The 144,179-nt window shown below is 36.1% G+C and overlaps 2 protein-coding genes and 1 long non-coding RNA gene across 7 annotated transcripts; 1 reads left to right on the forward strand and 2 right to left on the reverse strand.

The window, feature by feature from the left end:
* Positions 1 to 16,746: 16,746 nt before the first annotated feature.
* LOC127848064 (uncharacterized) lies at positions 16,747 to 17,606 on the reverse strand. Its single transcript, XR_008034338.1, has 2 exons — positions 17,471 to 17,606; positions 16,747 to 17,314 (listed from the first exon to the last, which is right to left on the reverse strand). It is a non-coding gene; the product is annotated as an uncharacterized LOC127848064 (long non-coding RNA).
* A 378-nt stretch (positions 17,607 to 17,984) lies between these two features.
* LOC127848612 (angiopoietin-related protein 2-like) lies at positions 17,985 to 30,780 on the reverse strand. 3 transcript variants are annotated; one of them, XM_052381165.1, is made up of 8 exons: positions 30,347 to 30,780; positions 29,027 to 29,620; positions 27,071 to 27,232; positions 25,783 to 25,950; positions 24,688 to 24,809; positions 23,846 to 23,942; positions 21,252 to 21,413; positions 17,985 to 18,343 (listed from the first exon to the last, which is right to left on the reverse strand). In XM_052381165.1, exons 1-8 carry the CDS (start codon positions 30,573 to 30,575, stop codon positions 18,087 to 18,089), a joined length of 1,791 nt encoding a protein of 596 aa, XP_052237125.1. In that variant the 5' UTR covers positions 30,576 to 30,780; the 3' UTR covers positions 17,985 to 18,086. The 3 variants fall into 3 exon arrangements, with proteins under 3 accessions (XP_052237125.1, XP_052237123.1, XP_052237124.1); XM_052381163.1 differs by having other exon boundaries at positions 28,841 to 29,620; XM_052381164.1 differs by lacking the exon at positions 27,071 to 27,232 and having other exon boundaries at positions 28,841 to 29,620.
* Positions 30,781 to 32,459: 1,679 nt separating this feature from the next.
* Positions 32,460 to 121,147, forward strand: LOC127847352 (protein PTHB1-like). 3 transcript variants are annotated; one of them, XM_052379207.1, is made up of 24 exons: positions 32,460 to 32,577; positions 41,503 to 41,657; positions 42,313 to 42,472; positions 43,848 to 43,912; positions 48,956 to 49,069; positions 52,982 to 53,156; positions 53,741 to 53,819; positions 56,496 to 56,583; positions 58,528 to 58,623; positions 59,382 to 59,511; positions 61,772 to 61,953; positions 65,924 to 66,003; positions 68,396 to 68,449; positions 69,522 to 69,624; positions 71,303 to 71,407; positions 78,501 to 78,641; positions 80,370 to 80,465; positions 83,418 to 83,590; positions 90,442 to 90,621; positions 91,993 to 92,148; positions 94,508 to 94,709; positions 102,321 to 102,548; positions 106,556 to 106,681; positions 114,202 to 121,147. In XM_052379207.1, the coding sequence occupies exons 2-23, from the start codon at positions 41,546 to 41,548 to the stop codon at positions 106,657 to 106,659; spliced, it is 2,823 nt and encodes a 940-aa protein (XP_052235167.1). In that variant the 5' UTR covers positions 32,460 to 32,577; positions 41,503 to 41,545; the 3' UTR covers positions 106,660 to 106,681; positions 114,202 to 121,147. The 3 variants fall into 3 exon arrangements, with proteins under 3 accessions (XP_052235167.1, XP_052235168.1, XP_052235166.1); XM_052379208.1 differs by lacking the exon at positions 32,460 to 32,577 and adding an exon at positions 36,278 to 36,297; XM_052379206.1 differs by lacking the exon at positions 32,460 to 32,577 and adding an exon at positions 39,148 to 39,225.
* Positions 121,148 to 144,179: the final 23,032 nt, after the last annotated feature.

Raw genomic sequence — 144,179 nt, forward strand, 5'->3', positions numbered from 1 at the left:
TTGGTTAGTAGTATATCATTGAGTATTCCAGCAAGGTTAACATTAAACATTAAATACATACATGAACATTGCATATTATTTGGCTAGTGCAAGGTTTAAAATGTAAATAACAATTTGCTAACAACAATTATGAGTAAATAAGCAATTTGTGACATTGATAAGTGTTGCCAGATTAGAAAAAAATTGCATACAAAATATTTTAAACATGTGTAGTGAATGAAGTATTTTACATGTACTATGATGTAGTTATACCAATATGTTAGATTTGCATTCATGTTATTAAATATGAATTGATTAATTGGAACAAAATAAAAAGTACTGTAGTAGACAAGATTTTGTTCTCTACATAAACAAACTAGTCAACGTGTTTATGTTTAAAGTGATATTTTTATGGATGTGAATAAGTCCTATCAAATTTGATTGTATAAATACACAAAGATGATAAACATATACACCAAGCTAAACTATTCAACGGGTTAATGTTTGAAATAATACTTTAATGAATTTACATTAAAAAAAATTAATCCTTTAAATACCTTGTTTTCAACAATTTCATAAATGTTAGCGTATTTGTTATACAGTGGTAGTATCTTTTTATAAACGTTGTTCTGTGTTCACAAAAAGGGGCATATAAGCATGTAGCAAAATTCATCCGCAACATCTCTGCATGTTCAATGAGGACATGTTCTCCCATTAATGTCTTGGCGGGTCCATCTATCTGTCTTATTTGGGAAAAAGTAATTACCAGTTCTAAGTTTAATAAATAATGATGATCATTTTTAGTTAATGTGACTAAAAAAAAATCTAGTTAAATCGTATCCTTGTATAGTTTAAGCCTTTTTTTGAGTTTTTAAATGAAGTATGCCAGGTTTGCTGGTATTGATCAAGTATTATGCCTTTTATAGTGTAATTTATATTAGAAAAATGACCTTGACCTTGCGGTTTGAAGTAGTTGTGTGTTTTTTGTGCTGCCATAAAATGTGGGATATATGGATAACAATATATGGTAAAAAACTTTTCGTCATTAGATATACTTATTTTCACTTGAAATAACATGAAAACAACGATGACATACATATTCATAATTGATATGGGCGACGCCATTTTGTTTTAAAATGAGATTACTAGGCGTCAAGGTCTAGCGCGCACGTTGAAATTAAACTTCTATTCTGCAGCAAAAAGAAAAGCAAACAAGCAAAGATAAACAACTTTTAACTTGAAACTGTTTTTTTTTTAACTGTTACTTTTAAACAAAACAACTTGAAAAGTAAAAACTATATAATAACACTTACGTGATGGATAAAGACAACAGTACGATACAGACAGGTGACAAACGCACGCGTAGCGTAATCAGTAGCATAAGTGATGCCGATACAAGCGTATCGGAGCAGAAAAACATCAAACAAAAGAAGAAACAGATTTAAATAAATAAAGGGAGTGACACACAAGATGATTCGCAAGATGAACAAGAGATCAATATCGCATCTGAACTACATAGCATAAACCAAAAACTTAGCAATATGATAACCAAAGACAGCAGTGATCTCAAAAAACTGATCAAAGATGTCGCTCTACAATTAAAAGAAGAAATGCTAGGTTCATTTGTCCTCAAAATTGAAAAGGTGGAAAGCGAGTTGTTCGAAAAGGAGCTAGAGAACGGCAAACTAGCAAAATAAATTGAAAAGTTAGGCAAAACCATTAATGAACAAATGAACGAAAATGAACATCTCCAGAAACAAATAAAAACGCAAGGTAAAACCAATGAAACAAAAATGAATGAATAAGAACAATACAGTCGGCGCAGTAATATTAAATTAAAAGGCATTCCAGACAAAGAAAACGAAACTTTAAATGAAACGGCAGAAAAAGTCATACAAACACTGAGTAAAAACATACCTGATTTAAACCTTACATCGAACGACATTGACATTACACATATAATCGGCATTTTTAAGAAAAAATAATGACAGGCCCATTGTTCTGAAAATGGTTTCGAGAATGAAAAGGAGCTACATAATGCGTCACGCAAAACACATTCGAAAACAGAGTGCCCAAATCTACGTCAACGACCACCGAACTAAATTAAATGCTCATGTATTCGCATGCGTGCGGAAAAAAACAGACGGACATTGTGACATCCGCATGGTCCCGTGATGGTATAATCTACTATAGGGACGTAAACGAACATATACACAAAGTGTCACCAGTGCAGTTCCACTACTGGATAGATCTACCCTGGCCAACTTCGCGCTAAAACTAGTATACAGAACTTTGATGAACAGTATACAAAAATGATCTAGACAGCAAGGAAAGTGATATAGTATAAACCACGGGAAACTCAACAAGTTTGCACACTAGATTTAAAAGCAATTACCATGAACACTATGGTCACGGATAGTAAATACTTTAAAATGCACAGATGAATGAATAAAAAAATAGCACTTGAACCAATATGTAAACTAAAAGTGTATATGTAAATAAATGAATAGTAATGATGTATGAACAATATATATATTAATGTAAACGTGTCGAGTATTAAAAACAATTTATAACAGGCAAACCTTCTCACATTTTATTTTGATTACTAGTTATATACATTTTTACACAATATTTATTACAGGAAAGTCATGTAGACAAAAGCAGTTATAGTTGTATCGACAATATTTAACTTAATATGCACACGTGCGTGAAATGCACACGTATATAAATATGTGTATATCACTTTATCCATGCTTTAATTTGAACAGTATATGTGAATAAATGTATAAGTAACACTAAAACTAATATGTATCTTAGATGTTAGCATGTTTTTTTTTTACAATTCACAACATTGCTTTGGCATTTACTAATTGCAGTAAGTAATTAATGTGTCCATTTCATTTATGCATTCAACTCAAAATATATATTAAAAGTTAACTTTGAAATCAATACAAAAATAATAATAAGCTTAAACCAGCACATGTTTTATAAGTGTACACGTCAATTAAGGACTAGTTACAAAGCATAACAAACAAATATGTAAATTTAGAGTGTGAATCGAAATAGTGTTACAATAATCCATATTTGTAAATGTAAATAACTGTATTGTTACAATATATCAACAATCAAAATTGGTCAAGAATCAAAGTAATAGAATAAGCGATAACGTACACATTTATATTTTGTCAAATCACTTGTTATATGTATTGAATGCACTGTGTATGTTCGAAATGTACTTGTCAATAAATAAAATGATAGAAATAAACCTAATGTGTATATTTGAAATATGCATATAAATACATGTATTAATGACACTTGAATGAATATGTATGTTAGACATGTGCACCCAAACAATTGTATTGCTAAACTTTATAAACAATCAATAATAGTTAAGGGTTTAAGTGGTAAAATTACTAATAGTGTGTGTGTTTTTCCCTTATAAATATGTTGATATATTATTTATTTACACTGATTACATTATTTATTACATAGATGATTGAACGATACTTAATATTGAACGAGTTATGAACTAATTTTTCAAACATCGAATAATTGTTGTAATCGTGCATTTGTTTTATATCACATTACTGCAAATTATGTTATTTAAAATGTAATACACCTCTGATGCCTATCCTATATATTTTTTTGCCTTTCGATATAAGGTAGGAGACACATCAGAAATCAGTGTATTAATATTTTTCTTATATGAATCAACTGAATCAACATCTTTGGCAAGTTATTAAAGACCGATCCTTTTAACGACTGTCGCATATTATCGTATTGTTTAAAGCAAATACTTAAAGGAGAGGCATACTTTGACAACAATTGTGTAATAACTGATGTATACTTATATGTTTTATTTTTTTTAAATCTATGTTTATCTTAAGTATGTATGGAAAGACTTATTATTATATTAAGCATACTTGCATGTGCAACATGTTTAATATTATCGTCAGCAACTCACCAATTATGTGCAGATTAAGTACAATAAGATGTATTGTACACTATAGATTCAACATGTTAGCCCATATCCATATTTAATAGCATGGATATGTGTATTCATCTTTCTGAGATAGTATCTAATTGCACCAGCACGTACTTACATATCATTAATTATAACCCCATTCTTTATGAGTATTAAAATATGTACACTTTATGTAAAAGGGCTAAAAAAACAAAGAAAAACGTATAAAAATGTTCAAATGGTTAGAAGAAAAGAAATATAATATATGTCTACTACAATAAAGTCATTTGACGGACAATGTTATTGAAGCATTAAAGCACGAATGGGATGGTGATATTTATCTGAGTGGACATCACACAAACAAACAAGGAATCACATTTCTAATAAAAAATAACTAAAATATAAAAGTCAGCAACTTCAAATAAATAATACCTGGAAGACTAGCGAGCCTTGACATTACAATACACGAAACACAAATAACATTAATAAATGTTTACGGTCCTAACTTAGATGAAAGTAACTTTTACAAAACACTGCATACCTTTATTAATGGCAATTCAGATAAAAACATAATAATTGGCGGAGACTTTAATACCGTAATAAATCCAATATTAGACAAGTAAAATAGCAATTTATATACACATCTGAAAAATAGGACATTGTTAAATGACATAATTGAAAATTGTAACTTGTTAGATATTTGGCGTACTTTAAATCCATCCGAGTGCAAATTTACATGGCATTCAAACTCCAAACCAACTATATGTTGCAGGCTAGACTACTTTCTTATATCAGAATCATTATGTATTATAATCGACACGTGTTGCATCAAACCAGATTTCATGACTGACCACTCCCTTGTTGCTCTCAAACTAAACAACATTCAACCAGAACGAGGGCCGGGATATTTTAAATTAAATAACAGCATATTATAATATGCTCAATATCAAGCCCAAATAAAACAGGAAATAACCTATACCATACAAAACAACAATGATGCAAACCCAAATACTTTATGGGAGATTATAAAATGTAACATACGCAATACAACAATAAGATACACATCATTCATACAAAAAGAAACACGCAAACTTGAAGAAAAAACACTACACGATATAGAAAAATTACAAACACAACTACATAACACTAATATCATCGACAAAGCCAGTATTGAAAGTAAACTCCATTAAAAAAACAAGTGTAAGAAGACATTTATCATGAACAACTAAATGGAATAATCCTAAGGGCGAGAGCTAAACACGTAGAACACAATGAAAAAAATACAAAATATTTTGCAAACATCGTAAAACTTTAAAGTGAACAAAAAAACATTCACAAACTTGTCGTAAACGATATTGAAGTTACCAATAGGATACAGATTCTAGAAGAACAACGATTATTTTATGAAAACCTCTATAAAAAGAAGCAAACCTCAACCAACACAAATTTCATTACTCCTCAATCAACTCTAAATGATAATGAAATACACTCATGTAAAGGACGCCTTACTGAATACGAATGTGGGATCGCACTTAAAGAAATGCAAGATAATAAAAGTCCGGGATCAGATGGTATAACAATTGAATTTTACAAAATATTTTGGAATGAGATTAAAACATATTTAAACATATTCAACTCCCTAAACTAATCTTTCAATAATGGAAATCTAACTGTTCTGCAAAAACAAGGTATCATATCACTTATCCCTTAACCTGGAAAAAACATAGAAACCTTATTAAATTGGCGCCCTATAAGTTTATTAAATAATGACTAAAAAATTGCAACAAAAAGAATCGCAAATAGAATTTAAAAAATATAACCTTTGATTATTTCAAGTTAACAATCCGGATTTATAAAAGGACGCTATATCGGCGAAAATGTACGATTGATACAAGAATGCATTAATTACTTTAATAGCATATTCTTTGCAGACTTTGAAAAAGCATTTGACTCCCTCGACCATTCCTTTATGTTCATATGTTTAGAGAAAATGAACTTTCGAGAAAATATGATAAAATGGATGAAACTTTTTTATAGTAAAATAAGTAGTACAATTATAAATAATGGATTCTTCTCTGACATTTTTAATATCGAAAGAGGTGTTAGACAGGGATGTCCACTCCCATCGTCGTTATTTATTATATGTATAAAATTCCTATCTCATTTTATACAATCTAACCAAAACATAAACGGTATAGTCGTTAAACCAGGCGAAGAAATCAAACAGTCATTATTCGCCGATGACGCCACTTTTTTTTGCACTTACACTCCTTGCTCCTTTAACAACTTGATAGAATCACTGACCCTGTTTGGAAACGTATCAGGACTAAAATTAAACACATGTAAATGCACTGTGCTAAAAGTAAGTAATTACAGGCATTCAAACATTCATCTTAAAACGGAAATGAACTTCAATTGGACAGCAAACGAGGCATCAACGTTAGACATAACATTCACAAACAATGAGAAGGAAACAATATTAAAAAACATATCACCCAAACTACGAAAATTCAAAAACTGTTTTAAATCATGGCAACATAGAAAACTCACCTTAATTGGAAAAAAACTTTCGCACTATCGAAATTAATATATGTACTTACCGTTCTCCCAAACCCAGATAATAAAATCATTGAAGATATAAAAAAAACACATCTATATTTGATTTTTTAACAAAAAACACTAGCCAAATATGGTGGCGCTTTAATGTTTGAATGTAATATTAGTGAGTCTCTAATACTTGATATAGAAAAAAATAATATGTTTGTAACTCATATACTATCAGCTTGGAGTAAAGTCACAGATATGTTAGAAGAAAAAAGTAACAGCAAAATAATTTGATGGAATAATAAAAACATAAACGCAAATGATAGCACATTATTTTATAAAAACTGGGTTGAAAAGAGCATAAAGTATGTCGATCAACTATTTGATTACCGAATAAACGATTTTTATTCCTTTCATAATATATGCTACTTGTATGAAATCCCAGCAACAGACTTCCTTATGTATTACACGCTGATCAAAAGTATTCCATCACATATAAAAATCTACTATAAACTCAAACAACACGCAAAACATTATAACTCAATTTCTAGAAAAACTCACAACAAAACAAAAACCGAACAAACTATTATACAGAATACTAATAAACAACAAGACTAACGAACTACCCAAATTCCAAATAAAATAGCAAAGTATATTCCAAGAGCATGAATTAAACTGGAAAGAAATATATCTTATGTCTTACAAAACAACAATCGACATCACACTAAGAAACTTTCAGTTCAAATACCCACATCGAATTATCGCCCCCAATATATATCTTTTTAAATGCAAATTATCTAAATCTAATTTATGTGACTTCTGCGGTGAAAATATCGAAACTATAGAACATCTATTTTGAGACTGCAAATACATCCAACCTATCTGGAATCAGTTGACATCCTTTCATGGCCAACAGCAACTAAACATTACACTATCCCTCTTAAATGTTAGTTTTGGAATTAACTCATTAAAATCCATAGACGGTAATAAAATTGTGAATTTTATTATCATATTGATGACACTTTTTATCTTTAACATAAAATGCAAGACACAATTACAAAATTTTAATTGTTTTATACATAGCCTGAAATTAAAAATCCAGATTGAAAAATAAATAGCCCTTAGTTAACATGAATGGAATCGAATTAAATGTTCATGCTTGTCCACTTAAATATACTACTATCTTTATGTTAGTTTATCATTTCATATATTTATTTTAGTGTTGTTGTTTTTTTCTGTTTTAATGTTATAACATCATTGATTATATATATATTAGAACACATCCCGTTCTCACTGATTGTAATGTTAGAAACCAAGGTCTAAACATTATAAGGCATATTTCTGTATAATTTGTTTAAACCATGTGGTTGCAAATGAAAGACATGTTTGTATACAATATATGCTTTAAAATGAATAAATAGAGAATACTAGGTCGGTGCCGAATAAAGCAAAGTTTATTTTGCGAGGCTTAGAAAATCTGAACCACGAGCCTTGGCGAGTGGTTCAGATTTTCGTGCCGAGCAAGATAAACTTTGCTTTATTCGGCACCGACCTAGTATTCGATTTATCCCATCAATTTTCTTAGTCGTAAATTATTTCTTAAAAAATAGAATAGGAAAATCATACTAGACGGAAAATCCCAAAGACATTTTAAGCAAACATTGTTTCATTATTTAAATCGTGTCGAGCCTCATACATTACAAAAAGATCAGTAACTAACCTGTTTTTCTGTTTATCATACCTCTACGTCCCCAATTTTTAAGAAATAATGAAAAAAAGACACTGCATCTTTAGCGTGAAACAACATGCATTGTGTCGTATGACGTGTTAATAATGACGTCAGGAGTACGCGCACTTAATATTTGTAAATAATGTTTATTTGCTTTTTGAGTTGCATTATGTGTTAAAAATATATTACATCTTGGTATCAAATTGTTTGTTTTGTTGAATCTGATTCGATTTTACTAAAAATGATTACTTTATAGTTGATTCCGAGTAATATGAACATTCTTCGCCGCGCGTGACAGCTATATTTCAGCACTGCTGAAATAGAGGAAAATTCATTCCACAGTGGTTTATTTCGACAATGCACGTCTGATGATGGGATAAAATAAAAAAAAGTGCACTGCCTGTCTCGTTGAATGTCGCGTATAAGTTTTAGCAATTTAAGATGATGACCGTTGAACAAAAAGTCGCCAGGTTCCGGTGACAAGCCCCCGCCCTTCTCCCCAATTCCCCCCCTACCCCCAAAAAAATAGAGACCGTGTCGGTTCATCACACACATATAGTATTACAGACATTTGTGGGATCATCCTTGACATGTTCTGGATATATAAACCGTACTTTTGTTTTAGTAGTTTTACTCTTTTGACTATTTTTATATGTATGCCATGTTTTATTCTATGTTAAACTCATAATTTAGTGTCGAACGCAGCATGTTATAGCGTTTACACAAAAACACTCAGAGAAGACAATGTACCGATATCTCTATCAAGTAGTTAAACAAGCTACATCCCAGTGGGAAAACAACGTCGCAGCAACGTTGGGAAAAAATGTCGGGAAAACTCTCATATACACCATTGTGACAACCAAACTGCAACGTTTGAACGCAACCTAATATCCAACGTTGCAGCAACGTTTGGAAAAAAAGTCGGGAAAACTATCATATACAACATTGTGACAACCAAACTGCAACGTTTGAATGCAACCCAAACACAACTTTGCGACAACGTTTAGGTGCCCAGTGGGTTTTAAAATGCATAATTACCTATAAGCAACGTTGTTGCAACGTCCTTTTCAAACGTTCGACCGACGTTTCGCGTGCAACGTTGCAGAAACGTTAGGAAATGGTTACTAATGTCGCAACCAGAATGCAACGTTTCTGAAACGTCCTTGCAACGTTATGATGAAACGTCCTGGTAACGTTTTGTATGCAACGTTATGGCAACGTTCGGTAAAAGTTGTCGACGTTGCGACCTTATTATTACGTTTCGGCAACGTTCGCACAACGTTTGATGCCAACTGGGTCATTCGACTGTTCCGCTAGACTTGGTAATGTTTAGTTTTTCGTATGGCGTTTAGTTTTTCTTATGGAATTAACGCTTTGTTCCGATGATGATTAATGTTATCTTTGAAGAAAAACAATCTGATAGACATTACATTTGTCTTATTTGGTTATTCATTTTTGTTTGCACTCAATTGCATACTATTTTACTTCCGAAAACTTAAAGTGGTCGCCTTTTTCGAAGGATTACGAAACAACATTTGACTTCTTTATATTTAAATGTTTTCGGGAGGAACATGTTAACACCAAAAGCGATGATATTCTCGGAATTCCCCACTATTGTTAGTACATACTGGATAACGGAAAGGCAGTTACCTATCACTTAAGCGATCGAGATTCTCGCACCACTATGAGATCTACGCAGGTAATATATTTTAACCATTTTATTGAAATCCTATTCCTCCGATTAATCTAAGATTTCGTAGATAATGTGTGTAAACAAAGACGTTATCGGTTGTGAATCAATCGTCTTATTCTGATCGATAAGTATATAATATATTTTAGGATATGAAAGTATACACGGAAATTACTCTGAAACATCGCTAATGTTAAGGCGTTTGACTCTTTTCCTATAAATTACTCATGTTTATCGAATTATGTATTCCAATTTGACGAGTAAAACATGCGTTTCAAACATTTTATCAATAGATAAGACATATACATGTACATTCAAGATCCCAAATCTCTATGTCACTAGGACGTCTGAAAAAACGGAAGTTTGAATGAGTGGTTTCAGAGTGTGTGTAAACGGTTTAGACAATATTTTATGTGAATGGATTTTATTTATGTTAAACCTAGTTTGTTTAAAAAAATGTTCTCGACACTTCGCTTCCTTTATAGTTTAATATAACTTGGAAGATGGGCCATTATAATGTGTATGTTTATATCTTACAATCTATATCGTAATTGTTAGGTAGTTTTTGATAGAGCCATTAAAACTTAAGTTAGATGCATTTATCTAAAAGTCAAGCTCTCGACAAAGATACTCGCCATTACGACTTCACAATCTTCAAACATAAATAACCTTATTTTTTAATTGAACGTCTGTGTACGACTTATATTTGTGAAAATAATATAAGTATATGTTACGCGCAGAGTACCCGCATGTAGGGTATTATCGTATATAACTGTCAATTGTTTGCAGAACGTTTCTGCTTTTCGCATATCAGTGTTCCAACGCATAACATTGGTAAGATCCGGTCAGCCGATACGATGTATCATCAAATATTAAAAACATATAAGCGATAAAATTTCGTCAGAATTTCTTAACTAATAATTGGCGTCGCCCTGGAGGGCGGCGACTAGTATGTAATGCATTTTTTCGCTTATGGGAGGAGAAGTTATTTTACGGATCAATGTATATATTTTTGTTTCAAGAATATCTTGCATAGTGGTGATTTTTTGTGTAAATTAGTGTAAATAGTTACTGCATTTGTGCCTATTACATTTATTACAACAATTATTGCCAATAATGCAAAGCTAATTGTTTTAATAAATAACTGATCAACAACTGATCACAGGGGAAAGATCACAGGGACTGGTTTAATACGCGAAACTTTCTGGTTTTGTATGAAAACAAATGATGTTTTGTATAAAAACAAAACATAATCAAAATATATTTATTTTGTGGTTTTTCTAATTTGCTTATTTAGTTTAGAATCAATGTAGTACGATATTTGACGACCTATCGCGCAAGCAAGTTTATCGGAAGGCGTAGTGGTACGAAAACGTACAATGTATTAGTTTATTAATAGACATTTAATAAAGATCGCTATACACAACTTCACCAAATAGCAGTATATAAGTGAATGTTAGCCGGAATAGCTCAGTTGGTAGAGCGTTAGAATGAAGTTGTTTACGCAACAGTCATCTAAAGGCCCCCGGTTCAATCCCGGGTTCCGGCACGAACGGAACAGTTCGGCGGCTGACAATTTTTTCAGTCAGGTTAATAAATATAATAAAGCTTTATTTTATGTAGATATTTTAAATCCATTTTACTACAATTGGACAGTTTTATTAAAATTAATGGATGCAACATGGTGACAACGTTAATTAAAATTTCTGACATCACTTAAATATCTTATAAAAAAAATACGCGTGTTTTTATATTAACAAATAAATGCAAACAACACATCTAGTGTCCATGTATTTTTATGGTTGTCTATCATACGCCTATCCTTACCACATTTAGAGAGCGAAGCGCGACACGTATTATTGATTGTAACAATGAGTTGCGATAAAGGAAGCAGCCGCTTATCAAGGAGGAGCTGTGTCCCAGCAACCCGTTTCCCTAGAGTCAAGCACTCCTCGGAGTTTTTTTTTAAGGATCACATATAGAGCGCGAAGCGCGACACGTATCCAGGTAGTATGGGCCCTTTAGCATTATCCGACCATTACGTCCATAGTTATCTTCCTTAGAATTTGAGAAATTTTGAAATCCTTGTTCGAAGTCCTAAATTTTCATCCGATTGTTCCCAAACTTTCACAGGTTTTTTTATCAATGAGGACCCAACCAAACTCTATATGAGCAATATCGGACCATATGTCCAGAATTATGTCTCTTTGAATTTAAAACTAAAAGTGAAAAACTGCTTGGTTAGGTGATTATGTCAACATTTGTCATCAGATTCTTTCCAAACTTACAGTGTCTTCATATCTATGAGCATTTTTACCTCATTTAAAATGAGAAACATCGGGAAAATAAGTCCAGATTTTTTTTCTATTAAATTTGACAAAATAAACAATGTCCACTTGTTTAAAAGATTTCACAACTTTTGTCTGAATCTTTCCAAACTTGTTAAGTGTTTTATATCAGTATTACTCGAACCCTATTGAAAATGATGAATATCGGAGCAATAAATCTATTATGATCTTTTACTGAATTTCAAAGTATTGTGAAATGCAGCTTCTTTATACAATTTACAGTTTTCATTCATTTTTGTTCAAACTTTTACAGTGTTTTCATATCAATGAGTACTCAACCCCTATCGTATATGAGCAACGTAAGAATAAGTTCAGAATCATCTCCCCTTGAAGTTGAGAAAAATATGAAATTACGCTTACAAGATGAAGCAGATTTTTTAAAACCTACACAGATCTGTTCCATTAATGAAAACTGCACACGGATACCAGTAAAAAAAGGAAACCAATGTAAATTATATGAACTATGAATATATGGGAGTTACAACACAAAATCATAGATAATGGTTATGTGGGGGTTATAACACAACATCATAAATAATGGTTTTTTGGGGGTTAAGCACAAAATCATAAATAATGGTCATGCCAGTATCATTAGCTATTTTGTTTATAATAATCGGCCAATATATTAATATTTACAGTAGAAAAAAAATCGTTCCATTTAACTTCATTGAGTGCCTTTTACACTGAAATTCCCGAGGTCCTTTGATGCTTTGCATCAATACTTATCTTGTAGTTATTTAATATTAGAAAGTGCGGCTTCGTGTCAACGTGATGGAACACAGAGACTACTGGCGCCAAATGTGTATGATTTTATTGAGTAAAACTATTGGTCCTTAATATGTTACATTAACATCATGATAAACACTCAGGGTGATCATTGTTTAAATGTGTTAATTCCTGTCATGTTAAGTATATAAACACAAATAAATCGCATGAAACAAATATTATAAATCTTAAGAATCATGATTATAGTGCAGTGGCAACTTATCTTTGTTTTCAGACATGTTTAAGTGCAGTTGCAAAGTTCACCAGACAAATACAGTCGGGAAAGTCATGTTCAACTGTACGTTATTATATTAAAAAAATACATATAAACTAGTACTACTACTACTTCTACAACTACAACTACTACTACTATTAATACGCTACTACTACTAATACTATTACTGCTACTACTACTACTACTACTACTACTACTACTTCTACTACTTCTACAACTACTACTACTACTACTACTACTACTACTACTACTACTACTACTACTACTACTGCTGCTACTACAACTACAACAACTACTACTACAACAACAACTAATAATAATAATAATATATATATATATAAAAATTATAATAATAATAATAAATAATAAATAATAATAATAATAATAATACAATCATTACAATTAGTAGTCGCATTATGCAATATTTATTTATTTGTTTTATTGTTAGGGATATCGTATTTATCTATGGTGTCGATTTTCGATTATATGTTAGAGCCTACAATAACAATTGTTCTGGCATTGGTGAGTTCACACCGTACCCACTGCAACTAGACTTGTGATGATTGCTGCCATAGCGGCTTTTCTAACGAGCCCAATTTGGAATGGCACGTTTTAAAGAGAGAAAAACGTGGAAATGTTAAAAAACAGTGACAATGTTTCGCATAATCTTACATTATATGAGAACTAGTAATAGTTGGGATATTCATTCAGTCGACCATTGACTTGAACCATGAGCCCCGCATATCAAGGGGGTTTCCTTTACGGCTGCGCTAATATGTCACATACAAATCATATCATGTTCAAAAGTTTAGGGTTTTTTATCTTTTAATATTTCATTTTCTTATGATTTTCCCTTCACTGGGCATGATTCTTATATTTTAGTATATGGATCAAAAGCTGTCTTTGAAATGTGGAAGCCAATAGCTATATATATATCGACATTCAATATTGTTTTACAAAAGTTTGTATCGTTGATTGGTTACCTTAATACTGTAGCTCCTACATAAAGTGCAGAAAACACACATGCTTGCGATGAATATGGATTATGGATTATGAAGTATCTAACATTTCAAAAAAAAATAACCTTGCTAAAAATGCTACATGAATATTGGTAGAGTTCTGGATAATTATCATTAATTGCCCCATGACAATGTAAAGGAAAAAAATATGGAAATCAATATCTTTAAAAACAATCATTGACCAAAGTCTAAAAGAAGATTAACATTATTTAAAGTACCGTCAATCCGACTTAGTGGGTGTGTGTTTTAATTTTAACTAGATTTTCGATTCCGAATTGTATATCCTTAACTTATTTAGTAATTACATTTTAAATAACAACCCATTAATATATTCCCATTCTGATTATTGATGCGTATGTAACGATCAATAATTCGAACTTCTAATCTGCCCGTTCAAAGTCTATTTTCAAACCACTGGTTTCTTACAATATTTTGTTGCCACCTTTTCATTTTAAAAAAGTGTTTATATATTAAAGGATGGCGAAAATGCAAATCAAAAATCAATAAATCAAATATTAATGAAATAAAACAAATAATGAATACAATATTTATTACAAACCACGACAATGTCCAATCAAGTTATGTAGTAAGATCACTAATAAATTCCTCACCTGCACTGTGATCTGTCAATGGTAACCATTGTTAACGTTAAATTCGAAAAATCGCTGTGTCGAACTGTTTTTTTTTCGGTCCCTGAACTTTGAAATAACGTACTTGGACTTATTTTGAAAAGTATTTGATCTGGTCGCATTTATTAGTTATTGATTCTCACAGGACATGTATTGAAACGTAGTCAAGCGTAACACAAATATCCGTTTCAACAATTATACATGTCACATCATGGATGCATTAAAAGGTAAACGAGGACAGGGACAATGTCGGATCAGGCACGATATAAAAACATAATAATTAACATAATTTAACACATTTTCTTCTCCAGAGACTTATATTAATATAATCCAGTTATAACATGGTTCATATTCATATTACTTTTCATTTTTAGCTCATCTATTTTTTGAAAAAAAAAAAATGAGCTATTGTCATCACCTTGGCGTCGGCGTCAGCGTCAGCGTCCGGTTAAGTTTTGCGTTTAGGTCCATTTTTCTCATAAACTATCAATGCTAGTGCATTCAAACTTGGTACACTTACTAACTATCATGAGGGAAATGCGCAGGCAAAGTAAGATAACTCTGGCGTGCATTTTGACAGAATTATGTGCCCTTTTTATACTTAGAAAATTGAAAAATTTTGTTTAGCTTTGTGCTTAGGTCGATTTTATTCCTTAAGTATCAAAGCTATTGCTTTCTTACTTGCAACACTTACTAACTATCATAAGGGGACTGTGCAGGCAAAGTTATGTAACTCTGACTAGCATTTTGACAGAATTATGTGCCCTTTTTATACTTAGAAAATTGAAAATTTTGGTTAAGTTTTGTGTTTAGGTTCATTTTATTCCTTAAGTATCAAAGCTATTGCTTTAATACTTGCAACACTTACTAACTATCATATGGGGACTGTGCAAGCAATGTTATGTAACTCTGACTGGTATTTTTACAGAATTATGTGCCCTTTTTATACTTGAAAAATTCAAATTTGGTTAAGTTTTGTGTTTAGGTCCACTTTATTCCTAAATTATCAAAGATATTGCTTTCATACTTGCAACACTTACTAACTAACATAAGGGGACTGTGCAGGCAAAGTTATGTAACTCTGACTGGCATTTTGACGGAATTATGGGCCCTTTATACTTAGAAAATTGAAAATCAAGGTAAGTTTTGTGTCCACTTTACCCGTTAAGTATCATAGATATTGCTTTCATACTTGGAACACTCGCAAACTATCATAAGGGGACAGTAAAGGACAAGTTGCATAACGCTGGTTGTCATTTTTACAGAATTATGGCCCTTTTTTGACTTAGTAACTTTGAATATATGGTTAAATTTTGTGTTTAGATCCACTTTACATCTAAAGTATCAATGCTTTTGCTTTCAAACTTCAAATACTTTTATGCTATAATGAGGGTACTGTACCTGGCAAGTTGAATTTTACCTTAACCTTTGAATGACCTTGACTCTCAAGGTCAAATTATTAAAATTTGCTAAAATTGGCATAACTTCTTTATTTATGATAAGATTTGATTGATACTTTGAAAAAACAACTCTTACCTGACATACCACAATAGACTCCACCCAAACCATCCCCCAAGCCCCCCCCCCCCCCAACACACACACGAATCCCCCCCCCCCAAAAAAAAGATATTTTTTCTTAAAGATAATCTAACAAATGACCACCACACCCTCACACTATACCCCCCCCCCAACCCAACCCTCCCCCCCCAAAAAAAATTCATTTAAACATGGTTAAACAAGAGCGCCGCATGACGGAGCAATATACGCCCGATTCGTGTGCCATTGGAGATGATACACTGATGATTGATGTATTTGTTTTGGAAATAAGCAAAAAAAACAACAACAACTTATATAACGGATATATTCATATATATGCATTGATATCAATAAGTGTACACTTAGTCTCATTTGTTCTCTAAAACATAATATTTAAATCACTAATTGACCCTATGACCTAGTTCTTGACCCGACATGACCCATATTCGAACTTGACCTAGATATCAACTAGATGCAACTACTGACCAAGTTTGGTAAAGATCGGATGAATACAATTTGAATAAGAGTCCGGACAAAGTGGCGCTGTTGAAAATGGACTAATTGACCCTATGACCTAGTTTTTTACCTGGCATGACCCATATTCGAACTTGGCCTAGATATCAACTAGATGCAACTACTGACCAAGTTTGGTGAAGATAAGATTTATACAATTTGAATTAGAGTCCGGACAAAGTAAAATGCACTAATTGACCCTTTGACCTAGTTTTTGACCCAGCATGACCCATATTCGGACTTGACCTAGATATCAACTAGATGCAACTACTGACCAAGTTTGGTGAAGATCGGATGAATACAATTTGAATTAGAGTCCGGACAAAGTGGCGCCGTTGAAAATGCACTAATTGACCTTATGACCTAGTTTTTGACCCGGCATGACCCATATTCGAACTTGGCCTATATATCAACTAGATGCAACTGCTGACCAAGTTTGGTGAAGATCGGGTGAATACAATTTGAAATAGAGTCCGGACAAAGTGGCCCCTTTGAAAATGCACTTATTGACCCTATGACCTAGTTTTTGACCCGGCATGACCCATATTCGAACTTGGCCTAGATATCAACTAGATGCAACTGCTGACCAAGTTTGGTTAAGATCGGATGAATACAATTTGAATTAGAGTCCGGACAAAGTGATGCCTTCCGCCCGCCGCCCGCCCGCCCGCCGCCCGCCCGCCAAGGGGTTTCACATAATACGTCCCGTATTTTATACGGGCGTATAAAAACACATTTTTTTGTATTATTTATTTTTGAAATACTGTCCGACCATACCACGCAAGAATCCCCCCATCCCCCAAAAAATGCATTTTTTTGCATTTTTGGAAGAAAATGTAATAAATGGCCACACCCCAACACTATACAACCCCTCCACTCCACCCCTCCTTCCTTTGTGATTGAAATTGAGATAGGTCCCTTCACCTTTAAAAAGAAAAATAGATGAGCGATCTGCACCCGTAAGGCGGTGCTCTTGTTAAAAAACGAAATTACATTGGAAACCACAGTTGTTGGAATAAATATACAATATACATTGAAAATATGTGTTTACTTCGCATAAGAAATTATATGTAATTATGTATGCTGCTGCATCTTATATACAAATGTTAAAACCCACATATGTCACCGCAAAGTTTTAAATTCTTCTAAACATCATTGTTGTTTCCTTCAAACTTGCATAACTTGTATAGTCACGATACGTCACACCCCCTTCTCCCAAACGATAGACACTCTTTGTTCCAGGCGTAGTATATTCTCCATTTAGGTTAGCGTATGCACATTTTGTATACCACCAACCACCACGATCAAGACTTGTGCATTTACTGCTGGTGTCATCTCTGTCATACGTCACAAATCGATATCCATTGTTGTAAGAAAGCCCTTCCGAATCGCCTGAAAAAAAATGTTTGTTTCGCTATTACACCCTAACAAAATAAATACATTAAAAAACAAGAGGAACCAGATGATGGCTCACCTCTGTAAATGTGATTGACCAGTTTCTCACCAAGGGCCATATTTGGAACAACCCCTTATGTGGACCAATTTATAATGCCCTATACAACATAAACGATGTTGTTTTTGATGGTTTCAGAAAAATGTTTTTTGTCCTGTTATTTATTCAATATAATTCAGTCCACATGTAACATATGATACACCACACCCATTATCGGTAAAGTGTGAACAAAATATCATATTACAGTTCGTGTCATTGATATTTCAGAGATTTTAATGTACATATATTTCACTTTTAAGGTCTTTATAAAAGTGGCTAGTTGTTACTCCAGAAGCTTAATTTGAACAAACATTGTAGAAAGTCAGTATACAATATTAAAACGAATATTAAACGACATTATTATACGAACGACAACAGAAGCATCGACATTCACTTGATCGTTGCATATTTTCGTCGGTCCTCTTGTTTTGAATTAACACCTTATTTGGGAATTATATAATTATATATTATACAATTTGTGTCATAGTGGGTATGTTAAAAGCGTTAATAATACACTGGTTCATACTATTGATGCAAGAGGTTGGCAAAAACAGGTTAACATTTTGCCGTAACCGGTTACTAACAGGTTAACCGAAAACCTTTAGAAGGAAATTTAAGTATGCGTTAAACATGTAATACCGCTCGTACTAGTACTCTATACAATGGAAGTAATTTGAGAACGCTTGTGTTTATAACATATTAGTTTCTAAATAAAAAATGAATTATAAGATTTGTTTTAATAACTTTGTAAATGTATGCCTTATTTGTTTTTTTTTCTTTAAAGCACATACGTTACATATTATAGGAACTACACAATTTCATGTTTTTGTCAATTATTTTTTTGATTGGGCCGCTTACATTGCGTTGGAGTTGAAACTCGATAGCCTCGATTCAAACACGTATTAGAAAACTACCTACACGTTGAGTCATCATAGGTCATGCGTGAAATCAATTGGAAAAGCTTCAATTTATTTATCCCATTCATCACCCTATTTAAATATGGACATATAGTTGCGACCGGTTTTTAAACTTGAAAGGAGAAGTTAGGATTTAAATGGACTCATCATACAATGTTTTCATAATGAATAGAAAGATTCAGTATTTGGCGCGTAACATCATATGGTGGTACTCTATCATCGTATTTCAAATAATGGCGAATGGGTAAACATTGTGCCCAGCCTGAGGGACATTGTTTATCTTATATACATATTGAAAAGGTAACAAAAACAAATTCTCCTCCGAAACCTCTGTACATTTAGATTTAAAATGTGCCATGTAACATCGAATGCTGTTCTTATGCCGGTTTGTTAGATACATACCCGTAGAGTCATCTTTGGCACCACACAACGTGTAACGTAAACGTATATATAGAAATTTAACAAAAACTTCTCTTAAAGCTCAGAGCCGATGGCTAAGGATTTGACCTGTAGAATGGTATTGATTTCTCTTAAGGGGTTGAAACTGCCCACGAACTAGGGGGTACTGGTTTTCCTTACACGTATACGGATTTTTAAAAAACATATCCATGCAATGTACCACACATTCGAATTGTGTGCAGGAATATAGGTATCGCCGTGAAATATGACACTTTATAATGCGTTTTCTACTTTTTGCCGGATGTAGAGCTCGGGATCTCCCGCTTACAAGGCGAATGCTTTACCGAGTAAGATGACCGGGCCACTCGCACATATAATCACCAATCCTGCTTAAGTTCGGTACCGTGACACACAACTGTATTTCATAAATAGTTCAAATATCGGTATCATCGTTTCCCGCATGAGAATGAATCGGTGCTTATGCGTTCACCTTTAATTGCATTAATCTTACCAATAAACAGATAAAAACGTCTTAAGAATATATACCTATCTGCAACATACCGAGCTTGCTGTCTTTATTATCTTTTGAAAAAAATGAGTATGACGTTAACATGTGAAAACTGGATACATAATTACACGCACAGTGTCCCCTCAACACTATGAATCTGGCGAGTGAGTTAAAAAAATGTCCGATTAATGAAGAGGTTACCTCTCGGACAAGTTTTAATATGCTCAAAATTGATATCTGACCCCAAAAGTGCGGCATTGACATTTGTGCTTAATACATAAGACATACACGTTACAAGCCGACTCAACAAAAATAACCTGATTTATCAATCATTATAATCGTCTGATGAATGTAGACATTGTGTGACGCCATTTAGGATATTACGTTACATTTCGTTATAAGCATGTCCATTTATATATGATTATGTACACATACATTGGTTACTTTTCACGCATGAACGATTTGGTGAGGCTGTAATCCGGTTAAAGCTAAATATCGATGGTTTATATTTCCGAAATAAATATATTCACATGGCGCTCAAAAAAGTATTTGGAACATCTTTATGAAAGAATAAAACATATATGATATAAATATATACGCATGAACTAGGACTTAAACACATTACACAACATTGCACAAACTAAACGCAATATGTAAACAATTACCATCATCTATAGCCGTTCTCTGAATATAGTACCAGCACGAACTGTGATGTGCCACTGTTTGGCACGTTCGATTACAATATAGAATCGTATTGTATCTAAATTTCCGGTAAATACCGACGACAGCTAACTGAATGTGCAAGCTTGTGTTTGCCTACATTACCTGTCTTATAGAAATAAATATTGACAGCAAATTAAGCTAAACTTACAATTTATCACACCTCAAGTGTTTATTACCTGCGATATTACCAATTTATTCATTGTCCAGTGAATCCACTATATGCACCACACGAAATACACCTTCTGTTACCAGATTACTTACCCGCAGTACCACGTCCCCGGTCCACATGCAGCCTGTAGTCACTTGCCGCAGACAGTCGGAAGTTTGGAAACACTTCATACGCCGTGGATCCGTTCGCCGCCATAAGGTCGATCCGTAGTTCTGTCTGCACATTGGAGGTCATGGCATAGATGTACTTTAAACCTGCGAAATATATCGCTTGCATATGTCTAACCTATTGCGAAGTGTAGAACGTATTCTGATTTATTTTAAGGATTTAATTATACTATGTATGTGATTATAAGCGGACGCTATATCAGATCATGTATAGTTCACCATTTCGACCGTAATGTTTATACTCGCTATTAAAATTTATGCACAAACTACGATAAATAGTTTCCGGAAAAGGTTATAGGCGAATATAAGATATTAATGCAGATCAAAATAGATGAATTATGCATGTTGTATACATCATGAAGCATTACATATGGAAGTGGCTACTAGTAAACAAACATATTTACATATACCTAATTTTCTTGAGAAAGTAACCTTTTAGTATTAAAACTCAAATTTTACATCGATATAGTAGAATACAAATACACCATTCAAAATTAACTCAATGTTACGACAATAACTTAGTATATTTAACATACAGTTATTAATATGTTTTCGGCGTAGCTAACTTTGAATGGTTATACCATCTTGAGTTTATTATGCAACAGGACAATTGGACGCAAATACAAAATTTAGGTCATTACAAGGAATGCAAGCCTACATTAAACAGATTATGTATATATGTTCGTTTTTTTTTTAAATGTTGTAAACACAATAATTATAAAAGGTATATAAATTCTTTAACGCTTCCACTGTTTTTAAATCAAAACGCGTATTCTTAAGGCTATGTAAGTAAACGACCCAGAGGTCGATTGCTCGTTGAGCGGCGTAACAAACGTTTCTTGTGCCGATTTCAATTGATGATTGTACTTTAACGAAGCGATTTGTGTTTCATATTTCTTATTAAATTATGTGATTTAGTTTTTTCCGAATATAACAAAACCTTTACTTTTGACTGCATTTTGAAATTATCATATTACCAATGTTGGCACAAGTCCCGTTGATGGTTTGACGTTTTTTTCAATTTGTAATTGAAATAAAATGTAAGCAAACGCAGTTCTCTTAGGCCTGACTGATTTAAGAGCAATCAAAATTACCATAAGAAAATACAAACAAAATGGCGCAATAGTTTTTTAAACACGAGGTGGGTGTTATTCATGACGTTTTGTTGATCTTCAATAAATCTTTCGACTGCAAGCCTGACTATGTGTCTTATGCGTTGTTGTTGCTACCGGTTAACTGATAAAATAAATGTGCAATGTGGTACAGCATCTTTAATACTGGGACTATACGCGTTTCGCGAAACGTTAAGGAGTATAATTTATCGACAGACAACATATGCCCGATTGGGAAGAGGACAATTACAACGAGCGAGGCATGGTATAGGGGAGATAACCCTGGGTTATGGTTAGGTTAGGGTTAGGGGCCGGGTAAGGGTTAAGGTATGGGTTAAGGCTAACCCTAACCCAAACCCGACCCCTATCCCTAACCCTAACCCTTACCCTAACCCTCTAAACCCCGATGCGCATTACAATACCATGCCTCGCTCGTTGTCGTTGTCCGCTTCCCATGCCGATGACACTGGGCAAAACTTTGCACGAAATGGTACGAAAAATTTAAACGTTTTATTCTTTAATGAACTTAGCATAACATTGGACATATCCGTCAGTGTTAGCGTTTCGGGATAATGTGCATACAAATACAAATATTCTGTAAATAAATAAACAAGAGAGCGCTCCTAGTAAGCGATAGAGTAAGTTAAATGACGTAGTGATGTATAGGTACAGCCCTCGCTTGTACCGAAATGCCCCGGGTAAGAATCCTGTGTCACGAAATTTTTGTATTTATTTTATATTTGTTTTGTGTTAGTATACTATGGTGTTTTTGCTAGTACATTAAATCACAACAATACGAACGATTGAGAACACGCCCCATCATTTTTTTCAGAAACTTGTCCTCTGTCTATTTAATGATGCAAAACACATTTTGAATTAACAGGATGATGTAAGTATTTTTGTCCTGTTCTTTGTACGCTCCGTGTAATAAAATTGTTTATTTTACCATGAGTTCAGTACGAACCCTCTGTTATTTTGACATATTTAAACATATATTGACACTATTTGCAACTGACTATGTCAAACCCAATTGTTTTTTTGTTGTTGATTTGTTATGCCAATAACCTTCAACTCATATTTACGAATCAGAATATCATACTTAAGTTCTATTACTTAAAAGCATCATTAGATTTAATATTAAATTTAAAGTCCTGTTAGAATAAAACAACACAATATACCCAAAACCTTATTTTCAAATAACACACAGCCGAGAGTGCATATGCATAGAATCAACTGCGTCGTAGTTGATATAAACCCTACGCATGTTAACTATACTCCTTGGTTTATTTGACAACACACTATAGCACGCTAGTATTATTTCTAAATTATCAAAGCCGAAAACCCTAAAAAAAAACTTAATAAATATTATCGATTCATGGAAGGCAGTTAGGATATAGAACATTTTACCATGCCAGTGTTCTCCGTGAACGTCGCCGAAGCCATTCTCATATGAGAAGAAGTTTTGGTAGAAATCTACAGACCCATTCACACGACGTTGAAACACCTGTTAATAGATAATTACGTTTTTCATGATTTTCAAAATCGTATAACATTTAATTAAATCGAAAAACTACTACTACTCCATGCACTACTACAGCTATTACTACTATTACTTAGAGATTGTCTAAGATTCGTTCTGGAAACCACAATAATCCGAGGTTTGATGGACGCCATTAAAACTTGAAAGCAAATCTTATTTTGCCTGACAATGAGATGAAAGATTCAGAGATTGTGTAAACATATTCATAAACGTCAGTTCTAGGTATGGGATTTGAAATCAAAACAAGAATATTGATGGATTCTAAGATTTTATCTGTAAGTAATCAAAATATGATTATAATACTTAAATCAATTTTTTCTTTCATCATATATACATTGGTTAAATTGGCTAGATGTATTTTTATGTCAAAGTTAATGTAAATATTTGATGAATTTTTATTTTGTTCATCAGCTTATATACTTGTTTGTATATCAAATACATAAAGCTTATCAAATACTAGTTTTTTTGCACACACGAATTAGACATCGATCCTAAACTTCCAGAGTATTACAAGCTCTTATGACTGCAATAAAAGACGGATCTTACCTAGACCGTATCGCTGAGCATATATCCTAGTACATTGAAGCAGCGGTTGTGGTCATTAACCGGTTCAGCCGTATTACGATACGCGCTCAACAGATTCCGATCGAATCAGACTGTCAGGTATTGATTTAACGCGTTCAGGTAAAATATTGTCTCTAATTCATACCGTCCAACCCCCTCCGTCCGTTGCCATGTCACAGTACACTTTAATGTCCTGATTCGTCCCTGCAGGTCGAACTCTATACACGCAACTGACACTTGTAGGGCTTCTCAGCTCCAGGCAGTCTTCTAAATGTTAATTGCATAATTATTGTTTGTATTGTTCTAAATAGCATTCATCGTTCATATTCAAATCTATATACATAATTGTACATGTCACTTCATCATTTTGGCATTCAAATAAATAATCAGATAATTGGTATTAATTTTTCATCGAACAATTCATATGAGCTTCATACTTGAATATCTAGCAACATGTGAATAATGTTACTTGAAAATTCACATATGTAGATATGATTTAGGCTTAAAAGCTAAAGTATGAGCGTTTGCTTTAAGAATTGCATTGACCTTGATCGATGGACACATGCCGCTGCATATTGGTGAAAACTTTTGACACTTCATTTTTTAGTCCAAAAAAGCCTACACTTGAATTGACTTGATCCCTAATAGTGACCTTTATAAGCAGCAACGTAAGTCTCCAACACGCTGAATTTATTAGAAGCGCACACAATAATAAATTATGAAGTTCCATTCCGGAAAAGACGTGTTACGTGCAAATTAGACCTTTGAATTGTTAGTGCAAGCGATACATCTTCAAGACATGATGGACTGTGCGGTGAGTGTTTCATGCGGTATATGTCGAAATTTGACCTTTGATCTTTTGGTGTGGCATTGACTATTTATCTATAGACACGTGTCTTATATGTGACATGAAGAATATTCGAAGATGTAACTTAGCTTTGCTAATCTATTAAATTTATGTTAACGATGTTCATAATCATCCTTGACCATAGGGGCATGACTTTAATCAAAAGTATGAACAAGGACCCCTATCAAGTGTTAAATATAAGAGCTGAGGTACTTGTTTCAAGACTTTTGATTTAATACCGCTTAGTAAGAAATGACTCCAACACCACCCAAGGCGCTTTACCTTTCGTCCAATGTACATTATTAGTCAGGAGATGTAATTGGAATTTCAATAAGCAAGTGAATATTAAACGAGAGCATTACGTTAACAATATACTTGTAATATTCCACTTACTTGGTAAGACACATGAGACAGAGTCATTCCAGCCAGTTGCAGTGCACTCTATCAATGATGGGCCCTTTAGTGTGTACCCTTGGTTACACTGCACAGTTGCCTGCTTCTGGTAGGTAGTGCCATTGGGAGCTCTGGCAACACCATTGACTGGGGCAGCGCTACCGCAGTCTGCAGTTGAAATATATAACAAGGGTAATTTTGAACAAAACAAATTAAATGATTTACTCATAATCTGGTGTATATACAAATTGATTTACTTCAAAGTTGTTTTGGGGGAAATTAGTATTTAGTTTGCAAAGATAAAAATATGGGCACATAAGATCGAAATGAATGAAATAAATTCAAAATAAATATTAATAAAGGGATGGAAACTAGTGGTGGACGACTAGAAATAAATTCCTCAAAAGCCCATCAACAGTAAAAATCAACGAATATATCGTACAATATTTCGAAAAATAAAGTTAACAAATCAACGAATATTTCGTATAATATTTCGAAAAATAAAGTTTAAAAATCAATTTTCCTTATAGCAATAGCCAAATATAAACAGAGGATGTGGTCTGGTAACATAGATAAACCAAGATACAAAATGCTCTTTTTGTTGTTTTTGTGTTGGACAATATATTCAACGCATGTTCATGTACCATGTTAGTGTTCGTGTGTCGTATGAATAGATATCGTTGCGGGACATTAAAATGTTTGTGCCACAAAAAAATAAAAACTATTATTTTGTATATCGTTAAATGTATGTTACCATAACACATCTAGCGTTGAAATTTTGGCTTTTGCTAGAAGGAAGACTGATTGTGTATGACTTAACATTTTTTACAAAATATTTTGCGAAATATTCTTTGATTTTGAGTATCTAATTTACTATAAATGTGTGCTCGGACCCAAAGATTTTTGATAAAAACAAAAATGTTTTCTGTACAAAAAAACGCATTTAAAAAATAAGGTGGAGCATCATGGTCAACATGTAAGTTTATAGCCGTGGTTGATAGCACACTGACAGGTTGCTATACCTTATAACGTTCATGAGCTCTGCTCTGAAAATGTGTCGAAGAACGACACAAGTCTAGAGCAGTTGTCAGTAACTGGCATAAGTAAGTACACTTAGTACTGGTATGTACAACCAACTAATCCAAGAATGGAGTGAGTTGGTTAAATTACCGCCATGATATGACTGAAAAACATTTGAAGACGGAGAAAATCCAACTAAAGAAACAAGCACAAAGTTTCAGCAATCAGAATGTGTACCATGACTGAATTATGCCTATAACGTTTTTACCATATGGGTTACACGTGGCTGATTCAGACCAGACTGCGTTGCATTTGGCGATGTTTGCTCCGCTCAGTACGTAACCGTGATTGCATGATATTTGAACAACAGTTCTAAACGTTGTTTTTGTGGTGTTTACTGTACCATGGTCTGGTGTTGGGTCACCGCAATCTGAAGAATTGTTAATACTGATGATACTAATGATGAATAAGATGATGATGTTGTTGTTGTTGTTTATGTAGTTGATATTGATGATGATGATGATGATGATGATGATGATGATGATGATGATGATGATGATGATGATGATGGTTGCGGTGGTGGTGGTGGTGGTGGTGGTGGTGGTGGTGGTGGTGGTGGTGGTGGTGATGATGATGATGATGAAGATGATGATGATGATGATGATGATGATGATGATGATGATGATGATGATGATGATGATGATGATGATGACGACGACGACGACGACGACGATGACGTTGACGATGACGATGACGATGATGATGATCATCATCATGGCTATAACTGTCCCTTATAAAATAATCTGAAGTTTAAAAATGTATATATATATATATATATATATATATATATATATATATATATATATATATATATATATATATATATATATATATATATATATATATATATATATATACATATACATTTTTAAACATTAATATATAATGATGATGAGGTAGAGTTTAGAAGAAGAAAAGAACTTAATAGAACATGTATAATTAATGTTATTCTTATTGTAATGACAAACGTTTGATAATTGAAAATATTATAATGCAGAACGTATATATATATATATATATATTTATATACGTTCTGCATTATAATATATATATATACGTTCTGCATTATAATATTTTCAATTATCAAACGTTTGTCATTACAATAAGAATAAAATTAATTATACATGTTCTATTAAGTTCTTTTCTTCTTCTAAACTCTACCTCATCATCATTATATATTAATGTTTTAACGTGTCTCCCCTCATCAAATTTGAACCCACGGTCATATTGTTTTTATCTTGTTGTCTTACATGGTTAGATTTTATTCCACATTTCCTATTACATTTTATTATACTTTTGGAATTAATTTCTGTCAAGGATTTGAAGTATTGGCTCAGCAATGTATACTGGAATAGTTGAATCTGTAGACTGATACTATGGTAACCGATTAAAGTCATGTTAAGCATTTCACTGTTTTATTTTTTAAATTTTACACCGAGCGTCCTCTTTAACGCAATACATGCCTCAGATTTGAAACAAAAAGATCTACCACATTTTTATTTTCTTCGGTACCACTATATGTTTTGTTCCTAATTATTCTTGGAAATGAAATTTACCTGATATTGCATATGTTTTTATTAATTAATTGTTATATTATCACGATAATATAATCCGAACTATTCGCACAGTTAACTTAAATCATTTTTTGTTCTTCGACGATGGCTCGTTTTAATGATCCTATCAGGGTTGCTGAGTAGCCGCGTCCTACTCAACGGGAGCCCTCCGGGAGTTTTTAGTCCAATGAAATAATGACCTTATATAGCTATTTCAAATAGATCTAAATCCTTTTTAATCAATAAGCCATGCATAAAATCAGTTTCTTAAATGTGGAAAAAATGTATGTTTTTGTGTGATACTTGTTTCGTAAATTATGTTTCACTTGCTTTCGGTTATATTCTGTACAGTGTCGGCAAATGTGTACGGTCATATTTTTAAGTATATGAAGGTTCGTTAGCAGTTCAATAATAACCCCACTTACCTAAGCTTGCTATCAGCTCTTCAACCGCTCTCGAAAAGACAGCCAGCTTGTTCACTCCACCATCCAGTTTTACAATCTTCACATCTGCCTGGTCCATCCTCGCACTCAATTTGTTTTGTTCGGAGATCACCGACTGGGTAAGATTTTTCATTTGAACGGACGTGTGCGTTTCCAGATATTTGAAACCTGCCAAATTCGCCGTTGTGGATTCCTCAAACCTCTTTTGAAGAGCGTTGACTCTGTCGTCGCATTTCGCTTCACTGCCTGCGTTCAACTGGAGAAGTTCAGCTTTTAAATTATTGATCAATTCGTTTCTTTCCTTTTTCTCGACCAATTCGTTGACTTCGAGCTTGTTCACATCACCATCCAGTCTAATGATGTTCGCATCTGCCTGGTCAAGCCTCGTACTCAGTTTGTTTTGTTCGGAGATAACTGACTGGGCAAGATTATTTTTTTGATCGACCACAGAGACTTTCACGTGCGTCTTCAGGTCCTTGTAACCTTTAATCATCGCCGCTGCGGTTTCTTCAAACTTCATTTGAAGAGCATTGACTATGTCGTCGAATTTTGTTTCAATCCCTGCGTTCAATTTTAGAAGTTCAGTTTTAATGCCAGTTTCGTTTTCCTCGAAAAATTGGTTTACTTTATTTTTAAGTGCCGTATTTTCATTTTGAATTTCGTTGACAGTATTAAATAATCTGTTCAGTTGGCTTTCATGTGCATTCAACTTATTCTTCAGATCTGTAATCTCCCTTTGATTAAGATTTGACATTCCCTGGCCTATCGATAAAAAAACAACAACAAAAAACAACTATTAACTTGACTGAATTCAATGCTTAAGCTTTACTTTGATAATGAGCTAACTATATCTTAAATATATTTATTTTTTTGTGAATTTTATTAATTTAAGTTAATATAATAGCAGCTTTATTTGGATCCCGATAAAGCTCTCATAATTGTATGTATTCTTTCATGTACTAACACTACCAAATGTACAAGCCTAATTTTGTGATGAGTTGAGAGTAGTTTTTCTGACGTTTATTTTTTCATCCACCAATATTGATCTCTGTCGTATTAACCAAATGCCAGCCATTCTTGTGTTTCTTTGCCATAACACATTATGTTTAAGATATATTTTGAGTTTCAGAATCATTGAAAGTGAGGCCATGGATTACTTTTTGAGCGCTTGTTATAAACCATCATACGACAATTTTTTAATAACTGAAGAGTAAAAACGATTAGCAAAAAAAATCTATAATTACTTGAGTTAAGGGTAAAAAGTTCGGTAACCATATATTCTGTATTATATTCTTATGTATAAGAAGTTCGTTCGCAAGTTCTTCGTACATGTTTATATAATAAAGCGTCACAACTCAATCGGAACTTAAAATTTGCTTTAAGATCTTTGATAAAACAGGACCCTTTCAAACAAGGCAGCACGTGTCATTTTAATACGTTCTATATGCTAAAACTATTATTTATAGTTTTCTGCTGTAATTTCCTTACCAATAACGGATCCATCGCTAGTGTTCCTCTGACCGCCAACAATCTGCTCGACAATCATCTTCAGTTCCATGACCTCGAGCCGGATGTCGAGGATATCGTCATCAACGGAATTCTTGATTATCGTCAGCCTTCTGTTCAACTGTGCCACGTCATGCGCCTGTCCGGTCACGTGGTGTGACGTCATGAGGACGAAGATGAAGCAGGCGACATTTCCGATGTTTCGTAACATGGCGCCTTAATATCAGCGAATTGAGTTCTTACGCAGACTTTTAAAATAAATAAACACTGATATCCGTTAATTTGTTTCAAAACGATCCAGCAAATGTCTTGATTTGTATATCAACGCTCATAACCCGTACAATGCAAACATTGATATAAACCCAGCTCACGCAGGAAGTACTGTTATGACTTTCTATTTAATGAATCCGACACCAAGTGTGTATACGCTGTTACAAACCGGATTTATGTAATTCATCTTAAGTGTGGCACTTGATTAGCTTGCTTTGGTCCAATGTAAGACTTCAAATTCATAGAATTATTGTTGAAAACAGCGAGATACTTGAAATTTGAGACGAACATACAATTAGTTGAAGCAAAGCTAAACGTCAAATACCACAAACAAGTTTAGGATCGGCACACAAAATTAAGGTCGGTCAGATTTGTAGTGAAAACATACAAGTTTTTACGCCTTAATCAAAGCTCAGATATCGGTAAACAGTCATGCTTCTAGTATAATCATATTTTGTGTTTGAAATACACTATTACATGAACATAGTTATTACATATTTACGACAATTATGGTTACTATTTATACGTGCTTCTATATATGTTATCATAAATATATATATACAGCACATGCATAGCTTGTGGTCGTCAATATATGGCATCTTCTATAGTGTAGCCCAATATCACGCCAACTAATAATAGATCAAACAAGCATTACAATTATAATGCGAAGCATCCATATAATAAAAATACAATTCTGAACATTATTAAGTGTGTAGCAGGGTTCGGTATAAGGAGAACTTATACTGCCTTGCTATATATGAGCTAGCTTTTATAGCGACGCGGTAGAGTGTCTGCCTGATTTGGAACCGTGAGGTCCCGGGTTCAATCCCCATTGTGGTCGGGGATTTTTCTGGCTGGGTTAGGTACATTGGCGCCCAACGTAAAAACAAAACATTTGTGTTAGATGTCCCAAAGATGTCATTGCATTAGGAAATTCGTGGAAGAATTTCACAATTTGAGGGTGTGTGTCTAGCAGGGTTCGGTATAAGGAGAACTTATACTGCCTTGCTATATGAGCTAGATTTTATAGCGACGCGGTAGAATGTCTGCCTGATTTGGAACCGGGAGGTCCCGGGTTCAATCAACATTGTAGTCGGGGATTTTTCTGGCTGGGTTACATGGAGATCGTAGTTCAATCCCCCGTTGGAACTCAGGATTTTTTCACTTCAATCGCGACAAGGCGAACGATTCAAAAAGTTGGCGTGAGCTGTTTAATGGTTTCTGAATATGGCCATGCGGATGCAAGACATGCTGTAGCGGGCGTGTCTTGGACTTGAAACATTAAGAGGGGGAGGATTGTAGTGAAATAATGTCACTCCCAACAGCGTTGCTGTTGGACTAGCTCTTTAGCGACGCGGTTAGAGTGTCTGACTACCACTCTGGAGGTCGAGGGTTAAATCCCCCGTCGGAGCTCAGGATTTTTCAGTTTAATAATAATCACGAATATGATACATCAAACCTAAGAAATATTTCATGAACAAAATATTTCAAGATAAAATATATAATAAAATAAATTGGGGTTAGTTGTCTTTTGGTTGGGGCGAGTTGTCCACTATATTTGAGGAGAGTTGACTATTTTTGGAGGCGAGTAGTCTGGCGCCAATTTAATTATCATTCACGTGAGTGTTTAATTACTGAATTTTTTAATTTGGTTCTCTGTTCTAAAAATACTTTCTTTGCCACACAAAAGACACAAATTATATATATATATAAATCTGTCACCATAATGTTATTATCTTTCTCACAAAGAGTTTTGTAAACTTGCAAAAAAGTGGTTAAATAATCGTTGTGTTCCGCATTTTAGCTGAAACTTACTTCCGCTTTAATTTGCGCATGCGTACTTACCAAAAATAATTTCTGCGGTCGAAATCTTGGTATCATCCCGCAATTTCGACTTCGATTTTCTCCCATGATAAAAATGATTCTTTGATATACAAGGACAGGTATATTTTGTATACTATAATTCAATATTTTAACCACAAAACATAGCTGTAACGACACACTGTTCTTTGAAATATCAGTTTTAGTTGACTCTGGAATGTTTTTTACCCTCGCACCGGTTTGCTGTCAATGTAAACAACTGCGTTGAAGAGACCAGGGATGGAAATTAGTGGTTGCCAGTGAGCCCTGGGCCAGTACATTTTGGCCTGGGCAACTCAAATTTAAAAGTTAGAAGTCCGGCTGGGCAACTTGCTTTTTAAGCTTGAAACAATTCAGTGCATTTAAACATTTAATGAAATTGGTGACTGTTAGTTCTGGCTACCATACAGTTAAATCCGGTAATCTTGCGCGTCCGGTAATCTTGCGCACTTCGCATTTGCGAATCTCGCAGACGACAAATGGTTTTCTTTAGTGATGAAAGATGGAATTTCACATTTTTAATAATTAACGGATTTAAAAGGTACGTATTCCATGCAAAATAAAATTTGATAATAACTTTTTAACACGGGTTGCGTCATCCTTATACATCGTAAACACTGGCCCACTTACGAAAAAATCGAAATGAATCACAAATTCCCTGCAGTCTTTAGCGTTTTCATGCTTAAAATTAAGAATTCATAATGCCAACGTGTAATTTAGCATTCCATTGAATATCCGATCAGTTATGGTATTTTTGGCCATGAAAAATATATTGCATCAGACCAACATAAGTCAATTATTTCCCGTAGTCATTATTTCCCGCCATTCTGTCAAACCAATTTGGTATGATCTCCACATGCGCAATGGCCTACTTTTTATATTTTCTGTAAACTATGGAAGCATGATTGTAGTAAAATCAAACCCATTATGCATAAAAAAAAATATCACGCATACCGGTACCTTTTTATTAATTGTATACTATTACTAGTGACTATATTATTTGTTGATTTGTAGTGAACAAAAACTGCACTAGAAATCAACATTTAATTTCAATGGTTTTACAAGCGGATTTTTTAAATATTTTTCTGGAATGTTTTTTGTCAATTATTGGACACCATTTGTCTACAATTTTGCCTAAACGAGGTCATTACAGAAAGTGCACAAGATTACCGGACACTGTGATAGTTTGAAAATGAGGTGAGTCATGTTTGTTTTGAAATCAAATCGGACAGTTCTTCACTGAATTAATCAGATATTTTTGTGTTAATAAGCACGTGAATTTATTATTTCCATAATAAATTTAGATATTAGGTTGTCAATTTATAAAAGAACATGTTTTTAAACCAATTGACCCTTAACTGCGCAAGATTACCGGACAGCATCGTAACTTTAAATGTCGCTTTTTATGATTTTTGACTGGCGCGACTTTATAGTTATGGACCAACCCCATTAGGAAAGTCAACCAGAAATTCCCGAAAAAGTTGACAGTTAACAAAGACCGGTTCAAAACAGCTTTCAAATGCAGTTATTGGCCCAAATCAACCACTTGATCGGAAAGATTGACATTTTTCACATTTAACTGATATATTCTTTCACAAAATACTATCTTAAACATTTAAAATTTATCTATTCTGCTCTTACATATCGAGAAAAACAGCGATGTGACAGACTTTCTTGAAATGCGAATCTCCCGAGATTTCACGGTCATATGACGTTATTTCTATTTTTAGTAACATGTCATGTGCTCAAGTGTTTTCAAATTCAGAATGACATATTTTAGATTATTCTGGCTTGTTTTGTAAACAAATTGTAGTGTAAATACAAACTCAAAGTAAATATTATTTAAAACTACCTGATTTAGACTGAAATCAGTCTTATAATCCACCAGACGTAATTTGTTAATCACAAATAATAGATTTGAGAAAACGAAAGTAATGTTTTCAATTTCAGCATAAAATGTCAAGGTCGATCCGAATGAAAACTCGTCACGCGACAATGGCGTCAAAATTGTGAATTTCAGACTGATGAGAGTTATTTTCATCTATTGTAAGATGCATTTGAACCTTAAAATATTCCTCGATCCAGTAATTTATATTCATTCACCAATATATGTAGAAATGTATCCAAGAAAATGAGCATTCTTTGATTTATAGCGTGACATAAATATGTTACGATTCTGGTTGACTTTCGATACGGGGTTTGCTTCAGCAGTACAGGTATGTCAATACTATATAAACTGTACGCTGAAGTTTCTTTAGCTAGGTGACTGTGAGTTAATAAATAGTTTAATAAAATTCATTTATAAAAGCCAATGAAATGATTTAACTCAGACTTATATTAAGACATCATACACAGAAAGTTTGTCAATTAAGCAATGTTGTTGTTTACTTATCTTTAATTTTACTAAAAGAAAGTCTTAGATACACACGACACTACATGTACATCGTACTGGGCTCGTTAGTCTTTAGCTGGGCAACCAAAATACTAAAGATGGTTGCCCGTGTGGGCAACCGATTGTAAAACGGTAGTTTCCATCCCTGGAGACGTGAGACGGCATGTCTTGTTAAAGTTTGAACTTATATGGTGTTATTTAGTGTTGAAAGATGATATCGTGCCTGTCTAGTCAAGTAGTCTATGTAGTTTTCACACCAACATAATCATAAACCTGTCAGAAATTCTAATCTTGGTCTGATCTATTGATCTATTGAATGAGATGATGATTGATGAACGTTGAAATTTTCATTTAATATGTTAAAAAATGACGTTTTTTAATCAAAGATGGTGCATATATTGAGCCGATTGCATATTATGGTATGGAAAAATATCGCTAAAACAATAGTAAACTTTATTTAATGAAGTGACTACATCAAAACGTTTGTACAAATTAACCAATTGGTGCCAGCACAAAAACTTTTTGAAAGGAGTGCTGTATGAGAGGAATAACAAGAAGAAGAGGAAAAATATAATATTGATAGCCAGACTGCCGAAAATTCAGGTTAATCAAATTGTCCAATCAAAGTGCAGGTGCTTCGTATTAATGTGAAAAATCCTGAGCTTCAGTGGGGAATCAAACCCGCCTCCTCCAGAGTTGTAGTCAGACACTCTAACGCAGGCATTGAAGAATCCACTCCACCGCTCGCATATGCGAGTGAAGTTGACAGTCGGGCGAGTAAGTTTGTTAAATACTCGACCGACTGGGCGAGTGCTGTTTTTCAAGTTGAGAAATATAAATTCAGTTCAGGAACTCCTGCCACATCAATACAAAATTGCGAACAATTTTTCGAACGAACACAAAAATAGGTTTAGTACACAAAGAACCTGCACTTTCGTTTTGACAATGAAAAATGACGTCACTGGCACAGTAAAAATAATTCTCGAAATCTGCTGCACTCTTTTCGTAGGTGTCAGTGTTCTTAGCTAATCCATTAAAAGTGAAAAAAAAGTTAAATATATTGGTCATTCTGTGAAGAATAAAATTTTATTTTAATGTAAATATCAATTAAAACTAATACATAACTGGTTAATTATAATACTTCTTATATTTAATTAAAAATAAACAGAAACTAAAATTATTAATAAACAGAATAATTCGTGATCAGAAGCCTTAGCCAAAATTTACCATATTGTAACCATTTCTCAATCAAGCATGTCTTTCAGTAAAAGTTCGTCTGAAATATTAAAACTCAGCATGGAAAAGGGTTCTATTTTAAAATATCTGCAAGGTGGTGGAGACAGGGAACAGAAGAAAGGTCATCAAAACGAGAAGCGGAAAGTATTGAGAAAAGGAAACAGGTGCAGAAAACGTAAGGGAAGCAAATAAAATCCATCAGATAATTTAGTTAATTTATTTGCAGTTTAGTGTCAATATGTTACGTAGGCTAAAAAGGTTCTGGTTGATCATAACTATAAATAAAGATTTTTTTTTTTTAAATGCAAGGCGAGTAGATTAAAGTGAAGGGCGAGTGGATTGTCAGGCCTACTTGCCGTGCAGGGCGTGTGGCTCTGGAAAAATTCTTCAATGCCTGTAACTGTTGTAAAGAGCTAGCCCAACAGCAAGGCTGTTGGAAGTGACATTATTTCACTACATTATGATGCTAATGAAGAATGTGCACACTAATGTACAGACATGTTCATAGCAGAATGTCTAATTTACACAGGACATATCATGGTCAGATTTCCAATTTATTGTTTAGTTTTCAAAATAACTACACAGGACGATATTTAAACTGAAGCATATTTCGTATGAATATTAAACTTATAGTTATAAGCAACCGTGCATAGCGAGTCTATTGTGTTTAAGCTTAAAAATGAATGCAATAATGGTTTGTCAAGTTATTTTTAAATTTGTCTGGACAATTAATGTTTGAGAGTACATTGAAAAGAAATGTATTGCCAAAATAATTATTATGAGAGACTTTTATAATTATATATTATAGTTTGTTGTGTTCTTTTTTATGTCCCCCACCACTATAGTGGGGGACATATTGTTTTTGCCCTGACTGTTGGTTTGTGTGTGTGTTTGTTTGTTTGTTTGTTTGCACCAACTTTAACATTTGCAACAACTTTTTCAATATTGAAGATAGCAACTTGATATTTGGCATGCATGTGTATCTCATGGAGCTGCACATTTTGAGTGGTGAAAGGTCAAGGTCATCTTTCAAGGTCAAAGGTCCAGCGCCCTCACACTACTTTGGGGGAAGGGGTCCGCAGCCCTTAGGAGGGGGAATTTCGCTGTGTTTCCCTTTTTGGGGGATTTTTTTACTTACTCTCTCATTATTACATTGTACATGTTTGCACTATATTCATGGCATTTTTCATAATTTAGTATGTTTGCAATGATTAAATTGAAATATGATTGTGATATAATAATCATGAGACACATCTTTCTATTAAAAAAAAAAAAAAAAAATTTTTTTTTTTAGTGGGAATTTTTCCCCCCAAAAAAGGGGGGAAAAGTATACTTTTCAGGTGGGGGACTGCTGCCGAATTTCGGCGGCAGATTTAATAGATTGAGGGCCCTGAGGTCAAATATATAGCTTCAAAGTGGCGCAAAATGTTTTTTTCAGTTTTGGGGGAAGGGGGTCGGGTCCCCTGAGAGGGGGAAAATTCGCGCGTAAATGGGGAAAAGGGGGAAATTTCTATGCTTAGCTAGTAACTGTACAAAATCAAGTTTTAACACTATAATTCACCATACAGAGGGAGAAAAACATAATTCAAACTCTTTTATTCATTAACATGTTATGTTCATGTTCAAAGGTCAACATTTCTGGGCTTTTCAGCGAATTTTCTGGTTCAATTATTCTGGTGACCTCCTCTTCACCAAGTCTCTCCGTGTGCAGACAAAGCCTGATCAGGGACTTCAGTGTAGCTTCCCTAAGCCTGTTTCTCTGTGGGGTGCAAAGCAGGTTGAGCAAACTAAACAGTCTTTCAACACTCTCTTGATCGGACGTTTCTGGCGTTTCACTGCCGGCATTTGAAGAAGACTGACTTTTAAGTTGTACTTGTTTGAAAAGAATATCAATTTATTTTTAACTTAAAACAGATTTGTCAATTTTTTTACTATAGCTTTTGTTGTTGTGCGACATGTTGGAATACGTATTGTTTGAGGTAGATGTCGTAAAGCGAAAGTCGTGATAGTGAACTACGTATGGTTTGCGGTAAAGGCTTAAATAAAGTAAACACGCGGATGCAGTTCAGGAAAATTGTAGTAAATTCGTAACAAAAGACGTATTTAAATGAGGTATTGATTAAAATTGAATAACACTTCCGAGAGGGGAATTTAAAAAATATTTGGGGGAAAAATATATACTCTAAAGATGGGGGAATGGGGCCGAATAACGCCGAATATTTCATAAAAAAAAAACACTGAAAAGGGGGACATAGTGTTGTTGACAATCACATATCTTGTTGAGATTGGATATGTTTTGTGTTTTAAGACATGCCTATTACCCCGATTGTCAATTACATCATTTTGTAGCAAATGTTTACTATGTTTGCGCATTGTCATTGGCTATTTTTGATGTTATTTTTAGGGTTGGGCGAGGCACTAACTGATTAAGTCTTTGGAATAACAGTTTAACTAACTATCAAAACTTGTAGAGCAATTACATCCACTTTGATCTTTCGATTTTAAACCTTCATTGTTTGGAGTGTGCGTTCATGTTAGTGAAGAGATACAATTTTTCTGCCTATCAGTCTGCTGCTTTGATTTTATAAATAACAAGGACCAAGGGCGAGGTAATGGTATACTCATATAGCAGAGTTTAATAAGATTGAATGGTGGATTTGTTTCAGTCTTCAAGCTAACCAGTGTCAGGGATGGGAACTAACTTTTTACTATTGGTTGCCAGCACGGGCAACCATCTTTAGTATGTTGGTTGCCCGGCTAAAGAGTAACGAGCCCAGATATGTGTACAGTTCGTGTCATGTGTACATACTATTGTCTACATTCTGTAAATAAAATAATATATAATTACATAACATTGCTCACATGACACACTTTTAATGCATTATGTATAATTATGACCCTGAATTTAATCATTTCCTATGCCTTAATAATGAATTTTATTTCAATCATTATTGATGATATCCATGGTCGCCAATTTGTATTCAATTTTCATTGCACTGAATTGTTTAACAGGCAAGGGCTAGTGAGGACAATTTAGGGATAGTAGACATTCAGTTGGTATTGAAAATATGGGCCAAAAAGAAATTGTTCAACAAAAAACCATGTAAGATTTCTAATGATAATTTTGATGGGTAAAATTAGCAAGAAGGTCTCATCACCTTTTTGTACTTTCGTGAAGGACATCTGAAAATTTAAGTTTCATTAATATTTCATAAAAATGCTCATCTACTTTTAAGAAATGCCATTCTAGAAATACATTTGACTTCTCATTTATTAGTTTAATCAGTTATTCATATATGTATGTAATAAACACCTTGCAAGTTCAAAACTAAACAATTACTTAATTAAGAAAGCTGTGTTATCTTAATATAAGGAACACTTCTTGCTCTCAGTAAATTATCTCTAAACAAATAAAAGCAAAGTTGATTTATCAATTGACCTGTATTAATATTGATTGCTTGGCTAGCATGTCTATTTATTTCAATATCAGATGCTTGGAAAATATGTGCTTTATATAATGAGATCATTTAATTATGTTGTACATAAATCTGGAATGTTTATCTGTACAGGTATGTATGTATAAGTAAAGTTTGTGACTACCAAATATATCAACCCCTGTGAGGTTGTTTTCAGCTCCACTCATTGCTATAAATCAGTGTTCTCCATAAAAGTTTGAAAGCCAATTACATTTTCAATGTAGCAAGCAACTAGGAACTAAAATAGTTTTTTGTGTGCGCTGTTTTGATATTTTGGAGAAAAAAGTAGCTGACGCCTAGATTGTAAGTAACACTCGATTGGTCATTGTCGGCTCGGATACTACTTGCATGTACTACTTTAGTATACTTACATGTACCCTGGGTACGGTAAATATGCTAAAACATACCCGGGAATTTTAACGATCGGTCGTTGTCGGCTATTTAAAAAAAAAATACTGTAATTATGTTCACATTTATGTCAATTTTCTGTTAAATGGCGTCTATCTTATCAAAACTCATATAAAAACATCATGTTGATGCATTTTTTTTAAAGAGAAGTTTGTTGAAGATAAACAACATTGTTTATTCGGTAATCGGTATCACGTTTTACGACATCAGATTTTTGGGCGGAATACAATTCGGGGACAGTCTAATATCGACAGGATACGTTGAAGTATATTTGCCGTACCTGGGGTACATGAAAGTATACTTAAGAGTACCCAGGGAACATGTAAGTAGTACCCGAGCCAACAACGACCAATCAAGTGTTAGTAACCAGTGAAATCACCGGCTGTAGGTGCTTTAGGAGAACACTGATAAATAGTAGCAAAGGGCTATAAATAGAAACACAGCATTTTTTTTCAATCTTTATAAACTACCTGTGAAAGATACTTTCCCAATTGAAGAAAAACTACATATTTCCCAATTTCTGTAAATGTTGTTTTTTTCGTTCACATTACGATCCAGTTTTTGGCCCCATTCAACATCAGTAAAAAAGTATATATTTTCGCAACATTTCCTATTGAAGTTTTGTTTTAGATTACAACATCTCCCATGCAGCTACAGGGCCAAAAAAAAACTTCTTTGCAAGGGGCCTCTTTTTCTTCCCCTTAACCAAAAAGGACCTTTCCCATACAGAAATTTCTTTAAATTTTCAATCTACCTCTGTATTTTTTATTCCCCAAAGCCAGAAAATTGTTTCTTTTTTTCCCCGAAAAAAAGGCTGTGGCCCTTTCCCCTAAGTTGGTGTTTTGGCCCTGAGCTATATAAGTTCAACCTTAGTAAATACAATACTGAAAACATCTGTATTCTGAATTTTGAAGGATTGTTTAATGTTTAGCAAGACAACAACAATACTAAGTACCCAATTTTAGTAAAAACAGTGTTAATTTTCCCAATCAACAGAGAACTGGCCCTGTTACCAAAATGGTGAAAAAAACACTGGCTGTTTGAACATTTCTCAAAAGGAATACAATTTTTGGTAATTTCATTCCAAAAGCACATTATCTGCAATTGAACAAATAAAATGAGCTATGAAATAGGACATTAAAACCAAAGTGCATGTAAATGATAATTTGAATTGGCTTGAGCAAGTTATACCAAGCAATTTAAAGATCCATAATTTTCAATCTAAAGATTTCAGGACAGAAAATTTCTCAATTTCATGGTTTTTCACGCTAAATTTTCCCTTTTGGTACGGTACCGGTACTTTTCCCAATTGGGCAAAACTAATTGCTGTAACATGTGGTTATAAATAGTCTCATGTGGCTATATAAAGTAACATGTGGCTATATACACTGTATAGTAACATGTGGCTATATATAGTAACATGTGGCTATATATAGTAACACAGCTTTATAAATAGTAACACAGGGATATCAATGATTGCACATTTGTGTTGCCAGATATATCAACCCCTGAGAGGCTGGTGAGGCAGGCTGATGTGAGATGTCGCTGTTCAAGGCACGGGACTGGTGGTCCACATCTGTCGGAGAGGAAGAGGAGTTTGACCAGGGCTGTCTCTGTGTGGCAAATGTGGACAACAACTCTGATGAACTAGGTGAGTCGCGTTCTGAGAAAACTGGGCATAATCCATAAGTGAATTGGCCTTTAATGTATGTCAGTCCGTTTGTCAGTCCGTCCGTCTGTCACAAACTTTTCAGGGCTACATCTCAGAAACTATTTAAGATTTCAACATTAAACTTCAAGTTTATATAGAGATCAATGAGGAAAAGTTTTATGCATACATGTACTTATAATAACCCTACACATTCTTTATGTAAGGTCTTGCTCTTTGTTGTTTTCTGTATGATGTAATGTTTATGTTTAAGGGCTATCTCTCAGAACCAATTTAAACATGAAACTTCATAGCTATTAGGTATTAATGAGGAGAGTTGCAACACACAAAAACAGTAACCCTATGCCCTGTTATTGCTCTATTCATCCATCTGCATCCATCAATAAACACAATTTATTTGGCAGAGGAAATCAATTTAATGAATTTGCTTTTTGAATTTAATTTGAGTTTTAAAAAGTTCAAGTAAAGAAAAAAAAATTGATGCAAATGTTTATTTTATTTTTTTGTAGTTACCCTGGACTTGTGCACATTTTTAACCCGAAACCAACAAAAACATAGGAAGTTTGAAGATATTCGGGAAATAAAATAAAGTGTTAGATAGAGATAATTTTTTATACCATTGTTTTGTTGTTTTCAGATAAAATAGTTATAGGTAGTTACCATGGAATTGTGCGTATTTTCAACCCCAAACCTACAAAGACTGACGAAGGCTGGAGTGGATTCCGTCCTGGAGATGTCCTACTGGAGTCTCCCTTGGGGCACCCAGTACTTCAAATAGAGGCCGGGAAATTTGTCTCGTAGGTTCATTTAGAGATTTTATACAACAATACATATCACAAGGATTTTAAAATATTTTTAAAACCAGGACTCCAAAGACATTTTAGAGGTGAAATGAAATTCTCAGGTATCAAAATACTTCGATCAAAGGTTATTTTTCCCTGCATATTTATGAAATTCTTTACAAACCTTGTTTTGCATGAATTTAAGTTTAACACTTTTGAAATTGTACGATAGAAAATTAATTTTCTTGGTGAGCATCTGAGTAACATGTGTGTCAAAAGGATGCCAGGCAGATTATTTTCAGGAGTTGAAAGTGAGATAATTTTAAAAGGCTAGCATTCAAAAGTAGTGCTTCAAGTAAAATCCCTGAGATTATCTTTTTATGTTTTGTTTTTCAAAAATATGAATAACAGCTAAATATTGTGTATATTCCTCTCATTATTTTGCTGATCAATTATACGAGTCGCACTGAGACAACTGGGCATAATGAATGTGCGTAAAGTGTCGTCCCAGATTAGCCTGTGCAGTTCCCACAGGCTAATCAGGGATGACACTTTCCGCCTAAATAAGATTTTTGTGTGTCCCTGATTAGCCTGTGCGGTCATTAAATGCATATTTCGTGATTTTACTGTAACATGAGAGGCAAAACACAAGCCACTAGACTGATATGTGTTGAACCATTGTCCATGTATTATGTATATATATATATATATATTAATGACTCCAAGCGTACTCCATATTTAGTTTCACGTGTTGTGAAAGAACAATATTTATACTGATAAAACATGAATTATTGCGATTGTTTATACAGGTATATAATAAAGAATTTTATTGGTGAAAGAAAATTGGAAAGCGATGAAAAATATAAGATAGTGTATTTTTCACTGCAGTTGCTAAGTAACTTATTTTGGCTACTTATTCAATTTTCTAAGCACCAACCTAGTATTGAAGGAAATGAAAACCCCGCATAATAGTGACTAGCCTGGTTGTTCCGAATTGTATTTGGACTGAAGCCAATGACTTAAGCCTGTGTGAATACAGGCTAGCTCTGGTAAAACAGTACCAAATGCTTAATGGGTCGTTCAAGATCAGCCTGTGCAGTCTACACAGGCTAATCAAGGATGACAAATTTCCACCTATACTAAATTTTCGCTAATAGGCGACTTTCTTTAAACGAAATATTTCATTGAAGCGAAAAGTTTTGACCCTGATTATCCTGTGCAGATGGCACAGGCTGAACATGCCAACACTTTTCTGTACAAACATGCATTGAACTCTGTTTTCCCAGTGTGAGGCTAGGATATTTCTGTTGTAACATTAGTAGTTCCACTTTTTGGGGGAAGCTTCTGTCAACCTTTATGGTATTGAACTTGTTGTTGTCGTTACTTTCAGAGGATCTGATAAACTTCATTTGGCAATTCTACATCCCAGAAAATTGTCAGTATACAATGTTGCAGGTCAGTGTAGTATGATGTAAGATAAATATTGCCCTTGTCTCCTTTGTAATATTAATATAGTGTAAAGCTTATTATCCCCCGCCAAAGGTGGACGGATATAGAATTGGCGTTGTCAGTCCGTCTGTCCGTCTGTTAGTCCATCTGTCTGTCACAACACTTTTGAATTGGCGGGAAAAATCAATTCAATGAATTTGTTTGTTGTTTTGTAATGACTGTTCATTACTATCAATAAATCAACAACAAAAAATCCAGATAAAGACACAGCAATAGTATAAAAACCTAAAGAACTTCAATTAAAGTGAATAAAAAACTCTTTAAAAGTCACTGTCGACAGTGTGGCCTTGGTAATCCCACTTCACAAAGAGTCACTCTTTCTAGTGTAAGTTTAAACCTATTTATTTTAGCTAGATTGCATCGAAAGCATACATCTAATTTGAAACACGAGTCCATTTCCTGGGACTAGAACCATTACTTGGTGTCTATGGGGGAGATCTAAAGAACGCTCCCACAGTGGGGACCGAACCCATGACCTCCAGGTCGCTAGACGGACACCATATCCACTACGCAACGGGGACCTCACTCTTTCTGTATCACTCTATATCTCACTCTTTCTGTATCCTATAGTTTTAATTTGATCAATCTAAATTTAAATTCGCTTGTCCAATGAAAGCTGTGTCCCATAATGCACTGTACTATTTTCAGGGGTGTCAATTTTCTGGATTATTCCGGAAATCCGGATTTGAGCCGTCCAGGGTTGATTTTGAGGTGAAGGTAAATCCGATGAGTTTGTTTAAGGGGGGTGGAGGTAGGGACAAAATTCTTTTAGTGCGGGATCATTTCAGAACGAATATTGTTATAGCATCGTCGGCATTCCGGACATTTGCGCTTGGTACCGATTTTATTTATTGATTTCTGATTGGTAAGTGGCTGGCACTGACATGAGCAGTAACTGACAAAGTAAAGCACTGCAATATCATATTTTAAAACAATATGTTGATCAAATTATATATTGACTGCGTATTTGCTAGGTTACTGGTTACTGGTTTACATTTTCTGCAGTCAAACGATATGCATATTTTATTTCATTTGCAAATGATGTATAGGGACATGTTTTCGGACAGTCGTTTTCGGATACGGTATGGTTTGTCGATTTTAATTTAATTTTGAAGTTCTTAATATCATTTGTTTAGAATGACAAATACACATGCGGTGTTACGGATGGTTTGGTTTATAATATTTCGCATTGTACTCACCAGAAATTGCACCTAGAAAGACTATAAAAAAGAGAACAATAAGCTTGGGCTCGGTGGGGTTGGGCCCTCTCTTCCCTTTATCCTACGGCCTCAGACTCTTGGCTTAATTTTCCGGATTTCAAATTTGGGACAATTGACACCCCTGTATTTTTTAGCTCATCTATTTTTTGAGAAAAAATTATGAGCTATTGTCATCACTATGGCGTCGGCGTTGGTGTCGGCGTCGGCGTTGGTGTTGGTGTTGGCGTCGGTGTCCGGTTAAGTTTTGTATTTAGGTCCACTTTTCTCAGAAAGTATCAATGCTATTGTATTCAAACTCGGTACACTTACTTACTATCATGAGGGGACTGGGCAGGCAAAGTTAGATAACTCTGGCGTGCATTTTGACAGAATTATGTGCCCTTTTATACTTAGAAAATTGAAAATTTTGGTGTTTTGTGTTTAGGTCCATTTTATTCCTTAAGTATCAAAGCTATTGCTTTCATACTTGCAACACTTACTATCATAAGGGGACTGTGCAGGCAAAGTTATGTAACTCTGACTGGCATTTTGACAGAATTATGTGCCCTTTTTATACTTAGAAAATTGAAAATTTTGTTAAGTTTTGTGTTTAGGTCCACTTTATTCCTACAGTATCAAAGCTATTGCTTTCATACTTGCAACACTTATTAACTATCATAAGGGGCCTGTGCAGGCAAAGTTATGTAACTCTGACTGGCATTTGGACGGAATTATGGGCCCTTTATACTTAGAAAATTGAAAATTTGGTTAAGTGTTGTGTTTTGGTCCACTTTACCCCTAAAGTATCATAGATATTGCTTTCATACTTGGAACACTCGCAAACTATCATAAGGGTACAGTAAAAGGACAAGTTGCATAACTCTGGTTGTCATTTTTATGGAATTCTGGCCCTTTTTTGACTTAGTAACTTTGAATATATGGTTAAATTTTGAGTTTTGATCCACTTTACTTCTAAAGTATCAAGGCTATTGCTTTCAAACTTCAAATACTTTCTTGCTATCATGAGGTTTCTGTACCTGGCAAGTTGAATTTTACCTTGATCTTTGAATGACCTTGACTCTCAAGGTCAAATTAATAAATTTTGCTAAAAATGCCATTGCTTCTTTATTTATGATAAGATTTGATTGATACTTTTACAAAACTACTCTTACCTGACATACCACAATAGACTCCACCCAAACCATCCCCCGTGCCCTCCCCCCCTTTTTTTTTTTTTTTAATTAGATCATCTCACCAATGACCACCACACCCTCACACTATACCCCCACCCCACCCCCAAATATTGTTTTTTGAAACGGTTAAAAAACACAAATATTTATTTTTATTATTTTATGTTTGAAATACCGTCCAACCATCGCACTCAAGAATCTTTTTCCGCTTTTTTGGAAGATAATGTAATAAATGTCCACACCCCCACACTATACACCCTCTTCACTCCACCCCTTCCTCCTTTGTGATTGAAATTGAGAGTCCCTTCACCTTTAAAAAGAAATTGATGAGCGGTCTGCACCCGCAAGGCGGTGCTCTTGTCTGAAAAATGGCGTAGTCATATGGATTTGTTTTTGAAATTCGTAAGCATATTTCTCGTCATAAATGTTAAAAATTATTTTTTCGTAAGTGATGTTGTAATTATATTGGATTATCAGGTAAATGTGCATATAAGGAAAGCGGTATGTACTGTATACTGTTATCGTTTGATTCGGTCTATATGCATGTATTTGCGGATGACAACACATCATGACAATACACAGGACCTATATTATAGGCTATACTATACATGTTTTTATAGCCCCCTTAAATCAATAAGCTCAAAACTTATAACGCTGTCGGTTTGTAACGCTGTTGCGTGGCTTGGACCACCTCATCTGCGTTATATTGGAGTTACAGTGTATTTAAGTGGCCATAACTGACTTTATCACTGCATCATACTATTCATAGTATATTGGCCCTTAATTTTTTGATTTTTTAATTTATTTTTTGTATACGTACTGAAACATTAAACATACACAAAGATCTTTTTATTTATCAAGCATGTATACAGAGCTCCAGATAAGGTTTTGTGAAATTCTTAAATTACTACCAGATTTTCAAAAAGAATTCTTAACTCTGAAATTTTATTCTTAACGTTACTACTAAGTTTTGAAAAATAATTCTTATTTTTTCTAAATGACCTAAAAATAAATAATAATGGTTATTTTCATGCAAAAAAATCAAAATAAACATTCTAGCAACTTTATTTATACGAGTTCAACAGTGTCTTTTCAATTTTATTTTTCAAATACCTTCATATGCCCAAACTGTGCTTAGATTGCATGCCTTAGATGAATTTTTACATATTTCACAATTAAACGGGTCTCCCTTTCAATCTTTTCAACGATAAGCCACGGGACTTGTCCCTTCCACTTGTTTAATGTTTTTTTTTGTGTTAAAGTTTGGACCGTCGTGTCGCGTTTTTGTTTAGCTTTTCAGACTGTGTCGACAACTGAACATACAACATCGTTTAAGATCTTTTCTATAATGTCTTTCTAAACATTTAACTTCGGCTCACTTTGCGTACAATATGTTAAAAGCGTGTTTTTGGACGTTTCTTGTTTTTTAGGACGCTCTCTGGGCGCCGCCATTGTGTTTTGACAGATAGACTGTATATGCCGCTTTATTGGAGAAAATGCGCTTTGTTAAACAAACCGATAACCATTCTATATAAGCACCGCAAAGATCTTTAATACGCGAAAAGAACTCAATAAAAATCGATACGAACCGATGTAAAAATAATATTCGTAACTTGATTTTGTAATTCTTAATGGTACGACAAGATTTTAAAATAAATACGTAACGGACTTGAAAATAATTCGTATTTACGAAAATACGTCCCTTATCTGGAGCTCTGTGTATAGCATATAATAAAGGATAACACACTTACACAGCCATAGTTTATACAATGAAATACAATACACGATAAATACAAAACATAAATAGGTAATTGTTTCAAATAACTTTAATTTTTCTAATTATTCCGCTTGCACTTGCCTTATTTAAATTAGTGCACCGAACTGCTTTGATAGGGAACACAGTCTTGCGAGTTTTCACACCTTTATTGACATTACACAACAGATTAACACCAATTAGCTGTTGAGTGTCGTTTAACCTCTAATCGATTAAAATCAGTTAAAAGGACAGATAAAGCAATCAAGCTGTGATCGCCGGCTTCTTTGAATTTTCTGAAAATGCATGAAGTTGCATAACATGGATTTGAATCAGAAATGGAAGGTTGGACAAAAAACGGGATCCAAGGACCCCCCGTGTTATATTGGACACAGCGTTGTAACGGACTGCACTATATTGGAGTTACAGTGTAGTGCAATTCTTGTCCGAGCTATTTCTCCCCAACTACTGACTGGAATTCAATGAAGCTTTATGGGAAGCTTAACTACCTCGAGGAGATGCGCATGTTATTTGTGGGTTCTGGTTAGATGATTTATTTAGAGATATGGCCCTTTGAAATTTTTAAGTTGCTAAACCATCAATCTTATTATTTTGTCCAAAGTTATGCCCCTCAAGACGTTTCCTTTTATCTGAATATATAGTGCAATCTTGTGACAAAAAAAGCCTTTGGGGAGCATCACCCGTCTCCGCCGGTTTCTTGTTATAGACCTGTGTTAATATTTATAGCCATATGTTACTATTTTTATCCATATGTTACTATTTATAACCATATGTTACTATTTATTGCCACATGTCACTATTTATAGCCACATGTTACTATTTATAGCCATGAGTGGAGCTGTTGAACATGGAACACAGTATCAAATGACACTAGCTTATGAACACAAGCTTCAAAGAACAGCCTACAACTTCTGTTTTGGACCTTTTGGACAAGTGAAAGGTATTCTAGTCATAAATCATGTTCGTATTGATGTGTTAGTGTTATCACATGTGTAAATTAGTATTTGTAGTTTGTAGATCATGACTACCTTCCATAAACTACGGAATTATAATGGAAAGTTAGTGGTGATAATAAGTGCAGCAACCTTACCATTACTCTCATGATGTATATCTACTATTTTATAAGCATGTGTAAATCTTCTGTTATGAAGAAAGTACCTCAGGTTAACATCCTCTGTTATCTGGATAGCACTGTGTGTAAATCTTCTGTTATCTGGATAACTCCTCTTGTGTAAATCTTCTGTTATCTGGATAACACCTTAATAATATACAGTCTACTCTCGTTATCTCGAAGTCGGCGGGAACAAGAAAAAATATCGAGATAACGAGAGTTTGAGATATCCGATTAGGCGTTTTCAAAGAAAAAATTAGACGAAAATTTACCTTGTTTTTAACATCTTAATACCTGCTAAGTGGTCTAATTAAAGCCGTCACCATGTGGCATAATACTCTCTACTACCCTATCTATTACCTGATATTTACGTGTTTTTACCAGGAACGATTAAATTTGCTATTTAAATGCTTAAAATGACGTTTAAAGTGTTACAGAATTGCATGAACGCATGCGGTTATCATTTTTATAAACTGTCGAGTAAACATCCTGTAATGTTGCTATTTAAAGTTATGATGGAATTGACGTCTAATCAAGACCAGGGTTTTCCATCTGAACATGCATAAATTATGTTCCGGAAAACAGACATGTACATGTACATTTTGAAGTTTGAAATGCAAAGTTCAATCGATTAGATTTTCAAGTAAACCATGATAATGACTGTTGGAGTTCAAGGATAGAACAACATTCTGCAAATTTAGGACGGTTTATATACGCACAAATATAACTCAATGCATTTTGGAATGTTGTTTGTAAAAACAATTAGTCTTTCGGCACGCTGTGTATTAATTTCAGTTAATTATACCCCCACAAACGAAGTTTAGGGGGGTATATAGGAGTGAACTTGTGTGTCGGTCGGTTGGTCTGTCTGCCGGTCCGTATTAAGTGTCGGCTCTGTAATTCAAGTAGTTTTCAATTGATCTTCACCAAACTTGGTCAGAAGTTGTATCTACATGATGTCTAGGCCAAATTCGAACATGGGCCTTGCCGGGTCAAAATCTAGGTCACGATCACTTAGTGTGTTTTAAACATTCAGCATGTTGTCTGCTCTCTAATTTAAGAAGTTTTCATCCGATCTTCACCAAACTTGGTCAGAAGTTGTATCTACGTGATGTCTAGGCCAAGTTCGAACATGGGCCTTGCCGGGTAAAAAACTAGGTCACGGGGTCACTTAGAACGTTTTAAAGATTCAGCATGTTGTCCGCTCTCTAATTCAAGTAGTTTTCATCCGATCACCAAACTTGGTCAGAAGTTGTATCTAGATGATCTGAAGGCCAAGTTCGAACATGGGCCTTTCGGGTCAAAAAATAGGGTCACGGGGTCACTTAGTGCGTTTTTTAACATTCAGCATGGTGTCCTTTCTCTTATTCAAGTAGTTTACATCCGATCTTCACCAAACTTGGTCAGAAGTTTTATCTAGATGATCTGAAGGCCAAGTTCGAACATGGGCCATGCCAGATCAAAAACTAGGTCACAGGGTAACTTTTTACGTTTTACACATTGAGCATGGTGTCTGCTCTCTATTTCAAGTAGTTTAAATCTGATCTTCACCACACTTGGTTAGAAGTTGTAACTAGATGATGTGTAGGTCAAGTTCGCACATGGGCCATGCCGGGTCAAAAACTAGGTCACAGGGTCACTTAGTGTGTTTTAAACCTCACCATGTTTTCCGCTCTCTAATTCAAGTAGTTTGTATCCAATCTTCACCAAAATTGGTCAGAAGTTGTATCTTGATCATGTCTAGTGCATGTTTGAATATGGGTAATGCCGGGTCAAAAACAAGGTCATGAGGTCACTTAGTGTGTTTTAAGCATCACAATGTTGTCCGCTCTCTAATTCAAGTTGTTTTCATCCAATCTTCACCAAACTTGGTCAGAATTTGTATCTAGATGATGTCTAGGTCAAGTTTGAATATGGGTCATGCCGGGTCAAAAACTAGGTCACGGGGTCACTAAGTGCGTTTTAAACCTCACCATGTTGTCCGCTCTCTAATTCAAGTAGTTTTGCATCCAATCCTCACCAAACTTGGCCACAAGTTTTATCTAAATGATCTCTAGGACAAGATTGAACATGGGCCATTCCGGGCCTAAAACTAGGTCACAGGGTCACTTAGTGCGTTTTTTAACATTGAGCATGGTGTCTGCTCTCTAATTCGAGTAGTTTACATCCGATCTTCACCAAATTTGGTCAGAAGTTTTATGGAGATGATCTTAAGGCCAAGTTAGAACATGGGTCAAAAACTAGGTCAAGGGATAACTTAGTGCGTTTTAAAAATTGAGCATGGTGTCCGCTGTTTTTTCTGAAGACGACATGCACAATATAATGTGTCAATGCTGCATGTGGGGGTATACGTCACGTCTTTGACAAAGCTCTAGTTGCAGTTAAAGTGACAGTTAAAGTGACAGGCCTTATGCAAGTGTTAACGGCTAACGACATAACACATGTGTGTCTTTTATATGATTTTCTAAGGGAATACAAACAGGTCGTAAGCATGTCTTGGGTGGTAAAGGGTAATGATGATGTGTAAATCTTCTGTAATCATGATAGCATCTCATGTGCTTATCTTCTGTTATCCCTTTCCCACTCAGAAGCAAAGTTAATATGGCTATATGCCTACAGCAAAATTTTGAGAGTGCGAGTTACTCGCAGGCTGTTCAGGTTTTATGTTCTTTGTTTCTCATCTATATCCTATGGTTGATTAAATAAAGCATTAATAACTTGAATGTTTTATGAAAGGTCTTAAATTTTATTTTATTTTCTACTGGACTTCAAAAAGGTCGAAATCAGGGGTTAACATAAGAAATTGACACTCACTTGCCCGGGGGGCAAGTTACTTTGAACATCTACTTGCCCTCATTAAAAACTGGTTGCCCTATTTTGAAGTCAATTTTTTATTGTCATTTGATCTTTAAAGCATTGATTCACATGCATTATTATTCTAAATTAAATTTCAGCTATATTCAATGTATCAACAATTAAATAATAATCGTTTTTATAATATAAAGTTGTCAACAAAACAAAATCTGGACAGTTTTATTTCATTGAATAGTCACTATTGAATACAATACATATGAACAGTTTATTACTATTAAAATTTAAAAACGATATACTTGTCACTATATCTATACAAGTTATGGCATAGATTAAAAGGGGGGAGGGCTTAAAATAGTACTGTGAAAATGATTGTTCAGAGATTGAAAATCATCATGTTGTCTTTAATGAAGAGTTTCTCACTATTTTGAACTGTGAATATGTAACATACAAGTTATTCACAGTTTACGCTTTCGTGATTCATTTTCATATATTCTCTTCCTTTCTTTTTCGGTTGTTTTGGTTTGTTCCTTTGAGTGTTTCGAGTTACTTTTATTAAAAATAGAAAAGATCGGCTGGACGCTACCGTCCGCCATGTTGAAACGTCTGCCGAGTAGAACTTGTTTTGAGCGTTTAGATTGGCTTATACAATGCAAGCGACCAATCAAATCTTGTTTTACTTGTACTTGATAAACAAATATATTGACCCAAAGAAAATAAATAGATACAAGGGGAAAAGTCGAAAAAAACAACGCAAGTATGCTAATACAAAACGGACTTGCCCGGCTGACTATCTACTTTGGAAAATCACTTGCCCGCGACGATTTTAACCCGGCACTGGCAAGCGGGCGTCCGCTTAAAAAAAGCCCTGGAAATGCGTATCTGAGTGGTAAAGGGTTATCTAGATGACACCGTGTGTGCCACTTTCAGGCAGGGATTTCATCTGTGTACAGTCCATGGATGGCACGGTGTCCATCTTTGAGCAGGAGAGTTTTGCCTTCACACGGTTCCTTCCCGGAGCCCTGTTGCCCGGCCCCATCCGGTACCTGCCCAGACTTGACAGCTTTGTGACCGTGTCATCGTCATGGCAACTGGAGTGCTACAAGTGAGTCCATAAGTCCCTTGATACTGAGTTCTTCAACCACAATTTAGATCCCCATAGTGTAGTCAATATAGTGTCACCTTAGCAACCGGGCAGTCATGGGTGGGAGTGGGGAGCATTCTTTAAATGTCTCCCATAAAGACACCGAGTACTGGTTTTACCAAGGAAACAGACTCGATTAGAATTTCAATAGGCCTTAGTCTTTGAATGCATTTGAGCTCAAATAAATAGGTTTCAACTCATAACAATTAAGCATAGATAGGTCTCTTTTTGTACGGTGAAGGTCCAGTTATGGGCAGTGTGTATAATGTATGTGTCTGTGTATTGACTTAACAATGGTGGAAATGCCCATTAGCCTTCTACCCTATTGCAACTAACATTTGTGGTGGGCATTTAGATTTTCTGAAAAAATAGATATATTTATAAGGAAGTATGAAAGAAGGAAAGTGGAAACAGTCCACAAAAAATGTTTGTGTTCAACTTTTGGATGCATCAATGCACAAAATCAACAAAAATTAATATTGCAAGAATAAAAATGATTCTACAGTATTCAGGTCTAGTTTCCATTGATGCTTTTTTTCCTACAGGTACCAAGTATTGGCAGTGGCCACTGACTCCAAATCAAGAGAAGAGTCCCAGAATGTCAAGTCAGGCAAGAAAGTTGTGGTAAGAATTTGTTTGATGTTAGATGGGATCTCTTACATACCAAATACTGTTTCTTTAAAATGAACGTCTTTAAAATATTGTGCTTAATACTTGTGTGCTAAGTTTCCCCCAGGCTAATCAGGGGCAACACTTGCCGTCTAGACTCGATTTTTTGTTAAGAACAGACTTCCTTTAAACAAAAAATTCCATAAAAGCAGAAAGTTTGTGTGAACTGTGCGAAAGGCAGAAAGTGTCACTGTGCAGACTGCATAGGCTAGTCTGGGAGGACACTTTACGCACATGTGGACTGCACAGGCTAGTCTGGGAGAACACGTTAGGCACATGTGGACTGCACAGGCTAGTCTGGGAGGACACATTAGGCACATGTGGACTGCACAGGCTAGTCTGGGAGGACACTTTACGCACATGTGGACTGCACAGGCTAGTCTGGGAGAACACGTTAGGCACATGTGGACTGCACAGGCTAGTCTGGGAGGACACGTTAGGCACATGTGGACTGCACAGGCTAGTCTGGGAGAACACGTTAGGCACATGTGGACTGCACAGGCTAGTCTGGGAGGACACTTTACGCACATGTGGACTGCACAGGCTAGTCTGGGAGAACACGTTAGGCACATGTGGACTGCACAGGCTAGTCTGGGAGAACACGTTAGGCACATGTGGACTGCACAGGCTAGTCTGGGAGAACACGTTAGGCACATGTGGACTGCACAGGCTAGTCTGGGAGGACATGTTAGGCACATGTGGACTGCACAGGCTAGTCTGGGAGGACACTTTACGCACATGTGGACTGCACAGGCTAGTCTGGGAGAACACGTTAGGCACATGTGGACTGCACAGGCTAGTCTGGGAGAACACGTTAGGCACATGTGGACTGCACAGGCTAGTCTGGGAGGACACTTTACGCACATGTGGACTGCACAGGCTAGTCTGGGAGAACACGTTAGGCACATGTGGACTGCACAGGCTAGTCTGGGAGGACACGTTAGGCACATGTGGACTGCACAGGCTTGTCTGGGAGTACACGTTAGGCACATGTGGACTGCACAGGCTAGTCTGGGAGGACACTTTAGGCACATGTGGACTGCACAGGCTAGTCTGGGAGAACACGTTAGGCACATGTGGACTGCACAGGCTAGTCTGGGAGGACACGTTAGGCACATGTGGACTGCACAGGCTAGTCTGGGAGGACACGTTACGCACATGTGGACTGCACAGGCTAGTCTGGGAGGACACTTTAGGCACATGTGGACTGCACAGGCTAGTCTGGGAGGAAACGTTAGGCACATGTGGATTGCACAGGCTAGTCTGGGAGGACACGTTAGGCACATGTGGACTGCACAGGCTAGTCTGGGAGGACACGTTAGGCACATGTGGACTGCACAGGCTAGTCTGGGAGGACACGTTACGCACATGTGGACTGCACAGGCTAGTCTGGGAGGAAACGTTAGGCACATGTGGACTGCACAGGCTAGTCTGGGAGGACACGTTAGGCACATGTGGACTGCGCAGTTTTCCCAGAGCACGGCTCAAATGTCTTCAATTTCAGCCTGATTGATGATTAAAGTATAGTAGTAAATCACAGTATGTCTTCCTATTTCAGCCTGACTGATGATTTAAGTATAGTAGTAGATCACAGTATGTCTTCCTATTTCAGCCTGACTGATGATTAAAGTATAGTAGTAGATCACAGTATGTCTTCCAATTTCAGCCTGATTGATGATTAAAGTATAGTAGTAAATCACAATATGTCTTCCTATTTCAGCCTGATTGATGATTAAAGTATAGTAGTAGATCACAGTATGTCTTCCTATTTCAGCCTGACTGATGATTAAAGTATAGTAGTAGATCACAGTATGTATTCCTATTTCAGCCTGACTGATGATTAAAGTATAGTAGTAGATCACAGTATGTCTTCCTATTTCAGCCTGACTGATGATTAAAGTATAGTAGTAGATCACAGTATGTCTTCCAATTTCAGCCTGATTGATGATTAAAGTATAGTAGTAGATCACAATATGTCTTCCTATTTCAGCCTTATTGATGATTAAAGTATAGTAGTAGATCACAGTATGTCTTCCTATTTCAGCCTGACTGATGATTAAAGTATAGTAGTAGATCACAGTATGTATTCCTATTTCAGCCTGACTGATGATTAAAGTATAGTAGTAGATCACAGTATGTCTTCCTATTTCAGCCTGACTGATGATTAAAGTATAGTAGTAGATCACAGTATGTCTTCCTATTTCAGCCTGACTGATGATTAAAGTATAGTAGTAGATCACAGTATGTCTTCCTATTTCAGCCTGACTGATGATTAAAGTATAGTAGTAGATCACAGTATGTCTTCCAATTTCAGCCTGACTGATGATTAAAGTATAGTAGTAGATCACAGTATGTCTTCCTATTTCAGCCTGACTGATTATTTAAGTATAGTAGTAGATTACAGTGGCGTTATAGATATGGTGTCAGCATAACAACAGGGAGTACAGGTGTTCGTTCCCTATAGTGGGAGCATTCTTTAGATCTCACCCAAAGACACCAAGTACTGGTTCCACCCAGGAAAGGGACTCAAGAGTGTTTCATTAATCCATATGCTTTCGATGCAATCAAGCTAAAATAGACAAGTTAAAAAAAACACAGAAATTATGTCATAAATATTTCTTCCTTTTTCAGCCTGATTGGTGCTTCAACCTGGGTGAGCAGGCACTAGACCTTTCTGTGGTCACATATCAGACTGCCCCTCCATCCATCGTTGTACTCGGTGAGAAACCTTTAGGTTACACATCACTGTTTACCATTTCACGCTCAAAAGCAAAGGTAAAATGGCTATGCTCAAAAAGCAAAAAACCAGAACAGCCTGGGAGTAACTCGCAGTCTGTTCACAGTGATTTTTTTTTTTTTTTTTTTGTTACAGCCTGTGTCATTTGGATTGGGAAAATTAGGGTGATTAACCATGAAATTGGAAAAAATAGCGCGATAAACCATGAAATTGGAAAACATTATAAATATGATTATAACAACAGAATTAAAGTTGCTAAGTTCATGTTTGACAGCATTTTTATATTATAAAGTGTTGCTTTAATGTCTTCTTACAATGAATACAAGTTAGTTTAGTTAATATGCTTCAACATGCATATTAAACTTGCAATAATCTATAAATTCTTAAATATACCATTTAATCATAATCTATTTAAGAGTATGAATTTAATTCAGCATGTTTTTTAAAATAAATATCATATAATGGTGAAAACATTTGCAAATATTAACAAACACGCTTTAGTGTTCTTGCTGTGTAAATGATGTATTAAATAGAGTTAAAATAATATATTTCATTTGTTTACCTTTCAATATCTTGCACTTGACATCCTCAGTTCCATTGTACAGCTTGAAAAACATAATAAAGCAGAATATGCGTATGAATCTGATTATACACAGATCCAATAACATATCAATCAAATCATGTTTGTCTCTTTTCCTTTTTCGAACGCTACTAATCTTAAATGCTTTAACTTTGTGAGTAGACTAACTCCAATTTCCCAACACTGATTTTCGCACATTCACTGTGAAGATTTCTAATAAATATTTGTTGGTTTTTTATCTCAAACGTCGTACTTTGCACTAAATGACACACGCATGAAATTATTCCCTAATAAGCATATGATATCCGTAGTTAATTTGAATGATATTTATCATTTTCGCTGCTCATAGCAAATTTCTCGTCTGCTTGCCGCCATCTTGAACGTGTGTAGAAATCAGGCGTTAACAATCGGGATACATCGACTATCGTCGGTATCCTCCGCAATATAGAGAGAGATGTGTGGATAGCAACGTAAAATCGTATTCGGCTACATTCGCGAACAATACTTAAGTCAGTTGTCGTTCGGCAACGCCTACTAGACAAGCTCGATCGGCACGAAATTAACACAAAATGACATTGTAATCTTATTGGCTTTATTGAGAAAATTTGGTCATTCTGGGGGAAATTTTGGTCAGATTTTTGGGAAGAAACGTCATTTTTTGCAATTGGGAAGCAGCCGAATATCGGCGGTAATTTTGGGCAAAAAAAATCACTGGTTCAGGTTTATGCTGTTTGCTGCTCATCAGTATCTATGGGTAGAAAATGAAGCCTTTAAAACTTGAATCCAGCAAGAAAGCTCTTTAATTTGATTTGATCTTCTAGAGGTTATTTAACCCTTTCAATCTCAGATACGCATCTTGACGCGTTTGTAGTCTGTTAGAAAATCAAATAAAATTAAAGACCGTTGATATTTGAATCAAGTTTTAAAGCCTTTACAGCGATTTTTTTTTTGCCCAATTAGGAAAAGTACTGGTACCAGCCCAATTGGGAAAAATATGTGCGAAAAACCCGGAAATTGGGAAAATTCACATCGTGAAATCTTCATATTGGGAAATTGATGTATTTAATTGTTTGCTCCCAAATACAATTAAAATTGATAACTAAGTGTTGTCAAGTTGTCAATACTATATTTACTTAGGTTCAACTCATAGAGCTGCATAGGGAAACTAACTTTGTTATTAAATTATTTTTATTTTACTAAATTGATGGAATGCAATTTTTTTTTTCAAAAACTTAATATGGTTTTTTAAAAAAGTTAGGGTCTGCAAAGGAAATAAGAGCAGTTTGGGTTAGGTGAAACAAACAACTTTTTACTTTGGGTTAATTATTTCACATATTTTCTTTCAGGGGAGAGAAGTCTGTTTTGCCTAACAGAGACCGGCCAGTTAAGATATATGAAGAAATTTGACTACGATGTCAGCTGTTTTACACCGTATGCTTCAAGTATGTATTTATTACCAGTGAGCCTTGTTCTGAGAAAAAATTGGGGCCACTTTTAGAGGGGGCATACAGACTGTATTTTTTCTCGCATTTTTAGAAGATACTTAATTCATAAAGTGTTATGGCTAGAGTAAGGAAACTTTGCAAACATATTTTTCAACCATCATGTGAACATTTGCACCTTTGTACATAGGTAAGATTTGTTTGCAGATCAATTTTTCAAGGGGTCATTTCTTAGATTCCTGCAAATTCGGTAGTCAGTATTTTTTATAATGGTGAAAGAACCATTTCATATTTGATATTTTCTTAAAGGTTATTTCTGCTCTGTATTTGGTGGGGTTTTCTCAAACAGCAATCATTACCTTTATAATTGGGTTGTTGGGTGCTACTACAGGAATAGAGGCATTCATGTTTAATTAAATATTGCTTACTATGATTATGTTTACTCATCTTTGTTATACTCCCATTAAACTGGACTGGCATCCTTGCTGCTACCAAAAAAATCAGTGATTTCACTAATGGAGGGCACAATTATTTACCTTATGGCCTCCAACACAAATATATAAAAAAATTATGACAATGGTGGAGTTTCACTGGTAGAGGACCATATTGCTTGGCAATCTCTTGTTTTGAGTAATGACTGTTTTCTACTCTTCAGATAGGATACAAGAAAGCAGTTTTACACAATATTTAATCAATACATAATTGTAATATTTCACCGTTTTAACTGCATATTGGACATCTATATTGTGTGATATCAGTAACTGAGGGCACAATCAACTACCTACTTGCATCCCACACCCACACCTTGATGATATTCCAAGACGTAGCCATGAAATGGGCCGCTAAACTGGACCAAGTGCCCATCATGGTGCGTGTAGGAAACTTCAGGTCAGTGTAATCGGCCATTTTGTAAGAGCCTATCTCTGGGATTAATGCATGTGCGTATAGTGTCATCCCAGATTAGCCTGTGCAGTCCGCATAGGCTAATCAGGGACAACACTTTTAACCTAGACTGGATTTTAATGCATGTGCATACAGTGTCTTCCCAGATTAGCCTGTGCAGTCCGCATAGGCTAATTAGGGACAACACTTTTAGCCTAGACTGGATTTTAATGCATGTGCATACAGTGTCTTCCCATGTTAGCCTGTGCTGTCCACACAGGCTAACCATTGACAACACTTTCAACAAACTGAATTTTTGCTAAGAAGGGACTTGCTTTAACCGAAACATTCCATTGGAGTGGAAAGTGTTTTCCATGGTTGCCTGTGCTAACTGCACAGGACAAACTGGGACAACACTAAAGGCACAGGACAAACTGGGACAACACTAAAGGCACAGGACAAACTGGGACAACACTAAAGGCACAGGACAACACTTAAGGCACAGGACAAACTGGGACAACACTAAAGGCACAGGACAAACTGGGACAACACTAAAGATGCATGCATGAAGCTCTGTTTTTCCAGAGCAGAGCATATTCTGCTGTCATTTTATTCGTGGATCAGGATTTATCACCATGACTACATGGGCTAAAACCTAAACAATTGTTTAACAATCGTCTGCAAATGTATTTAACCCTTTACCACTCAGATACCAGCTTTGATATGATTGAACCCCCATAGAAAATCTAATAAAAGACCTTTCTCAATTGATTCAAGTTTTTAAGGCTTCATTTCCAACCCTTAGATACTGATGAGCAGCAAATAGCATTAAACCTGTACAGTTTGCAAGTTACTCGCAGGCTGTTCTGGTTTTATGCTGGTTGCATGTAGCCACTTAGCTTCTGGGCAGAAAAAGGGTAACAACACGTCTGTTAACCCTTTGCATGCTGGGAAATTTGTCGTCTGCTAAAATGTCGTCTGCAGAATTTCTAAAATTAGCATTTTCTTCTATTTTTTTCAAAGAATACTATCAGAATAGCAAACAGTTTGGATCCTGATGAGACACCACGTTCTGTGGCGTCTCATCTGGATCCAAACTGTTTGCAAAGGCCTTTAAAATTCGGTTCCCGCACTGAAAGGGTTAAATAATTATTTTCTTGCTGTTGAAAAACAAGTTATTATACCTATGCATACAAAGTTTTAGACACAATATACCATGCATAGCAGTCACCGAGCTGGATTGTTTGTTGGTCACTTAGTCATTCTGCATGAAAAATTGTTAGCTGTGGAGCAAACTTCTTAACAATGAGACAAAAAAATCTGCACCACTTTCCAGTTCTAATAATTCTAATAATTCAGAAATATGTGAATCATTGGCAATATAAAATATCTTGCATATCAATATTTCCTGGCAATTAATCACTTCAGAAATGCTTAAGAAGTTTGCTCACAGCTAACAATTTTTCATGCAAAATGACTGAGTCATTATTGACAAGCTTTGTTTTGGAACATTTTTGTAACGGCAATTGGTTACTTCATGCTCATAAATGTATAACTTCCTATGAGGAGATACATCATTCAAAAATGGGTCTTTTGCCATATTGAATAGACATTTTTTACTGGATAATACTTGTACTCATTTAAATAAGATAGATATTTGTGTAATTGGTTAATACTAACACTCATTGAAATACAGTAGACTTGCTTTGATAGTACTATGCTCATTTCTGTGTGATTGACATGTGTGCTCAGGATAATCAAGGACGGTATTGTCTGCTTTTATAGTATTTTTCATTTAAAGGAATTGTCATCGTAACGAAAATCCTGTTTAGGCGGGGAGTGTTGTCCCTGATTATCCTGTGTGTGCATTTGTTTGATTTGATAATACTTGGACTTATTGTCCCATACCGGTGAAACTGGAGGGGACTTATGGTTTGCCCTCTGTCTGTCTGTCTGGCTGTCAGTGTGTCTGTCTGTCAGTCCCTCACCCTTTCTGGATCCTGCAATAACTTTTAAAGTTCTTTATATTTTTTCATGAAACATGGATAGATGGCAATGTGTAGATTATGCACGTCATTTCATTTTGTTCCAGTTCCTACATCAAGAATTCTGGTTGCTATGGCAACATATATATATACAAAAACGGTAGGGGACCATATTGCTTCGAAATCTCTTGTTTATATTTGGTAGACATTTGTGTGATTTGATAATACTGTAGACTCATTTTTGAAATAATTAAACTTTGTGTTGCCATGGTTTCCTCCAGTGATCTGAAGGGGGTGATAGTGACCCTGAGTGACACAGGGAGGGTGGGGTGCTCCTACCTGGGCACTGACCCGGCACTGTTCATCCCTCCCCCTGTTGAGGCCAGGGACCTGAACTACGGGGACATGGACCGGGAGATGATCCAGCTACAGAAGGTCATAAAGGAACAACAGGCCAAATCTGGTACGGGTTTATCATATATTTCTACACAAATGGTACAGGTTCTATCATAAAATATATTTAAACACAACTCAACTACACTGGTGCAGGTTTTATTGTGAAAGCTTCACTCTGGGATAATCTGGTTTAATGCATGTGTGTAAAGTTTAGTCCCAGATAAGCCTGCGCAGTCCACACAGGCTTATCAGGGATGGCACTTTCCCCAAGTATGGAGTTTGTCATGTAGAGGAAGTATTTATTTTTTCAAATAAAAATCCTGTATGGATGGAAACTTGTGTCCATGATCAGTCTGTGCACATTGCACAGGCTAATCTGGGTCTACACTTAACACACATGTATTATGCCCAGTTTTCACAGAACAAGGGTCCTATATATGCAAACTTGAACGGGTTTTATCAAATATATATCCACAGAACTGGAATGGGTTTTATCAGCAATATCCTCAGAACTGTACGTATTTTATCATATATTTCCTCACAAATCAACCAAACTGGCACTGGCTTTTTCATACTTATCCACACAAAACTAGCATGGGTTTAATCATAAATATCCACAAAACTGGTATGGTAGGTTCTTATTGAGTCATGTGTTCTTTATGAGTTGTGGTTATCGAGATTAAAAGAAATCAAGTGATAGAACGTTCCTACCTGTTGCAGTCGTTACAGCGTTTTGAAAAAGTTTTGACGCAGTGACCATTGTTTTGCTGATCAATAATGCAATAAACACAGGTCAATATTGTAATTAATCACAACTCAATATGTTCTAATCAAATATTTCTTTTTTATGTATTGTTCATATAGTGTTCCTAAGAGACACAAAACAGTTTATTTATGAGTCTTTTCCATACAACATTGTCTGTTGACATTTTTTCACAAGAAATTAACCTTCCCAGAAATGTAAGTTTTAAGGCTATTTATAGTATGAAAATATTGAAATTGGAAAAACCGATCAGAATCCACGGCTCAGTAAGAAATATTTCAAGATTGCTATTTGACACTATCAACACAATCAATTATTCATCATAATTACAGACGATAAACATTAACAAAAAAACAACTACAAATATACCAAGGGACAAAATTGTCACAAAACCAGATTTTCTGTTGAAAAAAAGTCTGATAAAGGGAGACAATTCAAAATGTGTATTGTTAACCCCCTTGTGTAAAACTGACCTTGATTTCAATTAGAAAACAAGGGCTGTTTGTAAAACATGCATGCCCCCCATATGGGCTGTCAGTTGTAGTGGAATCCATTGTGTGAATAAGTTTTTTGTCACTCTGACCTTGACCTTTGACCTAGTGACCTGAAAGTCAATAGGGGTCATCCGCCAGTCATGAACAATGTACCTATGAAGTTTCATGATCCTAGGCCTAATTATTCTTTAGTTATCATCCTGAAACCATTTTACTGTTTCGAGTCACCATGACCTTTGACCTGAAAATTGATACAGGTCAACTGCCAGTCATGATTAATGTACCTATGAAGTTTCATGATCCTAGGCGTAAGCATTCTTGAGTTATCATCCGGAAACCACTTTACTGTTTCGAGTCACTGTGACCTTGACCTTTGACCTAGTGACCTGAAAATCAACAGGGGTCATCTGCCAGTTATGATCAAAGTTTCTATGAAGTTTCATGATCCTAGACGTAAGCATTGTTGAGTTATCATCCGCAAACCATTTTACTGTTTCGAGTCACTGTGACCTTGACCTTTGACCTAGTGACCTGAAAATCAATTGGGGTCATCTGCCAGTCATGAACAATGAACCTATGAAGTTTCATGATCGTAGGCCTAAACGTTCTTGAGTTATCATCCGGAAACCATTTAACTATTTCAAGTCACTGACCTTGACCTTTGACCTAGTGACCTGAAAATCAATAGGGGTCATCTGCCTGTTATGATCGATGTACCTATAAAGTTTTATGATCCTAGGCCTTAGCTTTCTTGAGTTATCATCCTTTCATAGTTGCATCAAATCAATCTATTTTTAGTTGTGGCGACCTTGACCTTGGAGATATTGACACAATTCTTTCGTGCGGCACACCGTCCAATAATGGTGAACAAATGTGCCAAATGCTTTAAAAATGTCACAATGAATGACAAAGTAATGGCCCAGACAAGCTCATTTATGGCCATTTTTGACCTTCAAACTCAAATTGTGACCTTGACCTTGGAGATATCGACGTAATTCTTTCGCGCGACACACGGTCTAATGATGGTGAACAAATATGCCAAATGATTTTAAAATCTGACAATTAACTACAAAGTTATGGCCCGGACAAGCTCATTTATGGCCATTTTTGACCTCAAACTCAAATTGAGACCTTCACCTTGGAGATATCGACGTAATTCTTTCGCCCGACACACTGTCTAATGATGGTGAACAAATGTGCCAAATGATTTAAAAAACTGACAATGAACGACAGAGTTATGGCCCGGACAAGCTTGTTCCGCCCGGCCCGCAAGCCCACCCGCCTGCCGACATTCACCAATCTAATAACCAGTTTTTTTCTTCGAAAAACCTGGTTAAAAACCAAAGGTTAATAATTATGTTTATTATGATTCATGTATTTATAATATATTTGTGATGTAACAACTGAATGAAAATTACTCATGACTAAACAAGCATATAGCATACATGTATGGGTTTTATCATGTTCTGTAAAATCATTAGTATATGGGGATCGTTAATTTCCAGAGGATTCAAAGTGGTCGCATAAGACAAAAGTCGCTTAATGCAAGTGGTCGCAAGCACAAGATTGACTGTGTACCGATCTCTTTCATATTTGGCATGTAGATACCTTGCATGGACCTCTACCTTTTGATGACATTTGAGGTCACTGGGGTCAAGGTCAAGGTCACCAAGGCAAATAATAGATTTTTCCGTCACACTTTTGTTACAGTTTCTTATAGCACCTTCAATACTCTTTCATATTTGGCATGTAGATACCTTGCATGGACCTCTACCTTTTGATGACGTGTGAGGTCACTGGGGTCAAGGTCACCAAAGCTAATAATAGATTTTTCCATCACACTTTTGTTACAGTTTCTCATAGCACCTTCAATACTTTACCGATCCTTTTCATATTTGGCATGTAGGTACCTTGCATGGACCTCTACCTTTTGATCAGGTTTGAGGTCACTGGGGACAAGGTCACTGAGGCTAATATTAGATGTTCTCAAGGTCTCATGTTTTTCCACACAATTAACCCATATATTGATAAAGCATCATTTGGGAGCATCGATCAGTTTTACTGATATCCTTGTTTAACAAGTAAGGCAGCCAAACATTTAATGCATGTAGCTATGTCTATACATCAAATATAATTCATAACCCTTTCCCACTTAATAGCAATGTGAAAATGGCTCTGTGTAAAAAGCAGGAAACCAGGTTTAATGCTGTTTGCTGCTTTTCAGTAACTAATGGTTGGTAATGAAGCCTTTAAAACTTGAATTTAGTAAGTAAGGTATTTAATTGAAATGTAACTTTCTAAGGGACCACAAATCCTTAAAAATACGTATCTAAGTGGTAAAGGGTTAAGTGTCATTGCTATGTTGGCTTTGTTTCTTTTTCAGTGGCTCAAAAGGTTGATTATTTAAGAAATATGTGTTCTCAAAACAGGGTCATTTCTGATCTTATGTCTATGAACATTAAATCTGTATGACTATTCAATAAAGGACTTTTGAAATATTAAAAGGCTATGGAAACAGTGACCTAAATTTATTTCTTGTCTGAAAATCTCAGCTTAATGTAGTGTACGTCTTGTTTAACAACAGTATTTAAGGGAGCCATAATTATGTCCCTACAAACCATGTTTGAAGGGGGAATATTAGAGTCAATATGTCAGTTGGTCAGTTTAAAATGATAATCCAGGACCATAGTTAACATGTATAAATATTCTAAATTGTCATTATCATGATTGTTATAATGGAAGTCTCCATATTTAATATACATGTACACTGGTTTTTGCAGCAATAATGCCGAACTTGACTGGAAAAGAGGAGGATTTAACCATCAATGTCCATGTTTCACCCAACTTGGATGATGTCTCGGTATGAATTTCTGGGAAAATCAACTTAACGCATGTTTGTTAACCCTTTGAGCGCTGGAACCGTATTTTAAAGGCCTTTGCAAACAGTTTGGATCCAGATGCAACGCCACAGAACGTGGCGTCTCATCTGGATCCAAACTGTTTGCTATTCTGTTAGTATTTTTTGAAAAAAAAATCGAAGAAATGCCAATTGTAGAAATTCAGCAGACGACATTTTAGCAGACGATAAATTTCCCAGCATGCAAAGGGTTAAAATTCCCAATAGAAGGTTTGAAAAAAAAAAATATTTTTTAGATTTCAATATTTAATTCCCATCCATCTCTTAAGATGAACCTTGGTAAATATAATATTGAAATAACTTTATTCTCAATTTTGAATCATTTGTTAGTAAAAAAAACCAATGACACTAATTTCCCCAAAATGCCGTGATTTTTCCCAATCCAAAGTGACCCAGTCCCATTCCCAAAATGCTGAAAAAACAACTGAATTATAATGTAAAGCCAACCCGTGTTTACAAAACATTTTATGCAATTGAAAATCGTTTTTGCTTGTCATTAAAAATGGATTTCCATTGTAGTTGATAGACAAAAATAAAAAACGATTTTCAATTGCAAAATCGTTTTTTGAACACGGGGCCAGACTTTTTTATGCCAAATGGAGGAAAAAGCGTTAAAGTAATTGGACTTCAAATTGTCAGCCATTTTACTATTGCACAATTGGTTGATCACATGACTGAAACATTGATCAGTGTCACTGAATGGATAACTGTTGTTTCATTTTCCAAGTATAATGCATTTGAATGTTAATGAGCATAGGTTATGTAAATACCACAGTTATTATGCCCCCGGATCGAATGATCGGGGGTATATTGTTTTTTGCCTGTCTGTCTGTCTGTCATTCTGTCACTCTGTCATTCTGTCCCAAAACTTTAACCTTGGTTAAAGTTTTGCGATAACTTTTGCAAAATTGAAGATAGCAACTTGATATTTGGCATGCATGTGTATCTCTAGGAGCTGCACATTTTGAGTGGTGAAAGGTCAAGGTCATCCTTCAAGGTTAAAGGTCAAATATATGGCTTCAAAGCGGTGCAATAGGGGGCATTGTGTTTCTGACAAACACATCTCTTGTATGGCTAGAAATTGACCTGTTTCTTAGGATCGCACAAGGACTCATTGATTTTATACACAATTTTCAAGAGGAAAAGCATCTTGTGAATACATATAGTATTTTTAGCGAGACTGTTTTCGGAGAAAACCCGAGCTATTGTCATAGCCAGCTCGTCGTCCGCCGTCCGCCATAGGCGTCATGCTAAAACCTTAACATTGGCCATAACGTTTTAAATATTGAAGATAGTACCTTAAAATCGGCATGCATGTGTATCTCATGGAGCTGCACTTTTTGAGTGGTAAAATATCAAGGTGAACATCATCCTTCAAGGTCTAGGGTCGAAAAAACAAAGTCATGGGAAGTAATAAGCTTTAAAGGGACATAGTTATCTGACCTGCCCACGTATATATTTTCCTTAAATAAATCAAAGCGGCGCAGTAGGAGGCATTGTGTTTCTGACAAACACATTGTGGTAAAAGGTCACGGTCAAGGTCATCCTTTACGGTCTATGGTACAAAATACAGATTTAAGGGAAGTAATAAGCTTTAAAAAGGGAGAAATTATTCAATATTGAACATAGCCACTTTATATATTTGGCATGCATGTGTATCTCATGGAGCTGCACATTTTGAGTGGTGACTCTACAGTCATGGCAGTGGCTTTTAATTATTTGCTACTAAAAATAGAGATTTGTTACAGAAAATTATTTTCAAGGGAAGTAATTTATATAATTATAAATCTCATATTATATATTTCCTTGCCAAAAATTGAAGTTCTTTTCACAGTTCCTGTACAGATTTATTATTTTGATTTTTTATAACCCAAATGATTGATTTGTCAAAGTTTTCTTTTAAATTATATAATTATAATTTCTTTGATGTTCATTACATACCTGTGGACTCATGTCCATAGATACATGATCAACTCTGCCTATGATCTCTCTTAAACCACAAGCTTTGGTTGTCAGTGATGTCTGACATGGTCATAAATGACTGTGAGACCCTCCCCCTCCCCCCCCCCCCCCCCCCGTTGGATTGGAAAAAATTCAAGGGAAGTAATAACCTTTAAAGGAAGATGATTTCTATACCTGCCAAATGATAAATAGAAATGTTATTTCAATGCGGCACAGTAGGGGGCATTGTGTTTCTGACAAACACATCTCTTGTTGGGTCACTAGGTCAAAGGTCAAGGTCACATTGACCTCTAAAAAAAAACAAAAAAACATTCTGACAAGCTTTCGTAGCCGAGCGTGGCACCCGTTATGCAGTGCTCTTGTCTGATTTCAGATGGCCTCAGGTGTAGAAATTGATGGTGAACAAGTTCCATCCATTACTGTCAGGGTAAGTGGAAAAAATAAAAGTTAATACAGCATGACCAGCGATTATTTTTTTCATTCTTTATAAAGTACCTGTAAAAGGTACTTTCCCAATACTGGAAAAACTACAAGATTCCCAATGGCTGTCAATTCCCAAAGTGCATTATCTGCAAGTTGAACAAATAAAATAAGCACTGAAACTGAACATTTGAAGCCAAAATTCATGGAAATTAATATTTAATTTGGTTTGTGTGTTTTATACCAAGTTATTAAGAAAGACACATAATACCCGGTTTGAATATTTTACAGTGCGTATTTTCCCTATTTCAGAGTTGTTCACGCTAATTTTCCCCATTTGGTACTTTGTCGATTTGGCAAAACAAATCGATGTTTTATTCTTCTATCTTGTTTTCTATTATTCTGCCTTGCACAGATATTGCAAAAAATTAATATTACAAAGTTTATGTTTAATATCAGCCTCTCTCTTGGAAAACATGGCTAATTGCACATGCATAATGTGTTGTCATAGATAAGGCTGTGCAGTCCACACAGGCTAATAAGGTTTGACAATTTCCCCCTAAACTGGATTTTTGCTAAGAGAGACTTCCTGTAAACAAAAGATACCATAAAATCACAAAGTGATGTCCCTGATTAGCCTGTGTGTAATTTACATGCTTGGGTCGTATTCCAGAAGCATCTTAAGTTAAATTTTATTTTTATCCTTAAATTGAGATTTTTTCTTAAGTGTTTCATGTCATACTGCAATAGTTAGGCATCGAACATTACATCAAAATAACATCATTATGTCAATGTTAATTTAGGAATACCAAAAAAAAAATGCATGTGTTTATTTAGTAAAGAAATAAAAAAACATTGTAATTTTCAGCTTAAGTGAAAATATTTAAGAAAAGACTTAAGATGTTTCTGGAAAATGACCCCTGCAGATCTAGATTGACACAAACTCTTTTTTCTCATGAATTTAGCCCTGTTGTCCCAGAGTATGGCACATATATACTTTTCTGGACCATGTACTTTTTGTTTGTATTTTAAACCAAATCTGAGTGATAAAATGCTACTGTTCACATTCTTTAATTCAGATCCAGTTGAAGTCTCGGTTAAAGTTGGAGGATGTACGACTCAACATTCATGTACAGTGGCCCCTGGCTGCAAACCTTACATCTTTCAAGATACACACAGTTGGTAAGGAGCAGGGCAGGGCTTTTTTCTTCTGATAGAATGGTCGTTTTTCACAATTATGGGAAATTCGGGACTCAAATTTTCGCAATTTCAAGAAGTTCATGACTCAAATTTTAACAATTTCAGGAAGTTCGCTACTCAAATTTTCACAATGTTAGAAAATTCGCGACTCATTTTTTCACAATTTTGAACAGTTCGCGACTTATTTTTACACAAATTGGGGGGCCAAGGCTGCTTCACAAAAAAAGACAAAAAGCCCTGCAGTGGTCTTTCTTGTGCAGTGTTTACTATCTTAGTTTGTTTTTTTAATGAGGCCTGAAAGAATTACCACATCTGAGCTACATAACCAACTGACATAATTATACATTCAACTGAGCTGCATAACCAACTGAAATGATTATACATTCAACTGAGCTGCATAACCAACTGAAATGATTATACATTCAACTGAGCTGCATAACCAACTGACATGATTATACATAGAACTGAGCTGCATAACCAACTGAAATGATTATACATTCAACTGAGCTGCATAACTAACTGACATGATTATCCATTCAACTGAGCTGCATAACCAACTGACATGATTATACATTCAACTGAGCTGCAGTATACTAGGTGCTGCACTCTGGGCCTTAACCGTAACCACTTAGATTTGAGCTGTTCTCTGTGGAAAGGGGTTTTAATGCATGTGCATAAAGTGTGGTACCTGATTAGCCTGTGCAGTTCAAACAGGCTTATCAGGGACGACACTTTCCCCCTAAACTGGATTTTGCTGAGAAGAGACTTTCTTTAAACAAAAAATGTCATACAACTGAACAGTGTCATGCATTAAACCCCTTTTTCACAGAGCACGGCCCATTATGTATTTTGACGCATGAATAGTCAATCAGAAAGTTAAATTTAATTAAAGACCTTTCTTACTAGATTAAAATGTATTTCCAAACCTCAGATACTGAAGAGCAGCAAACAGCATAACACCTGAACAGACCGAGAGTTACGCACAGGCTGTTCTGGTTTTATGCTGTTTGCACATAGCCATTTTCACTTTGCTTCTGAGTGGGAAAGGATTAAAAGATCCGCTGTCGTCTCTGTATCTGTGCATTACAGGCTCTGTATCTGTGCATTACAGGCTTATTTTTTAATCAGGGGTGTGATTTAAGAACCACCTCAGGGGAGAAAAATGCAATATCCCCCTTACAAGGTTAAACTCACCTCTTCATTTGTGGATAGATCTAGCAAAGATCATAACTATTTGTAAACAAAAAAAGAAATTAAAAGGGAATTCAGCTGAATGCAGGAGGAAAAATCACTACCATGTTTATCACCCATAACACAACTAAAATTTGTGTTGGGGGTGGAGGCAAAATAGATTTGCAGACTTGATAGGCAAATCTGTAACATCACTGCAAGCACATGCATTAACCCTTTGCATGCTGGGAAATTGTCATCTACTAAAATGTCGTCTGCTAAATTTCTAAAATAAGCATTTTCTTCGTGTTTTTTCAAGGAATACTATCAGAATAGCAAACAGTTTGGATCCTGATGAGACGCCACGTTCTGTGGCGTCTCATCTGGATCCAAACTGTTTGCAAAGGCCTTTAAAATTCGGTTCCAGCGCTGAAAGGTTTAAGTCCAGTTTTCCTAGAGCAAGACTCAAAGTAAGTCTGGTCTGTTTCAGATACTGGTCAGCCTTCGGAGTCGTTCTGTGCGTTCTTCATCCGAGGCAAGGCCCTGCCTTCTGACCTATCAGCTCATGTATCAGCCAAGTACATCAGTACTACAGGTAGGCCATTTTAGTTGTCGGCATCAAATGTTGTGTGTGTTTTGTTTTAACCCTTTCCCCCATAAGAAGAAAAGTAAAAAATGGCTTTTGCAAACAGCATAAAACCAGAACAGCCTGTGAGTATTTCACAGACTGTTCAGGTTTAATGCTGTTTTCTGATCATCAGTAAATAAGGTTTGGAGATAAAGCCTTAAAAACTTAAATCTAGTAAAAAAGGTTTTAAATTAAATTTAGCTTTGTAAGGCACTTCAAATGCATGAAAATACGTATATTAGTGTTTAAGGGTTAATTGTCGGCATCAAATGTTTAGTGTTTTTTTTAATTTGTGGATTGCTGATTTTGAAGAAAAATCAAGACTCATTTTCAGATGTGTTAGTGTACAATTTGTGGACTGGTCAACACATTAAATCAACAAAAAATAATGTTCCACAAAAAAAATATGATTTTACAGCATTTCAAAAATGTATTGCCTGATTTCACAAATGGGGTAAATGGTGAAAAAGTATGGTATGAAGTGTTAATTTGATGGACATGGTTTTAATTGCATGAGTAAATGATTTTTTATAGCATATACTTCAAAAGTTGTTTTCATGTAAATGTCTGCTGATTTTGTATAGAGGAGGATGAGAGTAAGTACATGTTCAGTTTAACCCATTTACGCCTAGTCGACTCTCCAATTCCTCTAAATTGGATCAATTTATTTCCGAAATTAGGGATGTCTTGTATATTTATTTCTATATTTAGAATATTTATGCCCCCCTTCGAAGAAGAGGGGGTATATTGCTTTGCTCATGTCGGTCGGTCGGTCGGTAGGTCGGTCGGTCCGTCCACCAGGTGGTTTTCGGATGATAACTCAAGAACGCTTGGGGCTAGGATCATGAAACTTCATGGGTAGGTTGATCATGACTCGCAGATGAACCCTATTGATTTTGAGGTCACTAGGTCAAAGGTCAAGGTCACAGTGATCCGAAATAGTAAAATGGTTTCCGGATGATAACTCAAGAAAGCATACGCCTAGGATCATGAAACTTCATGGGTAGATTGCTCATGACTCGCAGATGACCCCTATTGATTTTGAGGTCACTAGGTCAAAGGTCAAGGTCACGGTGACCCGAAATAGTAAAATGATTTTCGGATGATAATTCAAGAACGCATATGCCTAGGATCATGAAACTTTATAGGTAGATTGATCATGACTTGCAGATGAACCCTATTGATTTTCAGGTCAATAGGTCAAAGGTCAAGGTCACGGTGACCCGAAATAGTAAAATGATTTTCGGATGATAACTCAAGAACGCATATGCCTAGGATCATAAAACTTCATAGGTAGATTGATCATAACTCGCAGATGACCCCTATTGATTTTTAGGTCACAAGGTCAAGGTCATGGTGACCCGAAATAGTAAAATGATTTTCGGATGATAACTCAAGAACGCTTTTGCCTAGTATTATGACACTTCATAGGTTCATTGATCGTGACTTGCAGATGACCCCTATTGATTTCCCGGTCACTAGGTCAAAGGTCAAGGTCACAGTGACAAAAGTCGCATTCACACAATGGCTGCCAGTACAACAGACAGCCCATATGGGGGGCATGCATGTTTTACAAATAGCCCTTGTTCTTACAGAAATTCCTTTAAGCAAACAGCGCAGACCCTAATGAGACGCTTCATCATGCGGCGTCTCATCTGGGTCTACGCTGTTTGCCAAGGCCTTTTTTCTTGACGCTAGGCATAAATAGGTTAATGTTGATGTTACAGTTTTATTGTTGTTGGGAAGTTATGGGACATAAATAACTGTGTATTCAAACATAAGTTTGTATTGTAAGCAAAATGTCTGTGTATTCAAACATGAGTTTTTATTGTTAGCAAAATGTCTGCTAATTCAGACATAAGTATTTATTGTAAGCAAAATGTCAAAATGAATAATGTGAAATTCCATGGGACATTACGACAGTGATTTCTGTATCTTTGGGGGAAAGGTGGCAGGGCCCTTTTGGTGGGGAATTTAAAGACAAAATGGGATTTTTTCAGATCAACAGGATTTCATGTTAAAAATCTATGTTTGTTGTAAAATGTTCATCAAATGCTAAAAATGATGATGATCAAGTCTTGTTTGATAAAAATTGCTTTAATTTTCTTGACAAAAAAGCCTCGACTTAGTCAATATTTGTCAAAATTTAGTCTTTTTTTTTATGCCCCCAAAGGAGGGCTTAGTGATTGGACTGTCCGTCTGTCCATCTGTCTGTCTTTCCGTCACACTTTGCATTTAGGTTTCGCATTTAGGTTTCGAAAATTCTTATAACTTCTATGTCCCTTCACATAGCAACTTGATATTTGGCATGCATGTGTATCTCATGGAGCTGCACATTTTGAGTGGTGAAAGGTCAAGGTCAAATTTCAAGGTCAAATTAAAAAAACATGTATCAAAGCTGCGCAGTAGGGGGCTTTGTGTTTCTGACAAACACATTTCTTGTTTTTCAAAATAAAGCTTACATTAAGATGGTAATTTTAAGGTTATTGAAAGGGATAAATAGGTTCCTTTTGAGCCCTTAAAAATCACTGACAGAGTATTTAATAAGGAATTTAAATTATTAAATTTGAAAAAAATATATTTAGCAATTTGTTTGCTTGTTGAGAGTTGAAAGTATTTGAGCCAGGTTCTTGGAAAACGGAGCCCAATAAATGTTAAGTTTCTTTTGAGATGAGCCTGTGCCGTCTACACAGACTAATCTGGGATAACTCTTCACACACATGCATTATGCACAATTCTCCCAGAACAAGGCTCATCTAGTACTGTTAGCTGTGTATATTTATGTTGTATTCTAGCTGAATTACATAGGTATTTGAAAGCTTTAACATATTTAAAAGTTGTTTATGTTTGTACTGAATATCATTTCACAGTATGTACTCAAAAGACTGCACTATGAATCAAGGCTTTTTTTCCTGATTTTGTGAAGCGGCCCTTGCCCCCTCACTTCTTGAAAAAATGAGTCGCGAACTTGTAAAAATTGTGAAATTCAGTTTGTTAAGAATTAGTATAGTAAAAGCATGTTTAATACTTGCATCTTATTAAAATGTCTCTAAATAATGCATTAAAATATTATTTTCATTGTTTTGACACTTTCTTTCAACAAATAACCACTTACAACAAAATTCTGACTGGTAAACTCTATCTAAAATCATAGAAAAGCCTTACTTCTGTCAATATCTTGTGTCGCTTATGTAAAATATTACGGGCAAAATACATATGGAAATTTAGACATAAAATTACATAAGAATACCACATAGGGATGCGTCTCAAAAAATTTTGCCACACAACATATATATTTCGCGATGCTATTTATGACCTTGAACAAATCAAAAACACTGACATATGCTAAATCACATGTAAATACAAACCTCAGGAAAAATTATATCACTGACATCATAATTGTGTAGCGAATCGCACTAGATATTCTCGCATTATTTGTTTTTCTTCGCAACCGTTCCAGAATTAAGTCATTCCTCAATTATCTCCCCTGAATGCTCATCTTTAGTGGGTATAAGCCGAAGACTGGTTCACAACATAAAGTGACAGTCTTTACCAAACACAATTTACGTGAACATAACCCGTCTTAAATATATTGCCGAATATCAGATTTCTGTCGAATTTATTTGCTTTGATCTTTTCGATATCTTATCGTTATTATTATCCTGACAAATCACAAACGCTTGTTTAAAAAATATTTGTTTTAAACATTATAGTTGGCATCTCTATTCTTCCAGTATTATCGCGTTATTTCAATAACGACACCCTACTGTTTATTTGTCAGAATTCGTGACACATTTTCCATTCGTTCTCAGAAAGAAGTTTTACGTTTGATCATGAGCAATATTTTGGTAAGTTGTCGTTGTTATCCACCAGAAACACATTTATTCACAAAATTTAAAGATATTTCGATCTAACGTTTTAGTCGTTTAGCTTTAACTTGTAACAGTATTTACACCTCGTCTGCTCGCACTTTACCGATATCCCGAAAGGTTACATTTCACTATAATAAGTTTAGGCCTAAAACCACAAAATCCGATACCGTTGGATTTTTCGTACCACAATCTTACGTAAAAAATCTTCCAGATTCGAAATCAACAAAAAACAAGACATTTATAAATTGTCTGCATTATTGATCAAATGTTAAGATATTTGTTGGTTTTCCGTTTTTAGAAGCTGTTCTGCAAAGGCAAGAGCTGGGAATCAAACAATCCATTCTATCTAGCAAAACTGACAGTTTTGGTTTACAGAAATCAACAAAGGAGGGATTCCTGAACTATCAAAATTTCCAAGCTATACACACAGTTATTATCTGTGGTGATCCTTATTGGTTCTGTTGGTTTACTTGGATGGAACATGTGTGAACTTTTATAGAACTTTGAAAAGTCTATATCTGTCTATAAACAAAAATCAGCTATGGTATAATAAGATCAGATGTGCAAACAATGTCAAAGGGTTGTTAAATTAACAATTTGAAGGCAATAATGCTGAAAATAAGATTAAAAAAAATCCTGTCAAATTTGTCAATCAAAATTGATTTGACAAATCACATGATTTTGATTATGTTAAATCAGTGTACTGTATGCTTAATGCAACTGCTTTAGCAAGCTGTCAAGTTGATTGAGACATTTGATGAAACAAACTGTTTCCTGGGTAGACCAGTACTTACTGTAGTGTTTATATGACGTACCATGACGTCGAAAGTCTACAAGACCTACTAGGTAGAACTAGAAATGTACTCGATGTACAATTTTCACTGACCCTTGAGTGTTAGCCAATCAGAAGACACCTTACATCTGTTGCTTTTAGAGATATTTGACATTGAACATTATTATTATTATTTATACCAAATTATGCGACTATCGACCACTTACTCATAGATATTGTGCGTATTTATTAAACATTATTATTAATATAATTTATACCAAATTATGCGACTATCGACCGCTAACTCATAAATATTGTGCGTATTTATTGACCTGGTGGCGGAATTAACCTCTAACTTATGCAAGTTATGGTTATCACAAAATATGACCAACGGGGAGGTTATTATACATTATTTATCCCATTAATGTTTGGTAACTGTTTGGTTACTGTTGGGAATTTCCTACACAGATATGCGCTGAACGGTCGTGATGATCAATAAATACTCACAATATGCTGAATAATTTTAATTTTAAAAAGTTAACCATTGAATCTTCTTCAAATTTGTATATAATCTATTGCAATGCATGAATACTTGAAACTTCTATGGGTTTTTTTTTGGCATTCTGATATTTTTATTCATTTTGTCCTCAGTTAAAAAAGAGATTTTTAACATTTATTCTGAAAAAATCTGAAAGAAAAGCGGCTCAAGAGACAAGTGTTTTGATTGGCTGTGCAGAAAATGTGTACGTCGAAGTACAAACATGTATGTCGAAGTACAAATTGTACTTTGACGTACAAAAATATACTTTGAAGTGTATTTTATATTTGTATGTCGACGTCCAATTATTGTACTTCAATGTACATTTCTCTTTTTACCTTGTAGGTCTTCTTGACTTTCAACCCAAATGGTATGCCATTGTTTGTCTTTAGGGTTATCTAAAGAATGCTCGCACTTAAAGGATCAATACAGAGACATCCCAGTGACTAAGCCAGTTAGCAGACACCCCATCCACTATACCACAGACACCGAACCAGCTATAAAGTCCTGTGGCTAGAAAACAAAAAAATTATAAGATGCTAGATTTTTAAGCTAGGAACATGTAACTCGTTTTAAGATTGATTTTTTTGGATGCATAACTTAATTATTGCAACAATTATAATATTTTGAACACAATCATGTCCATATATTTATGAAAAATACATGGTTATCAAAAAAAATTAAAAAGCCTTTGCCAGTAAATTAGGTAGCACCTATAATCATATTACATCAAATTTTATTTTTGAATTGTGAAATGGCTGTTTTTGACAGTTTTAAGCCTCAAAAGTCCAATTTTCATAGTTGAAAATGACTGTTTTTGTCAAGTATAGTGGCCTTACTAGATTTGTTAAATGTTCTTGTCAAAATTGTAAAATGGCCATTCACGGCCATTATCTTAGAAGGAAAAAAAAGCCCTGTAAACAGAATCACCAAGCATTGCTTCAGGAAGTGAACGATAACTACATAGTCTAGGAAATTATTAAATTGTAAAAAGTTATGCATGTCCTTAAATGTATAGCTAAATTTATCTGTTTTACTGTTTAAATTTGATAAATATATTGGTTTCTAGCAGATCAAATGCACCCATATGCCATGGTATTTTGTCCTTTAGCCATGTGCTTCCCTTCTTTTAAATTATCTTTCTTAAAACTAGTTGAAGAATGTTTTTAAAACTCAAAAAATAATTGTTGATTTTTGTCCACCATGTGCTGTCCGGTTTTCTTCTGCTTACAATAAGCTTCCACGTCTTACACGAGCAATCTATATTTTGTCTTCTAGGTGCTTTCAGGATGTCTTCTGCTTAAATAAAGTTTGTCGATCTATGTCTTCTAGGTTCTGTGAGTATTGCTTCTGCTCGGATAAAGCTTCCACTAAAATTTATGATACACAACCGGTTTATTGTTTGTCGATCAGTGTCTTCTAGAGCTTTCAAGATTTCTTTTGCTCAGATAATGCTTCCACTGAAGTTGATCATGAACAACCAGTATATTGTTGTTGATCTGTGTCTTCTAGGTGCTGTCAAGATTTCTTCTGCTCAGATAAAGCTTCCACTGAAGTTGATCATGAACAACCAGTATATTGTTGTTGATCTGTGTCTTCTAGGTGCTGTCAAAGATTTCTTCTGCTCAAATAAAGCTTCCACTGAAGTTGATCATGGACAACCAGTCTATCGTTTGTTGATCTGTGTCTTCTAGGTGCTGTCAAGATTTCTTATGCTCAAATAAAGCTTCCGCTAAAGTTTATCATGAACAAGCAGTCTATTGTTTATTGATCTGTGTCTTCTAGGTGCTGTTAGGATTGCTTCTATTCAGAAAAAGCTTTTATTGAAGTTGATCATGAACAACCAGTCTATTTTTTATGTTGATCTGTGTGTTCTAGGTGCTGTGAGGATTGCTTCTGCTCAGATAAAGCTTCCACTGAAGTTGATTGTGAAGCCAGTGCTTCCAGTCAAGAACGCGGTCCACAAGATCACCCTGGATACCAACAAGCCACCAGCAAACTTGAATGATATTTTCCCAGGTAATTGAGCTGTGGTCTGGGAAAATGGGGCTTCATGCTTTTGTGGAAATTACTGTTAACTTATCATCAAGTCGTACTTTATGACAATAACCTTAATATGTTTTAGCTTCTCTCATGGAAAACAAGGCTTTATGTTTGTGCGGAAAGTTTATTGTCACTTACCGGTTTCACTGAAGGGGACTTATGGTTTGAGCTCTGTCTGTCTGTCTGTCTGTCTGTCTGTCTGTCTGTCTGTCTGTCTGTCTGTCTGTCTGTCTGTCTGTCTGTCTGTCTGTCAGTCACACTTTTCTGGATCCTGCAATTACTTTTAAAGTTCTTAATATATTTTCATGAAACTTGAAACATGGATAGATGGCAATATGGACATTATGCACGTCATTTCATTTTGTTCCTACGTCAATAATTTTGGTTGCTATGGCAACAAATAGACTAGAAATACTGCTGAAAATGGTGGCTTTCTGGATCCTGCAATAACTTTAAAAGTTCTTAATATTTTTTCATGAAACTTGAAACATGGATAGATGGCAATATGAACATTATGCACGTCATTTCATTTTGTTCCTACCTCAAAAATTCATGGCAACAAATAAAAAAAATCTGACAATGGTGGAATTTCTGACAATGGTGGAGCTGGTAGGGGACTATATTGCTTGGCAATAGTCTTGTTATTTTCATGGTGTCTGACTTGTTAAATCTTAATTAATTGTCCTGAATTACACACATTTAAGCCATTCATAGTGTGTTATGTCAGTTGTTTGCAATCGTATTTGAGCTGATATTAGGGAATACTGGGCTTCATGTATTTGTGTGAAGATTTGTCCCAGATTAGTCTGTGCAGTCTGCAAAGGCCAATCAGGGACGACATTTTTGGCTTTCATGGAATTGTTCATATAAGTTAACTCTTTCAGTGCTGGAACCGAAACGTGAAGGAATTTGCAAACAAATTGGATCCAGATGAGACGCCACAGAACGTGGCGTCTCATCAGGATCCAAACTGTTTGCTATTCTGATAGTATTTCTTGAAAAAATTCGAAGAAAATGCTAATTTTAGAAATTCAGCAGACAACATTTTAGCAGACGACAAATTACCCAGCATGCAAAGGGTTAAGTATCTTCTCAATGATCATCCAGTCTAGGCGTACAATGTCGTCCCTGATTGGCCTGTGCGGACTGCACAGAACGTGGCTCAATTGTTACACTAAGTTTATTGCCTTCACTTGATCAATAAGGTCTTTTTAAAAGTTGGGTTCAATTGTCCGTTGTTTTTTTTAATCTGCCCTAAAAAAACAACAATCTTATCAGTTTTAAGAAATTTACATACTTTATATTACATAGTTATAGTAATTTAAAAGCATTAAATACTTACATAAATGTAAGTCATACATTAACATCATATCCCAGATTGTTGCTTAACCCTTTCCCACTCAGAAGCAGAGTGTAGATGGCTATGTGCAAACAGCATAAAACCAGAACAGCCTGTGAGTAACTCGCAGTATTTTCAGGTTTTATGCTGTTGCTGCTCAAAAGTATATAAGGGTTGGAAATGAAGCATTTCAAACTTGAATTTAGTAAGGTCTTAAATTAAATCTAACTTTCTTAAAGGCTACAAATGCGTCAAAATACATATGCTCTGTGAAAAGGGGGTTTAATGCATGTGCGTAAAGTGTCGTCCCTGATTAGCTTGTGCAGTCCTGTGTAAAGGCTTAATTGAATAAACTTCTCTTGCAGACTTGCTGGGTGACAATGCAGGGGGTCAGGGGTTGGCTCTCGGTTTCCAGTATTTCGGAGGACCTGTGGTCACTGTACTGGCTTCAAAAACATCGAGTGAGTACCACCATTACTTTGTGCTGAGAAAATAGACATAGTAGCCTGGCTCTGCATACTGTGCTTAATGAATGTGCTTAGAAGTGTTTCCCCATATTAGCCTGTGCAGTTTGCACAGGCTAATCAGGGATAATACTTTCTGCCTAAAGTTGAATCTTGCTTAAAAGATACCTCCTTTAAACAAAACAATCTATTAAAGCAGAAAGTGTTGTAACTGATTAGCTTGTGCAGACTGCAAATGCTAATCTAGGATGACCTTTTGTGCACATGCATTAACCCTTTCCCACTCAGAAACAAAGTGAAAATTGCTATGTGCAAACAGCATAAAACCAGAACAGCCTGCGAGTAACTCGCAGTCTGTCCAGGTTTTATGCTGTTTGCTGCTTATCAATACCTTAGGGTTGGAAATGAAGCCTTTAAAATTTAAATCTAGTAAGAAAGTTCTTTAATTTAATTTAACTTTTTAAGGGACTACAAATGCATTAAAATACGTATCTAAGGGTACAGGGTTAAGCTTGTTGTCAAAGAACAAGACCCATAGTTGTATTCTACACTTGCCTGGTGTTTAATTTATCCATCACTTTCACATCTCTATGTCTTAATTTAAAATATAAACACATTGTATTATATGCTTTTTAGTGGAATATAGAATTTTAATGGAGAAAATCTGTGAAAATATAAGAAAATTGAAATATTTTTTCATTAATTACATCTATTCAGAGTTAGTAAATTTTCCTGACAAATCAATATGCATGTTTAATTTTTCATTGAAATTATTTTTCTACATAATTCCATGAAAGATTATTAATTGTTCCTTGTATATCATAACAACGCCCACTCTGTTTTGCTGCATGCTTGTCACTGGTTTACAGAGTAGTATTCAAATATACAAGCAATTGGCGTGTTATTTAATATATTGGCCATGCTCTGCATAAAGTGTCTTCCCATATTAGCCTGTGCAGTCCGCATAGGCTAATCAGGGACGACACTTTCCGCTTTTATGATATTTTTCGTTTCAAGAAAGTCTCTTCTTAGCGAAAATCCAGTTTAGGCGGAAAGTGTTGTCCCTGATTAGCCTATGCAGACTGCACAGGCTAATCTGGGACAACACTTTACGCACATGCATTAAACCCCCTTTTCACAGAGAGGGCTCATATATTTGATATGTATATACCACTGTTACACAGAGTTAAGAAAAAATACTTATAAGCTGTACTTTTTATATCAACTCATCTGTATATAAATTCCACAAGTTACTACTTTCATGTGACAAATCAATAATTAATAATATGTGTACATTTATCAAAGAAGCTTTTCTTCAAAGAAATGCAATTCTTAATAACACTGTTACTTTATAGATAAACTTCAGTACTGCCTTGATAGAACCTAGGTGTTCTAACCATCCATTTTTTAACCAGGTTTTCCGAAGGAAAAAACTGGTTATTAGATTGGCGAATGCGGGCGGGCTGGCTGGCTGGCGGGCTGGCGGGCGGGCGGAACAAGCTTGTCCGGGCCATAACTATGTCGTTCATTGTCATATTTTAAAATCATTTGGCACATTTGTTCACCATCATTGGACGGTGTGTCGCGCGAAATAATTACGTCGATATCTCCAAGGTCAAGGTCACACTTTGAGTTCAAAGGTCAAAATTGGCAATAAATGAGCTTGTCTGGGCCATAACTATGTCATTCATTGTGAGATTTTACAATTATTTGGCACATTTGTTCACCATCATGGGACGGTGTGTCGCACGAAAGAATCACGTCAATATCTTCCAATGTCAAGGTCACCAGAACTTAAAATATATTTATTTTGAAACAAACTTACAAAGGGGGTTAATTTTGTTTGTTCATTTCAAAAGTTCAGTTTGAGTTGTCTCCCTTAATCAGATTTTTTTTCACAATGAAAACCTGGTTTTGTGACAATTTTGTCCCTTGTTTTATCATGCTCCCCCAAAAAATTTGGGGGGAGCATATAGTCGCCGCTTCGTCTGTCCGTGGGTGTGTCCGTCCGTCCGTGCACAATTTTTGTCCGGGCGATTTCTCAGCAATTAATGACTTGAATTCAATTCAACTTTATGGGAAGCTTCACTATCAAGAGGAGATGTGCATATTATCAGCCGGTTCAGGTCGGATGATTTTTCACAGAGTTATGGCCCTTTGAAATTTTCCATTAACTGTACATATAGTGCAATTCTTGTCCGGCTATTTCTCAGCAACTTATGACTGGAACTTCAATGAAACTTTATGGGAAGCATCACTACCAAGAGGAGATGTGCATAGAGTTATGGCCCTTTGAAATTTTCCATTGTACATATAGTGCAATTCTTGTCAGAGCTATTTCTCAGCAACTTATTACGGGAATTCAATGAAACTTTATGGGAAGCTTCACTACCAACAGGAGATGTGCATCTTATCAGCCGGTTATGGTTGGATGATTTTATACAGAGTTATGGCCCTTTGAAATTTTCTATAAACTGTACATATAGTGCAATTCTTTTCCTGGCTATTTCTCCCAAACTACTGACTGGAATTCAATGAAGCTTTATGGGAAGCTTAACTACCTTGAGGAGTTGGGCATGTTATTTTTGGGTTCTGGTTAGATGATTTATTTAGAGAGTTATGGCCCTTTGAAATTTTTAAGTTGCTAAACCATCCATCGTATTATTTTGTCCAAAGTTATGCCCCTCAAGACGTTTCCTTTTATCTGAATATATAGTGCAATATTGTGACCAAAAAAAACTTTGGGGAGCATAACCCGTCTCTGACGGTTTCTTGTTTGTATTTGTATTCTTTATTATCGATTATTATTTGTTATTTAATGTTATTTTCTTATGCCTTGTTACGTGACTAATGTTTTTATTTAAGCATGAAGACGATGTTCATTTGTATACATCTTAATAAACTTGTCTGTCTGTCTTTTATCTGTTTATATTCTATGTTTCTCTTCAGATCGTTATCGACTGCAGTGTGACCTATTCGAAGGACTGTGGTATGTAACCCGTGAGCTCGCGTTGCGCCTCACCAACCACTTCAACAAGGGCAAGGTCGGGGGCTTCAGTGTGTACTTCAGTGGCCAGGTCCCACTCAACGACTACTTTGACATCATTGAGACACATTATGAGGTGAGAAACATAGAGATATGTCACAGTGGCCAGGTTCCACTCAACCACTACTTTGATATCATTGAGACTCATAATGAGGTGAGAAACATAGAGATATGTCAGAGTGGCCAGGTCCCACTCAATGACTTCTTTAATATCATTGAGACACATTATGATGTGAGAAACATAGAGATATGTCACGGTGGCCAGGTCCCACTCAAGGACTTCTTAAATATCATTGAGACACATTATGATATGAGAAACATAGAGATATGTCACAGTGGCCAGGTCCCACTCAACGACTACTTTGATAGCATTGAGACACATTATGAGGTGAAAAACATAGTGATACGTCACAGTGGCCAGGTCCCACTCAACGACTACTTTGATAGCATTGAGACACATTATGAGGTGAGAAACATAGGGATACGTCACGGTGGCCAGGTCCCACGCAACAACTACACTTCAACACCATTATTTCGAAGTCGTCGGAACTGTTAAAAAAAACTTCGGATTAACGATAATTCGAAATAAACATTTGACAGGCTTAGATTTCTTTGATTGATTCTGTAAAAATAAAATGTTGTGGAATTCGTATGGTTCGGTTACACAATACTATTAATAATTGTTGTATTTAAAACGTAAACTAGTCATAAAGGAATAAAACGATTCTTTTTCTGCTTTTTTTTTTTCTCTTATTAACAAAGATATAAAATATAATGAATAGCACAAATTATCAAATTAACACGCTACGTGCATACGACAAAATTGTAATTATCGGCTTTTGATAGGCCACGCTCAGACGACAAAGGTGTGAATTTACGCTCAGTGTTTTGCAGTTTTGACTTCAGATTAAAGATTGATAATTAGGTGCGAATTAACGTGTTGGGACCGACAGAATCACTTCGAATTAGCGATTTCTTCGGTTTAACGAAGTTCGGATTAACAATGAAATTTTACATAAAACAAAGAATAACTCAAATTGGGACCCGAAAAATACTTCGAAATAACGGTGACTTCGGATTATCGGTGTTCGAAATAACGGTGATGAAGTGTACTTTGATATCATTGAGATGCATTATGAGGTGAGAAACATAAAAATATGGCCAGGTGGCCAGGTCCCACTCAAGGACTACTTTGATATCATTGAAACTCATTATGAGGTGAGAAACATAGAGATATGGCCAGGTCCCACTCAACGACTTCTTTGATATCATTGAGACTCATAATGAGGTGAGAAACATAGAGATATGTCACAGTGGCCAGGTCCCACTCAACAAATACTTTGATATCACTGAGAATCATTATGAGGTGAGAAACATAGACATATGGCCAGGTCCCACTCAACGACTACTTTGATATCATTGAAACTCATTATGAGGTGAGAAACATAGAGATATGGCCAGGTCCCACTCAACGACTTCTTTGATATCATTGAGACTCGTTATGAGGTGAGAAACATAGAGATATGGCCAGGTCCCACTCAACGACTACTTTGATATCATTGAAGCACGTTATGAGGTGAGAAACATAGAGATATGGCCAGGTCCCACTAAACGACTTCTTTGACATCATTGAGACTCATAGTGAGGTGAGAAACATAGAGATATGTCAGAGTGGCCAGGTCCCACTCAACAACTACTTTGATATCATTGAGACACATAATGAGGTGAGAAACATAGAGATATGTCAGAGTGGCCAAGTCCCACTCAACGACTACTTTGATATCATTGGGACGCATTATGAGGTGAGAAACATAGAGATATGGCCAGGTCCCACTCAACGACTACTTTGATATCATTGAGACTCATAATGAGGTGAGAAACATAGACATATGGCCAGGTCCCACTCAACGACTACTTTGATATCATTGAAACTCATTATGAGGTGAGAAACATAGTGATGTGGCCGGGTCCCACTCAACGACTACTTTGATATCATTGAGACTCATAATGAGAAGAGAAACATAGAGATATGGCCAATGGCCAGGTCCCACTGAACAACTACTTTGATATCATTGAGACACATTATGAGGTGAGAAACATAGAGATATGTCAGAGTGGTCAGGTCCCACTCAACGACTACTTTGATATCATTGAGACTCATTATGAGGTGAGAAACATAGAGATATGTCACAGTGGCCAGGTCCCACTCAACGACTACTTTGATATCATTTAGACACATTATGAGGTGAGAAACATAGAGATATGTCACAGTGGTCAGATACTCAACGACTACTTTGACATCATTTAGACACATTATAAGGTGAGAAACATAGAGATATGTCACAGTGGCCAGGTCCCACTCAACGACTACTTTGATATCATTGAGACACATTATGAGGTGAGAAACATAGAGATATGCCCAGGTCCCACTCAACAACTTCTTTGATATCATTGAGACACATTCTGAGGTGAGAAACATAGAGATATGTCACAGTTGCCAGGTCCCACTCAACAACTACTTTGATATCATTGAAAAACATTATGAGGTGAGAAACATAGAGATATGTCACAGTGACCAGGTCCCACTCAACAACTACTTTGATATCATTGAGACTCATTATGAGGTGAGAAACATAGAGATACATCATAGTGGCCAGGTCCCACTCAACAACTACTTTGATATCATTGAGACTCATTATGAGGTGAGAAACATAGAGATACCTCATAGTGGCCAGGTCCCACTGAACGACTACTTTAATATCATTGAGATGCATTATGAGGTGAGAAACATAGAGATATGGCCAGGTCCCACTCAACGACTACTTTGATATCATTGAAACACATTATAAGGTGAGAAACATAGAGATATGTCACAGTGGCCAGGTCCCACTGAACGACTACTTTGATATCATTGAGACACATTATGAGGTGAGAAACATAGAGATATGGCCAGGTCCCACTCAACGACTACTTTGATATCATTGAAACACATTATCAGGTGAGAAACATAGAGATATGTCATAGTGGCCAGGTCCCACTGAACGACTACTTTGATAGCATTGAGACGCATTATAAGGTGAGAAACATAGAGATATGTCACAGTGGCCAGGTCCCACTCAACAAATACTTTGATATCATTGAAACACATTATGAGGTGAGAAACATAGAGATATGTTACAGTAGCCAGGTCCCACTCAACGACTACTTTGATATCATTGAGACACATTATGAGGTGAGAAACATAGAGCTATGGCCAGGTCCCACTCAACGACTACTTTGATATCATTGAGACTCATTATGAGGTGAGAAACATAGAGATATGTCACAGTACCCAGGTCCCACGCAACGACTACTTTGATATCATTGAAAAACATTATGAGATGAGAAACATAGAGATATGTCACAGTGACCAGGTCCCACTCAACGACTTCTTTGACATCATTGAGACACATTATGAGGTGAGAAACATAGAGATATGTCATACTGGCCAGGCCCCACTCTTCGACTACTTTGATATCATTGAAACAAATTATGAGGTGAGAAACATAGAGATATGTCACAGTTGCCAGGTCCCACTCAACGACTTCTTTGACATCATTGAGACACATTATGAGGTGAGAAACATAGAGATATGTCACAGTGGCCAGGTCCTACTCAACAAATACTTTGATATCGTTGAGATGCATTATGAGGTGAGAAACATAGAGATATGGCTAGGTGGCCAGGTCCCACTCAAAGACTTCTTTGATATCATTGAGACACATTATGAGGTGAGAAACATAGAGATATGTCACAGTGGCCAGGTCCCACTCAACGACTACTTTGATATCATAGAGACGCATTATGAGGTGAGAAAAATAGAGATATGGCCAGGTCCCACTCAACAACTACTTTGATATCATTGAGACTCTATGAGGTGAGGAACATAGAGATATGGCCAGGTCCCACTCAATGACTTCTTTGATATCATTGAGACTCATTATGAGGTGAGAAACATAGAGATATGGCCATGTCCCACTCAACGACTACTTTGATATCATTGAGACGCATTATAAGGTGAGAAACATAAAGATATGTCACAGTGGCCAGGTCCCACTCAACGACTTCTTTGATACCATTGAGACTCATAATGAGGTGAGAAACATAGAGATATGTCACAGTGGCCAGGTCCCACTCAACGACTACTTTGATGTCATTGAGACTCATAATGAGGTGAGGAACATAAAGATATGTCACAGTGGCCAGGTCCCACTCAACCACTACTTTGATATCATTGAGACTCATTATAAGGTGAGAAACATAGAGATATTTCACAGTGGCCAGGTCCCACTCAACGACTTCTTTGATATCATTGAGACTCATTATGAGGTGAGAAACATAAAGATATGTCACAGTGGCCAGGTCCCACTGAACAACTACTTTGATATCATTTAGACTCTTTATGAGGTGAGAAACATAGAGATATGGCCAGGTCCCACTCAATGACTTCTTTGATATCATTGAGACTCATTATGAGTTGGGAAACATAGAGATATGGCCATGTCCCACACAACGACTACTTTTATATCATTAAGACACATTATGAGGTGAGAAACATAGAGATATGGCCAGGTCCCACTAAACGACTTCTTTGACATCATTGAGACTCATTATGAGGTGAGAAACATAGAGATATGTCACAGTGGCCAGGTCCCACTCAACGACTACTTTGATAGCATTGAGACTCATTATTAGGTGAGAAACATAGAGATATGGCCAGGTCCCACTTAACGACTACTTTGATATCATTAAGACACATTATGAGGTGAGAAACATTGAGATATGTCACAGTGGCCAGGTCCCACGCAACGACTTCTTTGATATCATTGAGACTCATTATGAGGTGAGAAACATCAAGATATGGCCAGGTCCCACTCAACGACTACTTTGATATCATGGAGACTCTATGAGGTGAGAAACATAGAGATATGTCACAGTGACCAGGTCCCACTCAACGACTTCTTTGACATCATTGAGACACATTATGAGGTGAGAAACATAGAGATATGTCATACTGGCCAGGCCCCACTCAACGACTACTTTGATATCATTGAAGCACGTTATGAGGTGAGAAACATAGAGATATGTCATACTGGCCAGGCCCCACTCAACGACTACTTTGATATCATTGAAGCACATTATGAGGTGAGAAACATAGAGATATGTCACAGTGGCCAGGTCCCACTCAACGACTTCTTTGACATCATTGAGACACATTATGAGGTGAGAAACATAGAGATATGTCATACTGGCCAGGCCCCACTCAACGACTACTTTGACATCATTGAGACTCATTATGAGGTGAGAAACATAGAGATATTTCACAGTGGCCAGGTCCCACTCAACGACTACTTTGATATCATTGAAGCACGTTATGAGGTGAGAAACATAGAGATATGTCAGAGTGGCCAGGTCCCACTCAACAACTACTTTGATATCATTGAGACACATTATGAGGTGAGAAACATAGAGATATGTCACAGTTGCCAGGTCCCACTCAACGACTTCTTTGATATCATTGAGACACATTATGAGGTGAGAAACATAGAGATATGTCACAGTTGCCAGGTCCCACTCAACAACTACTTTGATATCATTGAGACACATTATGAGGTGAGAAACATAGAGATATGTCACAGTGGCCAGGTCCCACTCAACGACTACTTTGATATCATTGAGACTCATTATGAGGTGAGAAAACATAGAGATATGTCAGATACACTGTTTATGGCCCCAGTAGGGTGGCATATAGCAAGTGCACTAACTGTCCATCCGTCTGTCTGTTTGTCTGGCAACTCGGCACAAATGTAAACCATCATAGGACAATATGTCATATGATAAAAAAACAGTCTCCTACCTACAAGGTCAAGGTCACGCTTTAAGAATAAAGGTTAAATTTGACCTTAAGGCAGCTTGTTTTAGACATAATGGAGTTTTAAGACAACAGTTGAATGTGGGGTATCTGCCGTATGGACACATGTCTTGTTAAAAGAGCTTTTCTCAAAAAAGTGTCTAGTCTGATATTATATGGACTGTGCTCTGTGAAAAGGGGGCTTAATGCATGTGCACAGTGTTGCCATAGATTAGCCTGTGCAGTATCCACAGTCTAATCAGGGATGACACTTTCTGCTTTTATTTTTAGATTAAAGAAAATCGCTTCTTAGCAAAATCCAGTTTAGGCGGAAGTGTTGGGGTGAGAAGTGTAAGGACTGCACAGGCTAATCTGGGACGGCACTTTACACTCATGCATTAAACCCCTTTTTCACAGAGCGCAGCTTATATCTATTATTATTTGATGAGTATCATATTCCTGGGAATGCAAAAAAAATGTGTTATATCTTGGCCTTACCGTCTGTAATGTAACAAAGCAGCTTAAAACTAAACACTGATATTAAAGAAACATAATATAATGTAAATAATGTATAATTAACACCCAACTGAGCAGCTTTACACAGATTTCACCCCATAACCAATAGGCGCCGGCATAAAATCCTCTATTTAGAAGTCGTGCTGTATCGGAAGAAGAATAATGCAGCAAAAAGAAAAGTCTGCATTTCTTAGGGATGGAAATTTATTGATGTTCGCTCCAAGTTTTTCAATGACTTAAAGGTGTTTGTAAGGTAGAAATAATTTCACAACAAATAGCTGTAAGCTTAATAAAAAAAATGTACAGATGTTCATTTACTAATTAACACTTAAAAGGTAAAAAAAACTCAGTATATGACCTAGTTCATCTCGCAGAAAGTGTCTCACTTTAAGTTCAAATATATATTTATTTAAAAAAAAGAAAAAAAGAATTGTTCAATGACTAAAAAATAAGTGTTTAGTTTATTTTCAAACTGCTTATCCCAATTTTAAATTTTAAACATTCTCAATGGAAATTTTCAGCACAGGGTAAATGCGGAGAATTGCAAGGAGATGCTGGCACAGCGCGCAGCCCAGTTCCGCGTGATACAGCGCAGGCTGCTGACCAGATTCAAGGACAAGACGCCAGCACCGCTACAGAACCTTGACACCCTGTTGGAGGGCACGTACAGACAGCTGATCCACCTGGCTGAGACCATACAGGTAGGGGTTGTCTTCTCCTCTTCCATTGAAGTGTAAATTGTCTTCCCTGATGAGTCTGTGCAGACTGCACAGGCTAATCTTGGATGACACTTTTTATGAATTATGAGACCATAGGGGTTGTCTTAACATTTTTATATGAGCCCTTTTCTGGAGGGTTTGTTTTATCCTGTGCATTGTATGCATTGTATCCAACTATTCACAAAGCAAAAAGTAGACTGAGAAAGTGCTTTTGTTTACCGTAGGGATTGGGCAGGGACCCTTTGGAAAAAGCATTTACTTTTGACTTTAATTGGGAAATTAATATTGTTGATGTTGGTCTAATAAATACTTAAGCATTGAGAAGAAAAGTATTTTCAATATTTACTTTTAAGGTTTAACCTATAGAGTCATTTAATCAGATAAACCTAATTTTGTTTGAAAACTTTAATTGGGAAATTTAGCTTGTAATTTGTGAAAAAATTACTTTTTTGACATTTGAAAAGATGAGTACCACCAACTGAATGACCTCACACCATACAGGTAGTTTTTTTCCCTCTTCTTTATATGATTTTGGTTTTAGGGCATGATGCATGCGGGTGAAGTACCATTTCAGATTAGCCTGTGAAGGCTGCACAGGCTAATCAGGTATGACACTTTCTGACTTACCTGGATTTTTGTTTTAGGAGGGACTTAGTTGAAATTAAAAATTCCATTTAAGCGTACAGATTAGCCTGTGCTGATAAGCCTCTATACACACATTGCTTGCAGGAAAATGACATCCATCTGTGCTGATAACCCTCTATACACACATTGCTTGCAGGAGAATGACATCCATCTGTGCTGATAACCCTCTATACACACATTGCTTGCAGGAGAATGACATCCGTCTGTGCTGATAACCCTCTATACACACATTACTTGCAGGAGAATGACATTCATCTGTGCTGATAACCCTCTATACACACATTCCTTGCAGGAGAATGACATCCATCTGTGCTGATAACCCTCTATACACACATTGCTTGCAGGAGAATGACATCCTTCTGTGCTGATAACCCTCTATACACACATTGCTTGCAGGAGAATGACATCCATCTGTGCTGGTAACCCTCTATACACACATTGCTTGCAGGAGAATGACATCCTTCTGTGCTGATAACCCTCTATACACACATTCCTTGCAGGAGAATGACATCCGTCTGTGCTGATAACCCTCTATACACACATTCCTTGCAGGAGAATGACATCCTTCTGTGCTGATAACCCTCTATACACACATTCCTTGCAGGAGAATGACATCCTTCTGTGCTGATTACCCTCTATACACACATTGCCTGCAGGAGAATGACATCCATCTGTGCTGATAACCCTCTATACACACATTCCTTGCAGGAGAATGACATCCATCTGGAGGTGGCCTCCAACGCGCTGTGCTGCGCCACGAACCTGTTCAACTTCATCCTAAAGCTGTGGACCAACATGTCTGAGGAGGAGTTTGCTGTGCTGCAGGCCAGTGTCACTCCATTGGTAGTGGACACACTGGAGGCGGTAGGTGGAGCCATTGTAGTTGTTTACGTCGGAAAACGATTTTGTGAAAGAGATTTAACCCATATACTGTGAAACAATTTATTTTCGTCAGCACAAAATTTCGTCCTTTTAAAAAAAAAGACTATTTCGTTAGCACTTAAATTCATCCATTTCTGGTTTTGAAAAAAAAAGCGTCCGATTTGTTTGTTATGCTTGTAATACATGTAATACATGGTTGCGAAAAAATCGTGCTGGGGAAAGAGGTGTGACACTTGGTAGTCACTTGCAGGAGGTGGGCCTTGTTTGGCATATGCCATTTAACAAGTCTGTTATTTCAGGTGATAGTAACTGTCCCTTATTATTTTATGTCATTGACACGTTCTTTGTTATGGTTAGCGGATAAGTGGGACTGAATAACTGTTACGAGTGTTTTAAACAACGAAGCCAATTGCCAATTAGTCTTTTTTCCATTACAATCACGGACAACCAAACACAAATCAATATGTTCTTTATTAATTTGTAATAAAAGCGCAGATATATTTCAGTCAGGTGTTGATCACACATTGTCATGTTTTAATTGCGTTTAATAGTATTGTCTTTAATCCGTATTCGCCGCGTGTTGGCTGTATAATCTGCAACACCCCTGAAAAACACAATACACACAATGGGTAATAAAGTTGTTAACAATTAGCGCTAATCAACACTATTATACCTAAACGAAGTCGACGCGTTCGATACAGCCTTATTGCATTCGCGTTTTACAGGAAATGTCAGTTGTCAGTACACTGTATAATGTACACCCCTTTGTGTCAAAACCGGATTTAACTTGAGTGTGAATAGTTAACTGTTTCATGTTCTTTGTATCAATACCATCCGGGTATCTGTACTATAAGTACACCAGTCTACAAACAAGGTGGTCGCTTCCGCATATGGGTATTCGGACGTTCAAAAAATCGATTTAGTGTTCACGCCGATGAACGCATTTAGCAATATAACTCGTTTTTTTTTCACTATTTCTTTACTTGCAAAAAATACTAGTGACTTATAACTTACCTTGCAATCTTTTTTTCTCGCATTTTGCGAGTGTGCGAGTGTTAATTTCGAGCCCTGTGTATATGTGTGGATTACGCTGGATTTAAATGCCTCATGCCTACGGTAATTCAGTCTTATTTGTTTCAAATATGGGACATGATTGTTCGTTAGGATCTTGACTTCGTCCATCGGTCGAAGGACGAAAAAGACGAAAATTAATGTCTGACGAATAATAATGGTTTCACAGTATGCCTAGTGGACTCTCCCATCCTTGTAAATTGGATCAATTTATAGCCAAAATTAGGGATGTCTAGTATATTTATTTCTATTATAATTTAGAATATTTCTTACAGAAATTCCTTTAAGCAAACAGCGCAGACCCTGATGAGACGCCGCATCATGGGGCGTCTCATCTGGGTTTACGCTGTTTGCCAAGGCCTTTTTTATAGACGCTAGGCATAAATGGGTTAATAGCACATGTGCTGACAGCTTCTGAAATATGCTTGACAAAAAAACTGCGGCAATTCTGTGTGTAAAAAACATGTAATATCTTTGATAAATAATTTTCACTGGATTGTCATTGATGGAGAGGGTTTTTAGCTCTTTCAGTGCTGGGAACCAAATTTTGAAGGCCTATCCAAACTGTTTGCTATTCTGATATTATTATTTGGAAAAAAATCGAAAAAAATGCTATTTTTAGAAATTCAGCAGACAACATTTTAGCAGATGACAAATTTCCTAGCATGCAAAAGGTTAAAATGCCCCTTAAGTGCAACATTTTTGTATGACAGATCATGGCTAGGGCTGGATCATGCAATATTCAAAAGGGCACGATAGTCCACACAATAATTGTAACATTTGTTCAAAGACAATTTATAGTTACAAACATTAACAATAATTGACGATATGAATTAAGAATGACTTGATTAATTAGAATAAGAATTGTTAAAAATTATCAATGCAAACAATAAAGAGATCATCTCATCCAGAAATATAGGTAAGTTTTGAGAAAAATGTCAAAAACTATTGACCAACAGTTTTAACAGAAAAAACTTTTTGTGACAAAAAGCTTGAAGTGAAAACTAATTGACATGAAATCCTATCTTTTGCCCTGCCCTTATCAAGGCTGTGTGTTATTATTATTATCACATCCTTGTTTTTCATATCTCCTCACCAGGGTTGTATGTCATCCATATTGACCATCACAACTGTGTTTTTCGTATCCTCTCACCAGGGTTCTATGTCATCTATATTGACGATCACATTCGTGTTTTTCATATTCCCTCACCAGGGTTCTATGTCATCTATATTGACCATCACAATCGTGTTTTTCATATCCCCTCACCAGGGCTGGGAGGAGACGGTGGATGCCTCAGTGACCCACTTGCTGCGCACGACACTGGCCAAGTCAGCAAAGGATCAGACCCTGAACCCCTCTCCACTGCGCCTACCTGAAGACACGAGTAAAGTGAAAAAGCACATCGCTCTACTGTGTGACAAGCTTAGTAAAGGGGCACGACTCTTGGACGGACTGCCAACCAACATGTCAGGTAGGAGTTGTCTTGCTTGGTACAGATACTTTGAAATGAGTGTCGATAAATTTGAATCATTTAAGAGTTTTTTTTTATTTAAGGTGAGTTTTTCGCATTTAAATGTTTATACTGAATAATAACGTGTTTTTTGCCATGAAATGTTAACAAAAATTGGAAGTTTGAAACTGTATTTTAACAGTCATTATGCGTGTTATTCATTGCCATACAAGATATTGTTTAAACATGTATTAACAAAAACTGTGGCACTGTAAGGGCTGCCTTCATGGACTGGAAATGTCACATTGTGTTAGCTTGGGTTCATGATTATTAATTTCAGAATTTTCTAAAACCTTAAATATCACACCTTTCTATGATTTGATTTCAAAAGTATTTTGTAGATTGTAAACTTATTAAGACGAAAAACAAATGATTTTATTTGTAAATAAACTTATGGCTAGGTACAAACAAATTTATACTGCTACATAAATAAGTGTTGCATGGATATTCCCTAGTTGATAATAGATATAAGGTCAATATACTTTGAGTGACAATACATAATCCCAATAATGTAGAACTATCGTTTTTGTTTTTTATTCAATAAGTTGAAGAAACGTGTTTATGGAGTTTCCAAATACATTTGAGTCTCCCTCTGGGAAAATGGGGTTTAATGGATATGAGCCGTGTTATGAGAAAACTGGGCTTAATGCATGTGCGTAAAGTGTCGTCCAAGATTAGCCTGTGCAGTCTGCGCAGGCTAATCAGAGACAACACTTTCCGCCTAAACTTGATTTTCAGTAAGGAGGGACTTTCTTGACACTAAAAATACCTCAAAAGCAGAAAGTGTCGTCCCTGATAAGCCTGTGCAGACTGAACAGGCTAATTTGCCGACACTTAACGCACATGCATTAAGCCCAGTTTTCTCAGAACAAGGCTCATATGCATATGGGATTGTCTCTTTCGGCCTAAACTTGACTTTGGCTAACAAGAGACTCCCTTTAAAGTGAGATTATACGGTTTTTTATAGTGTTAAATTGTTATATATTGATAAAATATGTTACAATAACACAAAATAGGCAAGGAAAAAAAATTATACATTGAAGACAAATTTCATTAAATGCAACGAAGACAAATTAGAGCCCCTAGCCGATTGTGACCAAGATATTTCGTACATATTTTCCTAAAATAACCGAAGCATTCGTCTTTTTATTAGTATCAGAGTGTTCGTGTGTCGTATGAAAATATATTGTTGCAGGAATTTGAAATGAACCGTTGAAATGAAACTAAATTTAGATTCACATCGTACATGCATGCTTTGCATGCTGGCAAATTTGACTGTACAGACATTTTCAATTTCAGAATTAATTATCTGGCTTATTTCGCATTTTTCGGCACATGTTCTACTTAACTTTTATTTTAATTTATATTGAAATATATATATAATAAGTTTTTTACACCTTTTATATAAATTTATAAATATTTGACAAAATTATATAATCTCACATTATTATTTTGAATAAAACACTTAACACCTAAACAACGACCACGAATCAGCATGAAAATATTATTTTTCCGATGAAAGCAAGACAAGAAAAAAATGGTGTGAAAAATGATTTAACAACAATAACAATAGTGGATTCTGAAATGTCATCATCGTGTTTATGGGATTTGGAAGTAATTAACAAACATTTGGAAAAGATTTGAGTCTTGCTTTGTGAAAAGGGGGGTTAAATGCATGTGTGTAAAGTGTTGTCCAAGATAAGCAAGTGCAGTCTGCACAGGCTTATCAGGGATGATACTTTCCACTTTTATGATATTTTTCATTTACAGAAAGTCTCTTCTTAAAAAAAATCAAGTTTAGGAAAAAAAGTGCTGTCCCTGATTAGCCTGTGCAGACTACACAGGCTAATGTGTGATGACACTTAATGTACATGCATTAAACCCCTTTTTAAGAGAGCACTGCCCATTTACTTTCAATTTCAAAACAACTGGGAAGGTACCAATTATTTTAAAAGGATAGTGATATACCGTTTAAACAAAACCATTTTGTTGATTGCATTGTTTTAAAATGTTTTTAAAAACTGTAAACATGAGAACCTTAAGTTTAGGATTATTGTTTGTATTCCAGCTGAATGTATTTATGCCCCAGAAGGAGGGCATATAGTGATCGCACTGTCTGTTAAGGGTATCACGTTGACAGATTTTTCTAAACGTTTAAACGAAATGAAATAAAAGAAACGATACCGTTTAAACGGTATCCATATGTCTGTTTTAAAAGCATCACTGTCATCACATTTTCAAACTGAAAGTAGTGATTATTTCCGGAAGTTATATTTAGTTCATAACCCATTCGCACAATGACGTCATATTAAAACCAACTGTTTTCGTCGTCATCTAACCATTGGGTTACGCGTTTTATACTTACATGCCGTTATATTTTGTAACAAAGATGAATTAATATTTAACCCACATTTCTTCAATAAGAGTACACGGGTGTTATTTTTTTAATTGTTTTATTTAACAAGATGTACATCAAAACGAGTATCTGTTCATTTCATTAAAAATGAATGCCGATGAATAAATGGCAGGAATTTTTCTCATGCACTTCATGCCGACGCGCATTGAATGTTCAAGACGATAAGGGGCATAATCATGCAAGAAATAGCGGGAAACTTTTCCCGAGCACTTCGTGCCGATGCAGGTTAAATATTCAAGACGTCTAGGTCGTACAGGTGTATTGTTATGTCTACGGTACTGTGAATAATGGCCATCTGGCGCACGTGATACAAATACGAGTCTTTTTCAGCAGCTTTTAATGAGTTTTGCAACATCGTAATGTAATGAACTAAAATGGATTCTGTTGACATTGACTGTCGTTTAAACATTTACTGTTTTCGTAAACGTTTTTGAGCAAAACACGAAACGCCATCGTTTAAACGTGATACCCTTACTGTCTGTCTGTCAGTCCGTCCGTTTGTCTGTCCATCACACTTTGCATATAGGTTTCGAAAAATGCTCATAACTTATATGTCCCTTCAGACGTAACATTCATATTTGGTAGGCATGTGTATATGGATAAAGCCTTTCCATACGCACACAAATGTTGACCCCTTTGACCTTGAACTTAGGGTCCCCGTTTAGGTTTCGAAAAATGCGTTTAGATTTCGAAAAATGCAAATAATTTCTATCAAAGCGTTTGTCGGTGGTATATGTCATCCTATGGAGACAGCTCTTGTTTATTCATTAGAGCTCCAGATAAGGGCCGTACAGCCGTACATACGGCTTTTTCATGAAGATTTAAGCATTTATTTTTATAAACGGGACGTACAATTACGACTTGAAAATCCCTTTTACGCATTTACGAAAAAAAACTGGCTGTACCGATACGTCCGCGTCAGCGCGGCGTGATTTGTTGGTCTCTAACTCAACGGAGCCTTTTCATTTATTTAAATTACCGAAAAGTTGTAGACTGGGTTCGGTATTATTGTCTATTCTGTTGCGTGATTTCTGGTTACTTGTAAACCGGGCAAAAAAATATGTCTGTGCGCAAGGAGGGCCGGTTAAACCTAAAGCGGTTAATAAAACACACTTTGTTGTCCTACAATGGCTACATATGGTCGTCGTACCATCCTGACATTCAATCTGTAAACCCAGGAAAAAGACATTCTTGCCCCGATATTAAACAATTTGATTGCATTGGTGGCTAAAAATGTGGCTTTGACAGTTAACTGCTAAAGCAATTATTCTTTTGAGATGAGACAGTGACATCTGTGTTCATTAACTTAGCTTACTAGTTGGCTTGTGTTTTCTTGTCAAGAAAAATTATTTAAATGAAGAACTAGTATTTAGTCATGAGTATTAATGTGTAGTTGTATTTGCATCATAATTTTGAATGGAAAACCTAATAAAGTAACTGTTTAAGAAGCTAAGTATATTTATTATAATTGCTGCAAATGTTTCTGTAAAGGCAGTTATACACCCTTCAATATTCAAGAACACGGGTAGTACAGTACTACCTGTATTTTTGGATATGGTAGTACAGGTACTAATTGATTTTCAGCGTTACTCCTTGTCTTTCTGTCAGTGGCAGTACCGTTACTAATTTCACAAATCCTTACCTGGAGCTCTGATTCATATATCTATACCTCCACTTACCAAGTTTTAGAGGGTGTTTTTAGCACAGTAGCACTGTTGTTCCATCAGTCTGCATGAAGTTATATCCTTGTCATGAAGTGCAAATGTGAAATCTATTGTATGACCAATTATCAAGAAATGTGTTTGTTATTTGCCCTTGAACATTGATGAAAAAGCATGATTGATGTGTGCAGGGGGGGGGGGTTAGGTAATTTTTATGTTTGTAACAAAGCTCTTGTTGTATTTAAATGTCTTGCATGATAATTGCTGATAACAGTATAATCAATATCATTCGTTGGGCATGAATTTATGTTCATTTCGTTGGTTGACAGATGTACTAGTTTAACACAAATACATCAGAAAAAGACTGATAAAATTCTTCTTTTCAGGATTCCACAAATTTAAGCATCAATAAAAATCATTGCTTAAATTATTTTTATGTCCCCCACCACTATAGTGGGAGACATATTGTTTTTGCCCTGTCTGTTGGTTTGTTTGTGTGTTTGTTTGCTCCAACTTTAACATTTTGCCATAACTTTTGCTATATTGAAGATACCAACTTCATATTTTACATGCATGTGTATCTCATTGAGCTGCACTTTTTGAGTGGTGAAAGGTCAAGGTCATCCTTCAAGGTCAAAGGTCAAAAAACAAATCCAAGGGAAGTAATAAGCTTTAAAGGGAGATAATTATCTGTACCTGCCAAATGATAAAAAAAATCAAAGCGGTGCAGTAGGGGACATAGTGTTTCTGACCTGCCAAATGATAAAAAAATATAATAAATCAAAGCGGCGCAGTAGGGCACATAGTGTTTCTGACAAACACATCTCTTGTAGTATTTTTAATTCATGCCAACTAATATGAATATAAATGGTTTCATAGTATGACAAAAAAAACATCCTTGTTTATCCAGTCGGCAACTTAAACTTTATGCATTATTGAACTCAACACTTGAATTACCATGATTACTTTTAGTTTACGGACACTTAAAAAAAATAATATTTTGTGTCCGAAAACTTAGATACGTAAAATATTTAAAAATACAAGTATCCGAAAATTTAGAGACATTTAAGTTATTTTTGTGTGTCAATAATTGCATTAAAATAAAACCAATTAATACATGTGTACTTATTGTATTGTGTTGTACTCTCCATTGTCTACTTAAAAAAAAAATACAAACTCACTTATTTGCAATCTTTTTACCTGAAATGGTATGTAAAAGTTATAAAAAACAACCATACTGCTTCATGAATATGATATAATTTTAAATGCTGTTGGGTGAAACCATTGTTTATTACCAGTATACATGGTAATCTACCCAATAACACAATTGTAATGGTCCATTGCAAAGGCCAAAAAACCTTTCTTTGAAGAAGCCGAATATCGGCCGCTTCCCCAACCGAAGAAACCACTTTTTTTACCCTAATTTGACCAAAATTTCCCCCAATACTGGAACAATTCCACACCAAAAATAATATCTAAACTTCGTATAAAAGTGAAAATTGTTTACTTGTCGAGCCTTCTATTAGGCTGGAAAAACCCAGAGCCGTAAAAAGTCTCCTGGGGGGGGGGGGGGGTATTCATATTGGTTGAATATGCCTTTAATTACCTCCCATATTAGTCTCCTAGAGGGGTATACGTATTGATCAAATAAGTTGTGCTTACCTCACGGAGCATGACGTAATTTTGTCAATCTTGACCAATTGGCTAATGACGGAACGAGCCAAATTCATAAGCTATAAATAGATTACATTAAAGGCTCTATAAAGGTGAAGGTCCGTAATTATTTACCGATGTTTAAATATTTTTTTCAGTATTTTATATATAAAGGTTATCAAAAAACAATATATATGTGCTATTGGACATTGCCATAAAAATATGAGCAATACAACGTGTTTTGAAGTCAAAATACAGAGTCCTCCAAGTCAATCGTGTTAACAAACAATCAGTTTATTTACATCGCTGTTTACTCGGGAAAGTGAAAGTGAGAGTGACTCAAGTCACCAAAAATATATCGTTGATTTTCAATGTTTTCCGGTATTACTCACAAAGTACGTCTCTTCTTATAATGGTCAAAACGTTTGTAGTGATCTAATTAGTTACTTTTTGCTGGTAAAAAGTTGTTTTAAATATAATTAAACGTGAATGTTCTTTTGGTTATTTTTAGCATACGTCACCGCTTTGGGGCTACACATCACGTTAGTTGCAAAGTTGTAAACATTTCTTCCAATTATGAAACGGGTATATCTTCAATACTTCTTGACAACGTTGCACCTCAGCTGTGTTATTAGCATTTTTTATGCAAGAGTAACTGAAATCCGGTAAAAATTAGACAAGTTTATATGCATAATAATTGGATTTGTCACCTTTATAGGGCCTTTTAAAGGCTATTACAACTTAAAATATTTTCAGTCATGTGGACATTGTTGGAATATTATTGTATCAACTAAGAAATGCCGGGTAAGTGATTGCTTTTAGTGCGTTTACGGCATCTATTGTCACGCGTTTGATTTGCTCTTATATTTACAGCTTGCTTTAATTTTACGACATACATGTTTCAAACAGACGCTTTACAACCAAGGTCACGGAAGTCAATACAAAAACCAACAAAAATGTTGCATAACTGGGCTCACTATACCAAGAAACTTAAAGTTTCTGACACTTAGAATACTCAGAGTACAAATTTCTTATTTTTTCCCAAATAAGAAAAAATCGCGTTATTTTGCCCCTAAAAAAGGCTGAGGCCCCTTCCCCAAAAAGGGTTTTTTTGGCCCTGATTTTCCTCAGGGCATTCATATGCCAGCTTTTATGACCTTATAATTCGGTTGTATAACTCAATGATCAAAGTGTCCCAGATAAGCAAAAACAGGGCAGAAAGGTAAAATAGCACTGTAAAATATACTGTCCGAGTCATTTATTAAGGACGAAAACCCGTATGCCAGAAAATATTGTCACGAAAAATAATTATTTTGGCTTAAAAGGGGGGTGTCCAACAACTTTAAGTGTCTGAAAACTGAGAGTAATTACGGTAGCTCATAGAAATTAACCTTGTTTTTGGAAAACCCGGCTTAATGCTGCACATTAAGTGTCATCCCAGATTAGCCTGTGCAGTCTACACAGGCTTATCAGTTGCAACACTGTACTCTTTAAAAACAAATTGTTAAATGGAAGTCACTTCTTATCTCCTTAACCAAAATCCAGTTTAGAGTTTAGCCAGAAAGTGTCATCCCTGATTAGCCTGTGCATACTTATTCCACATGCATTGAGCCCCATCTCTCAGAGTGGGGCTGTAATGCAATTATTTCTTAATATAACATTTTTGCTAAAAACAACACCAAGGTTAGTAACTCTAGCCTCTCTCTTTCTCCAAATGCATGTGCATAAGGTGTTGTCCCAGATTAGCCTGTTCAGTCCACACAGGCTAATCATGAAACACACTTTCCACCTTAACTGGATTTTACCAAGTTTTTTAGCTCTTGCCTCTCTTTCCACAAACAGTATCCCAAGGCGGCCAACTGAGTAAGCCTGAAAAGAAGAACAAAGTGTCCTCGACCCAGAAAACTGTGATAGAGAACGGGGATATGGAGCACCATGACAACGACGATACGGAGACTCTAATTGGCTCCCAGTTCAGCATGGCTAAAAATAGAGATCGGGACAATGTAAACATGAATGGACTGCCGAGCCTTTCAAAGCTTGGGCCACCCAAGAGACAGGATCCTGACGGTATGAACTGCTTTGTGGCTTATTTCAATGTTGTCAGGCAGAATCTTAATTGTCATCCCAGATTAGCCTGTGCAGTCCACGGTTCATGTATATTATTCAACTGCAGACAAAACAAAGACATATATCAGGGTGCAGAATCAACTGGGTTTTCAGAGTTTACACAGGGGCTGAACAGAATGTAATTACACCGTTAAAAACTTTTTTTTTCAAATATCTCAAGTTATTGAAATACATTTGCAAAAGTCATAAGTGCATAAAAGACAGTTTTCTTGCAGTTTGTGCTGATATTTTAAGGTATAAGAATAAATCCTTGAATCATCTGAAATCAGTGGCAAAATGTCAGGATGTGTGAAGCATGACCGTGCAGTACACAAGGTATTTTTTAACAAGAACACAGGCTTATTAAATAAAGTAATTCTGATGTATTTCACATTGCCATAAGCAGTATAAAAATCTGTCTTTTTTGCACAAGATGAAATTCTTAAGAAAAATTGTTTTAAAAAGTTATTTGAAAAAAAGCACCACTTACCGATGTGCTAACATCAATTAACGTTTAATTGGGAACCCCACAAAGTCACGTTATCCTGTACCCTGATAGTAGTAATAAGCTTTCTAGTATTTGTCTTTTTGTTATTTTAAGCGTGTTTTTAAGTCGAGTTTGTCGTAAAATGACAAGAGCCTGTAGTTTTTACAATATTTAGCAAGCATTAAAGTTTAACATTTATGAAAACCCAGAGGATTTGAGTAAAATAGTTTCTATGTATATGAGCAGCCTTCTGAAAAATAAGTCCACTATGTATTTCATTTTCCCCTCAGGTGTATGTGAGTCCACTATGTATTTCATTTTCCTCTCAGGTGTATGTGAGTTCACTATGTATTTCATTTTCCCCTCCTCAGGTGTATGTGAGTCCACTATGTATTTCGTTTTCCCCTCCTCAGGTGTATGTGAGTCCACTATGTATTTCATTTCCCATACTCAGGTGTAAATGAGTCAACTATGTATTTCATTTTCCCCTCCTCAGGTGTATGTTAGTCCACTATGTATTTCATTTCCCATACTCAGGTGTAAATGAGTCCACTATGTATTTCATTTTCCCCTCCTCAGGTGTATGTGAGTCCACTATGTATTTCATTTCCCATACTCAGGTGTAAATGAGTCCACTATGTATTTCATTTTCCCGTCCTCAGGTGTATGTGAGTCCACTATGTATTTCATTTCCCGTACTCAGGTGTAAATGAGTCCACTATGTATTTCATTTTCCCCTCCTCAGGTGTATGGGAGTCCTCTATGTATTTCATTTTCCCCTGCTCAGGTGTATACAAGTCCACTATGTATTTCATTTTCCCCTCATGTGTATACAAGTCCACTATGTATTTCATTTCCCCTCCTCAGGTGTATGCGAGTCCTCTATGTATTTCATTTTCCCCTCCACATGTGTATGTGAGTCCACTATGTATTTCATTTTCCCTCTACATGTGTATGTGAGTCCACGTTGTATTTCATTTTCCCCTCCACATGTTTATATGAGTCCACTAAGTATTTAATTTCCCATACTCAGATGTAAATGAGTCCACTATGTATTTCATTTCCCCCTTGTCCGGTGTATATAAGTCCACTATGTATTTCATTTCCCCTTCTTCAGGTGTATATGAGTCCACTATGTATTTCATTTCACCTACTCAGGTGTTAATGAGTCCACTATGTATTTTATTTTCCCCTTCCCAGGTGTATTTGAGTCCACTATGTATTTTATTTTCCACTTCCCAGGTGTATATAAGTCCACTATTTATTTCATTCCCCCCTCTTCAGGTGTATATGAGTCCACTATGTATTTCATCCCCCCCTGTCAGTTGTATATAAGTCCTCTATGTATTTAATTTCCACTCCTTAGTTGTATATAAGTCCACTTTATATTTAATTTTCCCCTTCTCAGGTGTATATGAGTCCACTGTGTATTTCATTCCCCACTCCTGAGATGTATATAAGTTCACTATGTATTTCATGCCCCCCCCACCCACCTCATGTGTATACAAGTCCACTATGTATTTCATTCCCACTCCTTAGTTGTATATGAGTCCACTGTGTATTTCATTTCCCTTCTCAGGTTCATATGAGTCCACTATGTATTTCATATTGCCTTTTCAGGTGTATATGAGTCCACTATGTATTTCATTTTGCCTTTTCAGGTGTATATGAATCCACTATGTATTTCCTTTTCCCCTTCTCAGGTGTATTTGAGTCCACTATATATTTCATTTCCCCCTCCTCAGTTGTATTTGAGTCCACTATGTATTTCATTTCCCTCCTCAGGTATGAGTCATATGAGTCCACTATGTATTTCATTTTCCCCTCCTCAGGTGTAAATGAGTCCACTATATATTTCATTTCCATCCTCATATGTATATGAGTCCACTATGTATTTCATTTTCCCTTACTCAGGTGTATATGAGTCCACTATGTATGTCATTTTCCCTACTTAGTTGTATATGAGTTCACTATGTATTTCATCTCTCCTGCCTCAGGTGTACAGGAGTCCACTGTGTATTTTATTTCCCCTACTTAGTTGTATATGAGTCCACTACACTGTAACTCCAATATAGCGCGGTCAATGGGGTCCAAGCCGCGAAACAGCGTTATAACGGATCCGCGTTACAGGTTTTGAGCTCATTTACTGCAGGGCGCTATAAATAAAACAGGTATAGAATAGCCTATAATATAGGTCATGTATATATATATTGCCATGCTGTGTTGACGCAAATACATGCATATAAACCGAATCGTATCGATAACAGTATACATACCGCTTTTCTTTTATGAAAAAGAAAAAAAAGTATACATACCGCTTTTCTTATGTGCACATTTATCCGATAATCCAATAAAATAGCAACATCACTTAAAAAATAATAATCTTGAACATTAATGACGATATATGTTTAAGAAATTCGTAAACACAACCGTACGCATATATGCCATTTTCAGAAGTGTTAAGAGTACAGTGCATTATGGGGCAGAGCTTTCATTGGACGAGCGACTTTACATTTAGATTGAATGCAATACGACTCATGTACAAAAATTGTTTTATTGCGTCATACGCATGCAAAAAACGTGTTTCCCGGGGACTTTCTGATACCGCGCGAAAATGAAAGTGAAGCTCTGACAGCCTCTGTTAACAATTGCCGGTACACTGCGTTCGCATGTAAATAAATCGTCTGCATTATTTAAGTTCTTATACACGAACTGAAAGATTAAATGACATAATACTAGAACGATAATAAAATGACAGAAACAGTTGTTTTATGCAGTAGGCAGTATATTTCACAGCCGCTCATTTAATATAGTCAAACTGCAACCATATCAAAGAAAGAATGTTTCAATCGTTTTGAATTACTTGAATTGTATAACTATCCCGCTTGCACTTAACTTATGGAAATTATCGCACTGAACCGCTCTGATGAGGAAAACATGTAATAAACACTGACACGCGAGTTTTTCACACCTTTATTGACATTACACAACAGATTAACACCAATTAGCTGTCGGTGTTGTTTAACCTCGAGGCGATTATAATCGGTTCAACGGACGGTTGAATAAAGCAATCAACATAACTGTGATTGCCGCCATCTTTGAATTGTCTGAAAATACATGAAGTTGCATTATACGGATTTGAATCAGAAATAAAATGGAAGGTTGGAGAAAAAATGGGATCCAAGCACCCTCCGCGTTATATTGGATTCAGCGTTATAACGGAGCGCTTTATATTGGAGTTACAGTGTATGTATTTCATCTCCATCCGCCTCAGGTGTACATGAGTCCACTATGTATTTCATTCCCCCTCCTTAGTTGTATATGTGTCCACTATGTTTTTCATTTCTCCTCCTCAGGTGGATATGAGTCCACTATGTATTTCATTTACCCTTCTTAGTTGTATATGAGTTCACTATGTATTTTAATTTCCCCTACTTAGTTGTATATAAGTCCACTATGTATTTCATCTCCCCCGCCTCAGGTGTTTATGAGTCCAGGAAGAAAGACAAGATAGACTCTCTGGTTCCTGACCTGGACGAGATGACATTTGAGGGACCCAACCTGCTACCTATTGAAGACAACTAGTGACAAGTGGCTAGTGGGACTGGTGAGTAGTGGGACATTTTCTTCACCCTCCAAGACAGCACAATGTGTCTGTTGTCCAAGTCCATCTGACTTTAAGGTTCAATTGTAAAGTCTTGTAGCAGTAATTATTGTATTGCATTTGCAGATATTGTTTTGGCTCTGTCCGTCCTTCCGTCTTTCCGTCCGTCCGGCACTTTTGTGTCCAGAGCCATGTCTCGGAAGTGCTTTGGCGGATTTCATTGAAACTTGGTATGAGTATATATCATATGGATAAGAGGATGATGCATGCCAAATGGCATTGTACACCATCTGTGAATGACGGAGTTATAGCCCTTTGTATCCTAACCCTTTCCCACTTAGAAGCGAAGTGAAAATGGCTATGTGCAAACAGCATAAAGCCAGAACAGCCTGCGAGTAACTCTCAGTTTGTTCAGGTTTTATGCTGTTTGCTGCTCATCAGTATCTTAGGGTTGGAAATAAAACCTTTAAAACTTGGATCTGGTAAAAAAGGCCTTTAATTAAATGTAACTTTCACAAATGTGTGAAAATACGTATCTAAGTGGTAAAGGGTTAAAAAAATGATTTTTTTTAACTGAGTGTCAAATATGACACTTTTGTGTCCAGAAGCATATTGGCGGTGCATATCAATTCAATGAATTTGCTTGTTAATTTTGTTTTAAGATTGTGTGCTCATCCTGAAGAGTGATATGCATACTTCAGCTATCAATTTTAATGCTACAATAATGGGGTAGTATAAGCATGTAGTTGCCACATTTGCCCTGAGTAAGAATTTTGATTTTGATGGAATTGAGATTGCTGTTGATTGAAATGAATTTCCTTAATAGTGATTTCCATCCTACATGATGTGTGTGTGTGTAATTCTGTCTTTAAATTCTGCACATACTTTGTTTTTGCGTAAAATCACATGAAACTGTTTATATAGCATTCCTATGGGGTGGACATGCACTTATTGTAAGATTGCCTTTAATGACATTTGGGGAGTTACGGCCCTTGGAATACCATTTTGTTTGCCAGTGAGATCTTGGATACTAATCATTCAAATAAGGTGAAACTTCATATACAGTGCCTGTATAAGATGGAATGTGCATGTCGTATAAGTAGTGAAGCTAAAAACATAATGAGTTATTGTCCTTTGATAAAGAGTGTGAAGTTATTGTAATAATTATTCCTTTCTACACGGCGTTTCAGGTAGTAAGGATCAGAATTTGATGAAACTGTATTTACCGTGTCTTAAAAGGGAGGATAGGGAGTATTGTCAGGTCATTTCTCTCAAATAATTATTATGAGCCGCGCTCTGTGAAAAGGGGTTTTAATGCATGTGCGTTAAGTGTCGTCCCAGATTAGCCTGTGCAGTCTGCACAGGCTAATCAGGGACGACACTTTCCACTTTTATATTTTTTGTTTAAAGACAGTCTTTTCTTAGCAAAAATTTAGTTTAGGTGTAAAGTGTCGTCCGTGATTAGCCTGTGTGATTTGCGCAAGCTAATCTGGACGACACTTTATGCACATGCATTAAACCCCTTTTTCATAGAGCACGGCTCATATCTGTTATTATATAATTTAACTCTTTCAGCGCTGGAACCGAATTTTGAAGGCCTTTGCAAACAGTTTGGATCCAGATGAGACGCCACAGAACGTAGCGTCTCATCAGGATCAAAACTGTTTGCTATTCTGATAGTATTCTTTGAAAAAAAATCAAAGAAAATGCTAATTTAAGAAATTCAGCAGACATATTTTAGCAGATGACAAATTTCCCAGCATACAAAGGGATTATCTAAGAGTCCTTGTCTGTTGCAGACATGGGGATGGATGACCTTCATGTTTGCATAGCCTTATTGTAAGGCATATATGTTTGAATGCATATCACCTTGTCAAACAACAACAATATTTATAATAATAGCATTTGACATTTCCTGCTGATGGCATCTCATGTTTCTAAAATCACATTTTACCAGCAAAAGTTTGTAAAACAACCTTCTATGGAGCTAATTTACTTATAATTGTATGGAATTAAGAGAATGTATTCTACTGATCAAGTTTCTGTAATAATCTTGTGTGAAAATCTAACTATGTCATGTGATTTTCATCAAGAGATAGATTTTCATGTCAGAAAGGGATAATTTTTAATTAAGCATGAACTGTCATTAAACTAAAATTTGATTTGTCACCATTTAATCATTTCATTGACATGTCATTTCACTTGTAATCAAGATTTTGCTTTTTAGTTTTTGTTTGCTGATGTTAAAAGGACATTTATATTTAAATTGACACTTATTATTTGTCACAGAATCTCAACATTAAATACAGGATATTAAATTTTGTTGTTTTGGGTAGATTTTTCTGTGTCTACATGTGGATATCCATTAAAATATTCTTTACTTAATTGTGGTGACCAACGCGATTCAATCTTAAATCCTCGAGTTACCAAATTGGTTATTCTTTCAAAACAACATGATTACTATGTGTAATTTAAATAAGTTCAGATGTGTTCCTTTGAGTTTTACATATTTCTTAATCATTTAAATCATGTGTAACCCAGTCTATAGTGATTTGTAACCCTGTAAACAGTGGGGCTTAATAAATAGTAAAGATAACTGCCCAATTATGTTGGTCTTCTTTGATAGTTAAAAATGTTATACTTCAGATGTTTCAATTAACATTTGTGATTAATTATAGGTCTTGCTATTGTGATAAATTGCTTGAGCAATTTTGTTGATGTCATTCTTTGAAAGTGTTGACCGTGATTCAATCAGTCAGAAGATAGTGAATAGTTAATTATATGTGTGTGTTTTAAATCACCAAAGAAAAATACTTCAAGTTCATCATTATGTTGCAATTTCTGCATAATAATTTTAAATTATCGTTGCATATCCATTTTGTTTATTATTATTTAATATATGGTTAGAAATCAGGATGTTCATTAAGTGGTAGATCATTCAAGCTCTAATTATATTCTTAAACTTTACTCATTTCAATTATAATCATTTTTACCGCATGCAGTCTTATTGGTTTAATTGATTTTATTACCAATTTATGCCTAGCGTCTAGAAAAAAGGCCTTGGCAAACCTTGATGAGGGTCTTTGCTGTTTGCTTAAAGGAATTTCTGTAAGAAATATTCTAAATATAGAAATAAATATACTAGACATCCCTTATTTTGGAAATAAATTGATCCAATTTAGAAGGATGGGAAAGTCCACTAGACATAAATGGGTTAATTTTTGTAGTTGTAATATGTGTTCTCAAAAAACAAACAAAATTATGAAAGTGCAAAATGATTCAGATATTAAGTATTCAGAGCTTTTAAGTTATTTAAATGTGTTATCTTGTGATGTGAATTTCTTATCAAAGCAAACCTTTTAAGAAATACGTCTCTGAGCTCTCTATTTATGTTCTCATTCATGTGATTAAAATAATTAATGGAACATTTAATTCCATAATTATAAATCTTTTCTGTGAACAGTTTATGTACGGTGTTAACATCAACGCTGGGTTTTTAACTGCCTGAATTTCTTTTCAAGTTCATTCATAAATGGATGTGTAAAATTGGGATTTCGGATTTTCAGATTATCTTTGTACTCAAATATAAGTTCAGTAGACTGTGTCAATAGGTAATATGGTTTTTAATGCCGGGATATAACATGGTAGTGATCACAGACGACTAAAATCCAACAAATCAACAGTTTAAAAGGATAATAATGTTCCATTTCACTACTTTTTTATTCACTTTATGTTGATTTAGATATCTTTGGGGTTTTGTGTTTTGAATGTGGCTAAAAGGCAGTCTTTGGGGTGCAAAGCTTGTCATTTGCTTCAATTTGTCAATTTGATAGAGTTTATGCTAATTATTTGCTAGTCACCAAGTCTAACAGTTTAATCAAAAATGTCTTTCATGCAAAAAGCAGCTTGATGGCAAATAGGAAAAATGAATGACAGTGATTATACAAATATGCCCAATATGGTTTCGCACTGCCATTTTAAATTTTGCTTTAATCTGAGTTTAAATAAATATTTTATTTTAATATGTTTGGATATTGCAATATGCAATTTGTTTAAAATCATAAAGAAGATTTGTATGTATGTAACGACTGTCTGTCTGACTTCGTTATGGGAAGTTATTTTATTTGCTACAATTGGTTATTGTTGTCCTGTTATTTAATGTGCACATAATTTTTAATGAAATTATTTGATTTGAGAGACTTGAGATTCGACAGAATGTTCACAAGTGTTGATGAAATTGCAGTATTTTAGTCTCATGTATATAAGAAATGACAGATTTAAATATGATAATTATTATAATATAAAAGTGATAATGGTAATAGCCCAAATTTTACTTTGCACAATTTTAATGATAATAATGGCAGTATAACACATCAAAATCATGTTATATCACACAATATTTCCAACTTGTTTAAAAAAATGGTAAAAAGTATAAAATGTGTAATTAAAATATAGGGGATACTATTTTGTTTAATTTGCTGGAATAGCAATTTTACTTCACAAGTGATAATTAAAAAGTGAAAAAAAAAAAAATCTATGATCATTTGTGAATTGAAATTAATATTTAAACGACTTCAACAAATCTCCTTTTTCTTTTATGCTTATAAATGATTGTTTTTCACTCTTAAATGGAGAAATATGCTAAAATATCAATAATTTTCACTGTCAATTTTCAATGTTTGAAATGGTGAACTATCAGTTTTAGCTCACTGATATTTCTCTATAAACCACCGGAAAGAATAATAATAAACAGATATAGCGCATCACTTAGTGAGGAAACATGGGTGCCTTGAGAACTTTGATAACCCAAGCATTTATACAGTAATATCAACTAGTTTTAAAAAGTGTTAATGCATATAGAACATTTTTAAAGAGTTGCTACAGACACATTATATTGAACAAGAATATGTGTAATTGATAGTACATAGTTTAAGAACAACATGGAAAAATGGGTCTTATGCCATATGCTACCATGGTCAGGAGCTACCCTTGTCTGGAGCTACTATGGTCAGGAGCTGCCCTGGTCAGGAGCTACCCTTGTCTGGAGCTACCCTGGTCAGGAGCTACCCTGGTCAGGAGCTACCCTTGTCAGGAGCTATCCTGGTCAGTAGCTACCCTGGTCAGTAGCTACCCTGGTCAGGAGGTACCCTGGTCAGGAGCTACCCTCCTCACGAGCTACCCTGGTCAGGAGTACCCTGGTCAGTAGCTACCCTGGTCAGTAGCTACCCTGGTCAGGAGCTGCCCTGGTCAGTAGCTACCCTCATCAGGAGCTACCCTGGTCAGTAGCTACCCTGGTCAGTAGCTACCCTCATCAGGAGCTACCCTCATCAGTAGCTACCCTGGTCAGTAGCTACCCTCACCAGGAGCTACCCTCATCAGGAGCCAGGGGTGTCAAAGTTCAGGATTATTCCTGAATTCAGGATTTAGGCCCTCAAAAACTGCTTTTGATATTGATATAAATTAGAGGATTTTTGTTCTGGTATTTAAAGATTTTTTTCACAAAATGTCATTTTAAACATAAATTATTTAATTTGACATATTGTTAACACAGTTAACATAATTAAATGAATTATTAACCCTCTTTTGGAACTGGTCCCCCACATGCTAGGCTTATTTTCAGGATTTGAGATTTTGGCCAATTGACACCCCTGGGAGCTACCCTGGTCAGGAGCTACCCTGTCAGGAGCTGCCCTGGTCAGTAGCTACCCTGGTCAGGAGCTACCCTGGTCAGGAGCTACCCTCATCAGGAGCTACCCTGGTCAGGAGCTACCCTCATCAGGAGCTACCCTGGTTAGGAGTACCCTGGTCAGTAGCTACCCTGGTCAGTAGCTACCCTGGTCAGGAGCTGCCCTGGTCAGGAGCTGCCCTGGTCAGTAGCTACCCTCATCAGGAGCTGCCCTGGTCAGTAGCTATCCTGGTCAGGAGCTACCCTCATCAGGAGCAACCCTCATCAGGAGCTACCCTCATCAGGAGCTACCCTGGTCAGGAGCTATCCTGGTCAGTAGCTACCTTCGTCAGGAGCTGCCCTGGTCAGTAGCTACCCTCATCTGTAGCTACCCTGGTCAGGAGCTACCCTGGTCAGTAGCTACCCTGGTCAGTAGCTACCCTCACCAGGAGCTACCCTGGTCAGGAGCTGCCCTGGTCAGTAGCTACCCTGGTCAGTAGCTACCCTGGTCAGGAGCTACCCTCATCAGGAGCTACCCTGGTCAGGAGTACCCTGGTAAGTAGCTATCCTGGTCAGTAGCTATCCTGGTCATGAGCTGCCCTGGTCAGGAGCTACCCTCATCAGGAGCTACCCTGGTCAGGAGCTGCCCTGGTCAGTAGCTACCCTGGTCAGGAGCTACCCTCATCAGGAGCTACCCTCATCAGGAGCTACCCTGGTCAGGAGCTATCCTGGTCAGGAGCTGCCCTGGTCAGTAGCTACCCTGGTCAGGAGCTACCCTTATCAGGAGCTACCCTCATCAGGAGCTACCCTGGTCAGGAGCTATCCTGGTCAGGAGCTACCCTCGTCTGGAGCTACCCTGGTCAGTAGCTATCCTGGTCAGGAGCTACCCTGGTCAGGAGCTACCCTGGTCAGTAGCTACCCTCGTCTGGAGCTACCCTGATCAGTAGCTACCCTGGTCAGGAGCTACCCTGGTCAGTAGCTACCCTGGTCAGTAGCTATCGTCAGGAGCTACCCTGGTCAGTAGCTACCCTGGTCAGGAGCTACCCTGGTCAGTACCTACCCTCGTCTGGAGCTACCCTCGTCAGTAGCTACCCTCGTCGGTAGCTACCCTCGTCAGTAGCTTCCCTCATCTGGAGCTACCCTGGTCAGTAAGGAGACCATGGTGGACAGGGCAGCTCCTGACTGGCCTCAGCGCTGATAGCCATGCTGGTCACATACTGAATAAGAGTCATGTTCGCATGACATTGCTAATTTTGTGTTGAACAGTAATTTTGTAAGGGCATTCAAGCAATGTAGATGGTGTGATTTTGTACCAGGCCCCATGCTGGTACCATGTTAATGTTACGAGTAACGATAAGCTGTTGTTTGTTGGGAAAATTACATCAAAAGCTTTTAATGAAGATATAATCGTTTTCTACTCATGCGTGTAAGAGGCAACCAGTGGGTTAATTGTTGGTGATTATTTATCATCTACTTGAATACCCAGGCCCAGTATTGCATTAAGTTACGGTGTCAAAATTGTTTAGTTAAAATGTACGAGTCTCGCTGTGGGAAAATGGGGTCTAATGCATGTACGTGAATTCTCATCCCAAAAGTAGCCTGTTAGGCGAATCAGGGATGACCTTTCTCTTGTATGGTCAATTTTATGAAGGCTTCTTAGCAAAATCCAGTTAAGGCGGAATTTGTTGTCCCAGAGTGGCCTGAGCAGACTGAACAGGGTAATCTATGACGACACATTGCTCTCATGAATTTATACCCATTTTCCCAGTGCTATGTGTAATGAGGCTTGTAGCGACATTTTAGAGGCCAACAGTCATTGGCAACCAAGGCTAATTTCCATTATTTTTGTCTGTTCCAGTTTTTCAACAAGTCAATTCTTCCCCATTGTGACATGTACAACCCAAGAAGAAGTGTATCATCAGCGTAGAAATGAGGCTATCAGACTGATGGACTTGACAGATTATGAAATCCACATCTTTTTTTTTCTCCATGAGATTTGCTCTTATTGATCCACATGATTTACATGATTCAATCAGACTCACAGAAGACATGAACTTCAACATTTTAGAAGCGAACATGCTGAGTTTTATCTGCTACCAATCTTGTTTCTTTATGTAAAGACACAGACTTACAACCATTTTTGGCAAAGGCAGAGTGCGTATATCACTCCTAAAGACATCCGGGGGAAAGATTTCATTGCTGATGTCGACATATTGAAATAGTTATCAATAATTGGATTCAGATTCTGTGATGTAATAGGCTTGTGTCACCATAGAAACTCGAATATATTGTTCAAATAAAGAAGTTGAAAGAAGTCTTAGTACACCATATTTTCTTGTTTGTTTTAAGACACGATTGAATCATCACTATTAATTTTTCTTGAAAGTATTATGTATGAGTGGTGCTCTGTGGGCGAAAATGTTGTCCAAGATTAGCCTGTGCAGTTCTAACAGGCTAATTAGGGACCACACTTTCCGCTATTATGATATTTTTCGTTTAAAGACAGTCTCTTCTTAGCAAAAATCCAATTAAGGCAGAAAGTGGCGTCCCTGATGAGCCTGTGAGGACTGCACAGGCTAATCTTGGATCACACTTTCTTTACAGGCATTAAACCCCCTTTTCACAGAGCATTGCCCATATGTTTCCATCAGGGGTCAGGTATACCGGTATTTGATTTTGGATACATATGTCAAATTTTCTTTGGAAATTAAAGTTTTATTTCTGTTTTATGTATAACATGTTAATTTGGCATTTACTTGATAAAATTTGAATGATGGTCAGGCCATTGAACATTTAAAATAATGTTTAGAACTATTATTGAAGCATAACGTTAGTGATTGAAAGTTGAAAAAGTTTAATTGCTGAAGTTCATCACAATTTTGTTCTCATGTTTAACAAAATTTTGAAAATTTTGAAATAAACTTTCTTTTCATTAATAAATTCCTGTTTTGGTAAATTATCATTTATTATATAAATCAATAAGTTAATGCATAGTAAACATATTTTGAATCTTGTTATACATTATGGGATATTTTTTACCAAAGATTATTTTTCTGGTCAATTTGCATTTTTAAATTTTTATTTTATTTTAACAAAAATCTATTGACACAGGATGTTTTGGATTAATAAAGCAATGTACCACATTAAATAATTATCTGTGTCTATTTGTTTCCCCTGATCGAATGATCGGGGGTATATTGTTTTTAGCCTGTCTGTCATTCTGTCCCAAAACTTTAACCTTGGTCATAACTTTTGCAATATTGATGATAGCAACTTGATATTTGGCATACATGTGTATCCCATGGAGCTTCACATTTTGAGTGGTGAAAGGTCAAGGTAATCTTCAAGGTCAAAGATCAAATATATGGATTCAAAGCGGCGCAGTAGGGGGCATTGCGTTTCGCAAACACAGCTCTTGTTTAAATACATGTTTTTGATGTGTTAGTATATGCATTCCATGTTGTTTTACAGCAGAATCATATCATGATGAGCTGTTCCGTATTGTGACACCTCTTATCTTGGATGACATATGAACCATACCATGCGAAAATGGGGCTTATGCCATATGTGGCTATGGTAGCTCTAGACAAGCCTATTCTTATCATTCTGGTCACAAGCTACCTTGTCCGCATATAAAGTCAAACAAAGTTTCATGGTCTCAGTAGCAGACATGGTAACTCCATACAAGAATGCGCATGCTAGCTGGTCAGAAGATACCTGGGGCCACATATGGCATAAGACCCATTTTCACATGATATGCCTGACATGCACTAACTAGTCTGTAAAAAAAATAATCACCTGATTGGTAAAAAGTGAATGTACGAAAAAAGTGTTTTGATGGCATTTTGGGGGCACTAGTGAAACTAGTTTAACCCATTTATGCCTAGTGGACTCTCCCATCCTTCTAAATTGGATCAATTAATTTCCAAAATTAGGGATGTCTAGTATATTTATTTCTATATTTATATAGAATAGCATGATGCGTCTCATCAGGGTCTGCGCTGTTTGCTTAAAGGAATTTCTGTAAGAAATATTCTAAATATAGAAATAAATATACTAGACATCCCAATTTTTGGAAATAAATTGATCCAATTTAGAAGGATGGGAGAGTCCACTAGGCATAAATGGGTTAAGCCCCTGTTTTCCCAGGCACATTTGACTAACACAGAATGGTACAGAGCAGGTTATTGTACATGTCTGTGTACTTCTCTGTAATTCATAAAGCATGGGAATGGAATGTTGTATCTGTTGTAGTGATTGAACATTCAACTGTGATTGAATACTGAACTGTTTTATGATTGAATATTTAACTGTTTTGTGAAAGGATATTCAACTGTTTTGTGATTGAATATTCAACTGTTTTGTGAATATATATTCAACTGTTTTGTGATTGGATATCCAACTGTTTTGTGATTGGATATTCCAATAATTTTAATAGGATATTCAAATGTTTTGTGATTGAATATTCAACTGTTTTGTGATTGACTATTCCACTGTTTTGTGAATGGATATTCAACTGTTTTGTGATTGGAAATTCAACTGTTTTGTGATTGGATATTCAAATATTTTTTACTAGGATATTCAAATGTTTTGTGATTGAATATTCATCTGTTTTGTGACTGAATATTTAGATGTTTTATGATTGAGTATTCAACAGTTTTTTTAATTATTTGTAATTGTATCTTATAAATAAATGTTCATGTAATAAGCTTTATTATTTATTGTGTATGAATGCTTATTTATTCTGATGATGGAGTGTGATTTATGATGACATTTAATGAGTGATTAATGATGACATTTTATAATCTTTAACTTGTTTGCATTTGAAAGGTGTTATGAAGTTGCTTTCAAATTTATGTACATGTATTTTATTAACATATTTTGAAATCTTTCATATTTGCAAGTCTGAGAAATTATGTCATCCTATGTGTGTAATTAAGATCTGTATTTCTAGTTTAAATTGATTTGATATTGATGATCGTTTTGTTTTTTAATTTAATTTTTTTTTGTTATTGACAAATCTCATCAACTGAATCTATCCAGTGTCATTGTACTATTTACATTTTATGTTTGTAATATTTTACTGACTGAAATACAACATATAAGCCTGGCTCTGTGATAATGGGGTTTAATGCATGTGCATACAGTGTCATCCCAGATAAGCCTTTGCAGTCTGCACAGGCTAATCAGGGACAGCACTTTCCGATTTAATGATACTTTTCGTTTAAAAAGTCTTTGTAAAGCAAAAATTCAGTTTTGGTGGAAAGTGTTGTCGCTGATTAGTCTGTGCGGACTGCACAGCAAATCTACACAGGCATGTGCGGACTGCACAGGCTTATCTGGGACAACACTGTAGGCATACGCATTTAACCCCGTTTTCACAGATTGAGGCTTATATATTTTCAGCTTATTTGTTTTTTTGCATGACAGTTTTTCTTGTGTGTGCATGAAAGCTGTTGTAATCTTTAACAATGTTCCGTCCAACTATCCTTTGGGTAAATGCCATATGAAGACATCTCCATTTGCATTCCATGGTGTAACACATTAGTTGTGCAGTTTTAGTTTGTATTAAAATTATGTGAATATATTAGAATAATAATGCATTAAATGCGCATCATATTTTGCATTTCCATGTGTAATGATCTTGAAAAATGTAAGGTTTAATAAGCATGTAAATGTAATGAAGGCGTGGTCAGAATTGTTGCTAATTCTTCCCTTGACATTTTATTTTAAGAATTTCCTAGACTACATTCGTGTACATTGTTATATAAAAATAGTGTTTAGAAAATAAATAAATGAGCTGCACTCAGGCAAAACGGGGCTTAATGAATTTGGGTACATAATCGTCATAAAGCATATTAAGCTGTGCAGTCTGCACAGGCTAATCAGGTATGATTTTTCCGCCTTAACTGTACAAAAAATATCATAAAATCGGAAAGTGTCATCCCTTATTATCCTGTGCGGACTGCACTGGCAAATCAAGGACAACACTTAGCATGCATTAAACCTCATTATCTCAGAGCGTGCCTCAATTATGTAAGTGATTGTTATAATGGTATTCATAGGACATTTTGTTTGTCATGTATTCATTCAACTGTACATTCTTTTATATTTCAAACTTATAAAACTAACATGATGTGGCTTTCATTATGTTCCTTCCGCGGTGTGTGCGAACGTTCCATTGAAAATGAAGTAGTTATTATATAAGAAATCAAAGTAGATTGATGTGTTTCCTATAAGATCTTTGTCTCAGCTATTATCAGAATATATTAAATACCTCTGAAGATTATGTTTTTATTATTTTTGATTTTTTTTTAAAGATAAAGATATTTAGTGTAAGTGATAATTAATTGCTCATGGTGAGCGATGGGGTCTCTGTAGCTCGTTTGTCATCCAATCGTCATGAAACTTTGCAAGAATGTTCGTGTGGACAATATCCCTTTCAGTGCGGGAACCGAATTTTAAAGGCCTTTGCAAACAGTTTGGATCCAGATGAGACGCCACAGAACGTGGCGTCTCATCTGGATCCAAACTGTTTGCTATTCTGATAGTATTCTTTGAAAAAAAAAAATGAAGAAAAGGCTAATTTTACAACGACATTTTAGCAGACGACAAATTTCCCAGCATGCAAAGGGTTAACTACGCTTTGTCTGAATCTGGGTCTCTTCCATCCGAAAACTAGGTCACCAGGTCAAACTATTACACAAAAAAGTTTCACATTCTAGAGTGCACATGTATGGCTCAATCTTATTTAAACGTGGTCGGAATGTTAATCATGCACATAGTTAATCAACACTAGCATCTGGGTCATATGCGTTAAAAAACAGGTTACCTGGTGAAATTTAATGAAAAACTTGTTACTACTCTGGAAGCCACGGATATTTCTTAACCCATTCATGCCTAGCGTCCTGAAAAAAGGACAATGCAAACAGCGTAAACCCAGATGAGACGCTGCATGATGCGGCGTCTCATCTGGGTCTACGCTTTTTGCTTAAAGGAATTTCTGTAAGAATTGTTCTAAATTTAGAAATAAATATACTAGACATCCCTAATTTTGGAAATAAATTGATCCAACTTAGAAGGATGGAAGAGTCCACTAGGCATTAATGGGTTAATCTGACGAAACTTGGTCAGAATAGTCCTCTTGCCAATAGTCAGGCCAAATTAAAATCTGGGTCAAGTGGGGTCAGAAAACTAGATTACTGGGTCAAGTCTTGAACTATTTGTGTACGTTGAATTAAGGGGAATGCTTACGCTTCATCATGACCCTCTTTTATTACTAGATGATTTAAGTTTAATATGATATTGCATGCATATTTGTATGCCCCCCTTCGAAGAAGAGGGGGTATATTGCTTTGCACATGTCGGTCTGTTGGTCCGTCTGTCGGTCTGTCCCCCAGGTGGTTTCCGGATGATAACTCAAGAACGCTTGGGCCTAGCATCATGAAACCTTATAGGTACATTGATCATGACTCACAGATGACCCCTATTGATTTTGAGGTCACTAGGTCAAAGGTCACGGTGACCCGAAATAGTAAAATGGTTTCTGGATGATAACTCAAGAACGCTTAGGCCTAGGATCATGAAACTTGATAGGTAGATTGATCATGACTCGCAGATGACCCCTATTGATTTTAAGGTCACTAGGTCAAGGTCACAGTGACCTGAAATAGTAAAATGGTTTCCGGATGAAACTTCGTAGGTAGATTGATAATGGCTGGCAGATGACCCCTATTGATTTTCAGGTCACTAGGTCAAGGTCACGGTGACCCGAAATGGTAAAATGGTTTCCGGATGATAACTCAAGAACGCTTATGCCTAGGATCATGAAACTTCATAGGTACATTGATCATGACTCGCAGATGACCCCTATTGATTTTCAGGTCACTAGGTCAAAGGTCAAGGTGACCCAAAATAGTAAAATGGTTTCCGGATGATAACTCAAGAAAGCTTATGCCTAGAATCATGAAACTTGATAGGTAGATTGATCATGACTCGCAGTTGACCCCTATTGATTTTCAGGTCACTATATCAAAGGTCAAGGTCACGGTGACCTGAAATAGTAAAATGGTTTCCGGATGATAACTCAAGAACGCGTATGGCTACGATCATGAAACTTCATAGGTACATTGAACATGACTCGCAGATGACCCCTATTGATTTTGAGGTCACTAGGTCAAAGGTCAAGGTCATGGTGACCCAAAATAGTAAAATGGTTTCCGGATGATAACTTAAGAACGCTTATGCCTAGGATCATGAAACTTCATAGGTACATTGATCATAACTCGCAGATGACCCCTATCGATTTTGAGGTCACTAGTTCAAAGGCCAAGTTCACGGTGACCAGAAATATTAAAATGGTTTCCGGATGATAACTGAAGAACGCTTATTCCCAGGATCATGAAACTTGATAGGTAGATTGATCATGACTTGCAGATGACCCCTATTGATTTTCAGGTCACTAGGTCAAAGGTCACGGTGACCCGAAATAGTAAAATGGTTTCCGGATGATAGCTCAAGAACGCTTAAGGCTAGGATCATGAAACTTCATAGGTACATTGATCATGACTGGCAGATGACCCCTATAGATTTTCAGGTCTCTAAGGTCAAAGGTCAAGGTCACAGTGACAAAAAACATATTCACACAATGGCTGTGACTACAACGGAGAGCCCATATGGGGGGCATGCATGTTTTACAAACAGCCCTTGTTTTAATTGGACTTAATATTTTTGGAGTACAATTGATTTCGTTTGATTATTGTTCATTCTGCTGTATTTTTCCTATGAAATAAAATCACACTGTATGTAGACTATGTTATTATTATCCCCCGCAAAAGGCGGAAGGATTTAGTATTGGCTTTGTCCATCCATCGTTCTGTCCGTTCGTCTGTCACAAAATTTTGAAATTTACTGGGGGATATCAATTAAGTTTGCTTAGTATACTAAGTTTAGGCGCTTTGCGAACATTCTGGTGGATCGTTGGGAATCAAAGGCTTCAAAAATGTTGGACCACAAACAGCTTAGGTTGAGTCTCGATGTTTGGACCCAATGGAATATTATGTATTAAATGGTTGCATGACATTGTTGTGTATGTATGGTTTTTATATACGCTCATTAAAATATTTTTGTTAATATTGCTGAAAGTTGTCCATGTGGACGTTTATTGCAGGCGCGGAATTATTAGAACTTGTCTCGTAATTTTGGTCTCCTTACGGGTAATCAGAATTAAATCAAGTCCGGCTTGTTAACAATAGGACAATATATTAACGATATGGTGTCCACATAGCGATCGGGAGGTCACGGGTTCGATTCCCACTGTGGGAGCGTTCTTTAGATCTCGCCCAAAGACACCAAGTACTGGTTCTAGGTCCAAGAAACGGACTCGAGAGCATTTAAAATAAGTCGTACGTACTTCTATATCTGAGCCGTGGTCTGTTAAAAGAGGGTTTAATGCATGTATGCTCAGTGGACATTCCCATCCTGCTAAATTGGATCAATTTATTTCCAAAATTAGGGATGTCTAGTATATTTATTACTATATGTAGAATATTTTTTACAGAAATTCCTTTAAGCAAACAGCGCAGACCCTGATGAGACGCCGCATCATGCGGCGTCTCATCTGGATCTACGCTGTGTGCCAAGGCCATTTCTAGACGCTAGGCATAAATGGGTTAAAACAGGGTTATATTTATTTGTTGAATTGAAGTTACTGTTGGAATAATTTAACGTTAATAGTCAATATAGAGATATGCATTGCTATGTTAGGGAGATTTTACGGACCATGATTGGCTTAATTCATTGTCCGACAATTTCGTAGTCCGCAAAGACTAATTAAGGACGACACTTTCCGCCTGTATATGTATTTGTTCGTTTTAAGGAAATCCCTTCTCAACGAAAATCCAGTTTGGGCGAAAAGTGTCGTCCTGTGATTAGCCTGTGCGGCCTGCACTGGTAAGTCTGGGACAACACTTAACGCGCATGCATTAAACGAAATTTTCTCAGAACAAGCCTCGAATAATGTTTTATAAGCAATAAGCAAGGCTTGACGATTTATCGGCCAGTTTTCCAAATGTAACGTAAAATTGTGCGTTTGAAAATAACGTGTTCATGATTTACCACTGAAACTGTGAAACTGACTCATAAGAAATACAGCACACCGGTACATTAAATTGTCATACTTAGTTTGATTTTAAAAACCACAAGACCGCGGTAAGTCTGGCTACCAGATGGTACAAAGTCAACAACTATGATCAAAACGACCGAGGTTGACTGATTTGCGGTGAAGATCGCTTTCACAGGTGATTTGACAGATGTGGCCAATCGCTTTCATTTTCACCAGAATGCGACATTTTATCATCATAATCGCTTAACCGTGTGAGGAAATCAAACATTGCGTACATGGCCTGTTCTGTCCAGGTATTTCATCTGCACTGCAAAAGTGACCCGGGTAACCGCCGCATTGTTAGCCAACTAGAGCCACATTGACGAATATAACACTGAAGAAGTTTAGCTTGATAATGAAAATTATGCTGCTGCTGCTGCTGATGATAATAATACTGATGATGGTGGTGGTGGTGGTGATGGTGATGATGATGATGGTGGTGGTGGTGATGATGATGATGGAGGAGGATGATGATGATGATGATGATGATGATGATGATGATGATGATGATGGTGGTGGTGATGATGATGATGTTTATATTAATGTGCATGTTACTATGTTCTAATTCGTTTTGTATGGATTGCTTGCCTTTGGTTAAAAAGACGATTTATGTAAGCACTCGAAATCTGAATCGGACCTGATAAAATAATCTAAATTCTTTCTAAATTGATATCCTTAATTAATCTACTCGCATAATCCTCTGTGTCAACAGTCAACGTTACCCGTTGTTAACACTAAATAAACTTTCAAACAAATTACCAGACTCTCAACGGATTACTGCACGGGTTTTAAAGATCTGTCATCGTGTGTCGCGTGGTCATGTTTGTTTAAGTCTTATCTGTTGATTCACTCATTAAACCGACTCTGACTCTGATATACAAAATGATTATTGTTAGTCGCTCTTTGGGTAACCGGGTTTGTTGCATGTGCGTTAAGTTTCGTCCAACATTAGCATGCAGTCCGCATAGAATAACCAGGGACGAGTCGACTGGAGCAGGGTTCAGGAGAACTTTGCCTTGCTATATGAGCTAGCGACGCGGTAGGGTGTCTGCCTGGTTTGGAACCGGGAGGTCCCGGGTTCGATCCCCAGTATTGTTGAGGATTTTTCTGGTCGGGTTACACGACACTTTCCGCTGATATGATATTTTTCATTTAAAGAAAGTTTCTTCTAAACGAAAATCCAGTTTAAGCGGAAATTGCGACTTTTCGCAAATGCATTATTAAAAGGTTTAATGAACGCAACTGCTTTACTCTATGTTACAAACTTATTTGAACTAAAATTCTGTAGTGAAAATAATCAGGTAAATTATGTGGAAGACGATGAAATTTCGTGATATAGTTCATTCTCATTACTTTTTGGTCGCATTTCTTCCTTCACATTCGTCGTAGTTCAATCCTATTTATTTTTACTCGATTGCAGGGAAAGCCTCCGGCTTTTTTGAAACGCCCTCGAGTCCGTTTCCTGGGACTAGAACCAGTACTTGGTGTCTGGGGGAGAGACAAAGAACGCCCCCACAATGAGGATCGAACCCGTGACCTCCAGGTTGCAAGGCGGACACCATATCCCCTCCGCCACGGCGACCTGACTGAGGTTATAATTATAAGGCAGTACAATGACAATCAGCAATATTTCACTTACCAAATACTTCTATAATGTGGTTAGGTCAGCCGGTGCGCAAATCCTTCTTTCTAACAGTACCAGGTTCCGTCCCTGGTTATATTAGTTTTTCATTCAGTAAAATTTCCCCGTCCCTTTGTGTGGCATACACAGCCCGCATATAGGAATTGAATTACGCTCATTTGTCTTCAACAGAGGGTGGTATTTGGGTATTACTAGTGGAAACAAGATCGCGGATGAGTCAGTGTTAAATTGATAACTTGAGCCTCGCTCTGGGAAAACTGGTCATAATGCATATGCGTGACGTGTCGTCCCATATAAGGCTGTGCAATCCATACAGGCTTTTCCAGTACGACAGTTTCCGCCTAAACTTGTTTCTCGCTGAGACTTCCTTTAAACGAAACAAATAATAAAAGCGGAAAGTGTTGCCCCAGATTAGCGGAGAGTGTTGCCCCAGATTAGCGGAAAGTGTTGCCCCAGATTAGCGGAAAGTGTTGCCCCAGATTAGCGGAAAGTGTTGCCCCAGATTAGCGGAAAGTGTTGCCCCAGATTAGCGGAAAGGGTTGCCACAGATTAGCGGAAAGTGTTGCAACAGATTAGCGGAAAGTGTTGCCCCAGATTAGCGGAAACTGTTGCCCCAGATTAGCGGAAAGTGTTGCCCCAGATTAGCGAAAAGTGTTGCCCCAGATTAGCGGAAAGTGTTGCCCCAGATTAGCGGAAAGTGTTACCCCAGATTAGCGGAAAGTGTTGCCCCAGATTAGCGGAAAGTGTTGTCCCAGTATAGCGGAAAGTGTTGCCCCAGATAAGCGGAAAGTGTTGCTCCAGATAAGCGGAAAGTGTTGCCCCAGATTAGCGGAAAGTGTTGCCCCAGATTAGCGGAAAGTGTTGCCCCAGATTAGCGGAAAGTGTTGCCCCAGATTATCCAGTTTGTTCACAGGCTAATCTGAGACGACACGTAACGCTCATGCAATATACCCCATTTTTCAGAGCGAGGCTCATTTATTTTTCCCTGATTTTAATTATTAAACTGGAGGATGCTGCAAACATTCAACATCTGGAAGTCACGATGCATCGCACTTTTGCATTGTAGACTCGAATCGTAATTTCACACGTTCGACCTTTGGATTTGAGAGGATTTCTCTATCTAATAGCTAGGTATTTTCCAAGTTAATAAATAGTTTCATAAAAATATTAAGATTGTATTTGAATTACCTCTCTATTGAATTAGAGTAATAACGGTTTTCATTTTAACTGCATTGTTATTTCTTTAAGTTCCAATGTGTAATGTGTTGATAACGACCTATTGTGTACGCGCACGTGAAACGAAACCTTCAGAACATACCGTTAATGTCTAGTTTTCATGTGATAATATACTACAGTAGCCCATACGATAAGGTACAAAAAGAAAAAAAAACTATTGAACGTTTTTTGTTAACGACTGGGTATTTACATGAAAGATTGCTGGAAATCGTAAGAAAATGAACGTCGCTCTTGCAGTACGGGATTCAATTCATGTGCGTGATGTGTCGTCTCAGATTAGAAAGTGCGACCCTCACGGGCTAATCAGAGGCGATTCATTCAGCCGCGCTAAGAAGGGACTTTATTTCAACTTAAAATAAAATAAAAGCGGAAACACGGTTTTACCAGAGGGCGGCTTAAATGAGTCATTAATGATCCACCGATCACTTTTTAGAACTTACTTACTTGTTGCCTTAGTCATTTCCATTTAGGAAAGACCGGGTCCATTTACCACTTAAGTAAAGCAACCATCTCCAAAGATAAATTTTCAATACAGCCTGACCCGGTATTAACAAACTTGACAAATAAGAGGATTAACCGCGCAAACACAACTCTTTGGCGATCTGGTCCCACTTTGAAGACGACAACGATATATTTGTAATTTTGTATTCGTTAATCTATTAGAAAGTGCTTGAATTTAATCCCAGACATCATAATTACCGGAAAGTTATCTTTCAGAATATACGGCAATGGTTCTGTGTATACATTTGCGTATAATCTTTTATGACGAACAAACATTGACGATTACTAAATGACGATTTAAAATGATAGCCACTCAGTTTACGAGACGTGTATACAAATGGTGTAAGTACTGCCAAGACCCAATTTGAAAAATACTGGAGATGAGAAGGCGGTCTTCATCAATCAATGTCCCATTATTTGAACAGAAAAATTAGGGGGTAATGAAAATGCTGTGTTAAGCGGTATTGCAGATGTATAATTATTGCTCTGTAATTTGAAAACAAGAACTGGAAACATAATTGCTCTGTTGTTGCATATTTAATGTTTGTGTGTGTTTACAAATGATCCTTACGCTGGGAAAACTGGGCTTAACGAATGTTTATTGGGTTTTTTTTTGTTTAAAAGAACTCTCTTCTAAGTTAAAATCAAGCTAATGTGGAAAAGTTTCCTCCCTGATTAGCCTGTGTGGAATGCTCAAGCTAATCTGGGTGACACTTTAAGCAGATAAATTAAGCCCAATTTATCCAAAACGAGACCCGCGTGATCAGCGATTTATCTGTGTATAACCGGTAATGGGTTATCATAAGTCGTTAGCAAGTCAATAATTGTCGCGATTGTGACATAACTTAGCCATCGTCAGTCATAAATCGCCGATAACTAATTGCATAATAACAGTAAAAGTATACAATTCATTTGATATCTTCAATGAAATGTTTTTTATTGTGTGTATTTGTTGAACATAACTCATTACTTGCGGCGCCCTTTGATGTTTTTCATCATTTTTTTCTCGCTAATAAATAGTATTGTAATAGCTCTGCATGTAATCGACACTGTCGCCATGTCAGTAGACCGGATAGCTATAGGCCAATACATGTTTGTTTCCATAAAGATATCCTTTCAAATATTTACAGTACACGAATTATCCACTTCAGTAATGATGTTGACTATCATAAATCTTCAAAACATCTATGCAATAATATTTCTTGATATTAAAAAAACATCATCGTGCCTCATTCTGGGAAAACGTTGCTTTATGTATGTGAGTAAAGTGTCGTCTCAATGTATGTGAGTAAAGTGTCGTCTCAATGTATGTGAGTAAAGTGTCGTCTCAATGTATGTGAGTAAAGTGTCGTCTCAATGTATGTGAGTAAAGTGTCGTCTCAAATTAAGCATTTGCAATTCGCACACGGAAGCCCTTCCGCTTTTACAGTATTTTTCTTTTAAATGAAGTCTCTATCTGGCGAATAATTTGCCTCTGCCTCCTGCACAAGCAAATCTGGGACGACACTTTACGCCCATGTAGTAAACACCATTTTCCCAAAGAAAGACAAAATGACGAGTGTAGCGGACAATATATTTAAGAGAACGCTTGGCGTTTTAATGCAGCAGTGATCGCAACCAAGAAATCCAGCACAAGTGTGGTCCGCTCAAAAATACGGTCGGATGAAAAAAGGTAACAAACAACTTTTTACGATGCTACGTCATGTATTTTAAATGATCCAGTGACCGGCTGAGGTGGTCCCCGATTCGTCACATGGCTACCACTTCCTGTTGACTACGCGGACTGCGGAAGCCGGCATCTCGCTGCGAAATTACTACAACACTCTTATACAAGCAGTATGAAAACGCTTTCAGCTGTCTTGTTTGTTCTTATTAACTTTCGAACTGTCTATTCATAATACGTCTCCGCGAAGTCGACTGTGACCAAGATCTATAAAGAAAGCGAAATATGCGATATTTTACCGAAAATATTATCATAAATCACTCTGGTAACAGACGTTCCCGTCTAACCGGAAATTAGCCGCGATACGATCCATTAGACTGATTCATGAAACAATGGAAGACATTCCTGAATAGAGGAAACTGTATCCAGTCCTGTTACTTTGTATTTTGGCACAAAAGATATTTATCATTTCTCCGGACGAAAATGACTACTGTGATATTACTTAAGCCTGAAATATCAATTGCGGAATATGCGCTTTTAAATTTCTTTTTTAATTTTTTATTAATATGAAAAATGTATAAACATATATGCATAGTAATATAACGATTGCTTCATATGTTTGTAAAGTGTGGTGTATGTGCTTGAAAACAAGTCAACGGCTTAGCGCCACCATCGTTACGAAATTTAGCAAGACATGTTAGAAAATAACATAATTTCTTATCGATAGATATGTGATAATTCTCACAAAACAACAGAAAATGGACATGCATTCATAGCATTATTTATTTCGGCTGCTCTGTGTGAAAAATGTGTTTAATGCATGTGCATGTACGACACTTTCCGCTTAAACTAGATTTTTGCTAAGAAGAGACTTTCTTAAAACAGAAAATATCATAAAAGCGAAAAGTGTCGTCCATGATTAGCCTGTGTGGACTGCACAGAGTTATCTGGGACGACACTTTACGCACATGCATTAAACCCCTTTTTCACAGAGCACGGCTCTTTATAGTTATGGAAAGATTCAAATACGTTTAAGTATAAAAATGAAACCTTAGAAAATAAAAAAGTTCAACTAAACGTTTGTCCGATTGTTTTCAATGATTTAACACTACCGGGTGCATTTCAATGATTTAACACTACCGGGTGCATTTCAATGATTTAACACTACCGGGTGCAGTTCAATGATTTAACACTACCGGGTGCATTTCAATGATTTAACACTACCGGGTGCATTTCAATGATTTAACACTACCGGGTGCATTTCAATGATTTAACACTACCGGGTGCATTTCAATGATTTTACACTACCGGGTGCATTTCAATGATTTAACACTACCGGGTGCATTTCAATGATTTAACACTACCGGGTGCATTTCAATGATTTAACACTACCGGGTGCATTTCAATGATTTAACACTACCGGGTGCATTTCAATGATTATACACTACCGGGTTCATTTCAATGATTTAACACAACCGGGTGCATTTCAATGATTTTACACTACCGGTGCATTTCAATGATTTAACACTACTGGGTGCATTTCAATGATTTAAAACTACCGGGTGCATTTCAATGATTTAACACTACCGGGTGCATTTCAATGGTTTAGCACTACCGGGTGCATTTCAATGATTTAACGCTACCGGGTGCATAACAATGATTTAACACTACCGGGTGCATTTCGATGATTTAACACTACCGGTTGCATTTCAATGATTTAACACTACCGGGTGCATTTCAATGATTATAACACTACCAGGTGCATTTCAATGACTGGTTTACAATCACAATAATCCTCACTCTGGGTAAACAGGGTTTGTGCACCAATGCATGTGTGTTGCTTGTCGTCCCAGATAAGCATGTGCAGTCTTCACAGGCTAGCTTTGGACGAAACTTTATGCCTTAACAGGATTTTCGCTGAGAAGAGACTTCCTTCGAGATATACCATAAAAGCCGTCCAAAATTAGCCTGCGCGGACTGCGCACATGCATTAAACCCCGTTTTCACAGAGGCTCAATTTCTGACTATTGAAAATTGAATTTCTTCGCGCTTTTCAAATTGATGACTTTGGTGACAAAAGTAAGGCGTTCTAATAAGTGAGGAATGTCGTTGCCAGGACTTACTTCGTGTTTACACGTTAGTAATCATGTTTACGACAAAAAAGAAACATTTCACATCTGGGCCACCGTAGTTTTACTGGTGAAATTCTATGCAAGTGAATTACACTTTATAAAATCAGCCAGAGTCAGTTTTGTCATCGTCTGTCAATCAGTGAACTAATTGACATTTAAGATTTAAGAACTGGTGGAAGTCTCGTTATGGCAAAACTGGACTTAATGCATATGCGTCAAGTGTTGTCCCAAGCTGATCCTGGACGAAACTTTCCGCTTTTATGATATTTTTCGTTTACAAAATAGGTCTCTTCTTAGCAAAAATCATTTGAATGCCTTAAGTATCGTCGCTGACTGCACAGGATAATCTGAGACGCCATTTTGCGCACGCGCATTAAGCCAAGTTTATCTAAACCGAGGTTCATATTTGTTGTTTGTTTTTTTTTTCTTTTCCGTTCGGAGTCAAATCATTTGTGTGGGGCGTTCGACTGGGCGGAACTAGCCGAAGAGGAAAAAGATGAAGACGATCAGCAAAATAAACACGGTGACCCTCATAGTTATAGCTATCAGTTTATCATCATGGTTGTCAGCATTATCACTTATGCTCACATGACTTTTGTATTTTATGTCATCGTCACTCTTGCAATGGCTTAAAATAAAAGATTGTCGAAAACTGCCAACACTACGAACAACCACACATTTAATTTGTAACATCATCCCGTCACATTTTTAAAAGGAGAAATTCGCACATGCTAATCAGGAAAGACACTTTCCGCCTTTTATGTTATTTTTCTTTTGACTCTTTAAGTGCTGGAACAGAAATTTAAAGGCCTTTGCAAACAGTTTGGATCCATCTTTAAAACGTGGCGTCTCATCAGGATCCAAACTGTTTGCTATTCTGATAGTATTCTTTGAAAAAAAATCGAAGAAAATGCTAATTTTATAAATTCAGCAGACAACATTTTAGCAGAAGACACATTTCCCAGCATGCAAAGGGTTAAAAGAAGCCTCTACTTAGCAAAGATCTATCTAACTCGGAAATGGTTGTCTCTGATTAGCCTGTGTCCATCCTAACCTGGGACGACACTATAAGAACATGCATTAAACTTGATTGTCCCAGGGCGAGGCTAAATGTATGTCTCAGCCTCAAAAGTTTCAGGGATGGCAAATTCTGAATATATAAAAGCCTTAAACAAACTAAAAAAACAACAAAGATCAACAAATATGATTTGATTTGTAACAGCCTTCCATCTCGATAAACATAAAATTCTCAAGTGCAGCTATTACCTCAAAACATAATAGCGTCTATAATTTTCTTTTCGTCGATTGACGTCTGCTTGACGGGGCTGTGATTTTTATGGCCGATAGAGGGCGGTTAAGTCGCGACATGCGCAATCAATGGCGCGTGCCTCTCAAACGCGATACTTACAATGCAAACAGAGGTAATCCGAATTCAAACGTAAACATAATGCGCAAATTCCCGACCTCTGGATGCGAACAGCTTTTAAGCCGCCATAAATCCACTCATCAATGAAATTACTCTTTATTTAAATAAGTCAGTTATGCATTAAATGAAACGGTAATTTTATAAACGCCTTTCATTACGTTTTCAAGTAAATATGTCCCGACTTCAACTAAAAAGTAGTTATTAAGGTTTACTTATGAAATATATATCGTATATAGAGAGAAACGATGGTTTTGCGGTTAGACCACAATAACTTTGACCTAAGGTGGCAAACCATTTACTCGCCGTTTATTCAAATTTCTCTTTTTTAACTACGTGATTCGTGCAAGCATAATGTCTTTTATCGATAAAAAGACATACAATAACTATCATTTCCAAGCGACATTTGCATCCAGATCTAATCACTATCGTACTAAATAGAAATGAAAATTAACAGCCACGAAACGCGCAAAAGAAACTTAAATTTTGACTAATAAGGGCTAATTTTAACCCAGGGTTTACACTCAGATGAATTACCTTTCCTGGTTGTTTACAATTCTTCTATTTTAGCCTCGTTCTGGGAAAGCGTGGCTTAATGCATGTGCGTAAAGTCTCGTCCCAGATACGCGTATACAGTCCGTAGAAGCCAATCAAGGATACCACTTTACGCTTTCATGGGAAGTTTTCGTTTAAAGGTAGTCTCTTCTAACCTAACCGATAATCCAGCGCAGGCAAAATTGCATTAAGCACCTTTTTCCCCAGAGCGTGGCTCATCCCCTTTCGTAGTAGTTTTAATTCCCCTCATTTACATGCAAACAGTGGTATCAGAATCGTTCAGATACATGAAAAAAAAACATCAAAGAAAATATTATATTTGAACGTGTTCATAATGATGACATCAAAACGCTACAAGTCTTTGCAAATAGCTCACGAGTCAATGCCCAGTAGTATATCTTTTAGGAGTGCTTATTTATAGTTCTTTGTTCGGTTCAGCCATAATTCATAGAAATGGCTGAATACCTTTTTTCATATAAAACTATTTTTTTTTATACATATAGTTATGTCAGTTGTTTACAAGGTAGCTGAAATAAACCAGTTAGCATGTGTGTGTTTGGGGGTGGGGGTCAAAGTAAAGAATGTCTTTTCAATATTTAAGTACCCAGTTTGTGCCTTAGCACTCTTACCTTATTCATTTACTCGAGACTCGCGATAATTTGAATTAACTTTGAATTAAAACCGCAATGTTCAGCTATTTCTTTTGTTGCTAAATGATATCGACTTTTGGAATGAAATTACAATGTCGACAAAACCCGAATTGCCCGGGAAAAAAACATACGGTGACCACCAACCAAACGCACGTGCGCCGGAGAGGAATCGAACCCGGGTCGCGTTGGTGAGAAATGCATGTACTAACTACTGTTGCTCGATTGGTAATTCGGCTCGGATACGACTTAAATGTACCCCGGGTACTCTTAAGTATACTTAAATGTAGGCCGGGTACGGAAAATATAGTAAAATGTACCCTAGTTTAATTCCGCCCAAACTTCTGAAGTCGTAAAATGCGCTGAAGCAATGCGAAACAACATTCTCTTTGAACAAAACCTGCCTCAGTATTCTTATTTGAATATGTGTTTCGATAATATAGAGGCCATTTACAAATATTAAATTTGAAAATTAGCCGACAACGACCAATTTAGCGTTAGAATTTGCTGGTAGATTTTTGTACATTTTCCGCACCCGGTGTACATTTAAATATACTTAAGAGTACCCGGGGTACATTTCAGTAGTACCCGAGCCGACAATGACCAATTTAGCACTACTGTTAGCTAGACTCAGCATGATTCATTACACCAACATTGAATCGAGGCAGTGTACTGTTAGCTAGACAGCCCGCATGATTCATTGCACCAACATTGAATCGAGGCAGTGTACTGTTAGCTAGACAGCCCGCATGATTCATTGCACCAACATTCAATCGAGGCAGTGTACTGTTAGCTAGACAGCCCGCATGATTCATTGCACCAACATTGAATCGAGGCAGTGTACTGTTAACTAGACAGCCCGCATGATTCATTGCACCAACATTGAATCGAGGCAGTGTACTGTTAGCTAGACAGCCCGCATGATTCATTGCACCAACATTGACTCGAGGCAGTGTCTCTACAGTCAATTATCATAAGTTGTCACCAACATTGACTCGAGGCAGTGTCTCTACAGTCAGTTATCATAAGTTGTCACCAACATTGAATCGAGGCAGTGTCTCTACAGTCAATTATCATAAGTTGTCACCAACATTGACTCGAGGCAGTGTCTCTACAGTCAGTTATCATAAGTTGTCACCAACATTGACTCGAGGCAGTGTCTCTACAGTCATTTATCATAAGTTGTCAAGGTATGTTCAAGTCAGTTTTCACAACGCATGCAACCATTGCACAATCTTTGTTACGATCTTCAATTTAGCCGTGCTCTGTGAATAAGGGGTTTAATGCGTGTGCGTAAAGTTTCGTCCCAGATTAGCCTGTGCAGTCCGCACAGGCTAATCAGGGACGACACTTTCCGCATTTATGATATAATTCGTTTCAAGAAAGTCTCTTCTTAGCAAAAATCAAGTTGAGGCGGAAAATGTCGTCCCTGATAAGCCTGTGCTCACTGCACAGGCTTATCTAAGACGACACTTTACTCACACGCAGTATGCTCCGTATTCCCAAAGTGAGACTCGTGTGCATTCGTATTGTCATGTCTATATTACGAGCTTCAATTTATTTAATTGAACAAATAATGCGTTAACTATATAATGTATAAAAAATGAAGCAGACATAACTTAAATAGATGGTTTCACTAGTTTGGTCGCTTCTATTTAATTTTGAGTATTTTAATATGCTTAAAAAGAAATGAACATATTATCGGAACTTGATTTCAAAAGCAGCCATTTCCAATGGTAAACTATTTAAACATCCATGTAAATTCAAACCTAAACATCCTTTATTCTCTGTGCGTTTAACCTATAACCTTGCATATTAATTAATTCAATGGCTAACATTACAGCCGATTATCGACTTATTTTTAATTACATTATCCCGTAATTGGCTTACTGCTGGCGACCGCAACAGAGGTGTTCCGAATTTCCGAGCTAATTAACGATACTAACCAAGCAGCTCCGCGTGACATTTCGACCAATGAAAACAACCCGGGCTGACTGACAGCGAGACTTTGCGTTGTTCCTGATACGGATCTTAATCCCCGCAGACGATTGCGATTTGCTGTTTCAATAAATTACTTTTTCGGAGACAACTGTCTGACAGCTTTTAGCGTTTGTATGGGACAAAGTAGCAAAACGCTAAATCGCGATTTTACTTGCATTTAATTACGAAATACAATTGACGATTGTTATCGACTTCTCATAGTATTTTACCCTTATAGTAGTGTCACTATGTGATGGCAGATGACGCACCAATTAAGCTTTCTTAACGAAACTTGATTTGACTGTAAGAAGTCGTGTAACAAATTTTGTTATGTACTGTTACCCGCTAAGTGAAGATGAACGATAAAGTTGTTACAGCCTGTTTATAATGACTGCTTAGGGCGACATTGCAGTTTCAAACGATCCTTTTAAAGTTATGCAAATATCTTTGTATTTTACTTAATTTTCATTTTATTTTGATTTTAATATGAGTCGCGTTCTGAGAAAACTTGGCATAATGCATGTGCGTAAAGTGTGCGTAAACCCCGTTTTCCCTGAAAAAGGCTCATTTGTTTAATGAGACGTGAACAACTTAATATAAATAACGAAAGGAAAAAGAAAAAAAGCAAATAAATTAACAACTTCATTTTTTATCATAATGATCAGATTCGGCTTGTTCACATATCTTACATAATTAATTCGAAAGTGTTGTAAAACAACACACGACTCTTATGTTTTATATTGCTTGATATATACAGCCAATAAATATCAATTAGGACGATGGCGATATCCCCCGGGGTAGGTTTTATTCAACATTTGCGGAGACCCGTCGTCTCATCCGTGACGTCAAGTAGACAATACACTTGAGTCTCGTGTGAGACTCGTGAGTACTCGTGTGAGACTCGTGAGTACTCGTGAATACATGTGAGTCTCGTCTGGAAAATCTGCGCTAAATGCATATGCGTAAAGTGTCGTCCCAGATAAGCCTGTACAGTCCGCACTGGCTAATAAAGGGAAATCACTTTTCGTCTTAACTGTTTTTTGTTCATAATAGACTAGCTTTGAATGAAAAAGTCCATAAAAGCGGAAAATTTCGTCCCTGGATAGCCCGCACAGGTTAATCTGGGACGACACTTTACGCGCATGCCTTAAGCCCCATTTTCCGGGAGCGCGGTTGATATCAATTAGTTGGTTTGATCTAGTATTCGCGGAGACTCGCCGTCTTATCCACGATTGCACAGAGGCAATAATTGTCAAGCCCTTATCAGCACAGGGCGGGGCCTTCGTTGTTGATAGCGAATGGCGTAACTGCATGTGCAGACGTTTCAATCACCTGTGAATTATCAACCGATTGCCGTTCGGTCGTCTGTTTACCCTATGAATTTGCATAACCAGAAGTATGTAGTTAAACGATATAAGATGTGGTAATAATGGATATTTCATGAAAAATAATCTATGTGGAAAACGTTTACATCAGTGCGCTACAGTAAATGCAAAGAGCCACGTGCACAATTAATTTATCCATGAGCATTCCTTGTACTACTTTATCAGCATGTTTTGTGAAACTATTTACATATCGGCCGCGCTCTGGGAAAACGGGACTTAATGCATGTGCGTAAAATGCCGTCCCAGATTAACCTGTGCATTAACCCATTTATGCCTAGCGTCTAGAAAAAAGGCCTTGGGAAACAGCGTAGACCCAGGTGAGACGCCGCATGATGCGGCGTCTCATCAGGGTCTGCGCTGTTTGCTTTAAGGAATTTATGTAAGAAATATTCTAAATATAGAAATAAATATACTAGACATCGCTAATTTTGGAAATAAATTGATCCAATTTAGAAGGATGTGAGAGTCCACTAGGCTTAAATGGGTTAACCTTACACTATCCGCCATAACCGGATTTTCGCTAGCAAGAGAATCCCTTTAAACAAAAAAATACAATAAACGCGGAAAGAACCGTCAATGAAGAGCCTTCGGTGACACTTCACGCACATGCATTAAGCCCCGTTTTTCCAGAACGAGGCTCGTAAATATTGTAGCGAGTTCCCGTATAAACCCAAACAACCGATTGCACACGTTTAAAATTCAATTTAACACAAAATCTTGTTATCAGTCTCCAAATTGTATGCTTTTAACGTATTTAAAATGGACACCATTATGATTAACTGAATACTTCTGAATGTAACAGAAGATATCTATATGATCATTAAAGTGTTAAGCTCATAATTTCTGTAACGTATGTATGATCGATTTTTACTATAATATAAATTATCTCATATTACTAATCCACTAATTGTAATGATTATTCAAATCTCGGTATAATTCCCGTGAGCATGTGAGTTTAGTTGGTGGTCACCATACCGGACAGGTACGTTTTTTTCTCTGGCTCCACAAAACAACACCACAAAAATACAAATATTGTTCAGTAAAAAGCACACAAATGACTGGAAATTGCAGCTAAAATTCACAATTCGGCCCAACTGGGATGAGTCAATTCGGCCCAACTGGGGTAAGTCAATTCGGCCCAACTGGGATGAGTCAAGTCGGCCCAACTGGGATGAGTTAAGTCGGCCCAACTGGGATGAGTCAAGTCGGCCCAACTGGGATGAGTCAAGTCGGCCCAACTGGGATGAGTCAAGTCGGCCCAACAGGGGTGAGTCAAGAAGGCATTGATACAGAACCGCTGGGAGGCACTCCGGGTCCTCACATTGCAGGACAGCTGGGACGCACTCCGGGTCTTCACATTGCAGGACCGCTGGGACGCTCTCCTGGACCTCACATTGCAGGACCGCTGGGACGCTCTCCTGTACCTCACATACAACAGCGCGGAAGAGCTTCGAAGTGCTCACATTCTGTTTTTAATACGTTGGTCAACATGTACTTTGGTATAAGCTGAATAGCAGAAAAAACGCCTAATACATGCAAGCTTATAATATTTTTTTCCGGATTTGTTAATGTTTCGTTTTCCTCTGTTTGATATTTTTTTCTTGCAATCTTCTGCCAGATTGTTTCTTTGAGGTGACAAACAACATACACAGTCGAACAGTCGCGTTTTTATCCCGCTCGGGCATGATGCATTGGTAGGACGGCTCGCTTATCTTGTGATATTGAAGAAGAGTTCCCATTTGTTGCTGTGTCGACGATGAAAATGGGACAGTTTCGTTTCCGTGTTGCGCTCTAACTCTTCAAAACTTCACCACATTGTCTGAATGACTATATTATGAAACGTGTTCTGGAACAACTGGGCTTACTGCAAGTGCGTGCAGTGTCATCCCAGATTTGCCTGTGCAGTCCGCACATGCTCATCATGTACTACACCTTCCGCTTGTATTGCATTAAAGCCTGTTTTCCCTTAGCACGGCTAAAATGAGACAGTTTCGCTGTCTTACGTCTTGCGATCTTACTCTTCAAAACATCGCCACAATTACTTAATGACTATTCGTGTCGTGTTCTGAGAAAACTGGGCAAAATGCATGTGCGTAAAGTGTCGTCCCAGATTAGCCTGTGCAGTTCGCACAGGCTAATCAGGGACGACACTTTCCGCCTTAACTGGAATTTCGTGTAGAAGAGACTTCATTTAATTGAAAAATACCATAAAAGCGGAAAGTGTCGTCCATGATTAGCCTGTGCGGACTACACAGGCTAATCTGGGATGACACTTTACACACATGCATTAAGCCCAGTTTTCTGAACGCAACTCATTTCTATAAACACTATTATTGGTGGGAAAATCATGCTTAATACTGCCTTCAGCGAAAAGTGTTTTTTATGTCCGAGAACTTAAAGAAATGTTTAGCTTGTGCAAACAAATTATTTATATATTAATATCAATAAACGAAATGATTTTAAGTAATTTACAATTCAACTATGCTTCAAGAGCTGTGTTTCAAAACAATTGTTTTATTTAAACCGTCTACAAATCAAAACGAAGTAAAATAACAAACTATCCGCCAGAAGTCTCTATATACACAATTTATAATTCTGTTGTTTGTCAATCTAATATATTTTAATAAAAATCTCGTTATTCTTACGACATCAAGCGCCGTATTTCATGTGCATTATATATTAAGTGCAACCATTAATTTCTGACGTGAACAATCTTACTATTGCGAAGACAAATGTAAAGAGAATGTCTACAGTCTGCAGCTTGTTTTAATTTTGCTTTACATTTGCGACTAATAAATGATCATAATTCATTGAATAATCGCTACAAAAGCCAAGAAGTTTAACTCAGTAACAACTCGTACACATTGCGAACGCAGAAGATCTGATAAGATCAGAGTGCGACCAAATGACCGAAACCATACTCGTACCGTCTGCGAAGGTGTCGTATACATGATAGGGTGGCGACGCCAACAGAACATGGTCGACTGTAGCGCGCGCCCGAGCAGAAGACGACTGACGACACGAATAAAAATATCGCTATGGGTGAACGTAAATTTTACTGCACCAGACGCGTTTACCGACTCCAAATGTGAATTATTTATTTAGCGAACGTCTCGTGTGATCATTTTTGTGTTTGACGACTTATTGAAGAAAGAGAATCCGAAGTAATAAATAATTAAAAAGTGAAAGTCAGTGATTTTAGCAAAGATGAAAGGGAATTAAAGATATGAAATTAAAAATGAAACAACAACAACAACACAAATAAGATACGTTGTGACTTGAGATAAATAAGAAAGCAAATATAACGAAAAATATTATATTAAGAACAACGTTTAATAATGCATTAAATATATGTATTATAATTATAAACTCGTGATTAAAAAGTTTTCAGTATCACTTTGTGTGCGACAAGAAATATGGATGTAGCTCATTTTGAAGCAAACGTGCTGCACTAACCAGGTGTGAGTATAACATTATCATATTTTATTCATTAATAAGTCTCACTCGCCGTAATAAGATTCATTAAGATAATCACCAGTCTGTGTTACGGCTGTATAAATCACATGAAGACGCTTAGACGCAGAGCTGGTAACGATGTATGCATTGTTTTGGGAAAACGTGGCTAAATGCATATACGTTCAGTGTCGTTCCAGACTAGCCTGTGCAGTCAGCGCAGGCTCATTTAAGACGACAAATATCAAGTTTGGACGGATAGTTATTAGCCTGTGCGGATACTGTACAGGCTAATATGGGACGACACTTTACCCTCAAATGAGGCTCGATGCATGCTGCAGCTGATTCATATGGGTCATCATGGAATGCAACAACTAAACCACATAAGTCATAACACATGGTTGTACTAACCAATGTATGCCCTGTGGACTACCCCATCCTTTTAAATTGGATTAATTTATTTCCAAAATTAGGTTTGTCTAGTATATTTATTTCTATACTTAGAATATTTATTACAGGAATTCCTTTAAGCAAACACCGCAGACCCTAATGAGACGCCGCATCGGCGTCTCATCTGGTTCTCCGCTGTTTGCCAAGGCCTTTTTTTTCTAGACGCTAGGCATACATGGGTTAAGCTAAATACACGCATTTATTTTGTGTAGTTTTATTTTTATTCATTTCAAGTTCGGGTGTTTATTAATCGCCCACATTTTTACGATAAAAATAAATAATATTAGCATACAGTATGATACTAGACCATGATGATTTCTCTATAATCATAGCGTTTTCTTATGAAAGTATCAGTTCTCACTATACATTCATAAGCTTAACTATGTTCTTAATTGCCTATTTGCACTAAATGAAGAGATTAATAATTAAATGGTAATTAATTCTACGTTTTATTGTTATTAAAACGGAATTAATACGATGATCAAGTCATCATCACAAAAATAATTATCATTCTAACACGGCACGTGACTTGTTTTCTATAGACAAAGAAGGAAATCAAGCGTGGGTTATTCTGCAATAACTTATGGGCGGAGCTTAATGTTTCGAAAATAGTTCCGAATAAATAAAGAAAATATTGCAGTAAAATGCACGTGCTAAAACCCGCTCTAAAAGAAATGTATAGATGCTTCGCACTCGTGATTTAATTCCTACGCATCTATACTCCTTACTGTGGGTTATTCGACAACAAACCATGATAGAAAAATATCATTTCTTAATCAACCTGATGTGAATGCACTGCTGCTACTACTAATAATAATAACAATTAATCATCATCATCATTATCATCATCATCATCATCATCATCATCATCATCACCATCATCATCATCATCATCATCATCATAACCATCATCATCAATTATCATCATCATCATCATCATCATCATCATCATCATCATCATCATCATCATCATCATCATCATCATCATCATCTTCATCATCTTCATCATCATCATCATCATCATCATCATCATCATCATCATCACGTTCTTTATTTTATTTGTCTGTGTCTTCCTCTCATTGTTTGTTGCTATTCTTCTTTTACGTCGTTGTATTATATTTTTCTCGATTCTCATTTTTTACAATATCAATAAAATATTTTGTAATTACGATGTATCGAACAATCAAACTCGTTCATACTCTGCCACGTCTCTCTGATTATTACTGAAAATCAAAACTAAATTTCTACCAGGATAGAAACCTCCATGTTAACACCCTGTATTTACAGTAATTACACTTTACGGTCTCCTCTAGCCATGAAAAGTAAACCGTGGAGCCATCAAGTGGTCATGAATCGCCTCGAGAACCCTCGAGGGGCACTGAAAATGGTTTTATTGAAACTTTGATATACGATTAACGTAGTTCATTTACGAAACTTTCAATGGATTTGATACAGGCTTAAGAGATACAATATTCCTTTTAACTTTCTTCCGCTAAGAAAAGACTCCATTTAAACAAAAAATACAATAAAAGCGTGTCGTCCCTGATTAAGGTTCTACTACTTCTACTACTACTACTGCTAGTGCGACTCCTACTGTTACTGCTGCTGCTACTAGAACTACTACTACTACTTCTACTACTACTACTACTACTACTACTACTACTACTACTACTACTACTACTACTACTACTACTACTACTTCTACTACTTCTACTACTACTACTACTACTACTACTACTACTACTACTACTACTACTACTGCTACTACTTCTACTACTAAACTGTTACAACTCAAAGAATATAAATAATCAGGGGTGAATGATTAAATTAATTAATAATTATTTAATCATACGTGTGATTGCTTAATAAATGTTGGATTGATTCCTTTAATAAGAGAAATGGTGAATGAATAAGTGAATGAATGAATGAATGAATGAATGAATACAATTTTGAATACAATAATGAATGAATAAATTAATTAATAAATAAATAAATAACTTCATTAATTAATGCATTAATAAATATATTTAAATAATAAATAAACGAATGAATGAATGAGTGAATGCGTGAATGGACGAACGAACGAACGAACGAACAGGCGAACGAACGAATGCATGTATAAATAAATAAATAACTAAATAATAAAAAATAATTAATACATACATTATTTAATTTATCATTTAATTAATTAATTTAATTATTTAAGTGATTTTTTGATTTATTTATCTACGAATAAATGAACGAAGGAACGAACAAACGGACGAGCGAACGAACGAACAAACAAACGAATAAATAAATTAACAAACAAACGAATAAATCAATGAATAAATAAATAAATAAATAAATAAATAATACTTGTGAATACTGCCCACCCACGGCAGGTCGCCTGTGTCGCTTCACTCTGTTGATCGAGCGATCAGAGTATATCCCGACAAAATAGTTCACATTCGTCACTCGTTTCATACTCCCTATATAAATATTAACTTAGTTTAAGCTGAAAATCGCAAATAGGTAAATATTTTCGTTTGTCATCCGTAATGGATTTGGGCTCACCTTATTGAGTGGATTGATAGATTTATTCCGCAAGTAGAAATTTTACTCCATTTTGGTTCGAACGCGGATATGTCTCGTCAATTGTCAATTTAGTTAATTAAATTACGTGTGAAATAAACCAGTGACGGATATTTGTTTGACATGTATATCCGGATTTTTACCTAGGAAATACATGCAAGTAGGTGGATGCACACATTTTTAAATCGCCAAGAATCTCGCTTGTTTTATTAAATCGCCAAGAATCTCGCTTATTTTATTGTGTTGAATAAAACAGTATTATTAATTTATGGAATTTGGTGATTACAATGCATATATGAGTTTCGCCCTGTGACACTTGGTCTGAATGCATGTGTGAAAGTGTCGCCCCACATTAGCCTGCGCAGTCCACACAGGCTAATCAAGGACTGCACGTTCCCCATATACATGATTTTCGTTTAGAAGGGATTTCCTATAAGCGAAAAATGTCCATACAAGCGGAAAGCGTCGTCCCTGATTAGCCCCTGCACTTTTCCGAGAGCGAGAATCATATCTGCATTTACAGAAGAACTTTGCAGATAATTGATTAATATGTACGCCTTTTATTAAATCTTATTATTTATGTATGTATCATAATAATAATTAAAAGCTTTATTTACAGAAGGTAACACATAAAGACAATGACACATTATACATATTATGCAAATGAATCAATACTTCTTTACAATGTGGCCTTCTTAAACTAACATACACAAATAGGTCTATAAGTAAAAATATTCAAACAATATTTTCTTACACCCATACATAACACACATAGATAGACACACATGAAATATATTGATTATAATAATAATAATAATAATAAAAGCTTTATTAACAGAAGGCAACACATAAAGACAATGACGCATTATACATATTATGCAGATGAATCAATACTTTTTTACAATGTCATTGATATAGTGTGTGTATGTTACTTTTAATTTAAGTAACACTTGCAATATAAGCGGGAGTAATGTTAAAATAGGAAAAAACTATGGGGTAATTTGAAGTTGCATAGGGTTGTATGCTGAATCATACAAAAAAATTCCCTTATTGAAAATAATTAATCTTAAAGGAACGTATAGCTGTATCACATAGCTTGAAATAACATATTAAACGACCCTTTGGCTTTGTGAGTGACCTTCTCGTACTCAAGGTGCAGGATCACGTAGTTTTATGGGTTTCAAAAAATGGATGTTAATGGATGTAAACACACCAGCAAGTGGTGCTTTTCTTTTAAATAACTTGTTTACACAATTTTTCTGAAGAATTTCAACTAGTGCATAAAATACATTTTTTATGCGGCTTATTTCACTGTGAAATACATCAGAATTACTTTATTTAATAAACCCGTGTTCTTGGTAAAAACATTCGTTGTGTAATTTATATACACGTTTATGCTTCACACAACGTGAAATTTTTCGCCTCGATTTGAGGCGTATTCAATAATGTATCATTAAATCTTAAGCTATCGGCACAAATTGCAAGAAAAAAAAACTGTCTTTAATGCACTAAAATTGTCTGCACACATATTTCAATAACTTGAGATATTTGCAAAATAAAGTTCTAAACGGTGTGTTTTCATTTTGGCCAGCCCATGTGCAAATCCATGTGAACCCCGTTGATTTTGCACCCTGGAACTGCGTACTGACGACCGTGGGTTCAAGCCCAGATTTAGGTTATTCCCTTTGTAGTTGAAGTTTTTTTAACAGAATATGGACTTATAAAACAACTTCGAGATTCTAAATTAGTTAGCGAAAGGAAGTTTTAAAATACCCAAATAAACAAAGTTAAATTTGATATATAGTGTTTAAATTACAGCAATCGGTGAATATCAGTTCGTCTAAAAGAAAACGCTGTGATATTTGGTGGAGAACTTCTTAGCGTTCGGTCCGTGTAATGAGACTGACAGGCAATATACAGGTATAGCGCTCGACACGTAACACGAGTGTCAAGTCAGTTGATATATTTTAAATAGTTGTGTCTAAGCTATTTTTGTAAAATTGAGAATGCATTTAAAGTTAACAATACATAAATCA

The sequence above is a fragment of the Dreissena polymorpha genome, chromosome 10 (genome assembly GCF_020536995.1).
Source record: "Dreissena polymorpha isolate Duluth1 chromosome 10, UMN_Dpol_1.0, whole genome shotgun sequence".
NCBI classification, from domain to species: Eukaryota; Metazoa; Mollusca; class Bivalvia; order Myida; family Dreissenidae; genus Dreissena; species Dreissena polymorpha.

Bases quoted from the DNA above. Each gene is read 5' to 3' on its own strand.
- LOC127847352 (XM_052379207.1), top strand. From the start codon at position 41,546: ATGTCGCTGTTCAAGGCACGGGACTGGTGGTCCACATCTGTCGGAGAG. The intron at 94,710-102,320 runs GTAGGAGTTGTC...TTCCACAAACAG, and splicing joins ACTGCCAACCAACATGTCAG to TATCCCAAGGCGGCCAACTG. The intron at 102,549-106,555 runs GTATGAACTGCT...CCCCCGCCTCAG, and splicing joins CAAGAGACAGGATCCTGACG to GTGTTTATGAGTCCAGGAAG.
- LOC127848612 (XM_052381163.1), bottom strand. From the start codon at position 30,575: ATGTTACGAAACATCGGAAATGTCGCCTGCTTCATCTTCGTCCTCATG. The intron at 24,810-25,782 runs GTAAGTGGAATA...ATTAACATTTAG, and splicing joins TGTCTCATGTGTCTTACCAA to AAGACTGCCTGGAGCTGAGA. The intron at 23,943-24,687 runs GTATGAATTAGA...ATCTATTAACAG, and splicing joins CGGACGGAGGGGGTTGGACG to GTGTTTCAACGTCGTGTGAA.